At 38.2% G+C, this 142,516-nt stretch overlaps 14 protein-coding genes across 21 annotated transcripts; 5 read left to right on the top strand and 9 right to left on the bottom strand.

Moving 5' to 3' along the window:
• Window positions 1–42,712: 42,712 nt before the first annotated feature.
• LOC133523751 (mitotic checkpoint protein BUB3) lies at window positions 42,713–48,217 on the bottom strand. Its single transcript, XM_061859457.1, has 6 exons — window positions 47,694–48,217; window positions 47,104–47,328; window positions 45,941–46,099; window positions 45,543–45,654; window positions 44,955–45,087; window positions 42,713–44,001 (listed from the first exon to the last, which is right to left on the bottom strand). The coding sequence occupies exons 1-6, from the start codon at window positions 47,904–47,906 to the stop codon at window positions 43,845–43,847; spliced, it is 999 nt and encodes a 332-aa protein (XP_061715441.1). The 5' UTR covers window positions 47,907–48,217; the 3' UTR covers window positions 42,713–43,844.
• A 299-nt stretch (window positions 48,218–48,516) lies between these two features.
• Window positions 48,517–58,026, top strand: LOC133523749 (brefeldin A-inhibited guanine nucleotide-exchange protein 1). Its single transcript, XM_061859455.1, has 3 exons — window positions 48,517–48,898; window positions 49,773–54,616; window positions 57,016–58,026. Exons 1-3 carry the CDS (start codon window positions 48,775–48,777, stop codon window positions 57,157–57,159), a joined length of 5,112 nt encoding a protein of 1,703 aa, XP_061715439.1. The 5' UTR covers window positions 48,517–48,774; the 3' UTR covers window positions 57,160–58,026.
• On the bottom strand, window positions 58,022–60,626 carry LOC133523750 (actin-related protein 2/3 complex subunit 1A-B). Its single transcript, XM_061859456.1, has 3 exons — window positions 60,437–60,626; window positions 60,279–60,360; window positions 58,022–59,089 (listed from the first exon to the last, which is right to left on the bottom strand). The coding sequence occupies exons 2-3, from the start codon at window positions 60,349–60,351 to the stop codon at window positions 58,038–58,040; spliced, it is 1,125 nt and encodes a 374-aa protein (XP_061715440.1). The 5' UTR covers window positions 60,352–60,360; window positions 60,437–60,626; the 3' UTR covers window positions 58,022–58,037.
• A 175-nt stretch (window positions 60,627–60,801) lies between these two features.
• On the top strand, window positions 60,802–68,360 carry LOC133523753 (translin-associated protein X). The gene is made up of 6 exons (XM_061859459.1): window positions 60,802–60,991; window positions 61,058–61,292; window positions 62,095–62,236; window positions 63,897–64,056; window positions 66,530–66,649; window positions 67,166–68,360. The coding sequence occupies exons 1-6, from the start codon at window positions 60,979–60,981 to the stop codon at window positions 67,351–67,353; spliced, it is 858 nt and encodes a 285-aa protein (XP_061715443.1). The 5' UTR covers window positions 60,802–60,978; the 3' UTR covers window positions 67,354–68,360.
• Window positions 68,355–77,092, bottom strand: LOC133523752 (uncharacterized). Its single transcript, XM_061859458.1, has 6 exons — window positions 76,897–77,092; window positions 76,637–76,708; window positions 75,490–75,864; window positions 74,432–74,505; window positions 73,779–73,972; window positions 68,355–68,681 (listed from the first exon to the last, which is right to left on the bottom strand). Exons 1-6 carry the CDS (start codon window positions 76,987–76,989, stop codon window positions 68,497–68,499), a joined length of 993 nt encoding a protein of 330 aa, XP_061715442.1. The 5' UTR covers window positions 76,990–77,092; the 3' UTR covers window positions 68,355–68,496.
• A 653-nt stretch (window positions 77,093–77,745) lies between these two features.
• LOC133523754 (cytochrome c oxidase subunit 6B1-like) lies at window positions 77,746–78,955 on the bottom strand. The gene is made up of 2 exons (XM_061859460.1): window positions 78,726–78,955; window positions 77,746–78,030 (listed from the first exon to the last, which is right to left on the bottom strand). Exons 1-2 carry the CDS (start codon window positions 78,788–78,790, stop codon window positions 77,865–77,867), a joined length of 231 nt encoding a protein of 76 aa, XP_061715444.1. The 5' UTR covers window positions 78,791–78,955; the 3' UTR covers window positions 77,746–77,864.
• Window positions 78,956–84,088: 5,133 nt separating this feature from the next.
• Window positions 84,089–88,258, bottom strand: LOC133523747 (oxysterol-binding protein-related protein 11). Of its 2 annotated transcripts, XM_061859452.1 has the most exons (5): window positions 87,889–88,142; window positions 87,496–87,657; window positions 86,784–86,881; window positions 85,648–85,726; window positions 84,089–84,969 (listed from the first exon to the last, which is right to left on the bottom strand). In XM_061859452.1, exons 1-5 carry the CDS (start codon window positions 88,072–88,074, stop codon window positions 84,862–84,864), a joined length of 633 nt encoding a protein of 210 aa, XP_061715436.1. In that variant the 5' UTR covers window positions 88,075–88,142; the 3' UTR covers window positions 84,089–84,861. The 2 variants fall into 2 exon arrangements, with proteins under 2 accessions (XP_061715436.1, XP_061715438.1); XM_061859454.1 differs by lacking the exons at window positions 84,089–84,969; window positions 85,648–85,726 and adding an exon at window positions 86,272–86,601 and having other exon boundaries at window positions 86,858–86,881; window positions 87,889–88,258.
• A 133-nt stretch (window positions 88,259–88,391) lies between these two features.
• LOC133523746 (aprataxin and PNK-like factor) lies at window positions 88,392–94,013 on the top strand. 4 transcript variants are annotated; one of them, XM_061859448.1, is made up of 7 exons: window positions 88,392–88,580; window positions 88,815–88,886; window positions 89,006–89,384; window positions 89,700–90,061; window positions 90,677–90,762; window positions 91,744–91,904; window positions 93,751–94,013. In XM_061859448.1, exons 1-7 carry the CDS (start codon window positions 88,485–88,487, stop codon window positions 93,981–93,983), a joined length of 1,389 nt encoding a protein of 462 aa, XP_061715432.1. In that variant the 5' UTR covers window positions 88,392–88,484; the 3' UTR covers window positions 93,984–94,013. The 4 variants fall into 4 exon arrangements, with proteins under 4 accessions (XP_061715432.1, XP_061715435.1, XP_061715434.1 ...); XM_061859451.1 differs by having other exon boundaries at window positions 93,266–93,890; XM_061859450.1 differs by having other exon boundaries at window positions 93,263–93,890.
• A 995-nt stretch (window positions 94,014–95,008) lies between these two features.
• LOC133523745 (cytochrome c oxidase subunit 6B2) lies at window positions 95,009–103,325 on the bottom strand. The gene is made up of 3 exons (XM_061859447.1): window positions 103,175–103,325; window positions 97,560–97,643; window positions 95,009–95,326 (listed from the first exon to the last, which is right to left on the bottom strand). The coding sequence occupies exons 2-3, from the start codon at window positions 97,637–97,639 to the stop codon at window positions 95,158–95,160; spliced, it is 249 nt and encodes an 82-aa protein (XP_061715431.1). The 5' UTR covers window positions 97,640–97,643; window positions 103,175–103,325; the 3' UTR covers window positions 95,009–95,157.
• LOC133523739 (serine/arginine-rich splicing factor 4) lies at window positions 97,662–103,102 on the bottom strand. The gene has a single exon (XM_061859433.1). The coding sequence runs from the start codon at window positions 102,868–102,870 to the stop codon at window positions 100,939–100,941; it is 1,932 nt and encodes a 643-aa protein (XP_061715417.1). The 5' UTR covers window positions 102,871–103,102; the 3' UTR covers window positions 97,662–100,938.
• A 65-nt stretch (window positions 103,326–103,390) lies between the features above and the next one.
• LOC133523738 (histone-lysine N-methyltransferase E(z)) lies at window positions 103,391–120,697 on the top strand. Of its 3 annotated transcripts, none has more exons than XM_061859432.1 (17): window positions 103,391–103,600; window positions 103,707–103,890; window positions 104,467–104,634; window positions 105,981–106,084; window positions 107,149–107,345; window positions 107,823–107,986; window positions 109,110–109,124; window positions 110,709–110,809; window positions 111,678–111,807; window positions 113,005–113,082; window positions 113,414–113,544; window positions 113,934–114,082; window positions 115,221–115,327; window positions 116,386–116,536; window positions 118,236–118,426; window positions 118,692–118,857; window positions 119,003–120,697. In XM_061859432.1, the coding sequence occupies exons 1-17, from the start codon at window positions 103,526–103,528 to the stop codon at window positions 119,061–119,063; spliced, it is 2,172 nt and encodes a 723-aa protein (XP_061715416.1). In that variant the 5' UTR covers window positions 103,391–103,525; the 3' UTR covers window positions 119,064–120,697. The 3 variants fall into 3 exon arrangements, with proteins under 3 accessions (XP_061715416.1, XP_061715414.1, XP_061715415.1); XM_061859430.1 differs by having other exon boundaries at window positions 104,467–104,682; XM_061859431.1 differs by lacking the exon at window positions 109,110–109,124 and having other exon boundaries at window positions 104,467–104,682.
• A 980-nt stretch (window positions 120,698–121,677) lies between these two features.
• On the bottom strand, window positions 121,678–123,687 carry LOC133523744 (FAD-linked sulfhydryl oxidase ALR). The gene is made up of 3 exons (XM_061859446.1): window positions 123,344–123,687; window positions 122,723–122,925; window positions 121,678–122,450 (listed from the first exon to the last, which is right to left on the bottom strand). Exons 1-3 carry the CDS (start codon window positions 123,449–123,451, stop codon window positions 122,285–122,287), a joined length of 477 nt encoding a protein of 158 aa, XP_061715430.1. The 5' UTR covers window positions 123,452–123,687; the 3' UTR covers window positions 121,678–122,284.
• A 720-nt stretch (window positions 123,688–124,407) lies between these two features.
• Window positions 124,408–136,553, bottom strand: LOC133523742 (cytosolic Fe-S cluster assembly factor Nubp1 homolog). Its single transcript, XM_061859443.1, has 9 exons — window positions 136,361–136,553; window positions 136,206–136,286; window positions 135,573–135,733; window positions 129,888–129,989; window positions 128,976–129,066; window positions 128,244–128,315; window positions 126,684–126,877; window positions 125,618–125,804; window positions 124,408–124,595 (listed from the first exon to the last, which is right to left on the bottom strand). The coding sequence occupies exons 1-9, from the start codon at window positions 136,389–136,391 to the stop codon at window positions 124,561–124,563; spliced, it is 954 nt and encodes a 317-aa protein (XP_061715427.1). The 5' UTR covers window positions 136,392–136,553; the 3' UTR covers window positions 124,408–124,560.
• LOC133523740 (tektin-3-like) lies at window positions 132,694–141,635 on the top strand. Of its 2 annotated transcripts, none has more exons than XM_061859435.1 (11): window positions 132,694–132,836; window positions 137,038–137,177; window positions 137,613–137,864; window positions 138,108–138,198; window positions 138,307–138,448; window positions 138,709–138,806; window positions 139,061–139,180; window positions 139,728–139,860; window positions 140,205–140,335; window positions 140,637–140,791; window positions 141,217–141,635. In XM_061859435.1, exons 1-11 carry the CDS (start codon window positions 132,792–132,794, stop codon window positions 141,425–141,427), a joined length of 1,518 nt encoding a protein of 505 aa, XP_061715419.1. In that variant the 5' UTR covers window positions 132,694–132,791; the 3' UTR covers window positions 141,428–141,635. The 2 variants fall into 2 exon arrangements, with proteins under 2 accessions (XP_061715419.1, XP_061715420.1); XM_061859436.1 differs by lacking the exon at window positions 132,694–132,836 and adding an exon at window positions 136,796–136,946.
• Window positions 141,636–142,516: the final 881 nt, after the last annotated feature.

The following is a 142,516-nucleotide window of genomic DNA, read 5'->3' as shown; positions in this document are numbered from 1 at the left end:
TTCGGATTTAAAGTTAAACTTTAAATATGTGCGTTCTACAGATTTCGAAGTCAAGCGCTGTGAACCTAATATGGTTGGAAGCGGAGCAGAACTATGCCTTTCAAAGCGAAGTGATATGGACCTATTCTTTTTGGAATGAAGCCGAGCGGACTTACGCTTTAAAAGTCAAGCGAAGCGGACCTATTGCCTCGAAATTAATTTGAGTGGACGTACCTATTGCTTTCGGCATAAAGTAGACAAGATTATAAATTTAACAATAGCTAACATCACATATACTAATATTTTAATCAAATGATAAATGACCATAGTTTATGTATGCCTATGTCACGCTACCTTTGGCACCAAAACCTTTTAAAGGTGCAGGTCAGATCGCCGCGGGCACTATACTACCGCCGTTTAATATTCGCAGTCATAAAAGTCAAAATAAATAACGATAATTTTCATGGAACATTGTTAACTTGGACATAATTTACGTATCCGAAAAACACGGGCTTGTTCATTTATAAATAATAAAAAGTTAACGGGGACATTACGGCATAGACAATGTGGAGGCGCGATAAATCGTCCGTGGGGGGGACGCGTGCGCATCGGTAGCATAAATTAAAGGACGGTGATCGTCAGTGGTTGGAAAATAATCTTCCACTACTACATACAGCTACGTAGCAACTGCATAAATAAAACACTGTTCTTTTCGGAGACCGTTTTAATTTTTTTTTCATACGTATTCGCTGAATCCGTAGCGAATACGTGCATGACGGTGGCGCCGCCCTGAATGTGGGACTGCTAATTTGACAGTTGCCAGTATGAATGACAATATTATTCCTATTGAAATAAATAAAATAAATATTTTTTTATTATTGAAATAAATAATAATGGTTGGCATTCAATAAATGATATGATATGGTAAATTCCACGAAAGTTCATATTTTTACCACGTCGTGCGTTGGCGTCGTTCGCATTTCCCCCACCACAAATTCGCACATAGTAATTATTCGTCATCATCTGGGTACGCATAGTACAAGCTTTGCTTAGTTAGAGGCTAGATCGATCTGGGTAAGATTGTCCCTAAATATATATTGATTTATTTATTTCGACGATGTCTGACGATGATTTTTTTTCCTCGCAGTAGGATGAACATTTCTGAGTGCAGCCGTTCTTAAGAATAATATGGCCGTCGTTACTTGGTAGTATCTCTTTTTCTCTCTCTCTCTTTCGACTTAGGTTATTTTTAAGAAGAGTCCCGACAGTTCTTTTTTTTAACAAAAATATCAACAAAGTAGACTAAAGTATAAAACACAATCATTATTCAATACCATTGGAGTTGCAGGCGTCCATAGACTACGGAGACTGCTTACCATCAGGCGGGCCGTATGCTTATTTGCCACCGACATAGTACATAAAAAAACTACTTTCCCATCTCCAAAAACAAAACACACTCGTCCCATAACTCATAAAAAAATCCGTCTCCACAGCACCCCTGTTCCGTAAAATAAAATAATTACATTAGTTTGGTGGCAATAACAATATTTTAACCCGTTGGACGCTGGAGATCGCCTTATGTTTCACAGATCACCAGATAGCAGCCCTAACTTACATGCTGTTACAGACAACCTCATTTGAGTTGACAAACATTTAGAAATCTTTACTAAAATGAATAACTCACTATGCTGGTTGACACGCATTGAGGTACCTTTTTAGTTGATTGTAGGTGTCAACCAATATAGCCAGTTATGGTTTTTATAAGCCACCCTTGATTTAGGCCGCGGCGCCAAACAGGGTTGAATGAACTTTAATTAGGGATATAAATATTATAGAAGTTTTTTAATGAAGGTTAAAATATGTGGTGATATAGATTTTAATGACTGAAGTACTAGATCACATTATATTTCGTTGTTACTAACTTCGTGGTTTTATGAAATGTATATATTTATATAATACAGATAGATACATTATTTAATAAAGACAAATATGGAACCTGACTACATCCTTATTTACCATTACCAGCACTTAGAATTGGACGGATTCCGACATTAAAAATGACATCGGGTATTTATTTCGATTTTAAATATCTGATTTACCGATTAAACACCGAATGTATTGGCTGTACTATGTTACAATCAAACCTACTTTGTGGTAAACAATTCTAAGCAAATATTATTTTAATCTAAACCTATTCTTAACAAATATCTTTTAAAGGAGTTTAGGCCTGAGTATCTACCGCAAAAATCGAAATTCCGTTACAAGTCTGCCACTCTATCGCTCGAACATGCAAGAGTGATAAAGAGGCAAATAACGAAATATAGATTTTCGTGTTTCGCGGTAGGCCTTCTGAGCTATATATGTAGGTACTCATCATTATTTAGTATGCAAAGACACTTGACAAAGACAACAAGAAAATTATGAAATAACATATTAATTACTCGATGACGCCAGCGCCACTAATAATAAATAAAGACCTACATTATACTAAACCAAAGCTTCAAGTTATGACAACAACCTAAATCAAACATATATCTCCTAATCTAACTCCAATCAAATACAAGAACATTATCAGAGGAGCCCCCGCGAAGATAATAAATGGGCATAATGACAGGAATCCCTCGCCCAAAAAAAGTTTAAAAAATAACACGTTGTCTATGGAATTCGAAACGCGTAAGAGTTACATATTCAAATTGAAATTTTATATCCGTTATTGTGGTTTCATTTTGTTTGAAGTTATTTATTTGATCTATTTATCATAAATATAGCGTTTTACAGTGTGATTGTCCAAAAATGATTTTATTGTGTAATTTGGGTGCATATTATACTTACTTTTAGTGAAAGTATGTGAAGATTCCGGTCACTTCGTAGAACTAGAGGTCAAATCCTATCCAAATTGCGAAATGACTAAGAATAGCAACACACCCCTAAATACAATATATCTTAACACTACTGAGATATCACGACATTTGCCATAATATGTCAAGCCCAGTTTCCAGTTTCAAGATAGATTGCTGACACAGAACAGAATGTGTCACGGAAGAAATTGTCATCACTTCGTTATTTCTTCCTTACGCTTAGTTTCCTGTCCAACCGGTCAGTACATCACGAATTCCTCACTCGAGAAACATCTCATTTATCCAAAAACACACTTTAAATATTTAACTCCACCGAACTCATTAACCCGAGATCACGCGATAATCAAAAGCGCCATTAAAATTTAAAACACATTATTAAAGAAAAATCGATATGAGAACAACTAATCAACGCGCACTATTCGTCACGTTGTGATCGATTACGCACTCCAATTAATCGATACGATGTTATAAGTGTATAATTATATAATAATAAAGCGATTCGCATTATGGCTGAAGTGTAATGTCACCATTGAGAAGAAAAAGAGCGCATGAGTATGGTCAAAGTCATAGATATGTAGACAATTTTCCACCTTACTCCATTATCATAAGGTGAAAAAGTGTACACAAATTTACGCATGGTTAGTAACGTACTTATAACAGTTCAGTTCTGAAAAAATTAAATTATTGATCTAATAAAAGCGGCATCTCTTATGTTTTAAAGCTGTCGGTAACCGCTAACGTCTTCATCTCATGATTGATGCATCGACTATCGATGAATTCGGCCAAAAATCGAATCAATCATGAATTTATAACACACTTATTAATGTCTATTTGCTTAATGGGAGAATTACGAGGCGAGAGAACGGGTTTAATTTTAATCTCAAACGCTGACAATAAATTTTAATGACATGTAATATCGACAAATCTAATGCGAGCATAGGGGCAGGCCTAGCGGACGCCATTAAACTTATAATAACGGTGATTAACCTCAGATTAGCTTTGCATTAGCTCGTGCGGCGATTTAAAACTTAAAAAAAGATTTCTTAACCATTTTGAAGTTTAAATTTCGAACATAGGTGACGGGTTCACACGCTCGCTCGACTTTCATCAAATATTTTTGATTCGATAGCAATCCATTACAATTTAGCTCGGATGTTACCGTTTAATACAGTATGTTGAACGTTTGTAGAACATCACAGTACATTAGCGTAATCGAATAGTTGGAACGTGAGTTTCGATACCATTCTAATTTAAAAGGTACCGCAAATTCTCGTTATAACAATTGAGAGCAGTTATGTTATGAACAAGCGAAAATCTTGTACCCCAGTTAAAATACATTGTGCGAATATCTCGAAATTTAATCGTTTTTAATGATAGACCTGTTACGTATATATACAGTAACTATACAGTACTGTAAGTATACAGGAGATATAAGTGCCTATATACTCTAAATTAAACTCTTAATACTAATATAGAATAATATAGAAAAGGATGCTGTTGCGTCTATGCATTCTTGAATTTTTTGTAGTAGGAAGGAAAAAACAGAACTGAACATAATAAGTACCACATTTTTGTACAGTCTTTTATAGTCTTTTATATCATTATTAGATTTGCTACGCATAAAGTCATTTTCAAACGGAACAATTATTGTAAAGCTCCACTTCCTTATTGATTGGACTAAGATTCTACCGCCGACCCAGCTCCAATGGAGATCATTAACGAATCAATCGAATCAGTTGCGTTACCATTCACCATAAAACCCAATAATTAAATATTTATTCGGTATTACAATCCAAATCGATATTACACCGAATCGATTAGACGTGGAAATGTTCAAATTACTCACAATAAAACTATAAAACGCCGTGAAATACATTTGACAAACGACCAAGGAGAAAATCTCTATTTACCTATACCATTAACTCATTAATCGATAATCGTTATATATAATTGGAAGCATTTAGAGCTCGGTATTGTCCATGTTCCCGTAACCCACTCGTGAGCGATACGAATCGATTCTATCGATAGTTCGCTTTGTCACGCGATAGCGGGCGATCCGTGATCGCGAGATAACGAAGGACGCATAGACATGTGATTAAATAGATGCCGCATAAACCGCCAGATGTATGTAATCCAGTAGGCCTAGCTTAGGAGGGGCGCCACTGTATCTCACCCGCGAGATAGACTACCCGTCTTTTTCTCACTCTATTAATTAGAGAGGCATGGGCTACAGGCGTACTAATTGCATGTCATAAAATAAGAGCTGGACTGGACTAAATATCTGAAATGGGCTACGTAGAGCCAGTCGATGTGTTTTTTGTAGCATGATGGCGGCAAACCACGATATGGCTTCTATACAAATGGTTGCCACATCAATGAAATACAAATATTTTGGTAAATAAGCGATGCGTGTAACACAGGATCGGTAATTGGTGAGGCAGGTCCCTAGCCGCCTTTAATAGTTTTTGTTTTACAAGGGGGTAAAGTTGTTGTTTAACCGCTCGTGCTAATATTGATACCCAAGCAAGCGAAAGATTGCAAAATTTAACCACGAGCGTAGCGAGTGGTTCGAGAAGTGGAATCTTGAGCGTTGCGAGGGTTTCAAGGCACGAGGGTTAAACAAACTTTACCTCTGGAACACAAAAATTTTCACCGCATCAACGGGAGGAAAATAGTTACTATGAAGTACTAAAAAAATCGAACCAAATCAAATCCAAATGAATCATCATTTAAAAGTGAATTCTACCAGCTAACTTAAGTAAACAACTCAAAATTTGCATCTGATAACTTTGCCCCACTAGTGGATAAAATGCAACTTTCTAAATAGTTTTTGAACAATCAAGAGGGCCTGTACCAGTTGGTGTGGTGAAAAGTACATTCTTCGGTGTCTATTTAGATATCTAGGAAGGGATATATTATTCATTATATTCACACACTCGAAATAGTATAAATTGTGGTGCTACCGTTGCGCACCAGGGTGTTATTCCATTCGCCTCAGTGAGCGAATGAGTCGAACGCTCAGGAAGAACCAGGAAAATTGTATTCTAAGATTAATCCTACTACAGAAGTTGTAATAAAACTGTATAATCGAAACGCTTTGCGAACCTCCGACCTCCGATGGATTTAACAGAGGCCCTACCGCAAAAAACGAATATCGAAATGTCTTTATCTCTGATAGATCAAAGATACAAACAACCTATTTTATGAAGTGGTACAGATGACCACGAACAGGATTTTAGTTATTACAAATGCCCAATCACCTCCCTCAGTCATCACCAATATAAATGGCGTTATTCATAAATACGCTACAAGCCTCAAAGCTATTTATCCTTTTGACTTATGTATTTATAAGAATGGGACTTACTAATTGTGCCTTGTAAAGTTTTGTGGTAAGTCACGTAGAGTGAATTATTCTAACCGCTCTCCTTGGAAAACTTACGTAATTAATAACTAATCCCTATTCGTTACAGGACCTCAAGGTCACGGTTACCAGAAGAACTACCGCGAACCACGTTCGAAGTGTTGCCTCTCTGTCACACTTACGGACGAATTTACAAGTGCGACACAGAGGCAACACGTCGAATATGGTTCGCGGTAGGCCCTCAGTTCGGTTCTTCTGAGAGTTCGACTCCGGTGCAATGGGAACACGGCCTAGGCTTGATCGCGATATCGCCGGTATAAACTGGCCCTAATTAAAGAGGTACAGTCTACAAAGCTTACTGGTTGCTGGATTTCTTTTGATCCTCGCTAAATGCCTGCAGTTAATTTAGTCACCTGGTTACAAATACAGTCAGAGGATACATTTAAAATATTTACTGTCTAGCTATCTTTATAAATGACGATGTTTCACCTAATTTACTTCGCTATGGTCGAAATCGGCTAGGATTAAGAGAGAGAAAAAGTTTGACGTCATAAAACTACGATTTAAAGAAGGAAACAGAGGCCCTTTTTATACCATGACGGTGGCAAACAAGCATACGGCCCGCCTGATGGTAAGCAGTCACCGCAGCCTATGGATGCCTGCAACTCTAGAGATGTTGCGCGTTGCCGACCCTTTAAAAACCTGTACACTCCTTTTTTGAAGAACCCCATACTGTAGACCCTATCGCGAAATAAGAAAATCTAACTTACTTTATCTACCTCTCTATCACTCGAATATGTAAGAGCAATAGACTCGCAATTGTTATCGTCACATCGTTTACAAACATCTTGTTACGGAGCCTTATATATGGATGTAAAAGGGCATAGAAATAGAAAAAAAATCCTAAAAAGAACGAAATTTGACCTGACATAAAGCCTCATAAAACGGGGCCACAGTTCGACGATTTCATAGTCCACATTAACGAGTCAAGTTTAGGCAAAGAGCAAACAAGCAGAGGTCTAATTGCTCTAATCCGCTGGATTGGATGTATGGGTCTGTTGGTATGGTTCTAATGGTTTCATCATCGGGTACAACGTGTTACTTTACTTGTTTGCTTTTACTCGTTGTAATAAGAATGCTCATACGATCAACAAGGTTGTAATGCCTTTAAAATTTGTGGAAGCTTCGTGAAATCCTTCACGTTTGTTTTAATGTTTTGCTGAATTTTAATATGACTGTTTTCACAGTTTACTTTTAGGATTATGCAAACGCAATGTATTTAGGATTATGAAAATTTTAGAAAGAATATTATACTTTCAGTTACCTATTACTTTGGTACATACATTACAATACCGTACTGTATTTATTGTACATTTTTGATAAGGCCACACAATCAAACTAATAGTTCAGGCTGTAATGAACACACTTTCATAGGTTTAAAGAAAAGGGACGACTTATTTTTCCATATAAAACAATTCAGCAAGGAAACTTTGTTTTTAAATCAAAACGTCACATTTAATGATGCGACGTCACAACTGTCAGAATTGACACACTTTTATAGGTTTTATAAAAAAAATGGAGGACTTTTATTTTTCCTTATAAAACAATTCAGCAAGCAAACTTTGTTTTAACTCATATTTACCGTCGAATTTAATGACGCGAACGTCACTACTGTCACAATTGACCGTGATTCCGTGATGAACGAAGTACATTGCCGTTCGAAACACATTCAAAAAATAATTATGCTCTGGTAAGTTAAGACTAAATTATAAAAATCTTTCAGATTTGTTTTATAGCACTAAACCCTACGTCTAATTTAAGTTTGTGGTTATATCAAAAATACACACAGTACGTCTATCATATGTACAGGTACCTGTGAGCATACTGCCACACTCACATAAATTTATTAATTTATACGATGCGACCCATTAATGTCAGGTTTGTTTTTATAGAGAAACAGCGTTACAAAATCAATATGCCAGAGCAGGTCAAAAAGTTAACTACTCCGCGTGTCAAAACAATGTAACCTGACCACATAAACATTTTATTATCAAACCTCACATTTTTCCACCATTTCTCTAAACATTAAACGAACATTTGGTTGTTAAAGACAAAATTTAAAACACTAAGGTGAAAGAAAAAGCATTCGTTCGGCCCATCGCCGCTCATCCAAAGTCAATCTAAATTTCAATAACTATCGTGTTCACATTAAGGCCATCGCCTTGGTGATTCGAGATTCGACATATCAAGTTTATTAAGTGACAAAAGCTCAAAGAATCCCATTCTCGCGTCTCGAAGTCAAAGTTCGACGCAACAAACCATAGGAATGCCGACCGAACACAGATAGATGGATAAAATCGCTGCATTTTAATTCACCTTATAAGATAGAACCGAGAGCGTCGAGTATTTGTAATGCCAGCGGAGAAATCCGAAAATGTCACTTTAAATAATCGTGTTCATTAGTAAACATTTAAAACACGCATTAGGACCGGCGGGTGCTGGCGCCTCGCGCGATCGCGATCACACCCAAACATAACCTTGTCCCGCTCTAGCACGAAACAAAATTATATAGAAAGAGCGGGATGCGAAGCGTAGTTTTAAATAAGGAATAGGTGAGTCGGCGATGCTATCAACTCGGCACGGGATACGTACTAATTAAGGGACTTACGATAAACGTCCGAAGATCCGCCGGTAGATGTCGCACTATTAAGACATACGCTTGACAATCGAGCGGACGATTTGAAACGATTCGATTAATCGATTCTTATAAAATTATCCGACGATTAATATTCAAATTTAAAACATTGTTTGACAGCCTGCGGCGCAGTAATTGGTGATAATTTTTTTAATTGATATAGCGGGCTAGTGCCTGTAACTCGTTTGTTTATTACCAGTGTTGCCTGATTGTTTAATTTGTGGTCACGGTTGACTGTACTTAATTTTAATGTTAAAAAACACTCAATCGATAACGTTTACGTTTGGAAAGGTTTATGCGTGACTTTTCCTTTTTGACGATTTGGCGAATTACTTTGAATGTGGCATAATTGCTTTTTTAAATTTAAATTCATGAGAATAAGGTCAAATTTTGAATCAGTGTTTTAAATTTAAATTCATTGGAATAACAATGATGGGAAAAAACAGTAACTACAACATGAGTACGGTCTTGAAGTACGTCGCATCATCATTATCCATATCAGAAAAACGTTGAGTTGGACAATTATAAGTGATCATCTACATTGATAAAACGCACACATAGACGCGATCACAACTGATACAGCAAACACCAAGACTAAAGACGTCAAATCGATAGACACAATCTAATGTCTTACGAAAAAACCATCTGAAATGTAAAAGCCGTAATGTCTATGTGTCGGAAAGTAACAAGAGGATCCTTAAGCCGATATGATTCTCCAATACATGTAACACGGAAGTGCCAAACGCACTATGGTCTATTTTACAACAACACCGCATAATAGCATTTAGTACGTTTTTGGACCACACGAGTTGACTGTTATGCCGTTTGGGTTGAAAATCGAAATGCTTAGTTCAATTATGACAATTAACGAGATATCTCTAATCCAGCATCCGAGGTTACCCGTTTCGTGTCTGTTGGGCCAGTTTTGGACTTTTTAATATGATCAAGGCACTATCTGTCGGTCACTAACCTTTGTGGCTAGCTTTTCTCACTACCCCTTATAAAAGTCCTTCGCCACGCGTGACTGCCAGTAGTGCCAGTACATATGTTACGTTCGTACCTATCAAAAGAGTGATTCTTGAGGTTTAGATGTATAATTTGTTAAACGATTTGTGTAAATCCATGTGAGCCGGGGCGGTTCGCTACTTACACGTAAATAATATATATATTTGCATCAACGTAAATAGATATAATAACGGCGGAACACACAATTTCCAATATATGACTGAATTACTAAACCGACTATTTTTTTTTCTTAAACTCACTCAATATCGTGAACGAATGCAAAAGTGTATACCATGACCGACGCTACTGTAAGTTAATATATCTAATGATAGTACGTGGCACCAACACAATCATATAAATATGACACACACTAACGAAGTCCGGCTTCTGGCAGATGTTCGAAGAAAATTACCGTCAGTAAACGCGTAAGGTGTGATCATTTCTATAATCAAAATGTTCACATATTAATTTTAAAATATGTTATCAGAAAATGCAAATTAAACTCATATATTTTACGCGACAGTAAGTATAGATACGATAGTCAAAACAAAGCAAAAAACGACTGGGGCATTAAATAAAATGTCGCGACATTTATAACTGGAGCGGTCAAGGGTTAAATATAAATCTTGCACTAATAATGTATTCAGAATTAATAAAAACACTAATAAAGGTGCATTTATTAATGGATAAATAGAATATTTACGACGGAGCAACATTTCGATGCAAAGTCCTCTGTGTCACAAATAATTGCCGTGACATTATAGACTACTTTAATAGGTTAAAAGTAGTTTTCTTCAACATTTCGCACCCGGATCTGCTCTGTTAAATTAAATATCAATAACGAGTGTCAATAGATTTAGGGTTCCTCTACATTTTGTTCACCTTAAGTCACGTTGACAATGTTAAAATACAAGGGCTCGGACACATGATCATCTTTCACAGAAGTTCTTCAGGTGTAAGAGTCACCATGTATATTTATATTAGTGCTATGGACAAAGATCTTACGCAACCATACTTTTCCTTGACGACCAGCCGTCCTTCTTCCATTGTTTTTTTACATTAATCCGACTATAGATAGAAAAATAAAAACATAATTTGTTATTCAAGTTTCTCTTTTTTTTTGTTCTTTCGGCTCGCTAGGATTGTAATAGTATCAAGTTTATTTGGCATGTGCGTCATCCAACAACACTTTTATTGCATGATCCGTAGCGATATTAAAACAACTCATGGCATCATCAACTGCAGAGTTGTTGGGTTGGCCGTGACTGGCTGCTGGATACTTTACGGAACCCGCACTACCTGCCCTTCTCAGCTCCAAAATATCGACGCGACATAATAAATTAATAAATAATATTAAAGCTTATTTATGCAAATCCGTCGATACGTAGGCGATCGGCAGACCAATAACCCCGCGGGCGGTGACGGCTGCGCATTAGGGCGGTGATTTACTGGTCGCCAAAATGGCTGTCAAACTTTTTTGGCCTAACTGGACCACTTAAACTGTCCTTTTGTGGAGACAACAAGTAAACACTCGCAAATCAGTAGAAGTTCCAATCGTTGAAGTCACGTCATAGACGCCAAGCAGAATGAAGGAATCGCAAATGTATATTGATCCGTGGAGCGACGTCTGGACACTTTAGAGATTGTAAGAAAGATAAAGGACTCACTCATTCGAGACAGACATTGGTGATTTCTAGGCGACACAATTTTCTCTCCAGGGTGCCTAGTCAAGCTGCCAATCGTTTGCACTACGACAACGAGATGCTATTCTCTATCGCATTCATATGTAAGAGTGATAGAGAGCACAGAATAAATAATAGTACTAGAACGTCATACCCTATAAGATGGTTCTTTTTTAGTTGTTGTGTTTTTGTCTAAATACCTGTAATTGGCGGTTGTACTTCTTCAAGTGTATTAATAAAGGAAACTATATTGGAAAATGAAAACGAAAAATTTCTTTTAAGCAACAAAATATGCTTAGACTGAAAAGCCCTCTCTTCCAAAAAGCAACGGGGTATATACAATTATGTCCGTATAGGTAAAAAAGTAACGCCTCAGTAATTTCATCAGTTTTAGTTTTTAGCCAGCCTATCGTTACTTTTTTTCAAACAAATAGTTGTAGCGGATATATATTAATTATTTTTACAATACATATGGTGCTACTTTACCGCACTAGTGCGAAAATTAGCATATTACGTTACTGTGTCGAACATTTAAAGGGCCATATGTACTGTAAAACGTTGTACGATACATGTGCGAATAGGTAATACGCAACTCGTGTCGATTTAAAACACTCCCTTCGGTCGTATTTTAATTTATCGCCACTCGTTTCAAATTTCCTATTTTTCGCACTTGTATCGTAATGTACTATTATTTACAGTGTTGTATAAATGGGCAAATTGTGCAGCGAATTCTCTCTGAGCAAATTTAGATTTAGTAGGTAATATTACATATTATCATATTCATATCATCATTTACGTTCGTAAAGATTGACATTTCAAACGTAGTAAAACGAGGAGTTAGCACTTCAGTAATCTAAGAATATTTACTTTTAAAACATAAAATATAAACTAACAATCCCGTCTAGTGCTCCGTTCGCTAAAGCGGTCAAGGCGAGGCGCATACATCATTGTGATATGATTATCATCATTACATTCGTGCATTATAGTGCAATTGCACCGTGGGACTTACCGTAAGCGACACGTTTTTAAATGGAAATACTACATGTAGGTGTAGGGCTTGATGTTGCACAATTAGGATTGTTATTTTTTTAGACCTCCGATTTTATTTTATTTTCTAAAAATATAGGTTAATTTAATACCAAATAGAATGATTTAGTAATCAGGCCTATTTAAAGAACCGCATATTCTTTATTAAAATAAAGCAACCCTTAGCTTTGAGTCTTTGCACAATTTTCTATTTTTTTATACATTTAGGCTCTTGTTATGAACAACTGCTTCTACAAGATTACACTATTATTTTTCTTCAATAATACATCGATATTTGTAAATTAGAAAACTATAACGGGTATAATAATAGGTCTATAACGAAATCAATTTGTAGCTATTATATTAGCTAAGTTGCTCATATGTTTATTTTAAGACTGTTTGTTTCTCAATAAATAAATAAAAAAACAAATACCTACGTCATAAGAATATGTGTACACTACAAGCTTTTCCCGAGGGGCTACAGTACGTTCTTCAAAAAAGGAGTGTACAGATTTTTAAAGGGTCGGCAATGCGCATGTAATATCTCTGGTGTTGCAGGCGTCCATAAGCTACGGTGACTGCTTACCATCAGGCGGGCCGTATGCTTGTTTGCCACCGACGTGGTATACTAAAAACTGACACCAAGTGCACGTGCTTGTTTGAAACTGAAACAATGTTACGGCATAGATATTCAGTAAATAACTATAATATATAATCAGCATAATTATTCTAATATTAACACAAAAAACTAAGTTAACTATATGTACATCCGTTTTACTTCGTAGCTTTATTGAAAAAGACGAAAAATAAAATGTACAATACACTGGCAATCAATTGTATATTTTTTCGTCTTTTTCCAATTCTGAACAACTTTTTATTTTTTTCGTGTTCATACACACACTGGAGTTTATACAGCATACAATTATTCACAAATTACAGAAAATGTATAATAAAAAATTAAAACATTTTTTTACTTATTATTAATTTAATATGGAACGCATAAACTTTTGAGTGTAGTAGTTTTAAGTTCTGTTTTTACGAAACAGAATTAAGTACTTGCTTAGATAATGATTGAATTACCTAGATAAGAACTAATTCTCAAACACCTATTTTCGTTACATAATCAAAGAAAAACAAAATTAACACCGTACAAACCTGAGTAGAGTAGGCAATCAAAAAAGATAATTTGTGAAAATTTCAACTGTCTAGCTATCACGGTTCATGAGATACAGCCTGGTGACAGACAGACGGGCAGTGGAGTCTTAGTAATAGGGTCCCGTTTTACCCTTTGGGTACGAAACCCTAAAAATATCGTTTGCTCTGGTAGTTTCCATTGAGCCCGAGACTATACCGAGCTGTATTTAGAGATATTACAAGCCCTCACTTTCAGGTTCTGTTTAAAAATATGCCTCTAAATCTGGTACATTACGTCAACACCAAACGCCCCGTAATCTTATACAATCAAACATTTAAATATGACCATCAAGAATCTTCACTTGCCTAATTATACGTTATTTCCCGCGCGATCCATATATCAAAACCATTAACTTAACTAGCACGTGGACACGCGACAAAACCAATATGCATATTAATATACACATTAAATGTTTTAGAATGGTTTCAAGTGAACCGCGGGTGGTCACTTTAATTGTCGATCATATGCAAATATACCCAAATACGACTGAGAACCAATAAACACCAGTAAAACTGTAGAACATCGCATAATTTGAGATGCGAGTGAAGATATTCGGTTAGGTTTCTATGAAAAGCTATCAAATTTTGTCTTTGAAGTTGCGATATAGATCGCTAATTTGCAATAATCTAGAATGTCATACGTCGAGACGATGAAAAATTAAGTATTTAGACATAAATGATAATAAAAATTGTTAAAATCTGATCTTTTGTAGATATGCAAAGATAAACCTGCAAAGAAGAAACTTCAAAACTACCTGTTAATCGTAATATTATAATCGACAAAAATGCAAAATATTGCAGTATAAATATTTACTATACTCTGTCTTTACTTTATTCTAAGCGTAATAGCATCGTTCGCAGAACTTTTCTGTTTGTTAAAAATTAATTTTATATTCTTCTTATAAAAATTCTGCAAAGTTTATCCTTCTATTTCCCTTTCTTATACTCGTAGGTATAATAATTGTTCACAACATATCATATCAACTCGCTACACTCGTGGACCATTTTTGGGATCTTTCGCGTGCTCGGGTATCAAAATATGACGAGGAGTATCGGTAAAAATACAACTTTGCCCCCTTGTAAAACAAATAACTATTATTCCCTAGTAGCTACAAAACAGCAAGCAATAACCCAATAAACACTAGTATAATATCCCATCTAATCTTTGATCAAGTGATTTGTTGATATTAGAAATTTAAAATCATCAAAGAACCGCCATTCGTTTCAAAATCATCATTAGCTATGCTGCATAAATCACCTAAACAGCGACATAATCGATATAATCGGTGTAATGGTAAACATCTATGGCGATTGACCTCACAATCTTGACAGTTTGAACTTAGGTCAGCCGTTAAAATCTGAGGATCTGCACTCATCCGGTTTGGGTCACTACATATATATATATATATATATATATATATATATATTAATTATCTATTGACGTAATACGAGTGTATTGTTGACTTAGAAATAATATTTAAATTTCCCGTCAAACCAAACGTCAATTTGTTTTTTATTCGTCAATATACGTCAGTCTGTCATTTCACGGTGTTTTTTTAATATATAACAAATTAAATAATTACTTAGTCAATTTGTGTAATAATGTCCTATAATATTTATTTATTTATATAACGTCGCATTTTGATATATTTTTTTCATTACTATTTTAATTCATAGATTCTATATTCTAAAATAAACACAGTATAGTTCAGTAAAATGCTATAATCTTGACTGATTACTTGTGCTCTAATTTCCAATATTTATATCCTGCTTGGGCTGCATGCCACCTTATTCAAAAGATCAGAGTAATATTTCTAATATTATTATAACTTAGATTTGCTTTTTAACTACCAACAGATGTTCAAGTTGGATGAAGTTTCCAAGAAATTTAAAGTTCTCGAAAATATGTACTATTTTTCTCAAGAAATAACTTTCTATTTTAGAGGATTTTTTTCAGTATTGCCCCACTACGCATAACAACACTATACGTAGGTACCTACGGAGGACGTAGACGAACATAACACAAGAAATACAAATTTGTACTATAAATTCGGATGCCTACTTAATTTCTTTGTCTTACCAGTACCTATTTAAATTTAGAAAATGTATAGACTGCGTTAAACGCATGTTTGGAATATATGACTCAGTAGCTATCCCCGCTAATGATGTCGACTTACCGCCCGAGGCGTTTCATGACAATATAAATTATAATATAAATAGAAGCTGCATTCTTATTTTAATTCAAGGATTTGCGATTAAAATGTCTTAATAATAGATTCGAAAACGATATGTTAATTAGTCGGATTGCGAAATTAAGCACAATGAATAGAATTGAAAAGCCCAGGACTATAGCCAGGTATATTGTTCCGCCTTACCTAGGTATAATATAAATAAACACATTAACATGAAAAAACAAGGGCTACCAACGTTTTTAATAATTAACGAACAAAATCAGAAAGTTAATGGTCGAATCATAACATAAAAGATACTTGTTAAAAAGCCAGAGAAAGAAGTAAAATATGATATGACACCAAGTCATTAAGGAGCAGTAGGGTGCCAAATAGTCCATATCTGATTACAGAATCGGGTGACATTCCTTTCCATTGCTCTTCGAAATCTAGGCGTATAAACTTTTGTGAAACTACTATACATTATGTTTTTTATTACACGTTTAGCCATATTCCACAATTCATTAATCTTTTATATTGCAGTGTGCTGCCCACGTGTTTACTACTACGAAGTGCTACACCATTTCACACTTCAAGATTATATTCATGAATCTCGATTTATATTCGACCACTTGGCTTCGTGAGAGGATATTTAGCCAAGAATATTCCATGAACTATACTTACAAAACCTAGTACTTTTCCATATTAAAGAAATATATGCAGTGACATAAAACGCTTCAATACTTTTTAAAGTGACAAGGTATCAAACGTAAACATGTTAGGGTGACTACATTTCAAAACTCCGTTGTAAAGAGGTTTTATCACTAGATGATCGTAGTATTATGAGCAATATTGTTATCGTGGTAATCCCTTTAATTGATTCGTCCGCTTTCAGCCCTTTTACCCTTTATATAAAGTTGAATTTTGTTTGTTTTGACAGTAAGTAAGCGATGGTATGAAGTGGTAGCGATACTCTATAGTACCAACTTAAAGCGCGCAACACAGTTTATCTATAATTTATGGTTAGTTTAGAGTTCACGCGCCTCGAATTGGTTACAGATGGATTATAAACGTATATTATTTGGATTTGACTTTTTAAAATCAGTTTTGTGAATTAACTATGGATTTACATACAAACAACTATGTAATCTGTGAGTGGGTGGATGTCGTTATATATTTGATGGCTGCGAAATATAATAAAATAAATGGGTTTTTTATTTGCTGACCGATACGAACCCTACGGTAGCTGGGCATAAATCGTTTAGTAAATATAAAAATGTTCAATTTATGGCCCGCCCACGATAGAATTTTCCAGTTAAATGGCTCTTTAAATTTTAATTTGGCTAGTACTTGTGACGGATACAAGTACGAATTGTATTAATTGTAGCCAGCAACGACAAGACATTTCTTACTCAGTTTCAAAAATTAAAAATTAATATCCTATTTAGACTAGAGCATTTTTCTGCGCGATTCTCGTGGTTACATGCTTGCTAATTTAGACATACGTACAATTAGAATTTGAACTGATTATACATATTTGTGAGACGCCATTTGCGAGCTGGAATTAATACGAACTTATAATCCCGTTATCATCAACATAATTGCTAGTAATTGTCGGCCCGATTCGAATAATGCTTATAAGAAATCACAGCGGTACGATGCCAATCTGTCAGTGACAAAAGTGACGTTTTTTGATACATCGGTGTGTCATGTACGAGCACCGGTGCTTATGTGCTCGTCTAGTTAGAGCATTTCCTGAGGTTCTCCCGTTTGTACACAAGTACAAATCTTACAATAATAATATCTAAGTAGGCATATCATAACTTCTTCAAGCTATGTGTTGATGGGTACTAGGGAAATGCAATGCAATTTGTTAGAGGTTTTTTTTTTTTTTAAAGAAGTTTCTTTCTAAATGTTGAAATTTTTATTTCTTACTACCTAATTCTACCATTAATAAAAATTCAGTTCAAATACTATGTTCAGGTATTTATTTGGATATGTTACTAATGCAAATTTTATGGTCTTTTACCAAAAGTAAATTAAACTCGATTATTCATTAAGTACATATTTTACGACCGGTACGTATTTTTAAGGTTTCGAGCATTTGTGTGTATATTGTACATTTTCGTCGTTTTTAATTTTTTTGTTATTTTACTTTGTTATGTATTGCAATTTAATGGATGACTGTCATTGGCCTTCTTTTATGTAAGCATTTATATGTTTAGTTATATTTACGGCTGTTGTTATCCTGAATACCAATAAAATAAAAAATAAATAAATACACAAATAATATTTTAGAATAAAAATCAACTATGTGATACCGTAGTTTAATTTGATAGGGAAATATTCTACAATAACAACTTCAATTACGAGAATAGAAATATCAATTATACAAAGCGACATTTTTTTTTTTCAAATTGTTTCTGTATGAATTTGAATGATGTAAAAATGCCTATTACCAGGGAAAGCAACCCACACAGCTCTGCCAATGTACAGACAGCATCATATTACCAATGTACATAAACATGCAGGGATGCTTGCTAAAAGTTTTGCTGACTGTACCTACTGATAGACAATTTTGCTTCGATCCCATGCATGCAAAAGTGCAGTAGGAGAGGAGAATATGATTTGGACAACGTTTTTTAAAAGTCCATTTTTTCAACGGTAAAAGTGTCATGCAATTTTATATACGATATAAACCAGATTTAACATTACTATTGTGAGGTCCATTACTAAGTCATTTGATATATATATATATGTCAAGCATATTATATTTAAAGTATTAAAAAAAGTCTCGCTACTATAATCACCTATTTAACTGTCAAAGTTCTGATAAAAACAAAAGAATGCTTAGGGCGTGAATGAAATCCGCAAACATAAAATTAGGACTTTAACTTTCTCTAACCATCGACCGAACTGCCAGAAACGTGACACTGGCCGTATCGCGTCACGTGCAATATAACAAAAAAAAACCAATAACATAAAATATTTATAGGCGTGCCTTCCACATAGCTGAACTTCAAACAATCACTTCCATGTAATAAACAAAGTTTAACAGTAAATATCAACTTTAAGGTTAAGGCGATAGTGTTTGGATTGTATTGTTTATGTTGGTTTAAAGATGTCATCGAGGCTTGTACTAAATCAGCATAGTTAATGTAAAAATTGATTTCCCATGTCGAGTGGCGATTGGTGGCCGTCCGATGCGTGGGCGCAGTGGCACAGAGGCCACAGAGCAAATAGCTACAGAATGTGTGGTGTCTACAACTGTCTGTAGGATATAGCCAAACGATTACATGCCTAAATATCAAATTGTATACTTTTTAAAATGGCGAAATGTCATGACTGTTATTCATATCTTCCAAGTCTCAAAATACCTGACCGTAAAAAGTATGTTTCATCAAATGCCAAATTTCCAATGGACTTCTTTTTTAAATATATTAAGTTTGACTATCTCTTGAGTCTCGCATTAACAATACTTTTTACCGAACTGCTGGAACTAAAGATAATATTGGATAAAATAGCACTCATTAATGGTTTTTTTTAATACTACGTCGGTGGCAAACAAGCATACGGCCCGCCTGATGGTAAGCAGTCTCCGTAGCCTATGTACGCCTGCTACTCCAGAGGAGTTACAGAGGATGACATTCACAATGCCCATACCTCTCTTTTGGACGTAGTTTAAGGACGTACCCGGGTCCACGTCATACCACGGGTACGTCGATTTGGACTTTAGGCATTTTGAAAAAAGTTAGGTATCTGAGGTTCAGGCATTTTGACACCATTCCCTTTTGAGATCTAGGAATTTTAGTAAAAGAGTAAAATTAATTTACGGTGCACTGAAACCAAAGCGAATAACCATGATATCCATTATAGTGAAAAGAAAGTATATGTACTCAAAATAATGTTTCAGCTCTCGTATAAACATATGTAAAATTCGAGTTACAATACCTATACACCTGACACCTACCTATAAAATACCGTTACACCGTAAGACTGATAAAAATGTATCATGCAAAAGATTTAAAAAATACTGTTCCAATAGAACATACTTTTGGACATTATCATTACACAATGAAAAATTTCAATAGATAAAAGTTGTGACAATGTAATAAATAATAATGCGGACCCTCTGTACAACATATGCTATGTTTTTGGTACGGTGATAAATAATAATTTACTCTTCTTTTCGCCTTTTCCCACGATTGTTATCTGAGAGATAAGGAACCTCTGTCCCTGTCTTTAAAGGCTGTCGTAAGGAACCATGGGAGGTGCGTAATGGAAAACTATAAAACGATGTTAACTCATGGTTAGATACCTTTAACGGGTTGACATTTGTAACACAACATTTTAATTCTATCTGTAATCAATTTTGTATAATAATAAATTTCCAATGTAACCAATTTTCAAAAAGGTAGAAAACTCCGCATTCGACGCTGTTCTTTTTAGGGTTCCGTACCAAAAAGGTACAAAAGGAACCCTTATGGTGCGACTCTGTCTGTCCGTCCGTCTGTCACAACGCTAAATATCTCGAGAACCACTTAAGCTATCGATTTGAAATTTGGAATAGTTATGAACAACGCTAACCTTGACATATTGAAAGTATTATCTTTTATTTTAATTTTTAATAACTAGTGACTAGGTCAAGTGGGGTATCATTTGAAAGAGCTTAAATTGTAATTTTCATAGTGAAAAAAAAATATTTATGGAGGGGAATGTGAAAAATAAACTATTCCCCTTATTAAAGTTTTTACACAATATTAACATTACTATAAATTTTACAGGAAAAATATAGTCAGACCTCTATCTTTGTAACTTTTTTTTAATAAAAAAAAAAACATTTCCGAACACTGTTTGCAATTTAACCAACTTTACGTGTGTTTATTACACTTGAAATTTCTATGACATTACATTAAGTATACCTTTTTTCAAATAAAAGAACAAATTTTGAAATCGGTTCACATGATAGAGAATTATCCTCGAAAAACCAACATACATCCACATCGCGCAAATTAGTTAGACAATTTGCCGATAGATGGCGCTGTACACAATTATACTTAATATAGGCACCTACTTCCGATCAAAAGTCTTTCGCCTTTATAGTTATACGAGATAATTCAAAGTTTGTACGGAACCCTCGGTGCGCGAGTAAAAGGATCTCGCACTTGACCGGTTTTTTTTTTATTTATTGGCTCAGAACTTTTTTTTAGAATGTTTTTTATAGTTTAAGCTTCCGAATGGTCCCGTGGAAATTTAGATACCTATGATTGTTTTTCTATTACTACTTAAAATTAGAAAGAGTCTTTTTCAGTTTGTTTGGGTTTCTATTTAATTTTATATAGGTGTTTTTTTTTTACTTTTGTTGTTTTTAAGATACCTCTTCTCATCTTCTCAGCATATTCGCGTCCACTGATGAACGTAGGCCTCTTTCATGGATTTCCATGTTGTTCTGTATGCGGCGCTTCTATGCTAGGCCGGCCCTGCCGTCTTTCTAATATCGTCCGATCATCTCGTCATCATCATCTGGCTCGTGGTTTTCCGTCACCTCGGCTTCCCAGTCGACGTCTCCAGAACACTACTCTACCGGGCATCATCCACTTCAGTTACCTACCTACTACAACTGCTATACATTTAATAAGCGTGCTACTAAGTAGTATGAGTAACGCACGTTTAACCCCAAGATTATGGCAAAGACCTTATCGCATCATTTCGCATCTGCTGATATATAACCTCCCTGGTCCATAAACTGAGAAAGCTCATGTCGTTGCATTAAAAAACAAAGAACGACCTAACCTCATATAAAACTAGTGTCATTAACAAATAGATAGATTTACAGGCACCATAATGCTTTCTGAAACTCACTTGTTATTACCAACTTAAATCTGTAACCAACAACTAAACAGCCATTGAAAATTCGCTCCTAATAATAAGTACTTTTATGGTTATGCTATAATTTTATAGGAGCAAAGTTATGTTGGTATACCACCGCCACCCAGAGCGCATTGCCTATAAAGGCATGCAATTTACAACCAAGCTAACTGAGTTGAAAACTCCAGCGTGTTATTTCTAACTAATGGGGGAGATAGAAAAATGTAAGATTTATGCGTACATACTGGCTTGACAAGACTTGCTCTTAGTTCACATAAAGTAAAGTGATGGATATTATATCAAGTGTTTTAAATTCTTGATTGCATTGCATTATTATAAATCCGTCTCTCATTTCATACGCATACCTCGTATTAGGAAACGAAGTAAATTATTTTTATGAAAATATTTTAATTCGTGTTATTTGAAGTAGAAACACTACTATATTTATAAATTATAACCACACTGGAGACCTTTGTCACTTTTTCCTTTGTGTATGACATTTGTTTCGCATACATGACGACCGGTTCGGCCTAGTGGGTAGTGATCCTACCTAAGAAGCCGATGGTCCTGGGTTCGACTCCCAGAAAAGTATTTGTGTGATGAGCACAGATATTTGTTCCTGAGTATTTTCTATGTATTTGAGTATTTGTATATTATTTATGTCGTTATCTATGTACCCACAACACAAGCCTTCTTGAGCTTACCGTGGGACTTAGTCGATCTGTGTAAAGAATGTCATATAATATTTATTTATTTATACATCGTGCTTGATTCAGCTACTCTTTTTTTTATAACTGGTTCCAAAACTACAAAAAGGAAAATTTCGACAGCAAATGAAAACGAAGGCATAATAAAATTACAGTTATAATTATAACAATATGTAATAAAGGATATAGCGGAGGTATATTTTTTATAGAGTTCCTAGGAATACAAATTGAGGCATTTTTATTTGTGCATATCGATTGTCAAAAATAACATATTTACTTATTATGTATTATGTAAATGAAAGTATATTACTGATACAAAATAAGCTTAGGTACACTTTCTAACACGTAGCAATTATTATTTTAAAAAATATTGATTAGGACGGAGCTTGTGGATCTGCAGATAGCTTTATTGTTTGTGTACGCCACCATGGCCGATGACAATGTTGACACAAAATTGTTATTTGCGTGATAATCTCAAACACGTAGTTGTAGTCATTCTTTATGACGTTATAATTTATATTTATCGAAACAATTAAAAACCGTAATACGATTCCGGGATCACGTATTCACATTCGGCCTCAAAAGTTGCGGAACATTTTATTACCTTGTCATAGTAACTTGTCAACGGCAACTATAGCTTGAATAAGTCAATTCAGAAAACGAAAAGGTGCTAAAGCGCTAACCGACTTTTGAGATTGATCGAACAAAGGTGCTAATGACGGCTGAGGTGGGCGTTATTTTAAGAAATGTCGCCATTAAACTGTAAACACGCGATGGAACATCTATGAGTTATATTATAAACATGTTATGGAATAGAAGTCTATATATGCTAATTAAGTATCTGTATATACTCTCTTATACCCTTAGGATGAAGGTAACAAGGTTATTTCATAAATGATTTCAATGTCCTTAATTTATACGACAATTATGCCGTTTTAGTATCCTTTTTTTGAAAATGTTGGGGACCCTTATCTCTTATCTCGTATTAGGTTTTATCTCAAAATCAACAATGCAAGTTAGATATACATCTTTACACACAGGATGTCCAGCGGCAGATTTTCGATGTCACAATTTGATTAAAAAAACTAAAACATATAAACAAAACTGTTTCTTTTCATGAAAAGAAGATAAATGCGGATTTCTTTTTTTGTAAATGACATTATCTAAATGTCGATCTCCGCTCCTCCAACCTTTTCCTGATATTCCGAAATTAATGCATAACTTTTACGCCTGAAGGCACGAAATGAAAAGTCTTTGGTACCATACTCCTCAATATTATATGCAATCCAATGATCCTGTCACCACTCAATCCTCAACAGTCACGAAACTAAAACATCCCCCGCGTCTCTCAAATTTTCGATTTGAATTTCAAATCGAAAATCTGCCAGTTGACATCTCGTGGAAATGCCCCAACTATGATATATGTGCCTATTCAATTATTGCTACTCATGCGCTTGGCTTAGCTGACTAATTTACACGGGGTTGGGGGGTACGTATCAAACGAAGGCCAATAATAGAGGACCATAATACCTACACCGATTTCAACCCCCATTTCTATTCTTCGATAGTTAAGAATTTCGGAGTAATCATAAATTTCGTGTTAAGTTTAGAAGTATCCACTCTTTATTCTTAAAGTTATGTTCCTATACCTAGAACTTTCGTCCTAACTACTCTGGAACTACCTACTGACTGTATTAAAAATTATATATTGTTTATTCGGTTTAAAAATTACTTATAAAGTTATAAGTGTTGGCGCCTCTTTTAAAGTAACTAATACCTGTGTTAAGAGGCACCGCTCTTCCTTAATTAGTAATTGACCAACAATATTTTTTTTATTAAAATATATACTAAAAGAAATAAAATTAACACATCGGAGAATAACAAAAGTTTAGTGGATAGTTTACTGTCCACCCGTCCGTCAGTTTGGTTTGCGGATACTATGGAAGGTAGAGGCAAGGAACAGAAACTTCTTAGGCAGAACTGTTGCAAACGTGTCCAGCTGTCATCTATAAATAATAGTTCCAAATATCTCCAGAGTAGCGCTAGAGTAGCTAAGAACCTAGGCGTTATTGACGGAGTGAAGTGCGCTGTCTATGGTTAGATTTTTTTCTCAAGTATTCTAGGTATTGTAGAGTCACCTATTTATGGTTTTTTGTCGGACACTTTTTGGTATATGGAGATTTCGTTCCTTGCTCTACCTTCCATAGCGGATACTATAGTCTAAGTTTTAAAAATGTAAAGCTCAATCCAGATAATACTCGTAAATAACCTCTTATTCACAGCACAATTTTGAATTTCTATTTCGAAATGACTTACGCATAAACATAGACAATGAAGACGTTTTATTGGTGCAATATGAAGATGATGTGTGCGATGTCATCGGGTTGTAAAACTGGCCGTGTGTGTTAGCTTTATTGTGCTGCTATTACTGCGTTGGCGCGTGTGACACACGCTTTATAACGTTATTGAAATGACTTCCAAGGTTTATTTTTAATACCACAAACACAACAGAGGAAATGACGCGTACGGCGATGGTAAGGCGATGCCGTTAGCTTATGCGAACTCAAGTTTGCTACTTCAAAGGTGTCATGCCCGACATTGCACGTTACTGAACCATTAATGGGCATATGTTGACAGCAGAAGGGATTGATACAAATCCCACATCGTCCACACTAACAGGCCAATTTGAGTTTTCGTCATTAAATCTCATTCCAATATGATACTGATCTGGTACTGATCTGCCAGTGTCAAAAATGACGTTTTTGGATACTTGTTTTAGTTATTAGATCTCATTCCAATATGATACTGATCTGTCAGTGTCAAAAGTGACGTTTTTGGTTGAGGGTTGAAATAATGCAGCAGGTCCTTTAAAGGAGACTGAAACCATCTCATATTGGAATGATGTGTGATCCATGTTAGATCAGTATCACATTATATTGTTGGAATTGGCCTGTATTGTATATATTGATTGATAAGATATTTTAGGAATGAAAGCATATTTGTATGGTTTATATGAAAGCATCGGGATCCGAGAACAGAACCCCTAGTGTACATTTATTCGATTTCATGACGTGACGTACGCGTTTGCGTTAAGTCTCATTTTGTATGGGATTTAGAAACAGCGCGCCAAGCGGGACGTTTTGAAAACTCGAAATCCCATACAAAATGAGTCTTAACGCAAACGCGTACGTCACGTCTCGCTATCGAATAAATTTACACTAGGGGTACAGATGTTAAAAAGATCATTGATTTGTTGATATGGATTGTACAGCAGAAAACATTATAGTAAAGTTACTTTTGGCATAGGCACCTTAGAAAATTTCATCTAAGTATTTCAGTTCTGTACCCCTAGTGTAAATTTATTCGATAGCATGACGTGACGTACGCGTTTGCGTTAAGTCTCATTTTATATGGGATTTAGGAACAGCGCGCCAAGCGGGACGTTTCGGAAACTCAAAATCCCATACAAAATGAGACTTAACGCAAACGCGTACATCACGTTTCCCTGTCGAATAAATTTAACTAGGGGTACTGATAATGTATTTTTGAATGTCCTCGCAACCGAAAAGTTACAGAGATTAGCTATTATTTAATGAGTAAGACAAGTAAGATATTAAGCTTCACGTCTCGAATTGTGTTTGCAACAAACAGTCCATACCTATTTGTTTTACTTTCTAGGCCGTATACAGCATGTAAGCTCCACCAGCCTTAACAGTCTTAAGCTAATTTGAAGACAAAAGCCCCAACTCCGTGGGCGACCGTTAATGTAAAGCAACACGTTTACCGCCTTATTTCACTCGACAATATACCACTTTCTCACGTTAAATGACAAATCGCACAAGAATTAATACAGCGACGCGTTTGTACTGATAAATCAAAACGCAACACTCACAGCATGACTTGTATTACGACCAAAATGAAAAACACTTTGAAACCCCTTATTATTTTAGTGCTAGGTTGAAAATCGGCCGTTTCTTCTGTATAATAACTGCATTGTTTTGCAATATTGTTCTTGTGCAGTTGTAAAATACCTTATTGTTACAGTAGTAAGGGTTGTATTGCTTTGTGTGACGGTAGGCCAGGTTATATGGAGCCTCTGGAGGATGTTATTGCTCAGTGTCTTCGCTGAGGACTAGGGATGGGATGAGGCAAAAAACTTTAAGCCGATTTTTGGATTTATCATGTGAATAATTTAAACTCACATTTTGTTACAAATATGTGAATTACGGCTACAACAACTGTTTTTTCTTATTACTATGCGAATCGCTTTAAGCAATTAATCGAGACACGTCGTACGGCAGTGTCCAGTGTGGGTGACCAAGAAAATAATTAGAATAATTAGCTAATTCTTTAGAAGTTTGTTTCAGATCACATCCGTGGACAAGTATTCAATGTAGCTTTGGCAGCTCATTTTAAGAATTTTTCGGTGATCTGGTATAAATACCGGACCTGTATCAAAAAACAAGCAGGGATATCAAAATCTATGTCAATTCTTCCAAAATTCCACGTATATGAGTCAATATAAGCTTGCAAATAATACCGCTTTTTGACTATAATACCGGAACTCGCAACTTGGACATTTGTGGAAAAATAAATGTAAAAATGCTCGGAAAATTTTTGGTACCTAATGGAAAATTTCATGTCCAATACAATATTATGAGAAGTTCCAGAAATGAATTCATATGGACAGTTCGCTGTTTAGTAAACTTTCCGACGTGACATCAGTACTTGTATCCCCTCCCTAGCCCACTTTGTCCTCGCGCAGGGTGTTCCGCTAACTAATGCGCGCGCGCAGCCTGCCCGCTAATTTGACCAATTGGGTGGCCGGACTGGCCGGAGCAGCTATGCAACCAATTTGGCATTAGTGCGCAAAGGGTTTCATTGTTTCGTTTTATTGAGATAGGTACAGGAAAATACATTTTGTAATACTGACAAATAATTTTGAGAAATTTCGGTCGGCCAACATCACGGTCACCTTTTTAACACTAAATGAATAAATCGAATTCGATGAAATTCGGTAAGAGAAAACTATAAACATAAGTATTCTTGGCAAGTCCCTTAGGAAAGGGAATGGAAATAAAATAAATAGGTGACCTGACCGATGAATTATTTATTTTATTGATACAACGAAAAACATGCATATAAAACAATATAGACACTTAAATAAAAACTTATGAATAAATAAAAATGCCCTAAATCCTAGCCGCTCGGTAGGGTGCCCATGCAGAAGCCCAGAGCGCTGGCCGCATTGCCCCGCTCAGTAGTGATCATACATTGCTTGCTGAATTATTTTATATAGAAAAATTAAAGTCGTTTATTTTTTATAAAACCTATGTAAGTGTTCATTATACTTTAAACTAACTATTCTTTGATTATGTGGTCGTATCTAAAATACACACTGTACATGCTCATCACGTACCTTCGAATAATAGAGGAGTTGAAGTGGTATTCTATATTAAAGCATGAAATCTGTCATTCAATAGAAAACAATTTCAATTTTTATCCAAGGCTGTACGGCAATGCAATAAGGTTTATTGCAAAAAACTGCTTTCACCGATGTCAATTCAACACCTCTTCAACTTGAAGAACAAACCTGCCAACATGTCAGGTGAAACAATACTATCATTATATGACTATAAAGAGGTTGTTAAAGTTCATATAATGACAATAACTAGTTGAAATTGTGATAATTTAAGTGCGCCTTTTATCAATAATCGTTAACTAAGACGTGCCGGTCACTTATTATCTAACAACCTTATTGTATCGTTAGTACAAAGAGCAAATCTTTTTAAGATGAAATGAAAGTGAAATGAATAACTTTTCATACAATGCCATTGACATATATCTAAGGACCTTACGAGCACTAAGAATGGTGCTAGTTCAGCGGTCTCATTCACGAATTCGAGCCAATCGTGCAGTCTAACGCATCTAGTTGCGACCAATCGCGCGCGTGATGCGAACTCATCAAACATGTCGTTTTATCGATTTTTTAAAGATCTTAAACGTGTCTTAATCATTCTTCGAATCGGGCCGAAAATCTCACGGGAGTTCTAGTTAAACCATCTCTAATTTTCCTTGTTTCTACACCCACATAATCTATTATGCTTTCCTTACACTCACACGTACTCGTACTACATCCGCGCCGAGCTCTCATATCCACTGGAGAGGCGTGTCGAGAGGCTGATTCGGCGTATTGCACTGTTTCGAGCGGGTAACAAGTGCAGTTCCCAGGCGAGATGACTGGACACAGCGATTGTGACCAGCTATTAATAAGACAGTCTGAAGATCCGCAAACCATATTGACGACCGAAGTGGGTACCTACTGATGGGAATCACAGAAACACGGGAATTGGAAAAATTGCAAAATTTTCTACATGTAAAAATTTCGCAAACTTCTCATAAATATTCTTGTTTGAGGATCGATTTTTTTTATTTGCACAATGGGATTTTTTTTTTAATTCTTGCAGGAAATGCGTACAAAATCGTCATCAGGATCATTTGACATCGGCATTTTTGTAGTCTAGAGATTTTTTGTATTTATTATGTTGTTGTACCTGTGAATATAAGCTATCCCCAGATGGAAAGGCTGAAGAATTGCCTAATAATTCACAATCTGATTGTAATATTTAAATTGAATGATAATTATTGACAATTATAATTTTTGCACTTTTCTTGTTCAGCGTGCCAGCTACCAGCGCTTACTGCTTTGTCAAGCAGTTAGGTGTTCAAGGCACATTTTTATATTTCTATCCTATTTAGTTTTTTAATAATTATCTGGTGCTTTATTTCATGCATGGTGTGATATAATTTATCTTAAATACAGTCGAATACCCTATTGCGGGTATTTTACCAGTCAACCATAGGACAAATCTGAAATGTGTCAAGGTGGGTGCAGTGACAAAAAAAAACATGTTACCTCCTTTTCTACATAATTAGGCGTAGGACGCTGTCTTTTTAATTTCATTGTATGAAATCCAAAATCAACAATAATCGTTCTTTCACCGGTCTCCCTCATTGAGGTCGGTTTTTTTTTCTTATAAATTATATATATATATATATATCATTGTCCGTCGCTACTTTTAAACGCTGGTATACTTGCTTAAACTTTCTCATGTTACAGTTCCCTTTCCCTACGCTCAAACATCAACATTTCCCGATTTAAGACGAAACCAATTACGATAACCAAAATCTTGGTCACCCCAGCGAGACAATCGTTAGATGACGATTGTTTGATTTAACTATTGTTGTTTTTGTGCCGGTCTCAACGGTGGGATAATTCGTATGACACTAATACGCGACTAGACTTTGATAGCAATTGAAGAGTCCAGAGGAAAAACGGTATTAGTCAATTTTAGTGGACCTTTAAATTGCTTAGTTTAGGTACACATAATCTACAACTTCTTTGTTTTGCATGTTGACTGATAGATATTGCACTATTGAATTTGAGACAGCTTCTTATTACGGACTCTTGTGAAATTTTACAAAGTTAGATACATGCTTTCAAAGGAAAGATAGACAGACAGGCGAACAAAAGACCATTGTGAACTAAGATCCAACTAGCAGTTGTAGATCCCGTGTATCCTTTTGTTGCTTTGACTACTGAATCCTATTAATACGCCCTCAAATGAACTCAAATAATTTGTAACCTATTTAAGACATGCATATAAATAATAAAGACTGGTAGATTTTATATAAACCAGGAGACCAGGTCTTTGAGCCATGTATTCCTTAAGAACTACGCCTACCAGCAGAACTACAGATGTGCAAGTTGCCGAATTTCCAAAAAGTTGTAAAATTCTTTGATATTTCACAGGAATTAAAGTAAACTTTCATTTAGGAAATGAAAAATTTTGTTCCACATACAAAAATATGAGATTTCCTAAAATTTTCCATGTGGAAATTTCGCGATTTCTGAATCTTCCCGACAACACATAAGTAAGCGTAACGTCCCTTGTTTCACTCCCCCAGAGCACTTATTACCTAATAGTATATTGTGCAACGAGGGGGTTAAGTTAAAATATTGCCAACGAGAGAATATAGATTAAAAATCAAAGACTCGATTGCAATATTCTTACCCCCGGAGTTACACACAATGTTTTTTATCACACTTATGCGAAGATATAACTAAAATTTTTGCGAAATGCTTCTTAAATACGGTGACATTTCAGACATTCGTCCACCATATTGTCATTATTTGACCGGTTAGGCATTAACGGCACAGGCCCATCCGGCATTCAGCCGTGAATTGAAAATTGTGTAAAAATATTTTAAACGGCTATTAAGTTAATTTAAATAATTTTAACATAAACAAAAAATATATAAACGTCAGTATTTTAAAAATAAAAATAATCTACACCTTGACGTTAAACAAGTATTTTACTTATAACCTTACATATAGTTCGTGTTATCCACGGTGACGCGCAGATTAGTCAAATCTAACCTTTAATAACGTGACAATACGAGTCAAGGCACGCGTCGTCGTGAATGACACAATCTATAATTTTAAAAAGCTATAATCTGAGACTGCTACTACCCGGGCTATAACCGCGAAATCGAAGTTCGTCAACTGCGGACATTATTCTCTGTCACTCTTATTACTTTTAGTGAGAATAAAAGAGAAAGATCCCCGCAATTTGCGAATTTCGGTTTTCGCGGTAGACCCCCTGATCTGGACGTGATAATTTAGGTTAGCAATCTTTATTTTTATCTGTCTTCGCTACAACTAAGATATATTATCAAAACAAACATAACTTTATCAAAGCATAAACCACATTCAATTCAATACCCACACATATGACCACTAAAAGTGTCATATCCTCATATCTCCAACAAAGCCACTAGAAGCATTTATATCAAATTAGCGTGTGTCTGTTTGTGTTTCTCACCGCTAGACAATAACTTTATTATGTAACTGTTATAGCCACTGGGCTTGCCTTCACCTATGTTAAGAAAGAGCTGGTAAACGATATCCCAGAAAAAGAAAAACAGTAGATTTCGATACAAATCATTCGATTAAATCATTCGTGCATTTGAGGACCAAATGCACGAACATAAAATATTGACTAATATTTTGCTTAGTTTGAATTAGATAATGCTTATTGGTGTTGTCGTTCAGTGCCGAATTGTCAATACCTCTAGATTTGAAAGTAATAAATAATTTAATATCGTCGGTAAAATCAAATACATGCCAAACATAAGACTATTTATTTTCACACTTTTAACAGTTGTGCATGGTACATGGTGCATGGTGGTGGTAGATTTAGATATTTTCAAACAAAAGTTTCAAGGATTTTCAAGAGAGACTTATTTTTTTAATAGGTAAGTACAGCATTCATAGGTATTCGATGATAAGTAAAGATAATCCAAGTATGTATAATTCCTTGTCCTTATTAATATGTTTGTATAATTATATAACCTAAAACTTAATTGCATGTGATATTACCCATTGTCCATCGCGGTTCAACGTGGCAAGGCGGCGAGCGTGTTGGCCATCTGGAGGGATCTTAAGAATACTGAGATCATTTTAATGTAATTTGAAGTTATTGTAATGCGATTTTAATTTTATGTTTAGGTATTGATTGACCGATGTATTCTTTACATTTTTTCTGGTTTTTGACATGTTTTTTAATTTTATTGTAGGTACAATAATTTATTTGCCTTTTTAATTTTTAGATGTGGACATGTATTTAAATTTGATATTGGATATAATTTTAATTTTATATAATATGTGGATAATTCCAGAATTGTCAGTAAAAAAATCAACGTAACATGAGGTCTACGCGTGATTTTTTTATATTTGAAAGTGCCAAGGTTTTTGAAACATGGGCGGTTGACAAACGGAGACAAAAAACGTCGATAAGTTACCGTAATGTTCAGGCATCGGAGTTTTATCGCACGGGCGAGCTATGGAGTCGACATTAGCAATAACATTCAACTCATATTCATACTCATACGCATTCATTTATTTAATTAAGTAGTAATTTTAATTTTACAAGGACAAGAATACCTATTTGTAAACGATTCTTTAATTTTGTCTTTCAGGACAAAAATATTACATATAAGAATAATGACCATTTTTTGTATTGATTCATTTATATTCATATTATTTTTACCTCTTTTAATATACATATTGTTTTTATCTAAATTCGTAATATAATCAATACAAAAAATGGTAATTATTCTTATTTGTAATATTTATATATTCAAAGACAAAATTAAAGGATAGTATATAACTCGTCAAAGTTCTAGTCCTTGATTATGAAATTAAAATCACTAATTAAATAAATGAATGAGTATGAATACGAGTTCAATTTTATTGCTAATGTCGACTCAATAACTCGCTATTAGTCTTATCGTGCAAAAAAAACTCCGATGTGTGGTAAATGTGGTAATGTTCTTTTTTCATGCCTTGTACAGTCAAATGCAAAAATATGTATCGAAAGAATCGTCTCATAAATATGGTACTACGCTCTTATTACACTGGAATAAGATGCTATGGGACATATTTTTGAATAAGAGATATTTTTACACTTGACTGTACTAGGTTTTCATTTTAATCAGCTATAGCTGCAGTAGTCGACTAGAAGTCCAGTTTAGAGGAAGACAGTCATAAAAAAACATAAAAACCTTTGCGTAACGCTCGAATTGTTTCCATTGATATAGAAACGATAAAGGGAGGTTGTAAACAGATTTATTGATAGCTGAAGCTACTGTCTTGCGTGTTTTAGCGGACATATGTCAAGATAGTATTTCAAAAGTCTTTCAAGTCTTTGAAGATGTCGTTCGTTAAGAGAAAAAAAATATAGTTTCAAATGCCCCTTAAGTAAGTAATTTTAATGACAATATGTAAGTTTAGTAGGTGTATTGTAATTCGATTGTCAGGTGGAAAAATAGATGAATAGAATTATAGAAAGGTATATCTGACCAGGACAGCACTTCTTATTTACTGAAATACTTATACATACATATGCCTTTTCACGTGAAAAGTTTTGACATTGCGTAATTTGCAGCATGGTAAGATCTCGGAAACTCTTACCTTATAATTGCCTATATTTCCAAAATAGTAATTTCCTTTATTTCTTGTGAACTTTACCTGCAGTTTTAGTAAATGTTCTAACTTTTTTGAAATTTTCTACAACTTTTTATTTGTAAGTACCTCGGTGTACAAAACCGTTTGCATTATTTTTGTATTTTTCTCTACAGACAAAAATATTGGAAAAAGCAGCTGGATTAAGTACTGACTACCAAAAGCAGGCAAGGGAGATGGGTAACTTAAGAGACACGTATGTCAAGTTCAAGACGTGTTCCGGCTTAGGATCATAATGACGTTGGTTAAGTTTATGATTTTGCAGCATTGACAGTTTCATTGGTATTTTATAACAAGCTTAGCGGCCCGATTCGATGAATGATTAATAAGACACGTTTAAGATCTTTAAAGGATCGATAACTAAACGACATGTCAAAATTGACGTTTATTTCGATTCCGCTGTGATCCCAATAAAATCTATCAACGATATTTCTAACGTCAAAGTGACAATGGTTGACCGAATCGAGCTGCTTCTGTCAATTATATGACATACAAACAATATCTAAATGAAAACTTATCTAAACCAGAACTTATCGTTATCGTATGCCGATCTTCGAATCCGGCCGTAGGCTAAAGTTTACATCCTTCTTCAATCAAGCTTTGCCCTCTCACATATCTAACATATCTAATACACGTCCCTCAAAGCTCATAATACTTTGGTAAAAGGCCCGATATTGCTTGAGCTATAAGTATATTCCTGTGGTATTATTACTTAGCATAAAATTTTCGCAGCTTAGGGCGCGGTTAAGACCAGATGTATTCCACAATTAGTAGAACTTAGACAGTATATTGTGTTTTTTTTTCGTCCATCTGGACAGGCTAAAGTTCTAAGCCATACTGCCTTACAGTATATTGATACTAAAATGAACATTCTGAAAATTAATTTCCTATACATATTAAGAGTTTTTAAGTATTTTTCTTTGTCGTAGAAAATATTCTCTATGCGCATTAACAACTTTTATAGAGTTAAATTTTTAAAAGGGTAGTGCACTTTTAACTGTGTTATTTTTTTTTCTATGTACGTAGGTATTTGTAAGTAAGGAAACCAATCAGACTCTTCTTTTTCCGCACAGACTCTTTGCCCTTGACAATAACAGAAATAAAATTGGACAATTTAGCCCTCTATATTCTGAAAAGTGTCAATACGAAGTACGTATTCATACTTTTTTTTAGAAATAAATAATTTAAACTGCGCGGCGGCGGCGATTACCATACAAATGGAAGTATTTTTTTACAAATTCAGTTAGTTACAATGCTGTCTAGTTTTACTGTGATCAGTTACTTGATAGACAGGTGTCGTACAATATACCGTTATAATAGCTTAATTCAATGGATGCTAGACTGTAAAATATATATTTAATGGTAGAGTTCGAGCTTTTTATGTACAGTCAGCAAAACTAATAGCGCCCTGCATACAAATAAGTATTTTTTATAACTGTGGTCATATGTAATTATACCTACCTACCTACCCCTTGTTTCCCATCTGAGGCCTATACCGCGAACATGTAAAATCAAAACTTCGTTATCTGCCTCTCTGCCCTTTCATATTCGAAGTTTTCGAACGATATAGAGGCAGATAAGAGAAAATCTACCATTATTCTGGTCAGCTCCTTGAAGCGGATATTATAACGCAGTGCCTACAGTATTCTAGCTCTAAGAATATTCCTTTATACTCAACAGGATTGAGTTTTATACTCGGAAACCTATTTCATTGACTCAAGGCAATATTGCACAAATGTAAAGAGAAAACAACGCACACGCACTTGTTCTGGAGAGCACTCGAATAAACCGCGATTTAATTACTAATCATTCAGATTTAATGAAGAAATCCACGGCTTAGTCCCGCAAGCTCTTAGCCTACTTCAACGTTAATCAAATATGAACCTTAAATTTTAAGAAATACAGTTTGAATTACGACGCTAAGTTGATATGTTATGTGTCATTCTGAATACAAATTTGTCGAATCTGCGGACTATTACTTCCCCAAGCTCTTATCATACTATGCTAACACGTAAAATTCAACCTTGTAACATAAAAAACAAAGCTTACTTTGCCATGCGATTTTTAATTGCCATGTATCTTTTTTAATACGGGCAGTCAAAATCTGCTACATGAAACAGTAGGTCTAAAGGGTTGTAAGTGCGATGGATTTGAGAGTAGATAACGTCGTTTTGTAAGGAATGCGTGGGCGCATAGCCCGGGGCCTACCTCAACAATGAGATGCGTGGAACAGTTTTAATTGAGCAATGAGTCTGTAGGCGGGTACTTCAATATGAAGAGCATGATAAAAACTGAGTAGGGATCTGGGTTTTTCCCTGAGATGTCCTAATTCGAACGCAAGTGAGTTGATCAGGTCAGGATTTCGCAAACTTCGGCTCGCGAAGTTTTTCGACTTACTTAGTTTACAAGGGTTCTTCTAGTTTCTCAGAAATTCAAGATAGACAGACATAAGGGATTTAAATTGCCTGATTTTAAACACGGCATTTTTTTCGTACCCAGAGCTGGGCACCGTTAATCCGTTAAAGCGAAACTAAAATTGCAGTTTTTGTATTGTTGCGATACTTACGATAGTGATCTATAATATGAATTGTTAGTTTGGGTTCTGGAAGTTAATAGGTTATAAAAAAAACCGGCCAATAGCGTGTCGGGCCACGCTCAGTATAGGTTATAGTTAATTAGACCCGTCCGTCACAATACGGGGGAGATTATTGAAAGACCTAACATGGATTTCACATGATGGTGTGTTGTAACGGGTTTTTGTTCCTAACCTGTTAACTTCTAAAACCCCAAATTAACAATTCATATAAGCAGATCACCACCGCAAGTATCGCAACAATACAAAAAATGCAATTTTAAATTACCTACGCGTTAAGGGATTAACGGTGCCCAGCTTTGTTTGTACCTAATAGATGATCGACCCACGATGCAATTAAACCAGCAAAATTACCAAAAAACCAACGTTTACCTATTACGGTTAATTTAAACCTACACTGCGTGGTAAGCTGTTCCTTAGCTTACTGTGGATGCGGAATGCCACGCGGTTTATTCTAACCACGCAGATCCACGACCTCTGGACTAACCTCAAACTATTCAAATTAGGCTAAAGATTTCACTAATACCATAAACAAGGCTACGTTAACCCTCGTTAGCCCGAAGCTTTATTTAACGACTCCATCTTGTCGTCGCCATTTTGACAAGCACCGCGAAATGGCGTCGCTTGACCTCCGCCAGGGCGTGACTAAATGATCTGCTTTGAACCTTTATCTTCGATCTAAGGAGTCAGGTCCGTATTACTGGGATTTAGAATAGTGATGGTTTTGCGATGGACCTGAATACAAAAATTGAAAGAAATATTAAATCCGAGACATTTGTAGGTATTAAAATCCAAACATTTTTCTTTGTGAAATTGATATTAATTAGTATACCTATGCCTAGAACTACACAAAAAGCCTGAGCCATAAAGGACTTAATACAGCGCGACGTATGTAACAATATAAGTACGTAATAATATTAGTAAGCGTAGGTACTTACCAAATATACCTAATGCGGAACAACGATTTAGGAAACAAAAAATCGCAAATGAAAGATTATCAGAAAGATTTTAAATATTCTCAGATTAATTTTCTCTTCTAGCTTTCACAGGTTACGCACAGGGCGTTTCTCATCAGAAATTTGGAACATGACCGGACAATCTATCCCCATGTAAGACGAATGGGTACCTGCTAACAGGTATCATATAAACATCCCATAGATAAGCTCTCAACATACAAAGACAGCATGTTACTAAAGGCTGCAATAAGCTGAAAAGTGCACACGCACTACTAATAATAGCGACCCATAAACGGGACCTCTGACCTGGGAAGCGATGTGGGAACCGATAGCCACAATCGCGATTGTGGACTTGCGTGTAGGTGTGGATAGATGATTTCGTGTGGCATGGAATGTGTATGAAATTAAGGAAGGTTGATACCTTGAGGATGGAACTTTCATTCTGGATTCCGCGGTCCACCATACATTTTCTTGAAAGTTGAACAAGTACACTAAAGTTAACCCTTGGTGGTAGTAGTAGGGTCGACACGCAGCGATTTTAATTTTAAACTCGGCAGATATCGGTCGCGGGCGCGCGTGACATATTCGCGGGTTCTAACGCGCGTAATACATAATTATTAATCTAATTCACCTAATACGCAAGTTACGCAACTAAATAAAATATATAAATATATAACTAAACTAAATATCCTTTGACATTAACATACCTACATTAAAAGTTTGTTTTCTTTATGAAAAAATGTGGCTAGGTAAAGAGCCTGGTACGTTCTGTAAAAAGGTTGTTATCAAAGAAAATTTAGAAAATTTAGAATATATTGACATATTTTAAATTACTAGAATTGGGCAAGCGGGACAAGTGTCCAAAATGATCTACACATGCTCTTACTCTTAACAATAAGGTTGTGTTCAGATAATTTTGGATAACTCGCCCGTTAAAAGGAAAGAGGACGGCCGCTTCTCCATAATGTAGAACCCATTTTCTTCTCTGATACTCGTAAAAAGGTGATTTCGCACGGGTCCTCCACTTTCGTCTTAAGCTACTGCTACCGACAAACCTTACGGTCAGAGGATCTACCGCGAACACCGAAGTTCGCAAATTGCGGGCATCTTTCTCTGGCACTCTAACTACGTCTTAATTGGAGTAAAAGAGAAAGATGCCCGCATTTTGCTACCTTCGGTGTTCGCGGTAGGCCCTCAGAGCACTAATCTCTTAAGAGTGAAGAATATCTTTTCGAATCAAACGAAATAATTTCGGGAGAAAACGGTTTTCACTAACTAAATCTTAACAAATCACTTTGATTTTGATGTCGATCTCTTCAGCATAATATATTCTAGGTTTATAGGTTTCGCTTTTTTGAAAAAGTCGAAAAACGTTTTCTCTTTTTGCATGGACGATCACGGTGTGGTATACTTTCCTCCTAAGTGTGAGTAGTGTGACGTGACAGACGACACACACACACACACACACACAGACAGACCAGTCGCGCGTCGCTCTTTAGATCTGCTTGCGGACTATGCAGCGGATCGCATCGGATCTTGACTACCTACTTATCACACCTTATAAAACAAAGTCCCCGCCGCGTCTGTCTGTCTGTAAGTTTGCGATAAACTCAAAAAGTTCTGAACGGATTTTGTGAATCTTGAGGAAGACTTAGGTGTATAATTTGTTAAGGTTTTGTGTAACCCGTACGAAGCCGGTGCGCGGCGCTAGTTCATAATAAATAAATTCTTCGAAGAGCGGGCTGAGCTAAAATTCTTCTTAAGAAGCGAATGGTCCAAGGAGACACGAAAGACAAACACGATGTTCTGACATACATAATGGAGCAACATTTCTGAGTATGAAAGCGTTCCCGTCAAGACGTAAGAAGTTAAAGACCTCTACTTATCTCGTCAAATTTCCGAACCCTTAAAGCTCAGGCATCATTATCTACAGTAGGAAGTAGAGTAGGCGAGATCTACCAGAAATTCCTAAGAACTGCATCTATTTGTATATATAACAATGTAGGTATGAGTATTAACCTTTGCACTCATAAAATCGGAAAGGAATTCACAACGTGTTTTACACCCTATAGATAAAGGCGAACCAACTCCAACGCTAAATTAACACATTCGCGAGCACACAAGGGAAGCAGGGATTTTGCAATTAAAATTTAAGAGCGCTTGCCTATCTGCTCACCTACACACACAGCAAATTAATCCTTATTGTAATGAGCTTAAAGTAAAAATTGTAATAGTATGTTTCTTGATTAAATTTGCGCGTTTGGAACTGAGTAAATTGGCACTCAAACAAAAGAGTTGAGGTGTTTGCGACCACCTAAAGCTTTCTTAAGAAGTTGTATGCAAAGTCCATAGAAGTGTATTTGCGAGAATCCGTTCTGGTCGGTGGTAATTGAGGAAGTGATTCCTTGTTTGATGAAGGTGTGTTTAGCTATCATAAGTGGACGCAAGTTTCTAATTTCTAATGTGTTAACTATTTACCGTACCGTTAAAAAATAATAGGTAGATGTTGAATTTTAGAGGTTTTTGCTAACACTTGCTAATTAACCGTCTACGTCAATGTCGAAGACAAAATAGGGCGTATATTTAAAACTGAACATTCTTGTTTATCGAGTGTCTGCAACTTCTCCGTTCAATAATACAACAATTTAAAAAATCATTTTTCACGTCAGCAGCTGGAAAAGGGTAATTTGCTGCTTAAAAACAGTGAGCAAAATCGCATTTTGCTAACTGAGTGAGAAAAAATAACATACAAGTGACCTTTATATTCGAATGTAATTTCAACGTGCGGTGGCAGGACTGACGGGGCCTAATACAAGTCAAAATATTTGGATTCTATTGTCTTTGTCCCTTTCACGTCATTAGCAAAAAAAGAGACAAAAATAAGTGCATACGTAATTCAACGGTATATTTACGGTTTATATAGACTCCCGAAATAAGTCAGACCGCATCGTTCCAAAACACCCTACGAGTCCTCAATCGTAATAATTAATTAATGAAATTAAAGTTTAAAATTTAATATAAACTCCATATTTTACGTATTTTATTATACAATCAAAACAATTAACTTAAAAAAAATGCAATTGTTACGCAAAGTAAATAGGTATTCTACTTTTAACGATCTTTAGTATAGTTGACAAATAGTCGTATCTGCAATTCGGACTGTATCTTAGAAAGTTTTTTGTTACAAAAAAAGTTGTTGATTGAACTGTCAATTGATGTTCGTTGCTTCATTATTTTATTGAAATTTCTTTCGTTTTGTTTTATTGCGGTAATTAAACTTAATTGTTAGAATACCTTAAGAAAACATGAATGAAAGAGTGATGAAGACGGATTACATTTTTTCAGGTTGTATTTTTACCTTTCAAAAATGTTCACACTGCTGTCGTGAAAATTTTTGTGTACTACACGAGATTAAAGTTATTTAGGTACATCTCGTGCGCTTTTGAGTCCCTTACTGCGCTCAAGATTCTAAATAAGATCTTTTGCTTGTTCGGGAGTCAAAATAAGCACTCAAAGAAATATCAAACTTTGCTCTCTTGTTGTACAAATAACTATTATTCAAAACAGAACAGTCATTTGATTTGTGTAAAAATAATCTGACTTAAAGATTTTACTGTTTGTCTTGGAGTCGAAGTCAACCGCTGAGCCCGTTTCGAAAATTAGTTAAATATAAAAGGAAAACGTATAATTAGCATGTTTAATACATATGCAAAAATACATTGAAATCGAAAGAAACACTTTAAAAAATGCATTTACACATTTTAATTATCGAGTAAATCTCGTTCCCTTATTGAGTTTCTTGTGCCTACTTGAATATGTATCTATAATTATAATATAATAAATAAAACTAAATGAATGCACCTTTAATTTTTCCTAACGGCGCAAGGTCTGCGTCTGTGATGTTATTGCTGTTACACATTAATCAGGCGCTTAAACAAGACAATCGTGCAGTTCGATTTGTGCAGTTCTGTAGGCGCATAATTACCTATTGTTATAAGTGTGAGTAACATGTTTTAACCTACTTTAAAAGTGGGTTATTTTATAATATACATAAACATGGAGACGGTAAAGAGTATACAAAAAAAAGCTGCTGCCTTCAATAGTGATATGAAGAGGTAGTAGAAGAGAAGGGTCTTGGGGGACTTACAATATAAGATTTCTGCACCATCTTCGCACTCAAAAGCTTTAATGTGCTCAAAATCCCATACAAAATGAGACTTAACGCAAACGCGTACGTTACGTCACACTAATATCGAATAAATTTATACTCGGAGTTTTGTTATGATTGTTCAATTAAAAATGAAAGAATTAACACAGAACGAAAAAATACCGTTTTCGTTCCCATACAAAAAATACCGGTTTCCGATCTCTGCCTAAGGTACACTCTCACCGTGAAATAAACAAAAACTATATACAACCTCTGGCTGGACTTTTACCATAATTGTCCATACCATCATTAAATCACGTTACGTTACGTTGTCTACCATAGTCAATGTGTTTAATTTGTATGTCATTATGTTCTTTTCAAATTGGTGAGCAATAAAGAATATTTATATTGTATTGTAAATCACATGATCCAGTAGTGTCTATTAAATAATTGATAAATGTATTCCGGGGCCATTATTTTATATCCGCAATGCAGGCTTCGTCAGGTGAATAAAAACTGACGAACAGCTACAGGTTTCGTCGTAAAACAATACAGCGGTCAAATCTGCAACAGGCTACCTATAAAAACACCCTCCAACTCGCCGCCAGCAGGCACTTTCCCATTGAATGGCAATGCTAATTATCTAGGCGAAATACTGGCCAGCCTTTTGGTCACCCGTGGATCCACCAAACGCGACGCCAAATCCTTATATGAACGCCGCCGTGCGCCCATGGCCACTAAATAAATGAGAATCATATTAACCTCTGTCGTGTACCAAACTGTCGAAAAAAGCAACCCTCTATCTACTGAGGCCGGAATAGGGTTGTTTCCAATTTTTTTAAACGCTCGTATTACGTTCTATATTAACTAAAAGTTGCCCTAAAATTCAACTTTATACTAAAAACGGCTTTAAATATGTTAAATGAACAAAATATATTTTGACGGATGCTTTCGCGCCCAAAACGCTCTTTGAAAATTGGGATACAATTCTGCCCTAAGATTTGTAGGTGGAAACAACCCTATTACCGGCCAGTATTTTGTGCCCCGTATTTGTTAAGTAAGGAGATCAGCGGCATTTTACCTGCATTCGAAAAGCAGTTACATTTAAAATCAAATTCGAGCTGCTTTTCGACAGTGAATTTCTGAAAACGATCTCACGCAACTCTCTTATAAATATTTGTATATTACAAACGCGCACCGTGCACGTATATGGTGTGTTTTATTGTTTTACTTCTAATTAATCAAAGACCGCTATTCATTGAGATTTAACTTAAACTTCCCTATCGGTTTTGACATGGTTTGGACAAATCTGCGCGTCATCGTGGAGGACACGAACTATAGGTAGATTTTTAGGAAAATGTGGTTTTGTCACACGAAAACAATAGGCAATTATGAAACTTACGTTTATTCATCACTTAGTAAATAATAGCTAACTTAACACATCATTGTCTACCGCCCGACAGTAAGATAACAAATCTCTTGTAAAACACAAAAACGTAAGTTGCTTTCAGGATTTATTTTAAATGTTTTACAAGGAAATTTTGAACTGAACTGAACAAATACTCATAAGCTTTATTACAACTAGATCCAGATAGTCTATAGTCAGTTAAGAGGAAAGAATAGATTTTCGAATCTAACGAAATAACGGTAATTTTTGTATGAAATTCCATTTCGGGAGAAAACTGTTTTCACTGACAAATCACTTTGATTTTGATGTCGATCGCTTCAGGATATATATTATATATATTATCTACGTTTATAGGTTTCGCTTTTGTGAAAAAAAAACTTTTTTGGTTTGCAAATTTTGTACCCTTAGTTTTTTTTGTGTCAATAACATACTAAAAATCATGGTGAATGGAAAATATTTAGAAGTGGAAAAATGTTTTCTGTTTTTGTATTGACGATCACGTGGTATAAGTCACAGGAACCCGCCGCCAAAAAGCCGGTCCCATACAATCGAAATAACGTTTTCATTTTAAAGTGACATGCTTAAATTACATAAAACTTGGCATGCACATTTCGTAACAATTTATTTCTGGTAGAGTTAGACCAACCTAAGTTGGCAGCGATTTTGATAGCCCAGACTGTGCAGGTGTTCTTTTTAAACGTCAACCTTCTATGACATTAATGACGTTTAAATAACACTCGCACAATCTGGGCTATCAAAATCTTCTACTATACTTCGTTTTTTTATTATAAGAAAGAACTTCGCAGTAGTATGCTCGTGGATTCCAAATCAGACACTTTTTACGGTAATTTTTTTAAGTAAATTATGAGTATTGACCAAATGACCATGCTGCATTAGATAATTTCATTATTATTAAAAATTAAAGGGCCTAATCAAAACTACACACTTACTTCTGTGGAGATCTTTCCAATTTTAAAAAAACGAAGTACAGTTTTAATCGCTAAAACGTACAAGGAAAATAGATACTCGTATAATGTTACTTGAATGTTCATGTCAAAAATGTAAAACGTATCACTAGTCGTCGTCTGTCGGGCTTGGACTAAACTCGTGCTCATTTCGGCTTGGTTTCCTGGTCGGTGACGTATCGGATGTAGATGGTGTCCTCGGGCTTGGGGTCCTCCTGCTGCGACTCGTCCAGCTGCGAGCACGCGATGGCCAGCGCCGAGCCGTCCGCCGAGAACGACAGGGAGGATACCGCGGTGTTGTACCTGGAATTAGCATTTTGTTAATAGATACAGACCATGGGCGTAGGCAAGTACAGGGGGCAGCTACTAGCTTAGCGAAACCATTAGTAGGTGTTTCTACTCGTCGACTGTAATGGTTGAATTAAGATTTCGTATACCAAACTGTAATTGGGTACTTTTCATGTGTGGGCTCCCAACTCAACTATAATATTCATTTCGAAACGGTTTAGTCAAGTATAATGAACATAGACCAATCACAGCTCGCCGCGGTGAAGAGGACGAGACAAAAGATAGCTCAAATGAATTATTTATTTTAGGTTGTTTAGTAGAAACAATTGCTTCATAAGTCATAAACGCACATGTGACACCCTTAATATAGCAACATCCATAGACTACGAAAACCGCTAACCTTGTTAGTAGGCTACGGTGGCCAAAATCGAGAAAAAACTGTCTAAAAATTGAATTTAGCAAGGAACAAGTACCAGGACCTCATGAGTTACTAGAAGGTGTCGTTGACCACCCAGCCGGATCCCGGCAGCCGGGGCGCGTAACAGTATAAAGGTATCGCGGCTGCTCGCGTATCTTAAATTGCTATATACTTTTGGCTTGTTTACCTGTATGATTTTATTACTTTAAAGTATTATTCGTATTGACTCGTAGAAAAAGTATTGTATACAATAATTATATAATCAAGCTTTTCAATCTCGTACCTCACTTTGGCAACTCAGCAAGCTTCGGTACTCGACTGAAAAGCTCTCTATTAAATCACGTTTGTATAAAATACTATTAGGTGTCATGCAAAAAGCAGTTCTGGAAATAATAAATGTTTCAAAACCCTGTACATTTCGAATATGAGTTATAATTTTATTGTTGTATGGTTTTTTTTATAATATTTCGAAATGTCGAAAAAACCATATCACCATAGTACCTTACTGGTTTCCCAGTTGAATTGCACGAACTCATGTTTTTTAACTAACCTGTGGAATTGGCAGAGCCTCTTCTTGTTGAAGCCGTCCCAGATGTTGACGTAGCCATCAGAGCCACCGGTCGCAAATGTGTTGTACACGGAGTGGAAGCTGATGGCGTTCACCGGGTAAATCTTTTCTAAGCCTGGAACAGAAACTGTCTTTCAAAGGCTGTGTAGTAAGAGGTGTTCTAATTTTCCGAATCAGAAGAGGTGAATGGAACGTATGATGAATAAATTAATCACACACACATGTCAGAATAGCATGGTTTTTCTTCATACTACGTCGGTGGCAAGCAAGCATACGGCCCGCCTGATGGTAAGCAGTCTCCGTAGCCTATGGACGCCAGCAACTCCAGAGGAGTTACATGCGCGTTGCCGACCCTAACACTCCACACCCTCGTTGAGCTCTGACAACCGTACTCACCGGCAGGAACACAACACTATGAGTAGGGTCTAGTGTTATTTGGCTGCGGTTTAGTGTAAGGTACGTATAAATCTAAATTTAGAATGGCTTTTACAGTTTCAAATCTATGTCAAGTATGTAGGTACAAAAATGTTGTTGTGTGGTCTCTGTTCAGGGTGCAAACTCCATGCCCACCTCCATCCTTGATCCGGTGACACTTAAAGGCGTATTTCTTCTTCTGGACCTCTGGATTGCTATCCAGGTATTCCACCGCCACGCGACCCTCAATAGAGCTCAGCACGTAACCCTGGAAATATGAATAGTTAATACATAAAAAATGTTTCTTCTCACCTGAGTTTGTTTTGCACAACTGCTTTCCAATTGTTCAACCCAGAAGGGAAACTTGTCTTATTCAATTAATCTATTTTTCATGGCATACCTATAATCCATATAAATTTTATTAATCAAATAATCAATAATTTTTTTAAAGCAGGGAAAAAGGCAGAAGTTGTAAAGTTGAAATAGATGACAATGAAAGGGTTTCATCAGTCCACATTGGAAGCTACTTACCGTAAAACATTTTAAAAACATACCTGTTTGTTAGGGAAGACTCGGATGCATCTCGTTTGGTACTTGAGGGAGGATTCACGCCGCTGGTTTACGTGGCCCATGTTGCGGACATCCCAGACAAAGATCTTGCGGCCAGACGTGCCCACTACGAACTTCTCGCCAACTATGCTCATGGTGTACACCTAAAAGGACAGAAATAGATTTTCAACTATCATGAAATTATCGAACATATTCATTTCGTAAGTTTAGCTACTGATGAAGTGTGTTGGAGGTTTTGCAGCTTACTATTTTTAAACATGAAGAGCTTTAAGGTTTTGACAATATTTTAAACAAGATTGTACACCTCTTAGCTAATACTGCAACTCAGTAAGTAGGAATGGTATAGGTATGTATACATGATGTATACAAGCAGTTCGTCTTCTTGAAATAGAAATTAATTAAAATTTTAATTGATGCAGTCAGGTATAATCATAAACTACGAGAGATAGTGAAATTGGGTTTTCTTAATTAGGCGGGCCCACACAGAGCGAGCATACGCGCGGGGCAATTTCCTCACGCACAAACCAGCCAGTGTAGACGTGCCTTGGCCGCGGCGCCGCGCGCAGGCGAGGAAAACGCGCGTATATTCGCTATGTGTGGACCCGCCTATTACCACTTAAGAGATCTAAAAATACACCATATAATTAAATTTAAAAAAAGGGGGTCAAAAACTTTTTTAGTATGAGTTAACCCTTAATTTGGCAAAAGTGCTAATGATTCTGTATCAGAAAAAAAGACAGTCAAAAGTTATATGCTTTGTGTCTTATTTCCAAGTTTTAAGGGTTATGTGATTTTCCTGTGGACTTATTAAATAAATAGTTTAAAGCATTATTAGAATTTATCTATATAGTCACCCTTTTTTGACCCAAGGATTATTTTTCAACAATCGCCTTCTGTATTTACAGTCAGTGATTGGGGTTTCGATAGCTACTCAGGGTAAATGACCTCAATAACTGCTTATTTAATGTTGTACATATTATAAATATATTACTAACACTTAAATAGCATTTTTTCAAACAGTTTAATAGCTATCACATGCTTAAAGACATATGCATATTACTAATTCAATTTGATATACCGCAGCATCGAAAAATACACACAACATCAACATAATGAAGACAAGGAAAATAAACAAATCACCAATTACCCTCTCATTTCCTTGATTATATGTTCCAACACAATTTGGTACTCTGCTGTCCCACATTTTAACAGTTCCGTCCCAACTCCCTGTCAAGACAGCATTGACTTCATTTGCATACTCCACACAGCGGATAGCACCCTTGTGCTCACCAAGGCTTGTTTCCGAGCCTGCATTGAGGTCATACATCTTGAGTGTCTGGTCGAGCCCTCCACTGTATGAGTGAACAGCATCCTGAAAACATTTGTTTATTAGTTTTTCATTGTGTTTAAATATGGTAGTATAGAAAAAAATATTTTACACAAATGATACTTTTACTATTCAGTAACTTCACAATATAAATGAAACTGGCATCCTATGTTGTTTATATTTAAAAATACCTGTATCATATTAAACAAAAATGTATAAAAGTAACAATACTTTTTTAAATTCAAATTCATGTATTTAAAAAATATCACGACCTTACAACAGCATTTAGGTTATAATTTTAGCAAAGTGTTCCAGGATGGTTCCAATGTTATCTTACAAAAACATGCAGTCTACTTCAAACAATATGAAGTTTATACAGGATAGAGGAGAAAAAAACAAAGCTTTCTCACCCTAAAGCAGACATCCAACACGGGAAGCTCATGGTTGTATTTATGCCGCTCCACGTTCCCGCTCACATCATACAGCCTCACGGAGCAATCCCAAGATGACACCAAAAGAAATTGGTTGGATTTAGGAGCAAATTTAACACTCGATATTACGTCTTCGGGTAGACTTTTCAATTTAAATTCGGTGCGGGATTCCGCGACCCGCGTCACTGTCATTGTGGAAGCAATTTTGTTAGGTTTGTCTAGTAACTTTGATTAATAAAATTGTCCGTTCTGTTGAAAAAGGCAACGTTACTTATTATAAGCGATAAATGCCAATGCCGGTGTTGAAAAGCTAAAACAATAAAGAAATCAACGAAATCGCAGAGCTTGGCTCGGTTTAGCGACTTAAGTGACGTTTCGTTTCGTTTTATTATGCTATGATTGCGGTTGTATTCCGTTCCGCTTCAATTATTGTAATATTTTGTTGATATTAAATAATTATGCAGTTTATTATATAGATAGTTTATTTAAGAAGCATTATTCAAATCTACATTGATCGTGTAAGTAATCTGATGTTAGAATACAAGTATTCATTCATAGACAATTTTATGAAAAACAAAACGCTAACTAAAGACGTACTTATAACGCTGCGTTCAAATCAGTATATTATATTTAATGTTCAAATTACCTAAATCCAATTAAAACCAGTTTATCAAAAGCTTCAAAAAAGTTAACATTTGTTAACTCGATTAAAATGACATTGTCTAAATTATTTTTAACAGTAGTTCGTAAGTTGACTGCAGTAATGAAATATCGATAAACACATAACAGCTTGAACGCAACTTTATTGACTTGACATGTTTGTGATGAGGTGTGAATCGTACTGTGGAATCGTAGATTCCGTCTCGAAATGATTTTAAGTAAATCGCTTGTTGCATAAAGTTTTGTGATGTTACATTTGTGCTACTCTAACTCAAGTGAATAAATCTACGAACGCGATACAATAGTGCCTGTTTTGAGTTATGTAAATATCAACAGAATCACCGCACACCAAAGTCGATTCCAGTGGGAACGAATGGAGTGACTTCCTAATAAAATAACGATGCAAACCAACCTGAAAACTAAAGAAATGTTTATAGTACGAGCTTTAGAGAAAATATTAGCCGATAAGGACATAAAGAGGTCCTATCACAGCCAGCTAAAGAAGTCCTGTGAAGTGGCTTTAGGTAAGTGTCGAATTGTCACTTGTCGAACCTGTATCGGATTATTGTATAGAGACGGGCATTTTATTTGCACTAATTAGATTAGCACAATATATTCACTTGAGGAATTTTAATGGTCTAATTACTTAGTAAATGTATTACGACCTTGGGAGTGAAAGTGGTGGGAGGTACCTGCTTGCCTTATCAAAGTCATTGGAATACAATCTATCTACTACTTATGTTCGAACCACTTTAATATGCGGTGTCCATTAAATGTAGACCTATTCAAATTAGTTTATAATGGTTTACTAGCACTAAACAATCTGTAGCAAGATAATTAGTAAACAATGTGTATGAGGTCATGTCACTCCTAAGATGGCTCTAAATATGTAAAACTATGTATTTAAATCATTATTGCACTGTTGTATAAATTATTCAACAAACACAGAATGTGTCATACAGTAGAATCGGTAATCCGGCACTTCAATAGTCTGGTATACTCAGTAAGCTGGTACTACAATAGGAGTGCAAGCTAAGGTGCTCCTTATTTCGTTGAAGTTATATTTTTCTACGGGACACCCGCTTAATGTAGTCTCTGCCAATAAAACACCAATGTAATTTTTTTTTTCAGAGTTTTTAAATATGTTTTAGGGGTTGCTACCACACTTTCAGTTTCTATGACCAAATTTACTATGTGCATTTACATTGTCACTCATGAATATCTTTATAAATGCCTTACAACTACTACAATACAACTTTCTTTGAATTTAGGATAGTAGTATAAAACACACCAATATAATAAGCAGATTTGATCTAACATCCAGTAATCCGGCTCTCTTGTGTCAGCATTAGAGATTGTACTGTAATTGTCTCACTATACACATGCATTTTGTTACAGAGGAAATCAAAACAGAATTAAAAAATGGAGGTCAACCAGAGACTACAGAGAGTCCCACATCAGGTACTCTCCCATTGCCCAAAAATGATGCATCCAACATCATCACAGCTGAAAAATACTTCTTACCCTTTGAGCTGGCATGCCAGAGCAAAGCATCCCGGATAGTGGTCACGGCTCTTGACTGTCTCCAGAAACTAATAGCTTATGGTCATCTAACAGGGAATGTTCCTGATTCAACTACACCAAGAAAGTTGCTAATTGACCGCATTGTGGAGACAATCTGTGGATGCTTCACAGGCCCTCAAACTGATGAGGGAGTTCAACTTCAAATCATTAAAGCTCTCCTCACCGTAATCACAAGCCAGCATGTTGAGGTTCATGAAGGCACAGTCCTCCTGGCCGTCCGAACATGTTATAATATTTATTTAGCAAGTAAGAATCTTATTAATCAAACTACGGCGCGGGCGACCCTCACACAAATGCTTAACGTCATATTCACTAAAATGGAAAACCAGGCTTTAGAAATGGATACTACTGAAGTACACCATAAAATTCCCAATGGGAATATTGTCACTGATGACCAATCAAATCACATCAGTGAAGAAAATAAGAGTATCACACCAGGCCCAAGTGATAGTATGGACGATGTTTTAGAAGCCAAGATTATTGCTAAGCAAATTGTGGACTCGGTTATTGACAATGCTGTAACAATAGCATTCAAAAAATCTGCTGAAGATATCAGTCAAAATGGTCCAGAAAATAATGAAAATCCAGATTCTCAAGACAGTGGCAGCATATCCCATGAAAGCAATGGTCAAGCACCAACAGAATCTTCGATGACAAGGATACCATCTCAAGAAAGTGTTGATGTTGCTTCAGAAAATGATAATTCCGTCACAGCAAAATTTACACACATCCTACAAAAAGATGCATTCCTAGTTTTCAGAGCTCTTTGCAAATTGTCCATGAAACCCCTTCCTGAAGGCACCCCTGATCCTAAATCACATGAACTGAGATCTAAAATCCTTTCTCTACACCTACTACTATCTATCCTTCAAAATGCTGGTCCGGTATTCAGGAACAATGAAATGTTTATCACTGCTATAAAACAGTATCTTTGTGTAGCTCTGTCTAAAAATGGAGTGAGCTCTGTACCTGAAGTATTTGAACTGTCATTGGCCATCTTTTTGGCCCTACTCCAGAATTTCAAAGTGCATCTAAAGAAGCAAATTGAAGTATTTTTCAAGGAAATTTTTATGAATATTTTGGAGACATCAAGTTCGTCTTTCGAACACAAATGGATGGTTATCCAAGCCCTGACGAGGATTTGTGGCGATGCGCAAAGTGTTGTAGATATATATGTCAACTATGACTGCGATTTGTCAGCCGCTAACTTATTCCAAAGACTAGTCAATGATGTTTCAAAAATAGCACAAGGGAGACAAGCTCTAGAGTTAGGAGCTACACCTAACCAAGAGAAGTCAATGCGTATCCGAGGATTGGAATGCCTCGTTTCAATATTAAAGTGTATGGTAGAGTGGAGTAAAGAGCTCTATATTAACCCAAACCTTCAAACAACACTGGGAGAAAAACCAGTAAAGGAAGACACAGACCATCACAGCATCAAGTCACATGGAGGTTCTAGTCTTAGCTTGGTCTCAACAGGATCAAGCAATGTTGGAAATAGGGAAACCTTAGATTCCCCTGAACAGTTTGAAGTATTAAAACAACAGAAAGAAGTTTGGGAAACAGGCATAGACCTGTTTAATCGGAAACCGAAAAAGGGAGTTGCTTTCCTTCAAGAACAAAATTTGTTGGGAACCTCAACTAAAGAAATAGCAGAGTGGCTACTAACTGACGAACGACTCGATAAAACCTTCATTGGAGAATTTTTAGGTGAAAACGACGATCATTCCAAAGAAGTTATGTACGCTTACGTGGATTCCATTAATTTTTCAAACATGGACATTGTAGCAGCTCTTCGTCATTTCTTAGAAGGATTCCGGCTCCCTGGCGAAGCCCAGAAAATCGACAGGCTTATGGAAAAATTCGCATCTCGATATTGTGAATGCAACCCAAGCAACACTTTGTTCATGAGTGCGGACACAGTTTACGTCCTCGCGTTTTCCATTATAATGCTAACAACTGATTTGCACTCGCCACAAGTAAAGAATAAAATGACAAAAGAACAATACATCAAACTGAATAGCGGTATAAGCGACAATAACGACTTGCCGCGTGAATACCTATCGCAGATTTATGACGAAATAGCTGGCCATGAAATTAAAATGAAGAGCACATCTAAACCGGGCAAGCATATGATCGCTAATGAAAAGAAACGCAAGTTTATTTGGAACATGGAGATGGAGCAAATTTCCACGGCCGCTAAGAATTTGATGGAGTCTGTTTCTCACGTTCAGACACCGTTTACAACCGCAAAGCATGTCGAGCATGTACGGCCAATGTTTAAGATGGCCTGGACTCCTTTCCTGGCCGCCTTTTCTGTGGGACTCCAAGATTGTGACGATCCAGAAATAGCCTCCCTATGTTTGGATGGTATCCGCTGCGCTATTCGCATCGCCTGCATTTTCCACATGTCTTTAGAAAGAGATGCTTACGTACAAGCTTTAGCGCGATTCACATTACTGACCGCGAACTCACCGATCACAGAAATGAAAGCCAAGAACATAGACACAATAAAAACATTGATTACAGTAGCTCACACCGATGGAAACTACTTAGGATCGAGTTGGTTGGACGTCGTCAAATGCATTTCTCAGTTAGAATTAGCTCAGTTCATAGGCACAGGAGTGCGGCCTCAATTTTTGTCTAGCTCTGGTATTAAACCTCAACCAGATTCTCTAAAATTCGGTCTAATGTCTTTAGATCCGAGTGTGAAAGAACATATTGGCGAAACAAGCTCACAGAGCGTGGTGGTCGCAGTTGACAGAATATTTACTGGATCTACCAGGCTTGACGGAGATGCCATCGTTGACTTCGTTAAAGCACTCTGTCAAGTGTCATTAGACGAATTGAGCCATCCAACAAACCCTCGAATGTTCTCCCTCCAGAAAATTGTCGAGATTTCCTACTACAACATGGGCAGAATCAGATTGCAATGGTCTCGTATTTGGCAAGTGCTGGGCGACCACTTCAATAAAGTAGGCTGCAGTAGCAACGAAGATATTTCCTTCTTCGCAGTAGATTCGCTAAGGCAGCTATCGATGAAATTCATAGAAAAAGGAGAATTCGCCAATTTCAAATTCCAGAAAGACTTTTTAAGGCCATTCGAGCATATTATGAAGAAAAATAATTCACCGACAATAAGAGATATGGTGGTCCGCTGCATCGCTCAAATGGTAAATTCCCAAGCACCCAATATAAAATCAGGTTGGAAGAACATTTTCTCAGTGTTCCATTTAGCTGCAAGCGATCAAGACGAAGCGATAGTTGACTTAGCATTCCAAACTACAGGAAAAATAATAACCGAGCTCTATGAAAAGCAGTTCTCAGCTATGATAGATTCATTCCAAGACGCAGTCAAATGCCTGTCAGAATTCGCTTGCAATGCTAAATTCCCTGACACGTCCATGGAGGCTATAAGACTTGTACGATCATGCGCGACGGCAGTTGGAGCATCTCCACATCTATTCACGGAGCACGCAGGACTCGAAGGGGAACAAGGAGCGCCAGAAGAAGATAGAGTATGGCTCCGCGGTTGGTTCCCGCTATTGTTCTCCCTTTCTTGTGTAGTCAGTCGTTGCAAACTAGATGTCCGCACGCGAGGCCTCACCGTCCTCTTTGAAATCATCAAAACCCACGGGGAATCATTCCGTCCGCACTGGTGGAGAGACTTATTCAACATTTTGTTCCGAATCTTCGATAACATGAAGCTGCCTGAACACCAGTTGGAAAAGAACGAGTGGATGACAACGACGTGCAACCACGCACTATACGCTATTGTAGATGTGTTCACACAATACTTTGACGTTCTCGGCTCGTTGTTACTCGAGCAACTATACGCTCAGCTACATTGGTGTGTGCAACAAGACAACGAGCAACTGGCCCGCTCGGGAACCAACTGTTTAGAAAACTTAGTGATATCCAATGGAACAAAATTCGACGACGCCACTTGGAGCAATACCTGCCAAATTATGTTGGATATTTTCAACAGCACGCTACCCTCAGCACTGTTAACGTGGAAACCTGAAGATGAAGATGAGGCGCCCGCGCGCGGAATACTTAAAAAACCTCAAGCGGACGACGCGCGTTCCAGCAACCGCGTATTCAACAGCCTTTTAATCAAATGCGTGGTCCAACTTGAGCTGATCCAAACCATAGACAATATAGTCTTCTATCCTGCAACATCTCGGAAAGAAGACGCAGAAACGCTGGCGTTAGCAGCGGCAGAACTAACCGGTGGGGCACCGGGCAGTGGCCAAGATTGCCAGCGAGAAGAGCAAGGAATGTACAGACTTTTAAGCTCTCCGCATTTACTACGACTAGTCGAATGTCTGCTCTGCAGCCATCGTTTCGCAAAGACGTTTAACACGAACAACGCCCAGCGTAACGTTCTCTGGAAAGCGAACTTTAAAGGTTCAGTCAAACCTAATATGCTGAAGCAGGAGACGCAGTCTTTGGCCTGTGCTTTAAGGGTGTTGTTCAAGATGCACGGGGACGAGTCCAGACGAGCGCACGCGGGACCTGTGCAGGCGCTTCTGTTGTCGGTGTGCTGTGAGGCGCTGGAGTACTTCGCGGCGCTACAGCACGAGGCACATCGCGACGCATGGACTTCTATACTGCTGCTGATACTAACGAGAATACTGAAGATGCCTGATGAAAGGGTGAGTACTTTAACCTGATAAAATAAGACTTCCTAAATACATTTCGCGCGATCGTCCGATCGAGACTACAGAACAAACCTTGCTAAAGTGGCCATGAGTGAAATTAGCAGTCGATTTAAATTTTTAACCATTTCGGTATATGTTGCTCTGTGATCTGCGACTGTGCCTTTGGCGTTGGGCCTGTGGTTCGGATATATCCGTCGTTGGCTTCGAAAAGGTTAATTACTCGTTCTTTTATTTAAATTATAATCCTATTAGTCAAAATACGTCTGGGTGGGAATACTAAACGTTGTATTATGGTCGAAAAGGAACTTGGGCGTAGCTAAAGCAAGTGTTAATATTCGTAATTTGTCTAAATGTATAGCTGAACTAAAAGATTATCTATTAGGTTATCTCTGGCTTATCCGATATCTCATACCGGCTTCGTGGTCGACGATCTAAGCATAAAACCTTAATTAATGCCCAAAGTAGATAATAGTAATACTACATCTAATTTCATCACGTTTTAAAGACATTATAATTTATATTCTATAATCTGTTGCTCCGTTTAAAACTTTCGAGTCTTTCGAGACCAATCATTTTATAAGGCGTTGTAACAATTTGCTTATCTTCAGCAAATATTTAGGTACCTAGAGAATCGATAATTCTTTAAGGAAAATAGCTGTTGCAGCTAAGCACGTATCGAGGTTAACACTTACCTACGGATAGTTTTAACGCTTTTTGGCTGTTTCCTGACTAAAACCCATCGTAAACCTTTAAAGTATCTGTACGTTATTCGGTCATAATAAATTGTGATGCAGTTGGATCTACAAACAATAAGCCTGAGATTAAAACGGTGTAACTTTATTACAGCGGAGCGATCCGATGAAAACAACGAGTCAGTGAATATGTAAAGTAACATTAGTAACAAACAAATGAGGATTCATTGTTCCTTTTGTTTACAAAATAAAACGATCTTGGTCTGGTTATACGCGCCATCTGCCATTATAATGCTACAATATCGATCCCGTATCCAAATGGATTTGCCTTATTAGGTACAGTCGCCATCAGATATATCGGAGCTGCCTAGGCGCTCACAAATATCTGAGCACGCCCCTATTGTCGAGGCGTCAGAGTGCGCGTTCAGAAATTTTAAGCACCTCGGCCGCTCCTATATAGCTGATTGGCGACTGCAGCAATGTACTTAATTAAAGTCGCTCGCATACAATTGGTCTCAAAGAGCTCGTGAATAAGGTATACGGATCTCCAGTGCGCCTACCGCAAAGTTCAGAAATGTTGATTCGCCTAAACTCCATCTCTGTCACTATCAATTTTGATGTTCACGGTAGCTCCCAAGGACACATGAATACTGGTCCATCTAAGTACTCGATTCGTTTGCTATAGCAGCCATACCTTACGCGAGAAGCAGCAACGACGCATTCTTAAAATACCTACGCTGCTATATCGTTGCAAAAAATCTGCGTGTGCGATGGTAGTCGAGAGACATTATGCATGCTTACCCAACTTACTCTCGCTTCGTCCATGCCTGTCTTGTAAGTTCCGCTCCAGTGGCACGAGTAATCAACTCTAATGGACTGTGAATGCAATAAGAAGATATTGGAATCCTTGGCCTTGGTTAAGCGATGGAGAGTCGATTATTTATTTTTTTATGATAGAGGGGGCAAATGAGCAGACGGATCACCTGATGGTAAGCGATTACCGCCGCCCATGGACACCTGCAAGACCAGAGTGGTTGTAAGTGCGTTGCCGGCCTTTAAGATGGGAGTACGCTCTTTTTCTTGAAGGTCGTATCGGTCCGGATATACCGCAGGCGACAGTTCATTTCACTGGCAACCAGCATAGTGTGACCTATAGATCTGTTAAAAACTAGTAGATACTGTCGGTTTTGCAAGAGCGGGTGGTAGTAACAGTTGGTAAAGTGAGAATGTAATACCTACCGTTATTAGGTACTTTCTTAGGTATTAGGTTTTAGAATTATAAGTAATCGGTGAGCTCGCTTATACTGGTCAGCCCTTAACATTTGTCTCCTCGGTGCTCTGTAAGCAATTGGAATGAACTACCCTGAATACTGGTTAAAATATCAGTAATTGTAATCTAATATGAATCCGCACCCTATTCGATCAATAATAGCCGTTTGTGGTTAGCAATAAGAACAACTAGACTTTGGGCTTTTTACTTAGAGTTATTATTTTCCATCTTTTTGTCGGATTTTCTGCTTAGAGGACCTTTTTTTCTGTTCCTCTCAGCAGGGTCCTGAAAAAGTATAGATGTTATAATAATAACTCCAAAAAATATACCAATCTCCAAAAACTAACGGAAGATCTTAAAAAAATATAAGGAAACTAGGATTAGTCAACGTCACGACTTCCAAAACTTATAAGATTCCCCTTTTATTCCAGTTCGCAGCCCACGTGTCTCGCTACTATCCCCTGCTCTGCGAGGTGACATGCTTCGACGTCAAGCCCGAGCTGCGATCAGTGCTGCGCCGCGTGTTCCTGCGCATAGGCCCCGTGTTCAGCATAACCGAGGCGCGCGCGCAATAGCCGACACCTAGCTACGAGTAACGAAACTGCTAACACGTTCTGTTTATCGCTGGTATTTTGCGGGCAGACAAGCCATACTCATAATACAGTGCTGAAGTAAAAAAAAATATGCTGTGGAAGGCATGTTACCAGTAATTGCGTATGAAGTCTTTGCTGCTTGGGAATCTTTAACAAGTCGCCCATTTACGGAAACTTGACCATGATAAATTTATGCCAGCGATAAACATCGTGATAATGTAAGATATCATAAACAACAGATGAGATTTTCACTGACTCGTTATTTATTGTAAAACTTTAAATTACTTATTTGACCAAGATTTGGAAAAACGTTTTGAATTAAATGGGCATCAATAATCTTAAAAATTTAATAGGAGATTTGGCTTAGGTATATTTATTTATTAAATATATATTTTCTGTTGTTTATGATATTTGTGACGAAGTTTATGAATGTAAACAAAATGGCCTTATATTTTTGTAGGTTAACTTCGATGTTAAAAATGATACTGTTTCGTTGATTCTTAAATTTGAATGTGACATTGACGGTACTTCAGTAGTATTAAAAGTGATCTATTATAAATAGGGAGTAGTCTTACGTCTAATTTATATAAATTATTTCATTGTCGACAGTTGAAAATTTAAATTGTATTATAGAAGTTGTACCTATAAATTATTGTGTTATTCTGTATATTTGAAAGTTTTTATTGTCTGGGAGCTGAATCCACCGCTGCTTTTCTTGTTTCTGGCTAGACTGATCTGACTGTGATCGTTCGTTCCCACGCTTTTCATGCTATATTATATTTTCTGACGGAGTGATTCAGAGCTCGCACGCGACTATAGTTAATCCTATGAATAAAATTATACATTAATCTGGTGTTGTTTTATTGAATTTTCAGACCCTCAATGGACCTCTCGAGGGAATCTAAATCCCAGATAACAAGTTGTCCGTCCATGCCGGATGTGCTGAATTTCTTGGCATTAGCCTTTGTGCCCTTGTACAAATTGATGCTAGTTATAGCATTCTGATGGATAGAGTCCAAGAAAGTGTCATTAGTCTCAATCCGGGCCTGCCGGTCAAGACTTTGGAACTTCTTCATGGCTGAAAGCCCTCCAGACTCCTTCCTCTGAGTATTATCCAGCTTGGCAACAAACTTCAATCCATTTCCATCATGGCAGTAGAGTAATGGAATGCAGCTGTGGCCTGCCACCACAAGGGAGTTGTTGGTCACCCAGTTGCATCCCAAGAATGGCAGATATTCAGTCTTCAGTTTAATGACTTCCTTCTTCTGATTAGCGTCAGCAACGTTGATCGAGCTGTCATGGCCGACCCAGGCCACTTTGTTGCCATCAGCAGAAAAGGATACGCTATGGACCCAGCCGCCGCCCGAAGGAGAATTAGGGAACTCCGCAAGAAGCTGGCCTAAAGGCAGCTTAGTACCCCACACATTTGGTCCAGGCTGGTCTTCAATGTCCTTGATATAAGCAGAGAACACCCTCACCTTAAAATCTGCGGACCCAGCAACTAACAGTATATTATTTGGATGCCAATCCAGAGTAGTCACAGTAGAACGGATAGGCTTCTTGATATGCTTAGAGACCCACCAGTTATTTTCCTTCTCAAAGTAACAAATAGAGATCAGACGGGCGCCAGATCCGACAGCAAACTTATTTTCCATCGGAGACCATTTCACGCAAGTGGCAGCTCGGTTGATGCGGAGAAGTACTAAAGTAGTGGTCCACTTGCCGTCCTCGCCCTGGGTCCACACGTACGCGTTGCGGTCGACAGAGCAGGTGACGATGCGGTTGGTGTTGGGTGCCCAGTCAATGCCCATGACCGTCAGGTCATGTTCGGCGAGGTTGTTGGTTTGCTTCCAATCATTGCCCTCTTTCTGGTAGATATGTACCTCATTGTTATTAGGAGAGAACGCGATTTCTGCAAAAAAAAACATAGAAGCAATTAAAATACTAACAGTATATCGGTACACGGCGGAAGTTGATAACTCGAGATATAACATTGAAGAAATTTGAACTTAAAATAGAATTACTTAGCATTCAAACTTCTATTTTATCTCATGAGTTATCAACTTCTTCCCACCATGTACAGATATATTAAAATCATTTGGCTTTTGGTTCCATATATATCCTTTTTTATTGTATTAGTTATCAGATATGTGACATTCTTAGGCAGGAGTCTCTATGTCTCCAAAACAGCAATCAGGTGGCCTGGTCTTTTCCGTTTTAAGCCTTTGCCATAATTGGTTATCAACTTAGCATATTAGTAGAATATTCCATTTCTTCTACCAAACTATGCCACTATTGTCTACTGTCTGATGGGACAGATTTACAATGAAAAAAGTTAATCCACCCATTTACAACTGACACAGTGGTACCTCTTAGCTAAGAATGACACATTAACCGACTCATTGCCAAACATGAATAATTTAGAAATACAAGAAAAGTCCAAATTTCTTCAAAGCATTGTTTTTATTAAATACATTTCTACTTAATACAAAAGTAATTATTTTTTTATACTATGTTGGTGGCAAACAACCATATGGCCCACCTGATGGTAAGCAGCCTACATACACCTGCAACTCCAGAGGAGTTACATGTGCGTTGCTGACCCTAACACTCAGCACACTCGTTGAGCTCTGGCAACCTTTCATGCGGTTTATCAGAAACTTCCCAACAATAAAATATAAGTTAACACATTCACTGCCAAGAACATATATGTGTGTTCATTTTGAACTGGAAAGGAGGCGCCCGGCACCGAAAGTGTTTATAAATAAAATTACTAACAAAAACTATTGTTAACTGTTTGTTTCTATGAGGAAGGAAAATTTCTATTTCAATGTTGGGTATAGAGCAGTTGCTGGGTTGTTCCTAATGAATAGTGCTGGGTTTTCCATAAGTTTATCCTTGTTTGGACCTCATCAGTGTAGGTTTTAAAAAGTGTGGCAGATAAAAAGGGAAAGGAATACCAATAGAATGCTGCATTTACTCAAAACTTCAGTATTATTTATCAAGTACCAGCCTAACCAAGTACTCTTATTTTTGAATTATAAGTACATGCTTTCCTAATGTATTACAAGAATAACGAGAATACAATAATGAACACTTACGAGTTCTATCCTTGTTCCATGCATGGCAAGTGATTGGAGCGCATGAGTCACCGAATGTCAGCGTTTGAGACATCTTTACAGCCTGTAATGAGAAATTAAAACTTATAATTCTCGTTATTCACTTCAGGCATGCATTGCTTACTTTTCAGAATTCCTACCTCCACTTTCTACAGGAAACACTGATATATCGACACTCCCGCAAGGGTGTAATAGAGATAAGAAATTCGTGGACTCTGGGCAGTCAACACGAATTTCCACAAAACTTTATACTAACAGCAACTAATCGAAGTAAGAAATAACAATAAATAATACAAGAAATGCGATGATAATTAAGAAATTTTAAAATTCTATCACCGGAAGAAAACACCCAACTCGGCGATTATGACAGCATTGAGCTGTTAGAGACATAAATAAAAACCTCACCACTTATCACTTTACATAATTTAATACATGTTGTCTTGAACAGCTTTGATCATAGACAAAAAATCGATACGAAACGATGTTGTACATCACTAAAAATAAAGCATCCCACTGATGAGAGCAAATTGTCTGGCCAAAATCAATGTATAGCAAGCCTTATTTAAAAAAAATAGTTATTGTTGTCAAAAATCAGCGGAGCGCGCATGAAAATTTGCGAAAAGTTGTTGTCAAATATTCATAATTTTGGTCTTCCTAACACATATTACTCATTTCCAATAAAATGTCAGGACGAGGTAAATATTAACCAAGACCTGGTAAACCGCACAGCCGTGCCAAGTTCCTAATTAAATGATTTTCAGGTAGAAATCGCCGTGGGAACCGCAGTCACCACCACAACCAGAACCACACTTTATCCTCCGTGGCCAAGGAGACGGCAGAGTCCCTGCCGGCGGATAGTCCGGTTCTGGCGCTGTTTAAAGCCACAGCGCAGAAGCTCACGGAGCGCCAAGACCGCCACGAGCGGCTCGTTAAACTTTCGAGGGATATCACCATTGAGAGCAAGCGGATTATCTTTCTCCTACATTCTTCTATGACGTAAGACATTTTTTTTAATTAAAATACTACATACGTTTTCATGCAGTAACATACAAAAAAATTGTAGTAGATTTTGTTCTTGTTTTACCATTTGGCATGTCAAGTCTGCTGGTAATTTGCATACCTACTAAAAAAAACTGCTACTATAGTGTATCCATAAGAATGTAAACCAAAACATACCCGCCATGGTAACTTATACAATGAGGTGCAATGTTTTGTATTTATTTAGTCCAACAGTAGTTGTAATACATGGTGGTCACGAGGAACCTGAAAGATTTTAACCACATACTTCTGAGGCCAAAAGAAGGAAAAAATGTTATATGAGTTTCAGTAAATTTCGCCAAAAAAGGTTTTTTTTGTTTTTTTTTTAATTTTGAATGTATTTTTTCGATGGATGATGAACGGTATACTCATGTAGCACCGTGTATATTTAAAAGGCTGAGGTTTGTTTTCTCATCTTTTCCTACTGAGAACAACTCAAAAAAAATCCCACTAGTTTCACCACCACCAAAGTCTGATTGGAATTTTAACTGTTCAATATAGCAACTATCAAAATCAACATTTCTATAATAAAAAGAAAGTAGGAAACTGAGGTAATCTCAGATGTGAAGGATTCATTCCCATTTGTCCCTGCCGGCCACAGGTGGGAATAGGATCATTGGGTACAGATGGGAATGCATCCCAAACCACCACAGTTTGGTGGTTTGGGATGGGTGGCATATTGGGAATTATTTTTGTCAATTTTTATCACTGGTTCAAATAAATAATAATTTCACACAAATTTCTTATAAACTGTTTTCAGCAAAGAATCTGCTGAGAAAGTTCTCCAAGAGGCCAAGGAGCGAATTCAGAAACTAATCCAAGGGCCTCTCAAGTCTATTGGTTTAGAGCTTGAGCACAGCCCAGCGCACCTGCATGGCAGAGCTGTAACTGCAGGGTTTCAGGTAAAGATTTATAGAATTCTTTAGAAACTCAAAATCACAGTTATTGTGCTCCCACATTGCCAGTTTTTATTGTTATATACAATTGTGTGACAGGCATAACATGGACGTCATTTAGGGAAAAGTGGGAAAATCATCCACCAAAATCAATGTCAACAGAAGTTGAACTGAGGATAGATCTTTTTTGCTAAATTACATCCACATGATAGTATTAATAGTGTTATGTATGTATGTAAATGTAATGTAAATAGCCTTTATTATTGAAGTCTTCAGTTATCACAATTACATTAATTTGGTTTCACAACATTGACCTCAACTCGTCCTTTGACGTAGGCCTCCTCTATTTCTTTCCATTTATTTCTTTCCTTTACTGTTTGCATCCATTTACCTCCTCCTATTCTACTCAAATCATCCGACCATCTAAACTTTTGTGGACCACTCTTTCTTTTATTATATCTAGGGCACCACTCTACAAGGTCCTTTGTCCACTTATCTATGTTTTCTCTCATCATGTGGCCTGTCCACCGCCACTTTTGTTGTTTTATTATTTTAGTTTATGTTTTTGTTTTTGATTTTTCCTTAATTATGGACAATTTGACTCTGTCTCTATGTTTTATATTAAGTATGCTTCTTTCCATATGGTTTTGACACACATTCAGTTTTTGGTGCTGCTTTTTTGTAAGTCCCCAAGTTTGGCAACCATAAGTTATTATTGGTATTATACAACTATTGAAAACTTTAAATTTCTGTCTTGTAGGTATTTCTTTTGTCTTAAATACTTCTTTCAAAGACCAAAACTTTCTCCATGCATTTGTGGTTCTTTTCTCGAGTTCCTTATCCGTCTGGTCTTCAGGTGATATTATCTGCCCAAGGTATACATATTCATTGACATAGTCTATTTCCTTTCCATTCAGTATAATTTGCTTTTTAGTACTGTTCGTCATTAATTTTGTTTTTGACATATTCATAGAGAGGCCTACCAGTTTGCTTTGTGTGTCTAAATCTTCTAACATAGTTTTCAGCTCTGAAGGGTTATCTGTTACGAGTATAAGGTCATCTGCGAACAGTGTGTTATGTATACATATTGTTATTGATAGCATGTTGTTGTTGTTGTCCTAAGGCACCCCAGAGGTGCAAAGGGTCTTCACAAGCTCGCGCCACGCCTTTCTATCTTCAGCTCGCCTTCTGGCCTTGCTTCAGCTCAACCCGACCGCTCGTAGCTCTCTTAAGACGGACCGCTGCCAGGAGTGTACAAGGCGCCCGGAGCCACGGCTTCCGTCCGGCGGTTTCCAAGTGAAAGCTATGGTAACATTATTCGTTTCCACTCTTCGAATAGTATGTCCTATCCATCTTCATTTCCGTGTCGCGATTTCTTCGTCGATGGGTGTTTGCCCGCAAATACTCCATAGGTCTTTATTTTGAATGGTTTTTGGCCAGAAAACGCGAATTTTTAAATTGAAATATGTACATAAACAAACTATTTCAATAATAGCAAACAGTATTCAACTTTTAGACTTGTAAAAAATTATGGTAGTAATAAAACGGAATAAAGCTAAATGTGATAAACACATTGAAATACTATAATGATGTCTTTGAATGAAATTTTCCATAAAAACCTATTTTATTACTCTTGAAGTAATAAAAATATCAAAACTGCTTTTAGGAGTTCATAGAGGCATGGACATTCTTCACACTAATGGAGCAGAAGCAGATCATATCATGGAAGGATGTGCAGAGCCAACTGACATATAAAGTGGCTGCTAAGGACTCGGAGGAGGAGCGGACAGTAGTCACCATGCTCACTTACAATGATTACATGCTAGGTAAATATAAATCATATTTATACTTAATCAGTTTTCTTTCTTTTACCTTGTCTTGTCAGTGGCATACAAGCATACACCCCACTTTTTATACCATGTTGATGGCAAACGAATATAGTATGGTACAAGAAGTGTCCCACCCAACTAAGGTGCATCCCAATACTCGCTAGCCAGGCTAGTGGAAATTTTTGTTAGGGGCAAATGGCAAGATGTAATATGGACACCTGCAACTTCAGAGAGATTGTTCAGTAGAAGTGGTTGATAATTCAAGCTTATTGTAACTGCATTTTTGGTGTGATGAAGCCAAAGAGCTAGTTTCAGAAACACATGAGTATGAAGCAGATAATGATTCAAGCAACACAATAGGCTAGTTGACAAATTTTTATTAATAAATAAATAAATATTATAGGACATTATTACACAAATTGACTAAGTCCCACAGTAAGCTCAATAAGTGTTGAGGGTACTTAGACAACGATATATATAATATATAAATATTTATAAATACTTACATAGAAAACACCCTTAGCTCAGGAACAAATATCCATGCTCATCACACGAATAAATGCCCTTACCAGGATTTGAACCCGGGACCATCAGCTTCGTAGGCAGGGTCACTACCCACTAGGCCAAACCGGTCGTCAAACTCGATTTATGATATCAATGATTATAATTAATGATATCAATCGATCAGGTTTGTTTTGAAGATCAAATGTCTATATGGGGACCCATTGCCTTAAAGCAATAAAAAAGTCACAAATTATAGTCAGTCTTACTAACGAAACACTCGTAACAAAATGGCAATACACCGTGACGTCACTATTACTTTAAGTCTTCTAATAGAAGCCGTTTCGATGTATGGAAAACGAGGAATTATACAATATATTTTACAGTACATATGGTGCTACTTTACCGCACTAGTGCGCAAATTCGCATATTACGTTACTGTGTCAAACATTTCAAGGGCCATATGTACTGTAAAACGTTGTACGATACATGTGCGAATAGGTAATTCGCAACTCGTGTCGATTTAAAACACTCCCTTCGGTCGTGTTTTAATTTATCACCACTCGTTTTGAATTTCCTATTTTTCGCACTTGTATCGTAATGTACTATTTTAATGGAATCAAATGGTATCATTATTTTTTCCTTTTTGGTTGTTACAAAAAAACTTAATTTTAAACTTTGAGGTGTATTTTATTATTATTCCCATACATTTTTTAAGTTTCCAATTTATTGTGATAATTTGCTCATTTTCTATTTAATTAACTAGATTTAGTTATAAAATTCAACATGTGTCAACAACTCTTAAAAGTATTCTTAGACGTTTTGCCAAGTTGTTGTTCAGAAACATTTTTTTTTCTCCTGTAATGTACGACGAGTGTAAATTGCAGTGTTGGCCGAACGTTAATGCAATTAACCACTAAAAAGGTTAATAATTAATAACCATTAACAATTAATGAAAAATAATTATTAATTGCAATTAACTTTAATTTGCATTAACATCAATTGCTTCACAAACCATTTAAAATTAAATAAATTGTTAATGAAAATTAAAAACGTGATTAATAATTAACAATTTAATTGATCCTTGGTACAGTCAGCGTCAAATACTTCGTAGCAGTCAAAGTAGCCAAATAGTTCGGTACACCATATATTTAGTATGTATCTTGGATACTGCTCTTCCAAGTGTTCATCCAAACGAGTCGGATGACCAAAACAGCATGTGCTTATATTGAACCAAACCAGAGTTCCACTAGGTACTGCCTGGGTTCAGAATCAGCTCTATCTTGGATACTGCTCTTCCAAATGCTCATCGAGACGTGTCGGATGACTAAAACAGCGTGTGCCTATGTTGCACCAAACCTGAGTTCCACTAGGTACTGCCAGGGTTCAGCATCAGCTCTATCTAGGGTACTACTCTCCCAGGTGCTCATCAAGACGTGTCGGATAACCAAAACAGCGTGTGCCTATGTTGCACCAACCCTGAATTCCACTAGGTACATCCAGGGTTCAGCATGAGCTTTATCTTGGGTACTGCTCTCCCAAGCGCTCATCAAGATGAGTCGCATCGCATGACCAAATCGGCGTGTGTCTATGTTGCTCCAAATCTGAGCTCCACTAGGTACTGCTAGGGTTCAGGGTCATTTTGTTGAGTCCCATTTTAAAACATCATGATCTTATAATTCACTGAAGCTTGTATTAATATGCTTTCAAGTAATAGTAACTTTAATTATTTACGAAATTATTATATTCCATTAAACGTTAATGCAATTGAGAGTAATTATAATTAATTATTAATTTTAATTAACATATCAATTTAATTCTAATTTACCTTAATTCAATTAATGCTATTGACTAATTGCGGAATTAATGGTTAATGCAATTGGTTAATTAGAATTAACAATTACGACCAACGCTGGTAAATTCTATGTTGTCGTAAACGGTATAGTTTATGAGATTATATTGTTTTCAGGGATAGCAGATTTAACAGGAGAACTGATGCGAAAGGCAATCAACAGCATCTCCAGCGGGGACAGTGAGGATTGTTTCTACGCTTGTCAGGTCGTGCGCGACCTGTACACAGGCTATTGTGGTGAGTCATTTAAGCCTTACGTCTCCTAGCCCTAGTTTCTTTAGTACTAGTCCTTATCTGATCTTTAGAAGAGTTTTAGTATAGTTATTTTCTTATTTTATTGGCGATTGACCCTAATCATACCTGATGGAAAGTGAAGACGAAGACAGGGCCTAGATGGAGCTCGCCGGTTCAGTAGTTGCAATAGGTCTACTAATTCGAAAGGCGAGCATGAGTGTGTGAACACAGAAGCAACAGTGCTACAGTGTATCCTATGTGTCCAGTGTAGGTACCTATATCTCTGACCGCCGCCACATGTCATCGGAAAGTCTCGCCAATGACGCTAACGACGGCCACAGCCGTCAGCTTCGGCAATGCAATAGAGACTGACGCGATACTCCGTAAAGTTCAATATCGCTTAAATAATCGCGATCGCCTGGCGCCCGGGGCACGGCATATTCCTTCGCCGTCTAGTGTTCAAAGGGATTCGACACGGGATTATTTGGGATTTTTTATTTATTTCGTTTTTAAACGTAGGTCTATTCGGCGGCGGGCGCGAGCTCGGCCGCAAGTCGTCGACGACCCGCGCCAGCGTGGCCAAGGTGGAGGCGGCCGTGTACGCGCTCACGGTGCGCGGCGGCGAGGCGCCCGCGCCGCTGCTGCTGCCCGCGCCGCCGCCCGACCACTGGGAGCGCGACCGCGACGAGGACGAGGGCTTCTACTAGCTCCCCCGCCCCGCCCTGTGCTGCCATGCCGGCCACGTTCTGTCGCCCCGCTGCCCGCTCGGCATCATTCGCGGGGTACATTCCCTTTTTATTTCGCCGGGCACAGATGGGAATATAAGGCCGTTCATACACTCGATCGAGTTAAATGTACGACCTTGAAATGCTGCCGCTGGCGTTCTGTCCGCGGCTTTCGAGTTTGAAAGAATAATTACGAATTAAGAACGAACAATTGAACGTGTCTATACTTCAACTGTTTAAATTGAATCTTGTAATATTTTGTACAGTCAAGGTATTAAATATCGATACGGACAAAGTGCCATAAATATGTATACACTACTTTAATGTATAGGCAATAAGGTCGTGTGTACATATTTTTGGCACTTTGTACGTGTCGATATTTAATACCTTGACTACTACTTATTTCGTAGACCTGTGAATCGTTAAGAAATTTTTTAAATTCGTGATAGTTTTTTTGTAAAATCTATCTAATTTAACAGCAGTTTAACACCACCCTATTTTGCGCCGAGTGTATGACCATCTTTCAAAAGGTGATGAAGTCCATCTAAGATAACTCTGCACCGTGTTTGATAGCAAAGAATGTGGAAGTGTTATTTTAACCTTTCGACCACCACAATCGGCTGTGGTCGTCATCGAAAAATCTTGCCAAGGACGCCAACGACGGCCACAGCCGACAACTTCGCCAATGCAATAGGGACTTACGCGGCACTCCGTAAAGTTCAATTTCGCTTAAATAATCGATCACCTGGCGTCCGGGGTACGGCATATTCCTTCGCAGTCTGGCGTTCAAAAGGTTTAACATCATCATAATGTCAGAAATTTGACATTTATGATAACACTGTTACACTCTGTGCTTTCGAACACGATGCAGAGTTAGTTTGGACGGATTCTAGAAAGTGATGTCATGATGTGACTGATATGTAGTTATTTAAGATTACGTTTTATAAAATTTAGTATGTGAAATTAAAATCAATAAAACTAAATTAATATCACAACTTTTATTTTACAAAAACGTCAATAAAACCTACTTGAAGGTGAAATACAATCATAAATACATAATACATCCTATCTGGCGCGTAAAAAAGTAATAAAAAATACATTCAAGATTTAAAACGATTACTAGGTCTATGGTTCAGGCGTCCAGTCCTCACTGCCATCACTCGCGAAAGGATCTTCTTCTTCCGATTCTGAGCCCTCTAGATCACCTAGATCTAGATCTTCCTTAGGCGGAGGTTTCCTTTCCCGCTTGGCTCTTAGCAAGCGATCACTGCGGTATTCCTGGCTGCTGTCAGAATCAGAGTCAGAAGTATCTAAAAAGGAAAAAACATGGATAACTAGACAAATTTTTTTGGATAAAGAATGATTAAGAGTTGATATTATATTATATACCCTTTATCTAAAAATACAACGGAGTCTTACATTTGGAGTATAAAATAAATCGAAATATATGGCAATTTCGAAATTTTTGCAAAAAACTGGTTCCGATCCCTGCCCGAGGCATTAAGACATCTTTCTCTTTTACTCCAATTCAATTATTTTAGTGTTGTGTTTCTGTCAGTGCGTAAGCTTGCCAGAGCTCAACGAGGGTGCGGAGTGTTAGGGTCGGCAACGCGCATGTAACAACTCTGGAGTTGCAGGCGTCCATAGGCTATCAGGCGGGCCGTATGCATGTTTGCCACCGACGCAGTATTAAAAAAAAGCGTTATTAAAAAGTGACAGAAATTAACGAACTTCGATCTTTAGGGTTACCTATAGCCCTGGCCAGTTTCGCAACGTCGTTATAGATCGTGTCATCCACAATGACATACATATTTGTCAAATCTTATCTTTAATAACATGTAAATACGAGTTAAGACACGCGTCGTCGTGAATGACACTATCTATTAGTGTTGGCTAAGACTCGAGTCCTTTGAATCCTCTGCTTTGAAACTCGACTCAGTTTTTTAGACTCGCATATTAAGGTGGTTCGATTTTCATACAAAAAACAATCGCTATTAATTAATTAATTACACAATATTATTACATAAATAGTTGCGCATCTATCTACTTTCGAATATTCATTTGCGCTAAATTAATAGAAAAACTTTGTTTCATACAGAAATCATGCAATAATCAACGTTATATTTTTATAAATTTTACTCATGTGTGTGTGACAAATGTCGTGTACAAATACATTGCGGCGTTGCCACTCCATGCCTCGGCCGGCCATCGGCGCGACGTTGCGATGTTTGACGCGTTTATAGCTGACTTTGTCGACACTGACACTCAGTGTGACCAGGCGTACGATAATTGTCGTACATGTACGATAATTTGGGCCCCGGTATGACGTAATGTTCCAAAGAGCATTATCGTACACTAAAGTACTATACTTTCAGCCCTTGGATGATGCCACCTTAAAACTCTAGTAATTTGAAGCAAAATATGACACTTTCTCTCAGAAATAGGCTAAAATTAGTATCTTTTGGGTGTTCGGTTCCTTGGTGTAAGTTTAAAGTTTAAAATGTCACAATTTCCTGTATACCGTTTGAGTCTATCCCAAAAATACACAAACATAAACAGATTTTTTGCGCAATTTAGACGAAAATTGTCTTTTTTTTATTATTAATTGGAAATTTAAGCTTATTTTGCTAGACATTTTTAGGGGCTGCCTTTTTGATTGGCGTACGATATTTTTTTCAACGGTACAATAATATTGACACTCAAGTACGATAATTCTCTTCCGCTCACCTGGCAACACTGCTGAAACTTGACAGGACTTGGGGGCCTACCGCGAAAACCTAAATTCGCAAATTGCGGGGATCTTTCTTTTACTCTCACTAAGACGTAATTAGAGAGACAGAGAAAAATGCCCGAAATTGACGAATTTCGATTTTCCCGGTAGCCGCTCTGGTGCTTGAGGTACTTGATAGAAAACAACGCTGCCGCATGTTCTGAATTGTGATTTTATGTGTTTTTGGATTGAAAATGATAGCAACGTCTAAATCAAGTTACAAAAATCATCGATATTCTGGTCCGCGAAAAACCAGGAAAAGTGTAACTGTAATTGGAGTCTACAAAAATGACCAATTCATAGAAAATATGACCTAGAAACTAGTTCACTTTTATAAAACTCAATTTTGCCCGAGATTGTACTTAGGCGAATACCTAAGGGAGCTAAGTGTATTGATCTTGAATAATTAGTTGGCTAATACATATATGACTCCAACATGATATGGACATTTACATCATAACTATTATACTTAGTTGGTTACTAAGTTCTGTTACTCGATTTCTTTCTTTCTTCCTAGCGTTGTCCCAGCATATTGCCACGGCTCAATGGAGCTTGGGGTCCGCTTTGACAACTAATCCCAAGATTTGGCGTAGGCACTAGTTTTTACGAAAGCCACTGCCATCTGACCTTCCAACCCAGAGGGTAAAACTAAGCCTTTTTGGGATTAGTCCAGTTTCCTCACGATGTTTTCCTTCACCGAAAAGCGACTGGTAAATGTCAAATGATATCTGTTCTGAAGTTCTGTTACTCGATTTGCAACCTCTTTATTTCCGTTAAAACAAATGCTACCGAAAAAATAAAAAATGACATAATGTGGTGGATTTGTGAGCTATAATTATATACCACACATAACGCTTATCTCGTCGTATCTATAATGAATTGGGGCCTAAAAGAGAATCGTATTCCAATTTTTTGAAACGCTTGTATTACTTTCTATATTAACTAAAAGTTGCCTTAAAATTCAGCTTTTATACTAAAAACGGCTTTAAATATGTTAAATTAACAAAATATATTTTGACAGATGCTTTCGCGCCCAAGACGCTCTTTGAAAATTGTTGACGTCACAGTTTATGGTTTGACACATAACTACATACATACGTAGAAGATACGAACTGTCAACTGATATTTGTCATTTGTTGTTAATCGCCTAACTGTCAACAGTGTCAATCCGAGAGTTGTGACGTCATCAGAATCTTCAATGACGTTTCGAGTTTGGTCACGTGATGTGTGCCAAAAGTTATTTTAAATTCAATTTTTATAAAAATATGGTCATCAGTTCAGTTCAACATGTTCTTATAATCCAAAAGAATTTATTGGGATACAATTATGCCCTAAGATTTGTAGATGGAAACAACCCTATTGCGTTGCACAAATGTGGGCACCCGCCAAACATGATTTTGGGTGTGTCATACTCAGGGCTAACACAGATTCATTTCTGTGAAAAAAGTGTGAAAACCGGAAACTGGAAACCGTTCTCGAACCAATAGTGAAGCCCTTAAGCCACACCCTATTTCAAAACCAGCCATGGATCTTTGAACAGGACTCAGCTCCTGCACATAAGGCAAAAACAACTCAAGCCTGGTTTCGAAGGAACAAAATTGACTTTATTGCCCACGAATAACTTTATTGCCGTCCTCCAGCCCGGACCTTAAGCCCCTGGATTATGCCATATAGCAGGTTATTGAGGAGAAAGCCTGTGCTAAACCCCACACAAATCTTAACTCCTTCAAGCGGGCCATAGTTAAGACAGTGACGGAATTAGACATGACAATCGTGCGTGCCGCTATTGATGACTGGCCTCGTCGTTTGAGGGCCTGTGTCAAAGCCAGAGGAGGCGATTTTGAATGATATTGTCATATGTAATTCCTGATTTTGTGTACTTCATTTTAATATATACTTTTTTAAACTTTCGTTGGTATATTTTATGTAGATAAAGATTATTGCAGTAACAGAATTTAATAACCAACTAGGTAGAAAATAAATTGGATATGATGTGATCCGTTGAATGAAATTGACAATAAATAAAATAAATAAATAATTTTCTATCTCTAGGCATTGTGTGAAACTTCTAGTTGTGTCAAAATATCGGGAAATCAATAATATAAACAAACATGGTAAATATCTCATTTCTTTTTATAATGGTTATAAATAGAAGGCCATGCAATTATGTAACTCACTGTAATTTAATTTAATGTATCGTAAAAAAATGTTTTAATTATTCTACTGTAAAATAGTACCTACTTTTTTAAAGGCTGGGCAGTAAGGGATTGCTTTAATTTTAGAACAAAACAGCGTTTTTTTTAAAGAAAAATACCGGAAAATCTGACTTACAAATTTAGACTTTCTTAGGTTCATTCTACTTAGAATCTTCTCCACCCTAGCATTAAAAAAAGATATCCTAAAATATCCATACCATTACGTCACATTTTAGTGTGAAAGAAATTACAATGTAAAACTAAAATTTCAATACAAATTTTCGGGTTTTTTTAGCACGAGGATTGATTATGCTAGTGATTCTGAGTTGGAAGAACCCAAAAATATCATGATGTGTGAGAATCAGATTTTTAATATTTTCATGGAAAACGCTCATATTTCTCATAAAATAATTTAATAATAATAGGTACTTGATAATACTGATAACAAAAAATTTTCTAATGAGTCTCGAACCCACATCCTATTGCATGTATTTCCACGTACATACCGCAACGCCATTGAAGCTTACTCACGCTGTGCCAAATTGTCTACTACATGGATCCCAGTAAGACTGTTTCAATATGTGAGTGATACTTAGAAATAGAGTCAAGAAACATTCTGTCGACATTAAGGGGTAGTTTTTGTACAATGAAGTGTTCAATGTTTGTTGTAATAGTTCAATATTTATTTAAAGAGTGCGCTAAATATAATTTACAGTATAGAAATACCAAGACTACTCCACAAAAAAATTAAAACTCAAAATTTGCAATTGTGGCGCCATCTAGTGAGGTTTAAGCTTTGGGTAACCTAGTCGAACCACCTTAAGTCTAAACTCGAGTTCTTATTCACTTGTTAGAGACTCGAATCTTTTGTAGGGACTTGAGTCCTTTTCAGAGAACTCTCAATTTTCTCTTTGCAAAATTTCGAAATGCTTTGTTTTTAAGTAATAAGTTATAAGTTATAGCACACAAATAATGCAAACGCGAAATTTCTTACTTACTGACTTTTATTTAGGTTAAACCTATGAAAGTCTTTATTCGGAGGCTCGAGTCCTTTTGAGCTCTCTTAAAAAAGACTCAATAAATGACTCGCCTCGGGACTTAAGACTCGGAAGTTTTTTTAATCGCCGAGTTTCGTAAAAAGGGGTCGAGTTCTTCAAATTCAAACTCAAAAGACTCGAGTAATGTTGGTAGGAACTCGAGTCTTTTGAGTGACTCAGCCAAGTATATCTATACTGTGGAGTGTACAAGGAGTGTTGAGTTACCTACATGGCTGAGATGCCGTATACTCTGCGTCGATGGGGTGAACTTCCTGGCATGTTTCGGATCCCAACGCCTGCACGCAGCGCTCTGGGTCACTTCTTTAGCGTGCCATCTTCAACCTAGATTTTTAAACGCCTGGCCTATTAACTGCTAACTGTACAATATTATTGAGTGTCACTTACTTTTACCTGGCTGATATTTTCTAACCCTAATATACTCTGTCGGATGCTTATAATTCCTTAAGTGTTTCACGTCCCGATTTTCGCACCTGATCCCCTGCGGACATATTTTTTTCGTGCCCCAATCATCGTCGCGTGGATGCGAGTACTGGGCGATGTGCGCTTTATGCGCAGGGTTGGGGCGGAGTGCGCGCAGGCTGCAAAAGTATATAACAATTTTAATAATTGAATTTAAACTGAAGTGCGTCATAGTAACATTAAACTAAGTTTTACCCAGTCATCACACTCATGCGAACTCGCACGTCGCTCCGGTGTATGAGCGTGAGAGCGCTATGCGATGTCCCGCTCGCACACCAAACCATGCCTTAGTGAAGTTTTGGAGAGCCTAGGTCTTTTTTCTCACTCACAGTGCAAAGCACCGGTCACCGGTCGCGTCGGGGGCGCGATGATATAACCGGTTGGGGGTGGGGTTGTGCTGACATTGTATGAAGGCGCGCTTAGCATTGTGTGTACTTAAAAAGACCTGGGCTCTCCGAAAATTGTTGCGCGAGTGACTAAAAACACGTGAGTTTCTTTTGTTTAATGTTAGATCTAATGTGTATCATGGATAACTTTGTATCCATCAACCTCTTTGCACACTCTTGTGTGATAATTACCTATAACAGTTTCCTCCATATTCGCATCGTTCACGCTTTGACACAGGCTTATTGTTCTCTTTCATAGAACCATTCTAGAACAAAAGATTGCAGTTAGCATTAACACATTCACTGCCAAGAACATGTATGTGTGCTCATTTTGAACTGGAAACAGGGGGCCTAGCACTGAAAGTGTTAACACATTAGCACCCACACCCACTTTTGGGAAACCACCACTTTTCTCATGCTGTTAGGTGGAGTTACAGTAGAAAAACGGTCGTAACCCAGATGTACCCAACTAGGTACAATCGGCGCTTATGGGTTAAGAGTAGACACAGAAGGACTAATCTTCTACATACATATTAAATTAAAAATTAAAGAAATATGTATATGTAAAGAAATTTGTGTGGTATAACTCTATTTGTAAAATGATTAATATTATTATTAGCTGTATTTTTTATTGTTTCTGCAATAAAAAATACAGCTAATGATAATATTGATTAGTTAGTATATTTCAGCATACTTGCCAAGTTTTTAACACATTCACTGCCAGACAAAAAACGGCGCACTACCCCAGAAACCGGTGGTCTATAGCTGCGTACAAAACAACCCGCCCAGCGGGTTGTCAGGCATATGAACAAAGTTCACGAGCGCCCACCAGGTGGGTTCCCGGCAGTGAATGTGTTAATATTGTTTTCAACAGTTATTTGAGTTTTGCATGTTTTATGTATTAATGTTAATTTCTGAGCAACATAATTGTTATTATTCATTAGTGGAAACTGTTTGGCTTGTGGATGTGTAATCTGATTTACTATGTGTTGTTTTTGCCTGTTTGTTTCCCAAAGGTTTAAATAAATTAATTAATTAAAGTTGGTAGCTCATGCAGATACTACTTTCTATTAGTATACCCACTAGGGTGTACTGATTACAAATGTATGTGGGATTATAATAAAAACTCTATGTATGGGCGAAAGAGACACAATCCGCAATGTTATGTCTGGGATTTGCTGACCCTTTAGGAGTGAAGAGAAGAACAAAATAATACAAGCCATGTTTGTAAAATAAAATACAAATCTTACCAATTCATCACTCTGAAACTCCTGACTGCACTGTTCATCAGACACCTCTTCCTCTGATTCTTCTTTCCTTCTCCTCTTTGATTTCCCATTTATTGAATTGTCAGATTCTCCCTTTTTTCTCTTCCTCAGCTTTTCATTGTCTAATGGACTCTTAGGAACCACTGATTCTTTTGTGAAGTGTAGTGAATTCTCTGAAGTATTTACATTTATTTCCTTCAGTGCTCTTTGACTAGGCTCATTGCTTTGTAACTCAAACCAATAGGAGTTTTCTAAAAACCCAAATTGATCACCAAATTCTAATGTTGTCTTGAAAGTCTTATTTAATATCTCCTTTTCTTTGGAACCTTTTTTAGTTAGGTATATTTTTCGTTGCGACTGAAACAAAACTTAATAAGATACAATTGCAGTCAACTGGAAATAAATACTATGGTACAATGTTACACTAATCAACCTAACCCCAGACTAAGCTCAATAAGGCTTGTGTTGTGAGTATTAGACAATGATATATTTAATCGTATATAATAGATAAATACTTAAAAAGATAGCTAACAACATTTAGAGACTGTATACATCTCAAATAAAGTATCTAATATTTCATTGATTGCTTATTTGTAAAAATTGTTATGTTTGGTTATGGTTATTGGTTATTGTAAAATTTTGACATGTGAAAGTGCCTGTGGCCTATTTGCTGAATAAATGTTTGATGTTTACAAATAAAATCCTGCTTCATAGGAAAAAAAATTGAAAAATGGCCATAGGACATCACACCATGGTACCCCAAGAGACAGAAAAGGAAGGATGCAGATTGGAAAACGAATTCAGGCAGGTGGCCAGATTCTTGTGGAGAAGACAGACTCTGAACAGCAACGTGGAGGAATATGGTAGAGGCCTATGCTAAGGGCAACCAGATGGAACATTTGCGGAGGAGTAAGGCAGGGTGCACTGTGACAAATGGGACTTAATCACATTTATAACCACATTACAATCTTGAGTCTAAGAAAATTTCAACATCTCTCAAAGCCACTTGTTGCATGATATCATATACGCGATAAAGTCCAGGTTGGTGTAAATTTATATATGCAAATTGTGAAATTGCAGTATGCAGTAGGTACTTATAATACAAACTAGAAAGTTCTTCTTCACTTACCGATTCTATAGTGATGCTATCCTCTTTAACGATTATGAGACCCTGATTGTAAGACAATCGTTTATCGTCGAACTGAAAAAGTAAAGGAATTTTTTATCAATTAATATTTTTGATCTATGCAATAGTTGTATGCTATTTATTTTGTGGAACTCCTAAAAAACAAGCTAAGTAAGTAAACAACTAAATGTAGCAAGAATACGAGCTGAAAGTAAATAATAATAACATCATAAATAAATAATAAAAACTTGTGCTAAACTTACTCCAATTAATTTATCTCTACCGATTAAATACGTTCCTTCCGGAAGCTGAATTTCATTTGGCTCCTCTGTATTAATGCGCACTAATTTAAACATTTCCTAAATAAATAAATAACAACTAAAAGCAATAAAAAACTTAGGAAATAATACCGATAACAAAGAAGATTAATGAGTAACGAACTAAATTTAAGTCACGACCGTTTGACGTTTTTGTGGTAGGGCAGTGTTGTCACATACAATTTTGCCGAAATGGTAGAATAGGGTGCAAAAATAGGTAGAAATGGGTGGAATTTAAAATGAAAAATAGGTAGATCTACCACTCAATAGAAGTACATTTTTATGATTAAAAATTTTTGAATTATTTATAAGTTTTTAATATTGTGACGTTAGTACACATGTTCATTAAAGAAATTCAAACACAAGTTAGGATTTCCATGGTTTCTAGGTAATAAACCTGCTTGTATAATCTGTTTCTTTGGCAAGTTTTCATTAAATCAAATCTAAATTCGGTAGAAATTAGGTAATGTTCCGTCACATGTATTGAGAATTGCTTACAATTGTACCATTTTGAAAAATAGGTAGATTTCAGGCCGAGGGAGGTAGATAGGTAGAACGCAGGTAAAATAGGTAGATCTACCAAAAAGTAGGTAGATGTGACAACACTGTGGTAGGGTTACCAGTTTAATAAAATATGGATATATTGAGTAAATTATCGAAATTAATTATGTGTATTGCACTGTGCAATCTACTGGGTCCGATTTATCGGAGTATCCTTGACAAACAGGATTTTCATGAGAATAGTGATGTGATAGCAATAACCGTGCCTTCTAGCGAATAATTCAACAGCAAATGTAAGAAATAATTTTGAATTTAATTTCATTAATTAGTTACAAAAATTATAATTAATGACGATAGTTGTAGAACCAGGCACACGTAAAAGACGTATACATTTAAGGACGTGTATACGCGAACTATATGCGTCCCGGGAACGCTCCCTTCTCCCGCAACTCATCGAAGTGCTCGATCCAGAAGTTGGGGCATATGGTCTCGAAGTAGCGCTTGAAGATCTTGCAGTCGTCGACGTCGCCCAGCAGTCGCTTGCAGCGGTAGTAGTCGCAGTAGTTCATGTAGCATGCACTGAAATCGTAGTTTAAGATCGTATACAACGTGGGTACACACGTTGTTTATGTCATATTGAGTAACTTTTACTACACGTTGTATATATATATAGGGCACTTGCATTAGTTGCTTACCTATTCGAGTGATAGAGAAACAGATGACGTCGATTCGTCGTTTCCTTTAAAATTCAAACGAGAAAGTGATTGAGAATGAGCACTAACCCTGGTCGCAGACGAACGGAATTTTCCGTGCAAGCGAGATAGCCCTATACATGTGTAGAGCGACGTCCCGTTCACACATATCATTCCGTACAGAAACCGTGTAAAAATTCCGTGCGTCTGCGGCCAGCCTAAAGGTATGTGTATAGCTGTATACCGAATGTGCGTGTTGTAATGTAGGTATGGTATGATTCCAAAAATATAAGTCACCCTGCACCGCACGCTACAACGTGCAAGAGTGCTAGAGGCAGATAACGAAATTTCGATTTTCACTCTAAGCCCTCAGTTCGATTTTGGCAATCTTTACTGATAGGTACCAAGAATTGCCACAGGTTTATAGGAATGCCAGTGCCATCTGACCTTCCTCGAGAGAACAAACAAGGCCTTATAAAAGACCTATTTTCTCACAATGTTTTCCTTCATCGAAGACATAGTATGTACAAAAGATTGCTACAAAACAAAACATAAACAAGCACGAATGCTTGGGTTACTCACTTTGTCTGATTCGTGTTAGGAAACCTGGGATCAAAGCGGAGAGTCCTTAATTCTTGGTCACACATCTTAGGTTTTCAGAATGAAATGCTATTAGAATTATGATTGTAGTAAATTTTGTAATATTAACTATTTTAAAAGATGGAAAATACTATTGGAAAAATGACATTGCATGGAGCCTTGATTTCATGATTTGAAATGTTTGAAAATAGTTTGAAAGAACAAATGAAGTTTTTTCTCAAAGCATACATACTATAGTATAGAGTTGAATAATGCGTGCGCCCGTGAGGGACAGAACATACGCAATGCAGAGAAATAAAAAAACACGTTTTAACATATCTGACATCATACCAAAACAACCTACGTAATTTAGTCGTGTTCATTGTTACCCCCAGACACCACCGGTTATTCTATCGTTTTGACATGGCACTTATGACTTTTTTTTAATTGGGAAAAAATTAAAATTGAGAGGACAGAAAATAATAGCGCTTTCACTGCTCCTCCTACTTCAAGTTCCATAAGACAATCTCATTCGGTCATCTCCCCCTACCCTATTTCATCTCTATTATTGTATCTCTAAGATTTTATTAAAACTATAGACTTAAGCAATGAGGCTACAAAAAATTAAACTCTTTAGTAATTAGGACAACGGTTTATTAAAAATATTTTAATAAAATTAGATTCTAAAACATGGAATTTATAAAGTATAGGTACAGTAACTTTACATAATTATGTGAAATACATATAATATTATCTTCCAATCGAAATGTCTGAAAATACACTTTTTACGTTAATGTCGGTGTCGCGAGTCGCGGCATTTCGCGGTAGACTCTGTTTTATTGCTTACATTTCTTGTATACTATTTATACTTTTGAATGCAGTTTAAGTTTACTATGAATAAATAATTGCATCTGAATTTGAATCTGATTGAAGCAGATTTTGATTTTATTTTACTGTATGTTTAAATACCCTCTATATTTTTAGTTCTTTCGCTAATTTCATGCAAAATAAATGTATTTGTATAGCTTTAAGAGCCCTTAATCCTTGGAGCGTTCTCCGATTTCACGAAATAACGCTCGATAGATGGCGTTGGCGCTCGGTACGCGAGCGCCGGCAACGCGACGCGCGTTTCAATGCAGACTAGAATAATCTTGATAGTTTTCAATATAATTACAAGCAACATTAATTTTAGTGTCATATGATATCATATGGGCACTCTTTATTTTATTGTATATGCACAGTAGTTTTTTTTTTTTTATGTACACTACTACTAAGTGTACAGACTACAGAGTGGAAAATGAAGAAGTTACTAAATGACTGCAGGTATAAATAAAGTATATTAGTGCGATAGAGAGACAGATAGTGTTTCGTTGTCGTATCGTAAACGATTGGCATGTTGGCCACACACTTGCTTAGTGCCTAGCCAAAATACCAATCGTTTGCGTATATTAGTGCGATAGAGAGAGAGTAGTGTTCCGTTGTCGTATCGTAAACGATTGGCATGTTGGCTACGCACCCATGATACCTAGCCAAGAAGCCAATCGATTGCGCATATTAGTGCGATAGAGAGACAGTGTTTCCTTGTCGTATCGTAAACGTTTGGCATGTTGGCTACGCACCCATGCTGCCCAGCCAAGATGCCAATCGTTTGTGCATATTAGTACGAGAGAGAGACAGATAGTGTTTCGTTGTCGTATCGATTGGCATGGTGGCTACGCACCCATGCTGCGTAGTCAAGATGCCAATCGTTTGCGCACATTAGTGCTATAGAGTTTCAGTGTTATTTGAAATCACGTTAGGGTTTGTATTATTATTTTTGACCCGAATGAAGTCCATCCAGGTTCTTATGATGGAGTCAGGAGTTGGTCACCAGAACTCCTAATCTACTCATTATAATTCCATCGTGCTTGGGCTCAAAAGATTTGCCCTGACGAACACCATCGATCTAGATGAAGTCCAGGGTCTCATGATGGAGTCAGGAGTTGGTCACCATAATTCCTAATCTACTCATCATAACTCCATCGTGTTTGGGCTCAATAGATTTGCCCTCACGAGCACCATCAATCTAGATGATGTTCAGGGTCTCATGATGGAGTCAGGAGTTGGTCACTAGAACTCCTAATCTACTCATTATAATTCCATCGTGTTTGGGCTCAAAAGATTTGCCCTGACTAGTACCATCGATCTAGATGAAGTCCAGGGTCTCATGATGGAGTCAGGAGTTGGTCACCAGAACTCGTAATCTATTTATCATAACTCCATCGTGTTTGGGCTCAATAGATTTACTCCGACAAGCACCATCAAATTACCATTATGATGAATAGATTAGGAGTTCTGGTGACCAACTACTGAGTCCATCATGAGACCCTCGACTTAATCTAGATCGATGGTACTCGTCAGGGCAAATCTTTTGAGCCCAAACACGATGGAGTTATGATGAATAGACTAGGAGTTCTGGTGATCAACTCCTGAGTCCATCATGAGACCCTGGACCTGATCTAGATTGATGGTGCTCGTCAGGGCAACTCTATTGAGCCCATACACGATGGAGTTATGATGAGTAGATTAGGAGTTCTGGTGACCAACTCCTGACTCCATCATGAGACCCTGGACCTCATCTAGATCGATGGTGCTCGTCAGGGCAAATCATTTGAGCCCAAACACGTTGGAATTATAATGAGTAGATTAGGAGTTCTAGTGACCAACTCCTGACTCCATCATGAGACCCTGGACTTTATCTAGATTGATAATGCTCGTCAGGGCAAATCTATTGAGCCCGAACACGATGAGGTTATGATGAGTAGTTTAGGAGTTCTGGTGACCAACTCCTGACTCCATCATGAGACCCTGGACCTCATCTAGATCGATGGTGTTCATCAGGGCAAATCTATTGAGCCCAAACACGATGGAGTTATGATGAGTAGATTAGGAGTTTTGGTGACCAACTCCTGACTCCATCATGAGACCCTGGACCTCATCTAGATCGATGGTGCTCATCAGGGCAAATCTTTTGAGCCCAAACACGTTGGAATTATAATGAGTAGATTAGGAGTTCTAGTGACCAACTCCTGACTCCATCATGAGACCCTGGACTTTATCTAGATTGATGATGCTCGTCAGGGCAAATCTATTGAGCTCGAACACGATGAGGTTATGATGAGTAGATTAGGAGTTCTGGTGACCAACTCCTGACTCCATCATGAGACCCTGGGCTTCATCTAGATCGATGGTGTTCATCAGGGCAAATCTATTGAGCCCAAACACGATGGAGTTATGATGAGTAGATTAGGAGTTCTGGTAACCAGCTCCTGACTCCATCATGAGACCCTGGATCTCATCTAGATTGATGGTGCTCGTCAGGGCAACTCTATTGAACCCAAACACGATGGAGTTATGATGAGTAGATTAGGAGTTCTGGTGACCAGCTCCTGACTCCATCATGAGTCCCTGGACCTCATCTAGATTGAAGGTGCTCGTCAGGGCAACTCTATTGAGCCCAAACACGATGGAGTTATGATGAGTAGAGTAGGAGTTCTGGTGACCAACTCCTGACTCCATCATGAGACCCTGGACCTCATCTAGATCGATGGTGCTCATCAGGGCAAATCTTTTGAGCCCAAACACGTTGGAATTATAATGAGTAGATTAGGAGTTCTAGTGACCAACTCCTGACTCCATCATGAGACCCTGGACTTTATCTAGATTGATGATGCTCGTCAGGGCAAATCTATTGAGCCCGAACACGATGAGGTTATGATGAGTAGTTTAGGAGTTCTGGTGACCAACTCCTGACTCCATCATGAGACCCTGGGCCTCATCTAGATCGATGGTGTTCATCAGGGCAAATCTATTGAGCCCAAACATGATGGAGTTATGATGAGTAGATTAGGAGTTCTGGTGACCAGCTCCTGACTCCATCATGAGACCCTGGACCTCATCTAGATTGATGGTGCTCGTCAGGGCAACTCTATTGAACCCAAACACGATGGAGTTATGATGAGTAGATTAGGAGTTCTGGTGACCAGCTCCTGACTCCATCATGAGACCCTGGACCTCATCTAGATTGAAGGTGCTCATCAGGGCAACTCTGTTGAGCCCAAACACGATGGAATTATAATGAGTAGATTAGGAGTTCTAGTGACCAACTCCTGACTCCATCATGAGACCCTGGACCTCATCTAGATCGATGGTGTTTGTCAGGGCAAATCTTTTGAGCCCAAACACGATGGGATTATAATTAGTAGATTAGGAGTTCTGGTGACCAACTCCTGACTCCATCATGAGATCTTGGACTTCATCCGGGTCAAAAATAATAATGCAAACCCTAACGTAATTTCAAGTGAAAATGCGTTTTTCAGAAAATCGCAGCCAAATAACACTAGACCTTACTCATAGTGTTGTGTTCCTGCCGGTGAGTAAGGTTGCCAGAGCTCAACGAGGGGCGGGAGGGGTTAGGGTCGGCAACGCGCATGTAACTCCTCTGGAGTTGCAGGCGTACATATGCGGGCCGTATGCTTGTTTGCCACCGACTTAGTATAAAAAAAAAAGTAACACTGAAAATCCATCAATAAGCGAGTCTGTTAGGCATACTGTAAAAAATGAACTTTTATTAAGATTTTCTAATCGCAGTATATAGCACTTCTCGGAACTCCGTAGCTGATTACGATCGCAACGAATGCCTGACAATCGAGCACAGGTCCGTCCTCTAAGCGCGCTCCGCGCGGACTGAGAGCGGGGCGTCGCTGCTGCGTGATTTATACGTGTTTTAAAAAAATATAAATTTACGGCAATGTAGGTCCCATAGTTACGATTTTTTTTATAGGTTAACATAAAGTTACAGTTTGCTATAATATTATTTTTAAAGCAAAATATGCGTACAATTTGCGGAAATAAAATATAATAAAACCCTGTTTTCACCAAAAAAATGAAGAAAACTCGGAAGGTATTTTATCAGTTTTTTCAAATGAATCTTCGATTGTTATTCATTCCAGCCCCTCGTACGAGATATCTTGAATCAAATTGTAGTCATTCATGTACCAAATGATTCTTGTTTATAGCAAAATTGAGAACCGAAACGCCACATCTCACTGCAAAATTTGGAAAAGACTCCCAAAAAACCTCATTAAAAAAGAGGTTTAAAAGAGAAAATGAAAATTTGAACTGTTGGAGCCCCTAGTTTAGGAAACGATTATTTAAGTACGTTATCAGTTTTTGAATAAATACTAATAGTTACGTCGTAATCTTGAATGAAAAAGGAAGCATTTTACAAAATACGCTCGTCTGTAGGAATAAGGACTCTTAAGTTCTCATGTAAGTGAATTGTCAAATTCTTGGTGAGAAATAAAGAATCTTAAACCTAAAATCTGCTCTTTGCAAAGTGATGATATTGATAAGTCATAACATAGTATTTATACTGTTTTATAGTCTATTACAACATTTACAACTGATAATAAAATTAATTTAATTTTACAATTTTACCTAGCAACTAAGGGAATGTGATAGAACATCTCCACGTTCTATCCAGTACAATCAGTTACAATAAATACTAAGCCAACATCCACTTTACTCAACACTCAAAACATGTTGTTCAGAATTCGACAACTTCTATTGATATAATATAATTCTATTATGTCAATGACCGCTTCTATATAATTTTCTAAATACCATATCCAAAATTTTATTATGTTCTATAACGTCATCTACAACAATTACGAGAAAAAGAAAATTGACAGTCTTGCTAGTAACTTTTTAAAGGCCTAATAAGCGGGTCCGCACAGAGCGAGCAGCGTCGCGAGGAAATTCTCTCGCGCGGTAAACGGCTCATGTAGACGTGCCTCGGCCGAGGCACCGTCTACATTGGCCTTTGCCGCGCAAGGAAATTTCCTCGCGATGCTGCTCGCTCTGTGTGGACCCGCTTATTTACATGTACGAGTTTCTGATAAGTTTTGGGGTGAGAAATCTCATGATACATAATTATTATTGTTGACAGGCAATAATAAATATAATAACCACTTATATGGCCTCCATTCCCAATATAAGATCTGATTTTGCCAGTCAAAAAATAACCTTGAAGTTTCAATTTTAGAATTGAATTTAGATTGTGAATGCTGATGCGATGTCGCGTCCACTAGACTTGGAATTAATGGTCGTGGTCGTGCTTAAGACCCGTGGTGGTGGCGTACTGCTGCTGCCGGTGCAGCATGCCGAGGCACTGCAGCAGGCACTGCATGCTCGCCGCTGATGTGGCCTGGTGACAAAAAGAACAGTTACGCGGTTATCACACGCACTGATGCGTGGATACGATCCGACGTGTAAATGAGACAGCGTATATACTTCTGTATAGCGATGTCTCGCTTGCACAGCGGAGCGGCGTCTAATGTGAAGACCACCTTAGGGCTGCAGGTAGAACAGAGGGCCTACGCGAACCACGTTCAACGTGTTGCCTCTGTCGCACTGGTAAATTCGTACGTAAGTGTGACATCCCTGTCCCACGTCGAACGTGGTCACGGTAGGCCATCAGTTGTCACAGATCTCTGCAACTGAAAGATGGTCCATATTGCACCTTGGCGGTCAGCACATCAGATAGGCGTTCCAATAGTAATTAATTTAGTACAGTAGTTCAACTTGATTTGAGGTTAAGACTCTTAAGATAGGGGCATCAACATTGCTGGTGCAAAATAGTACATTACGATACAAGTGCGAAAAATAGGAAATTCGAAACGAGTGGCGATAAATTAAAACACGACCGAAGGGAGTGTTTTAAATCGACACGAGTTGCGAATTACCTATTCGCACATGTATCGTACAACGTTTTACAGTACATATGGCCCTTTAAATGTTCGACACAGTAACATAATATGCTACTTCTCGCACTAGTGCTATAAAGTAGCCCCATATGTACTGTAAACGTTTTTATCATACTAACCTTCAGTAATAATAGGTCTGGATCTGTGTGAGGGAAAGGAGAGTCTGAAGATTCGATACACCGCGCGAGGGATGCGTCACTGAAAATAAAATATATATCTTGATTATCTTGTTAACAAATAAAAACAGCGGAACAGATAGGAAAATATTTTTTTAATTCAATCATTAGGTATTTAGTTGAATTTATGATATAGGGTTGTAAGTTGTATTGTATCCTTAAGTTGCGCACGAGGTACGTGGATTGGTACAACGGCGGTACCTGACGCGAGCTTGTGAGTTTCAAATAGGGGTTCATTTTGATACCCAAGAACTCGAAACTGTTGGTCCTGATCTACTGACTTGACTATGTTGTTAAGTCTAAAGATACCTTAGTTCAGTTTGCAGTAGTTGTTGTCGCGCGGACGCCATAGCGCCGTGCACGGCAAGCTGCTCGCGCGGCTGCAGCGGCGGGTTCGAATTGTTTGTGTCGGTATTTTGTTAAGTCTAAAGTTACCTTAGTTCAGTTCAATTTGGAGTAGTTGTTGTGGAGCGGACCCGATAGCGCCGTACACGGCAAGTTGCTCGCGCGGCTGCACGGCGGGTTCGACTTGTTTGTGTGGGTATGTTGTTAAGTCTAAAAGGTACCTTAGTTCAGTTTGCTGTAGTTGTTGTCGCGCGGACGCCATAGCGCCGTGCACGGCAAGCTGCTCGCGCGGCTGCAGCGGCGGGTTCGAATTGTTTGTGTCGGTATGTTGTTAAGTCTAAAGTTACCTTAGTTCAGTTCAATTTGGAGTAGTTGTTGTGGCGCGGACCCGATAGCGCCGTACACGGCAAGTTGCTCGCGCGGCTGCACGGCGGGTTCGACTTGTTTGTGTGGGTATGTTGTTAAGTCTAAAAGGTACCTTAGTTCAGTTTGCTGTAGTTGTTGTCGCGCGGACGCCATAGCGCCGTGCACGGCAAGCTGCTCGCGCGGCTGCAGCGGCGGGTTCGAATTGTTTGTGTCGGTATGATGTTAAGTCTAAAGTTACCTTAGTTCAGTTCAGTTTGGAGTAGTTGTTGTGGCGCGGACCTGATAGCGCCGTACACGGCAAGTTGCTCGCGCGGCTGCACGGCGGGTTCGACTTGTTTGTGTGGGTATGTTGTTAAGTCTAAAAGTACCTTAGTTCAGTTTGCTGTAGTTGTTGTCGCGCGGACGCCATAGCACCATGCACGGCAAGCTGCTCGCGCGGCTGTAGCGGCGGGTTCGCGCCCATTGCCTAAAAACAAAGTGTATATCTATATTCTCTTCTATCAATGAAGGTCCCACAAACATTATAACTTACTTAATGCTAGTAGTAGTAGTAGTAAACACTTTATTGCACAAAACAAGTACATAATAAAGTAGTAGTGATTGGTAATAGAAGTATTCTCTTTTATAAATGAAGGTGCTACAGACATTTATAACTTTTTATTCACTAGTAATGGGTAATATGTAGAGAGATGGATAATTCAGGGACTTAATGACTTGCTGAGTATTTCTTTTTATCTTTAATTAATAATTTCAGCTAAAGTTTGTTGGACCAATTCTTTTATTAATGCATGAAACTATGTTGCTATGCAATTAGAATGAAATTAAAAATCACTACTCATTGCATAAAGCAGAGCCTTCTTCTTTTACAAGTTAAAATGTCCCAAAACAAAGGTTATATAATAATAACCAATTGAAAGGCAGTGGCAATGAAAATTCAATCAGAACTATTCAACCTTCCAGTGTTATATTATATCAGCCAAAAAAATACCTTGAAGTTTTATACCTGTTTCTAAATTTAATTTTGAGGCTACTTATGGATCCAATTGGTAAAAAAATACATCTTTATAACTGGTGATATACCTTTGTATGTATCTCTGCAATAGCTCGCAGTCCATCCACCCACTCTTGTCTCGCCCGCGCGTCAGTGGCACGCAATTTAAGCATGTCTCCTGATGCACAGTTCAGAGTAAATGTGCGCGAGTCCTCATCACTCGGACACACCACAGCGGCTGCCAAATGGGCCTGTAGATTTCAAACATATTTTTTACTTTTAATGGTTAAGCTGGGCAATAAGTGGAGGAGCCATAGATTCGGTATATATTGCTTTTTCTACCAGTCTGAACTAATGAAATTGAAATTTTATTCCACTAAAAATGCATTAGTAACTTTAGAAACCAAAATACATCATAGTCATGAAACTACCTAATTATGAATGTATCTATAAGCCTTTAGGAAGCTCTATGAAAGTCATACCTCTCCCCTAGCAGGCTGTCCAGGCTGCACGGTGTCCCCGGGCCCATCAAACAAATAGTACGACAGCACACCCGTTTCGGGGTCCACAGCGAACCAACGCTGCTGCCAGCCCTTCACCACATTCGTGTACTTGTAAAGTTGACCCGACAGCGGCCGGTGAGATCCCAGCCCACCACTCTTCATCATTTTGTTGACTATGAACTACGGTCGCAAAAATTATTTACATCGACTGTGTGTACGACCCACGATTTGACAGTTGGATTTTGCGTTTAGATTTCAGATCAAATTTCAGATGTAGGAACAAAAAGCTTCTAATTTAATAATAATATATATACATCTAATTAAACGATATGCTACTGAATAGTGTTTTATTGTTTTAATAACTGACTATCACAAGGTTACCAATTAATTTAAGATAAAACCTTCAGTATTATCTGTACCCATAATTTAAAAACTAAACGTTTTTTGACAGCTGTTATCAAGAGTAGTTCGTTACAGAAGAGAATTGTTTTCCTTTCGGTTTCCCATCCGACTTTCAAGGTTACTTCCTTGGAATTGGAATTACTTATTGTTGTGTATGGTGTTTAGAAAAGACAATGGTGTTTAAATTAGTGCGCATTGATGCGGAAGAGCCGAATAAAATTCAGCTATCGCTAGGAACACATTTAATAGGGAGAGGAAAATTTCTCGATGTAAGTTATTAATTTGTAAAAACTACAATACATCTTGTTTTAATGCGGTTATTACTTCCTTCTTTCAATTATTAAAAATAAAAGTGTTTTGGTAAATACCTTAATTATAAATAAACTTGCAGAAACAAGTTTACGTGATAACCGGATGACGCATCAGTCATCATCGATATTATACCAGTATTATACATATGTATGGTATCGTTTATGTCCTTATATTACTTTTATCTTTTTCAGTGCGAAGATAAACGAATATCGAGAAACCATGGTCATCTAATCATAACAGGGACCAGTGTAGTAATAGAGGCAGTAAGTTTATTAAACATACTTGTAGATTATTGTAGAAGACAAACACAAAAGTAAAAAAAAACAATAGTTCGTCATTAACAACATATGAAAAATAATTATATCACTTTATAAATTTTCAGTTGCACCAAAACCCCTGTTTCTTCACTAAAAAGGATTCAGAAGAAAAGCAAGTGTTAAAAAAGTCCTGTAAAGAAGTACTCAACCATGGTGATAGATTTGGGCTCTTGCCAGGCTCCTACTGGTATGAGGTGTTGCACTGTACCACGGAAACTGACAGTCAAGCAACTGATGTGTCAAACACAGAAGAACTGGACCCGGGTGAAGATAAAAATGATCAAGATAGTCAGATAGATCAGACGTTAAATGCAGAAAATGTCAATTCTAATGTTAATGAAGAAAGAAAGAATCAGGAGGAAGATAATGAAGATTCTGTTTTAAATTTTGATTTAAATGAAACAGTGGAAAATGCTGGAAGATCTGAATCTCCATCATTACTAGGTAACTGAAGTTTCTTGCAAAATAATGTAGAACAACATTAATTATTATCATCTAATAAAACAGGACTTAATCCCAATAACTTAAAACTGATCTAATAATGCGTAAAAATCGTGAAAGTTTAAATCTACATTAATAATTTACCTAATTCCCAATGTGTTTTAAACAAAGTTAGTTGTTTTTTAGAACTAAGAAACCCTTTATAAACAAACTTCCAATACATATTCTGCTCTAACATGCATTTTTTTTAAATGCTTAGATCTAAAATTCGACATTTAGAACCTATCTGCTATATTACATTTACACATTTATTTTCAGACCAACAAAATGAACAGAATTCACCTCACCAACAAATAGGGCCTTCAAGTCCAACCACCACAGAGCAAACCGACCCACCAGAACCCACTCCCACAGACCCACCAGAACCCACAACTCCTACAGACCCACCAGAACCCACAGCTTCCACATACCCACCTGAACCCATAGCTCCCGAAGCAGAGGTCAAAAGAGACCAGGAACCATCAGAATCACCACTTAAAAGAACTCACAGTCCGGAAGGAGATGATGGCGCTAAGAGGATAAAGACGGAGCCACCTGAGGTTAAAGAGGAGTTGCTTGTGAAGCAGGAGCCTGATGCCAGTAATGGGGCAGGACCTAGTAGTGGTCAAGCTGATCAAGCTGTAAGTATCTATCATATTGGGCTTTAGCTTATATTTATTTATTTAATGTTGGTTCTCCTAAAACTCTTTTTGTTACATAAAGTTAGTACAAACAGAGGTAAACAGCTAAAATAGCATAATTGTAATATGTAGCCAGTGACGGATTTGCCCTAAGGCCCAGTAGGCTCAAGCCTAGGGCGGCAAAGATGGGTGCTGAGAAGGGAGTGGCTATTACTTAGTATAGGGCCTTGGGCCTAGGGTGGCCAAGACTGCAAATCCGCCACTGTATGTAGCTGTATAATACACAAACGTAATTGCTCTTTACCCTCTTAATCCTTTCTGGGTTATCACAGAGTATAAATATATCTGAGATGGCCAAAACATATTCCTCTTAAGTGAATATTTGACTTATGTATTTTTTTATGACAAGCCTAGTCGCGCATTATAGGCACAAAATTGACTTTATTACACTGCTTTGAATTCTTTATAAAACTAAGGATATGAATGAATCAAGAAAGACTAGCAGCTGCAATTAATAAGGAACGGTATAGGTACTTACAGACAGTTGAGTGTAGATCTCTCTTTGAATACCACTTGTGTAATAATTATAATATTTTCTTATGTTACGTATTCTAGAGCGCATCTAATGCAACAGACGGAAAAGCGCCACCAAGTCCGGTGCCACCGCGGGAGCGCTGCATGTATGGGGCTGATTGCTATAGGTATTTGAGTAATTTTGTACTTTTACTATATCATACAGTGTGTCCCTAGCCATTGGACAAAGCCGAAATGTACATATGCATTAGGGTATTTAGAACCATTGTACAAAGTATCATAACAGCCGGTGTAGCAGTTTCGAAGAAATTAACAAATTACCATTTTTTACTTTGGAGCAGCCTGTATGTGTTAGTAGCTCCTAAGGTAATAATATCCTCAAAGAATAGTATGGAACCTTCTTCAACCTTTTTGATTATCTTTTTTATTTATAACACTTTTAAAACGAATACGGGACTTAATCGCGTGTTATTATATCGCCTGACGTTTCGAACGTGATATTACACAGGCAGACTGGCGAGGAATTGTATCAACATCTTGCTGCGCGGGTTTTGCGAACTACCCGCACTTGATCTTGATTATTCACTTGTACGCTAGGGTTGTCACTTTGCCTACACACAACACTCACGACATGACATTTTTTTTATTTTATACTACGTCGGTGGCAAACAAGCATACGGCCCGCCTGATGGTAAGCAGTCTTCGTAGCCTATGTACGCCTGCAACTCCAGAGGATTTACTTGCGGTTGCCGACCCTAAACCCGCCCCCCCTCGTTGAGCTCTGGCAACCTTACTCACCGGCAGGAACACAACACTATGAGTAGGGTCTAGTGTTATTTGGCTGCTGTTTTCTGTAAGGTGGTGGTACTTCCCCAGTTGGGCTCTGCTCTAGATCTGGAATGACATCCGATGGTATGTGTTGGGAAGTTTTTTCACCCTTACATTTCATTTCATTACATTTAATTTTTCGCGCAGCAAGATGTTGATACAATTCCTCGCCAGTCTGCCTGTGTAATGTCACGTTCGAAACGTCAGGCCATATAATAAACGTAAGTTGGTTTAAATCAATATATTTTTTGGCTTCCTGACAGGTGTAATTATTTATAATCTGTGGGTTTGTAACCTCGATGGAACGTGTATTGTAACAGACGCAACCCGGTGCACAAGGCGCAGTTCGCGCACCCCCGGGACGCGGACTGGGGCGCGGGCGCGCGGGCGCCGTGCCCGTACGGCGCCGCGTGCCGCAAGCGCGACCCGCGGCACTGGCGCCTGCACTCGCACCCGCCGCAAGCGCGCATGCCGCCGCCAGGTATCGCGTCTTATTCTTTCGGAGGCCCTTGCGGTTACACTTCGACCCCTCGAGAACAACTTTTTGCCTATTCGAGAGCTGTTTCGACCCTCTCCAATCTCTCCATGTCTTCCCCAGGCTCCAGGTAACTACTTCATGTTCCTACGAGAATTTCTTTAAAAAAAGCACTTCATAAATATGATTATTTGTGATTTTTCTTATTCCTATTCGTTCAATCGTAATAAAATAGATGTCTTAATTTTTTTCCTAATGTGTTAACAATGTTACCATAATTCTATATACTAGCATTGTATTGCGATAACAAAGGAAATTTCGAGGCAGTACCTTTAACCTTTTTGACGCCTATGCCGGATATATCCGCATTGTAGGTCCGACTCATAAGACGGATTAATCCGCCACAGACTACGGAGCAACATAGAACTACGTGCATATGCATAAACTTATATTTCAGTTTTGATTCTTGGGTGACGTGACGTCCGAGTGGCAGTTTTTGAGTTTGACACGGCGTCGAAAAGGTTAATGAGTTAAAATATCTGTAATTAATCAATTCATGTCGAATTTCATCTCATCATCATCAAATTTCATGTCGAATGATAGCTAAATCATATTTGTTGATATTTTTTGACATACTTAACTATTGACTCCATTTCAGATTTAGTTCGTTCGTTTATTAAGATATACCAAGCAAATTAATATTTCTAAACTTTGATCGGAGTTTTAAAACATGTGTGCGAATTACGAATCCAAAGGGTGCCTTTTCACGACCTGTGATGTATATTTTCAGCCATTTTCCATCAGTAGTGTAATCAAAAACAAGCATGTTCATAGTAAACAGAGCCACGATTTTTTTTTAGGCTTTACATGACCACGTTTATTCTTTATCATGGACGCCTACGTCGCGTTCTACCGTCACCATAAACAGGGGAATTCGACAACCAAAATAAAAATCGGCGCAGATGACGACCAAAAACGAAAAGAGACTGTTTTATTGTGAAGGTAAAACGCGTCGTTGCCGTGGACGGTAACCGTAAAGAATAAAAGCACCGAGAGTTGAACCAAGCCAGACCTAGCTAAGTTTGCAGCCATTTTGATAGTCAGACGGTGTAAGTGTTATCTTGCACTGTTTGGTTTGGGCTATCAAAATCGCTGCCAACTTAGCTTGGTCTAACTAACTCTGCCGCGAATTTGATATCACAGCTTGGAAGTATATCATAAACGGCAAATGTCTATGAAATTATACTCTTCCACAGCGTGTATGCATACACGCTGCCAAGTTAGCTTGGACATACTACTATAGTTTAATACAGTAATACCTTAACTTGCTCATCTATAGGCCTAACCCTGACCTATGTTCCCAGCAGGTGCGCAGGTCGTGGAAAGGCACGGGAACGTGTTCTACATCAACGCCCACGCGGTCAACTTTTACGACGATCACTTCCAAATTGAAGACGATGACGGGGACAGCGTCGACTTCGATTATGAGTTCTAATGCTAACGTATTACGGTTCTAGACACCATGACAGATGCAGCACTAAGAAATGTTGGGCCGAGTGTATTGCAATCTGAGTCTGTCTCACTATAAGAACTTAACCTGCTGTGATGTTGTAGGTCTTCTTCTTGCACTGATGAAGCGAATTGGCGAATGCTTGATACAATCCAAATACTATAAACATTATGTTGTTGACACAAGCGATAAAGTTAAAATTAAGTAAAACTCGAGCTTATTTCCTAGACTCTGGAAACACAATTTAAGTCCACCACGTCTAGCGTGGCTACGCAATTAGTGAGAAGAATGAAAACGGATTATTTAATTTAACTGTAATGACTACAAAGAGATTATGTTTAGGTCAAAGGCCGAAAGTGAAAAAGCGCCAGCGGCCATCCCAATCAGTATCAGGGTCAGACTCTGACCCTGGATCAGCTGGAAGCCCTGAAAACCTGATTCTCACAACAAAACGGGCCCGGAAGCCCCTGCCCAAGATGGACTCCCAGGATTCTGAAGATGAAGACCCGTTCGCGAGCGACGGCAGCGATGATTGGGTGCCGCCGTCTGATTACACTGAGACGCAGGATTATTAATGATTGTTATTAAATGTTGCGACGTTTCAATTTGTTGTATTTTTTTCCTTTAGATATCCGTTATCTATATCTATAAAATGTAGTGTGTCTGCCACCGCAGACTGCAGTGGCAACTGACAGAACGGGATAGTCTTATGTATATTTCAGTAGGAGCAGCAGAGAAAGCGCTATTATTGTTTGTCCTTCTCATAGTCTCACTTTTCCTTTCTGCCTACTTTTAAAAAGTCCTAGGTGACGTAGACGTTTTTTGTTGCCCACCGTTTTTTATTCTGGGCAACAACCCGACCAAATTACGTAGGTTGTTTTTGGCATGTTACCAGGAATTTTAAAACGTGTTTTTAATTTTGTCGCATTGCGTATGTTCTGACGGGCGCACGCGGGGTATAGCACATCTATACGGCCTATGACTTATGTGGTTGCTCTTACTCAACCCACCTACAAAGGGTGTGAAAATACATAATGTCGCACAAAGAGGATTTTTTAACGAAAGAAATACGCCAAGTTCGATTTAACTCATTTAATTTCCTAAATCACTTGACCTAAGTCGTAACATAAATTAACACAGAATGTTCCAGACTACGGATCAATTTAATCTATAAAATGTAGTGTGTCTGCCACCGCAGACTGCAGTGGCAACTGACAGAACGGGATAGTCTTATGTATATTTCAGTAGGAGCAGCAGAGAAAGCGCTATTATTGTTTGTCCTTCTCATAGTCTCACTTTTCCTTTCTGCCTACTTTTAAAAAGTCCTAGGTGACGTAGACGTTTTTTGTTGCCCACCGTTTTTTATTCTGGGCAACAACCCGACCAAATTACGTAGGTTGTTTTTGGCATGTTACCAGGAATTTTAAAACGTGTTTTTAATTTTGTCGCATTGCGTATGTTCTGACGGGCGCACGCGGGGTATAGCACATCTATACGGCCTATGACTTATGTGGTTGCTCTTACTCAACCCACCTACAAAGGGTGTGAAAATACATAATGTCGCACAAAGAGGATTTTTTAACGAAAGAAATACGCCAAGTTCGATTTAACTCATTTAATTTCCTAAATCACTTGACCTAAGTCGTAACATAAATTAACACAGAATGTTCCAGACTACGGATCAATTTATTGCACAACAACATGTCGTTTATTGTACAATTAATTGGCCCGTATACAATGGTAACTAGTTTAGATCCTGCCAGGGAACGTGCCCTCGCTGCGCTGGGAGTCCCATTTCTCAACCCAGTCGATGGGGCATAGGGAGGTGAAGACGCGCTTGAAGTACTGGCACGGCTCGTACTTCTCGCCTCGGACCTTTTGGCAGCGGTAGAAGTCCAGGTAGCTCTGGTAGCAGTATCTGGAAAGGTTGGGAGTTGTGATAAAAGTAGGCTAGGTGAAATTCAACCTTATGGTACAGTTTTAGTCTGTTTTTCTTTTGTAGGTTTGTGTATTAATATGACATCTTCAGTCAAATAAGATAGATCAAGCATGACGATTACTTAAATAAAATGAACACCATGATCATTGTAGCCTCGCTCTAGGGCAAGGTCATTCTACGTTATTGGTGGTTCAGGTTTTAAAGAGCCAATTACATCCACACTTCCCGATGTCGGGCCTGATAATCGTTTTACGTTTCACGGAATATCAGCACATCGTTAGCAATATTTGAAATGTAAAATATACTTCACGTCTACCGCATGCACCCAGAGAGGTGGGCTAGCATAGCCACCAAGTGGATGCCGGTAGAAGGACGTGGACGGGGCAGGCCCAGGCGGAGATGGCGGGATGACCTGGACAGCTTCCTGAACAACTGGCCGGAGGAAACACCAAATCGGGAATCGTGGAAATCAAGGGGAGAGGCCTTTGCCCAGCAGTGGGACACTCAAACTCAAATTACTTTGTCTCTAATTGCCAAAAAAATTCGATGTTTGATATTTTTGCATATGAACAATTTTTTTACATTTCAAATATTGTTAACGATGTGCTGATATTTGGTGAAACGGAATAATACTCTTGCTCGGGCCTGATAAAGTGTGGATGTAATTGGTACTTAAGACTTGAAAACCGTAACAGATTATTTGCCCCTTTCTCACAAATATGGTCGTCAAAAAATGAACAGCGGTTACAAGCCTTAAAACATAACCCAGAATAATTACTCTTCTCAGACTTCATAACAACACGGCAGAAATAGGTAGGTGTCATGTAAACCTCGTTTGGCTGTTTACACAACAAAGCATAGGTACCTATTGTTCATTATGCGCGAAACTCTTAACGTTAAAGTCACCGGCCTGTACCCCTAGTGTACATTTATTCGATAGCCAAACGTGACGTACGCGTTTGCGTTAAGTCTCATTTTGTATGGGATTTAGAAACAGCGCGCCAAGCGGGACGTTTTGGAAACTCAAAATCCCATACAAAATGAGACTAAACGCAAACGCGTACATCATGTTTCGCTATCGAATAATTTTACACTAGGGGCCAGTGCCTAATTCAGTAATTAGGTACCGCTAACTACTGTGAGTTAACAAACACCATGGGAAAAGTTGTTCACTATGACAACACAAAATCCATAGATAGTTTGTATTAAGATGTGTAAAGTCGAAGACAAATACGTGCTTCAAATTTGAAACTACTATAGATGGTGCTTTATGAGTTTTATGACTCCGTAAATGTAGAATTTAGTTACCACAAAATATACAGTGCACAAATAATTACTCTCCCATAGAAAATGTTAAGGTCAGACAGCTAAAATGTAAGAAACAGATTTTTCTTTCGCGATTTTGGGGTTGGTCCCATAGTAAAAGTTGCTCAGTATGACCTATATATTCACCCCGTAAATTATTGCAGGTGACTAAATACACAGCCTGTATGTACGCGATTGTACTCATTGCTATGATCAACTTTAACTGTAAGTGACTGAAATCACAAAAAAAATCCTGGTCCTTATACATTTGTTGTCGAATTTAACATTAGTACCCTTATCTTACTTTTCGATTTTAGGGTTTCTCTCATAACAAAAGTAGCTCAATGAGTACGGTCACGTCTAAAAATATCGATACGAAAAAAGTGCCAAAAATATGTATACACAACTTTATTGCCCATATATAATAAGGTAGTGTATACATATTTTTGGCACATTTTTCGTATAGATATTTTCAGACGTGACTGTACAGTCGCGTTGACTCGCGTAAGTATATCTTATATCATCTAAAACATAACACCTTTATGAAAAGTTCCCTCGATTTCTCCAGGCCCCCATTATCAGATGACAGTGGGGCCATTGTCAACATGCCAGGATGCCAAGAATACGATACCAGTGGGACGAGATTCCTTCTTTCGACTTTTTCCGGCTCCGCTCGGTTCAGCATTGCTCCGAGCAATTATTAGGGTTGGCACAACTTGACGTCCCCGTGCACGACCACAGATAAGATGACTGGAATTTTGACAACCCTAAATGGCCGAAATGGATAGTGCCATACATTAGAAAGGGACAACATGATTCGTTCCTGAATCACTGTCAAACGTCGGTGTTGTAGAAGTGTCATTTCTGTACGGTAGTATCATATTATTTATTCTGTGACGGTACTCACTTAGTCTGGTTCTGGTTAGGGAACCGCGGGTCGAAGGGAGCGGTTTTGATCTGGTCGGGCGATTTGATCATCTCAGGCATTTTGCTGCAAAGAAACCACAAATATCTTCACAATCCTTTATTATAGTCATGTTTAACAGTATAAAATAACCAGCTATAGAGATAAATATGGTACATAAAATAACGCACGTTACACTGCTGATGTTAAATAAAAAAATCTTAACACTATTCTTAGAGAAGGCTACGGTTATTCCAATCCAAATACTTAGTTAAGGTCAGCCAGGGTAATTGCAACAACTCTAAAATACAATAAGTGAGTCTAGAACTAGAGCCACTTATGCCATTGGTGAATTCTCATTACTAGCGAAAATGAGCTCTTAATAAAAGTGGCTCTAGCACTAGACTCACTTATTTTTAGAGTATAGTGCAATCGCCCTGGCTTACTTGTGATTGAATGCACCTAAAGGCACGAATAAAAACTGATGGTGTAATGGAGCACTTTGAATAAAGCGATTAAACAAGACTGTATTATTCTTCAATAGGTAAGAGCTGTTTCCCGCTGGTTTTAGTAGGTAGTCTGTTTGTATTATCCCACTGCACGCATGCTACAGAAAACTGTACTCCATGAAAAACATTTTAATGTAAAATGTTGCCAAGACGAAACCATAAGGCTCGCACTGACAAAAAGTCATCAAATCTCTTGTAGAGCCAAAGCTTCTAAAGCCCTATTAGTCAAAATATATGGCTTGGCCGTTACATTACTACAAGAAGTATTGTAAAATAATGAATACAAAATTCCACCCCTTAGGGCTAAAAATTTCAAGTTTTTGAATTTTTTGTTGTTTATGTACTTATACTATCCTACATACCAAATTTCAGCTTCCTAGGACTTCAGGAAGTTCTCTAAGGGTTTTGATGATTATCCGTGAGTCAGTGACGAAATCGTTTTTTTTTGAAATATGAATAAAATCTTAATTGTAAGAACATGCAATTGAATTTTTTTTGTATGCTTTAGAAGTCGACTATTGACATTATATCCCAAGAATTTTATTTATCTGGTATAATCCAACCAAACCAGTTATGAGGCTTCAAAAGGTAGGTAGTGCCCTTGCGCTTCGCCTTGCTCGTCTTGGCGGGGCACTCCCGTGCCCTCAGATCTTACAGACAACCGTACCCGCAAAAACTGGACGTCAATGGGAAAGAGCTCTTAAGTCTACACCGAAATGTTTACAGGAAATTCAATAGCTGTAAATATTAGTAACAACTCGCGAGTCGGCCAACCCCTAACATTATTAATGACTTTAATAAGCTAATTAGGTAACTCTTGCAGCGGTAAAGCCATATTAAACATGAATATATGCATTCATAAACAACATACTTTCACCTCGTTCCAAAGTCCGTGTAGTATATTTTGTTTATGATACACGCTGTATCACGCTAGGTGTTAGAACTATCAAATAATTAAGGACTTAACTAGCCGTTAACATGCGGCAACGGCAGTTAATTAGCGAATATTTTAATCTGATGAGTTCAAACATATTAAGTTTGATTTCGGTCTACATTTTCATTCGTGCCATCAGTAGACTTGAGCATAGCATTCGGTTGACGGAGCCGTTATGATTAACTTAAAACATGAAGTAAATAAATTTAGAATTCATAACAAAAAACGATAAGTAATAATAATAAAACAAAGACAGCATTAGAATCATTCGAGAGGAAAAATATTTCAACCCTTCTAACGCCAATCATCACCTTAAAGTGAAACGAACGCCAGCATCTTTACTAGAAGTCGTATTCTAACTTGAAAAGGTGGTTAATTATGACAGTTACTTAAGTTTTATTTGCTTGCTGCATCACGACTTAAAGCGTTCTTGGCGGTGAAAGGGTTTCCTATGTGTCACATCAGTTTTTTTTGTTCTCATCTAATTTCTTTTATAATCGTTCTCGAGCTTAGTCTAATTATGATTACATTGATTACCTAATTCACTCAGGTTTTATAAAAATGTACACTCGCATTCTTTTACATATATTTTCCTAATTACAACATACAATACTTATAGATGAAGAAATTCGTGCTTCCGTAGGTTATAGGTACAGTCAGCGTCAAATACTTTGTAGCAGTCAAAGTTGCCAAATAGTTCGGTACACCATATATTTAGTATGGTGTACCGAACTATTTGGCCACTTTGACTGCTACGAAGTATTTGACGCTGACTGTACAAGTTGAAGTAAAATTATTTCCTTTGCGGAAAATGTACTTAAACTCGTACATAAGACGAGTCTAATAGTTATTGCTATATTTTTAGAGCAAGACAATACTGTAATTATTCCAGTCTGAGCTAATTTCTTATTAAATTAAAAAAATCTTTATAGTTTGTACCATCAAAGTTAATTACAAAATGTGTTAATGTTTTTAGATGGGTCAGTTTATCCATGAAATAATATACAAGGTGGCCAAAAAATATGTGCATTCCAGGGTGGTTTTAGGATTATACTGAGCAACTTTTACTATGGGACCAACCACGAAATTGCGAAAAACATGTTCACCCTCCCATAGAAAATGAACCAACTAATATGTATGAAAAAGCCAGAATTTTTTTTCGCAATTTCGGGGTTGGTCCCATAGTAAAAGTTGCTCAGTATAATCCCAAAACCTCCCTGGCAACAGGAATGCACATATTTTTTGGCCACCTTGTATAGTCATATAAAAATTATTATTTATTATATTAGAATTGTATTACAACTTACTTTCTTATTAGAGTCCAGTACAACAACAATAATTCAAAACATTCAATCCTAATGGTACAAACTTTTGTATACTCGAGAAATGCAAGTTTCATCGTATGCGTGGTTGAAATTTTTTGACAATTTATTTAATTTTAATTGCTTACATGTATGTACATATGTCAGATCTCAGGTAACAATAAAATTGTCTCAATACATGATACTCATAGACCTTACTGTCTAGGCAAGAAGATGCAAGCTGTAATTTAAATTTACAGTACATATGGTGCTACTTTACCGCACTAGTGCGCAAATTAGCATATGACGTTACTGTGTCAAACATTTAAAGGGCCATATGTACTGTAAAACGTTGTACAATACATGTGCGAATAGGTAATTCGCAACTCGTGTCGATTTAAAACACTCTCTTCGGTCGTGTTTTAATTTATCACCACTCGTTTTGAATTTCCTATTTTTCGCACTTGTATCGTAATGTACTATTTTATGTTCATCTCAATAAATTTCAACCATACGAGATTTTGCACTAGTCACCCAAAAAGCGAGTATGATTAAAAGTACTTTAACATAAACTAACTTTATTAAAGAAAGACTAAGTATACTAGACAGACAACATTAAATTTATATTAGTAGCTACATTATTTGACCAAAGGTCGCGTTTTGCGTTCCTCCTCACACGATGTTTCTCTGTATTTTTTAACCTCCTGCATGTAAAGGGACCAAGCATCCTTAGGAGCGTTATCCGCAAGTTGTTCTTCAATAGCCTTTGCTTTTTTTACTAGACCAGTCTTAAGCACGCGCCCTCCGCGCCTCTTCCCAATGAACGGTAAAACCGGTTTTTTAATTTCCGGTTTCTTCTCCTCAATTTTCTTAGTTTCCTCTTGCATCTTTTTGAACATTTCCAAAAAGCTGCCATCGTTTTTAATTGGTATCGGGCCCGGCTTGGATTTAGAGGACGATGGTTGCTGAAGATCAGCTGGGCAAGCAGGTAAAAGTTCAGCAAAGTTTGGCCCTTCAACCTCAGGTGGATCACCATATTCTATATCGTCAACTTGAGCTGGTTCAACAGCCCCTGGAGGCGGTTTAACCTCTTTAGGCGGAGATTCTGGTTTTTCCTTTCTTTTTTCTTCTTGCCTACTGCGATGAAGCTTCCAGAACCGCTTACGGTCAGCAACAGTGAATTGCCCTCGACGTTCTTCGCTCGGTGTTCCGCTATGGCTTCGGCTAGAGCGTGAGCGTGACTTTGACGATTGACTCCTGCTGCGTCTTCCCCTGGACTTAGAACGACTTCGAGAGTGACTGCTCTTGCTTACGGAGCGCCGTTTAGACCGGCTGTTCTTGCTTACTGATCGTCGTTTCGAGCGGCTGCTTTTGCTAACTGATCGCCGTTTGGAGCGACTTTTCGTCCGGGACCTATGCTCGGACCTGCGCCGCTTCGACCTCGACCTTGACCGCGACGACCTGGAAGACGATCTCGAGCGGCGATTGCGTTTGCTTTTAGGCTTTGGTGTCGGTGACCGAGAACCCGACCCAGAGCTGGAAGAGGACTGGCTTCTAGCATAACTTTTAGGCGGTGTTAGAGAGCTGTCTCTATTTTTCCGGACTGGTGTAGTTGGGCGCTTTTTCTTAGGTGGTGTTGTTGATCGCTCCTTTTTGATAACTTGATAGCTCCTAGGTGGAGTTATTGACGACTGCTTTTGCCTTGGCGGGGGGGTCTTAGGTTCCTCTTTTATTTTTCTTGGAGGAGTTATAACATCTCTAATTTTCTTGGCTTTGTCCTTACTGGGAAGCAATTTGCCTTTTCCTTTAACATCTTTTTCCTTATCATGCCTTAGCCTAGGTGACTTACTGGAAGAATGATCTTTACTTGGTGAGCGTTTAGACATAGATCTATTTCTAGAATGTGATGAAGATTTCTTCAGAGGCGGAGTGTAAGAATGTTCTCGAGTTTTACTTTTTCTAGCTACTCGTTTTTTAAATGAGTCATTTGACCCAGATGAGTCAGAAGAGGTCCTCCTACCCTTTACCTTTTTACGAGACAATCTAGACGAGGACCTAGAGCTGGAGCGGTCACTGGAAGAATACTTTCCTCTCTTAAGTCGACTTGACCTACTGCGAGATCTTGTCTTCCGGCCCTCATCATAGCTATCTCTTTTTCTTGAATATGCTCTATCTTTCTTTTCAAAAGGACTAACACTTCTGGAGTATGATCTACGTCTTCTTAGTACAGTTATTTCTGCAGGAGACCTTGGCCGGGTAGATGGTCTGGGCGTATTGTCATAACCATCCCGGGAGGAGTATGCTTCTCTCGTCTCAGGATATTTCTGATAGTAGTTCTCAGGCGGGCGCTGGTAGTAGTTAGCGTCGTAATTGTAGTTGTAGTTGGCAGCGCCGTAGTTCTGATAGTCATAGGAGGGAGGAGGTCCATACTGACTGTAGCTGACGCCCGTCCAGGGGTCCGTGGTGGGCATGACGGGCGGAGGCGGCGGGGCGGCGCCCCCTGCGTAGGGCGGCGCATACTCCGCCTCGGCGCCAGGCGGCCCGCCGTCCCATGCGCCGCGATATGACATACTTTAATAAGCCTCTTCGCATAACCTGGAGCAGTTTGTAGGTATGCACACACCTACAAACAGAATAACTTTTCGGTGTAGACAACAACTCTAAATGACCCGAATCCGAGACGCCTTCGAATGTACGTAGACTAGCTCTTGTCATACATGATACGATAGGTGTTAAAGTTATGACGAGGAATAACATAAATTACGTAATCCGTAGCCTTTTATGCGAAAAATAACCAGACAGTGCATGCGTTATAAGTAAAGCGTATGATGTGGACTTAAAATATATACGAAATACCTTCATGTCCATGCTCACCTTGTTTTAATTTGCTTTTATGTCCAATTTATATCGTGGAAAAATGGCAGCGTACACTCGCCTCAAATGCCCATAAACATTATAGATCGAAGCATAGGCAAGAAGTCAATGCAAGACACCATAGTAAAAAGTCTTTTCCTTTTTTCACCAAGTTACGGTTTCTATCGATACATTACAACTCTAAACAATAGACAAAAAATCATCTCCTCTGTCACTGTCACATACTTTACCTCTCGCCCGCCCGCCCGTTCTTTTTTACCGGTGGGACGCTCAATTTTGCAGATATCATCTTGTTTAATTCCTGCAGAGTGTGTTAGCCTCATGAGTGAATAATTACTATTTCAACTTGCAATGAGTAAATCGAAGGTTTCAGCAGAATGGAAGAAACGCGTGAAGTCCGAATATATGCGTCTCCGACAAGTAAAGGCAAGTACATTAACCTTTGTTTTGATATAAGTAGTTGATATTCTTTATTAAACAAATTTCCTGGTGTGAAATCTAGTTTTTAACATTTTGCATATTAAAATTTTAGCGATTCAAAAGAGCGGATGAAGTTAAGGTAGCATGGGCGCGAAACTTGCGTCTGATGTCGGAGGCCCTGGAGACCCGCGATGCAGAGCTAGCGGAGCGTGGACGGCGACCTTTCTGGCCTCCGCCGGCGCCGAGTCCGAGCCATGAGGGCCTAATGAAAAAGGCTGAAGCAACCTGTACTGATGGTGAAAATTTAAATTACTTAGTATACTATGGGTTCACAAGAATGCTGTAGAATTGTTTGAAGTGTAGTTTTATCATTTAGCAAAGATTTTTTTTGTCACAACTTTTTGTCATAGCTATAGAAATAAATCTATTTTTTGTTAAAAAAAATTAATAGTGTACTTTAGAAACAATCTATTTTAACAGTCGGTCTCTTTGTAAACATTGTAAACTTCAATATTACATAAGTTTCCTAGTGGTTAAATAGCAATTGTAAAAATAATGCACAGGTTACATTTAAGTATTAATAACAAATAATAAAATATGTGCTTGGAGGATTTAACAACCAGAGTCACCTTAAAGAGCTTAGCTTAGAAAACCCTGGCCAATGTTCATATGTATTGTATGGACTGACATTTATCTGATATGGTTATTTGTATGTTACATACATATATTTGATGTGCCCTTCGCCTACAAAAATCAGCAGACTATTTTGTACAGAAAATTACATACAGGGCATCTGGAGTTGTTAAATCCTCCAAGATTATGTGTGTCAAAAAGTATTGACTATTTTTTTTTTGTTTAATTTTAAATTACAGCTTCTGGCATCGTCACAACCCAACAAGTACCAATCCACATAATCAACTCAGTCAACCCAATTCCCACAATGTACACATGGGCGCCGACACAGAAGAACTTCATGGTGGAAGATGAGACGGTTCTGCACAACATCCCGTACATGGGCGATGAGGTCCTGGACCAGGACGGTACTTTCATCGAGGAGCTCATTAAGAACTACGACGGGAAAGTGCATGGTACATTGGCTTACTCCATTGTTTTTTCTTTGTGGACAAAGTGACTATATCGAGATCAGTGCATTAACTAGCTAATATTTCTATTTCATTCAGAAAGCACTGGCTGACTGCAGATCTTTTCACCTCTCAACTTAAAAATTACCTTGTAGTTTTAAATCTACAAATCAATTTTGATTCACTTTTTACAAAGGCTACACTGAAATGCTTTTCTGAGTTTAAAAGATTGATTCATATCTTTTGATCATGTAAATATATATCACTCATTTCGCTCAATGGATCTGTAGAGTGTGTAAAAGAGATAGTTATAAGTTATAACATGCAGCTGTAAGTGCAACCACGATGGCGAATCTCCCAATATGTTTTCCTGACCCGCTCCAAAATAATCGTTTAACAAATTGACATTGCTCGGCTCTGCAGGCTCATTTGAATCATCAGTGGGAAAGAGCGAGCAAGTAACACTGAGATAGATGAGTTACTGAGCGAGTTTAGTCTCAAGTGAGTTGAAGAGTGAGTGAGTTTAATCAAAAGATATAAGTTCATTTAAATCTCAAACTTGTGAATGACACATGTCTAGTTAATAGCAATCTGTTAAAAAAAAATTACGGGTCTAAGATGTTTAGTATATCTAAAGCTTTAAATGAAAAATCCTAATTGAAACATACTGAAAATTTAAGGAATTTAAACTTTGTCCAAAAACGGCATAATAATACACAATGGTGTATGGTGCACAAATGCTTCTTGTCCACGGTTTGTAAGGTAAATTAAACCAAAATTCTATCGCTATGGCTTATAACTGTTAGGATTCACAAAGGCCTTGCTCTCACACATTCATGCTTTTCAGACTTCATACAATTCATTGATGAATCTGATGTAAGTACCCAATTGTTTTTAACATTTTGATTTTAAATGACCAGAAAAGGACAAAAGAAATAAAATCAGTTTTCATGCAAGTTAAATTTAAACCATTTGAGCTGCAATTTAGTATGTGGTGTAAGCTTGTCTGACAATTGCGTTGAGTTGGAAGGACAAAAATGTAAAAATGGCTCAGCAAAAAAAGATTTAGAAGGTATGGAATTTTGAGATTTATTTACTAATTTAATCTTTATTCTCACACATCCAATAAAATAAGAAATACTTTTCATTTGTTATTTGTTCATGATGTGTGATCTTTTGAGGATAAAAGCCTCCTATATAAACAAAATAAAAACTCGAAATTAAAGAGAAATCTGAACCTAGTGGCGACTGGCGAGACACGCATATTGTCACTTGTTTATGTCAAATATGCAATTCTGTCACAGGTGACAAGGAAGGCGGTTTCATCGACGACCAGTTGTTTGTGGAGCTGGTGCACGCGCTCATGACCTACCAGACGCGCGACGAGGTCGCCGATGAGCGGCGCGAGGTATGTACCTAGTCGCAACGAGATAACGTCAAGTAGGTACTTAATCTCTGTTTTGAGTTCCAGCCCTTTCTTTTTTAAGCCAGTTCTGCCTCTTAGTAGCATCCAATGATATTTGATAGAGAAATGGGGGGAAAGGAAAAGTTATTCAGATCAAATACGTACGTAATATATTAATGATAGGTTTCTAGTAAAATCTCACAAGACGTAGTAGTAGTAGTAAACTCTTTGTTGTATAAAAATACATATGTAAAAAAATTGTAAGAAGTACAAAGGCGAACCTATCCCTTTGAGGGATCTCGTCCAGTTAAACTTTGAGTAGATTAGAGGAATGAGTGAAAACAGGGTGACAGATGTAATATAATGTGCTACAAGGTACCAGAAAGACAAAGGATATAAATAAGTAAATACATACATAATTTATAGGATAAACATGTATTACAACAAAAAGGAATGGGGAAAATACACTATAAATTGGAAAGAAGTAGAAAAATATAAAGCAACTATACAATATAAATATAGGCAAATTAATCAGTCAGATAACCATAGGATCTTTATTATTTATTAGACGTTTGTTTGGGTTTCCAAAAATTTGGTAATAGTGTACTCATTACCTATCTTTATTCGAAAATCGTTACTCTTCATAGATGGTAGGATCGTATAGATGTGCTATACCGCGTGCGCCCGTGAGGGGCAAAACATACTCAAAGCCAAAAAATTAAAAACACGGATTAACTTTCAAAAAACAACCTACGTAATTTGGGTGGGTTCATTGTTACCCACCATCAAACACGGTGGGTAACAAAAAACGTCTACGCCACTTAGGACTTTTTAGAAGTAGCCAGAATGCTTTTTAGAAGAGACAAGTGTGACTATGACAAGGACAAACAATAATAGCGCTTTTTCTGCTACTACTGAAAGTCCCCCATTTCACCTCTATATTATTGTACATCTAAGATGTTACTCTTATTTATGTGTCATAATACCCATTTTTATAGCTATATCACGTCTTATGAAAAACCGGTACATCTGTTTCATTTATCCTTTAAATTTTGTTTATTCAACAGAAAGAATCTAACAAAGAGCAAAAAGACAAGGAAAAAGAAAAGGATAAGGACAAAGATAAAGAAAAGGACAAAGACAAAGAAAAGGAGACGGACAAAGAAGGAGCGGACTTGGAGAAGCAGTTCCCTATCTTCATCATCTTCCAGGCCATCTCCACGCAGTTCCCCGACAAGGGCACGCCGCAGGAGCTTCGGGAGAAGTCAGTATACTTCACTTATTATGGTAGTTTATTGAGACAAACAAAGGAATGGACTTGGAGAAACAGTTCCCCATCTTCACCATCTTCCAGGCCATCTCCACGCAGTTCCCCGACAAGGGCACACTGTCAGTTTCATTAGCTATGGTATCTTGTTGCATGTGTCAAAGATAGTTTTTAAAGTGGACACATTTTGCTCACATAATTATACTAGTGCAAAACATTAAGTCCGTTTAAGCTATCTTTGAACCATTTTGAATATAACAAAGTGTAAATTGTCATTATAAATGTCATATTCTCAAAGAATCAGCTTGGTCCGACTCTAGTTTAACAAGTTACCATTACCACAAGGTGTATGACGTCGTATAGCGCCATCTATATATTTTTAAGAAGCATCTCCTTTGTCTAAGCCCGTAATGTAAAGGATTGTATCCAATCCGACCTCTAGTAGTGTTATTTAATGAGTGGTATTGATTCCAGGTACATCGAGCTGACATCCCGCAGCGACCCGGACGCGCTGCCGCCCGAATGCACGCCCAACATCGACGGGCCTCTCGCCGAGAGCGTGGCCAGGGACCAGACCATGCACTCCTTCCACACTCTGTTCTGCCGGCGCTGCTTCAAATACGACTGCTTCTTGCATCGTAAGTATACCTGAACCTGCTACAAAATGGAACATCCAATTTCTTGATTAAAAATTTTGTTTGTTTATGAAGTGCCTTATTAAATTTGTGGAACGCCTTGTTCTAAGTATTTGTGGTAAGTCTCGTTCGTTTACGGAACGTCTTAATAGATTTGTGGAACGCCTTGTTCCATTTGTGGAACACCTTGTGCCATAGTAGGATGTCTTATTCCATTTCTGAAACGCCTTGTTCCATTTCTGGAACGCCTTGTTCCTTTTATGGAATGCCTAGTTGTATTTGTGGAGCACCTCGTTCCACTTTATTGTATATTCGCAAATGTTAATAACCGAACGATTTTTTGATAGAAATAGACGGGCTTAAAGTATTTACATACAGTTATTTTATTGTCCTTTGTGTATCGTTTAAGTATCTTTATTATACTTATAAGAGTGCATTTTACTGCAATTGTGTGTGAGTGTGTATGTCACAGTTTATTTATGGTATATGTAATATGGCTTAGATATTTCGAGTGTGTTTACCTAATTTTATTACTATTAATTATAATTATGATATTATTACTGACAAGACTAGGTGGAAAAATACCTTTTATAATCAATATTTTATTAGTAACGGCTTTCGGTATGACTTTTTTATTAAAGAAAATAGTCGCTAACATTTTTCCGCCTATCTTGAGTTGAAAGTATGCTCTTGAACTCAGACGTTTTGTGCTTAATGTGCGGGCTGGAATTTAGTGCCACATGATGTTAGCGAGAAAATTATTGCTCTTATAATTCCATTAATAATTATTATAAAATAAACATAATAACCCAGTCTAATAAATGTTACGTATACGCCTTTATTATGGGGTTCTAAGAGTTGTCTTGAAAAAGTCATAGTAAATCTCGTGTCCGCGTCGGAAATTATTCAAAAATCGTCTTTTCGCGAATTATATTCCTATTAATTTCTTACATATTCCTTTTCATCTATGATTTTTGAAAAGCAATGAATAGAGTGCAACTGATATGTACATTGAGCCCGTGGCCGCCGTCGTGGACTTTCACACAAAGCGTCTCAGTGAAGTGGTACATATTATATTAGTGAAGTATACATAGCGGAGCTGACGTTGTGTTTTTGTTTGCGGCAGGAGCCCAGCCGGCAGGTAAGGCCGCGCTCACACGTCATGCATTCTCATTACCAGACATAGGGCTCCACTCCTTGCAACTAATCGTTTGCGATTTTTGTTACATTGTGGCATTTGATCGATTGATAGGATTTGTAGCACCTTCTAACCCGCCAATGTTTTGGAAATCGCATCCGATTTATTGCAAGGGCTGTGGAGCTAAGGCAGTATAACTAGCGAAAGTTTAACAAATCTAATTCAATTGTGTGGCAATACTGATAGAGAAAATTTATCTACAGGATAATTTTACACGCATTGAATTAACTTCTTCATATATCTTCGTATGTTTGAATTGTGGTTACATTTTTTTTACTATATTTTAACCACTATAGGGTCTGATCTGATAGGATTGAAATTCGGTACAGTTACTAGCTGTAGCCCATTGCCGAAGCCAATCAGGCCATTGAAAAAACAGTTTGAATTTGGGATATGTTGTGCGAGAATATGATAAACAATTGCATGAGTGTCCCAAGATTGAACGGTGTCTGAACGAATTGAACAAGGTGGCCAACCTCGAAATGTGATTTGTTCAACATTCGTTAACCAGATTCCTGAAAACACGTCTAGCACAAGTTGTAAATATAAGAGCAATGAACAATATTCATTAAACATGGGGATACCTTGTAAAATGTAACAAATAAAGTTACTTTTTGTAGCCTATGTCCCTAGGTATTAGTGAAACTTTGTGCTTATGCGTGCATATTCTATATCGTTTTATATCTATTGCTTAAATAACTGTTAGTATTCATACTCATACACATAACCAATAATACGTATATCTGTTTATATATATGTTGGCATGATTTATGTAACATTATATCATTTATCATATCATTGGTAGCTATATAGATTTTGAATATTTAGTATAACGAGTTAATAGTACCTATAATAACTAATTGCACGTGTTTATCTATAAACAAAATATTATATTAGCTTAGTATACTTATTATATCAGTTATATTCTATTAGTTTAGAACTTTACATTCTAAAATATTAAATATCACCCATCATTGTATTATTATTTATATTCCATGTATAAATCAAATAAAAGAATAAATGACAAACATATTTGGATAACTAGTACAAGTATGTCTATATCCAATAACAAATTGGGGATGAGGGAATTGGTGACATATTCAATCAAAATATTATTTAAAACCAGACAACATTTTGGAGGCCATTCTCAGTGTGGCTGTGGGGTTCCATAGGCGCAATTACAAATTCAAAATAAAGAACTGTACCTACCACGTATTTGCCTATCTGATGTAGATTTCGATTCCTAACTGAATCCGAAGAGGCCATCTGTCAAATGAAGTGAAGCCAGTAATTTTCAGAAATTAGTGACGAAAATATTGGCAGTCCTTTTCAAGACGAGGCTTTCATAGTGTGTCGTTTGTACAGTTTATATATAAAATGGCGTTATACATATTTTAGTGATAGTTATACACTATATAACCGACATCATTACTCATCATTCATAAACCATACTTCTGTGATCTATTTCTTTTCAGTTCACGATTTACATTTATTGGTACAAGATGTTAACATATTCGGCTGTGGCAGGTTTGCAGGCGTGCCACCCGGGGCCCAACCTGAACAAACGAAAAGGCCCCGACCTGAAGCCCTTTTCTGAACCTTGTGGACCCAGCTGCTACATGCTATTGGTAAGCTGGATTTAATTAAACATACGTATTATGTTTTCAAGCAAAAAGTCCCACTTTGTCGCTTGCCATAAGAACGCTTTGACAGGTTATTCGTATAAAGATACAAGCAAATCTCGACCTTATGGTAAGACGTCGACACATATCATAGTTTAAGTTATTCTATCCTCACAAGATTTATCTAATAATTTTTAACAGTGTATTCCTTATCATATTTAAAAACTAAAATGCCCTTTAAAAAATAACTTTTGTGGAATTCGTTAATAGCCGGGTCCACACAGAGTGAGCATACGTGCGAGGCAATTTCCTCACGCATAATACGGCCAGTGTAGACGTGCCTTGACCGAGGCGGCGAGCTCGGGCGAGGAAGACGTCTCGCGCGTATGCTCGCTCTGTGTGGACCCGGCTATTGATGTCAAAAAGTGACAAATAACACATTGCAACAAAAAACCTAAAAATCCATTTTAAGTCACAGTTTACCAATAACATTTACTTTTTATGTACAAACACGTTCAAAAAATCTAAAAATAGACCTAAACACATTCCTTCTTTGACTTCAGAAATGTGTGGTTAAAGTCTTTCGGGTTCCGTGTGAGGACCAGAAAGCAAAGTACCTAAGTATATAGGTAGTGAGCACCGTTTATATGAAAAGTAGCCATGAAAATCAAAGGAACTAATTCGCAAATATGAATAGTTTCCGAATACCCTTTACTAGGTCAGTTTCTCTAGGTTCTTTACTCAAGGGCAATGAAATCGGGTCACTTTGCATGCTCATAACTCATAACTGTACGAATTGATATTTATGATCTGTTTTCATTGATTTTATGTATTTATTTAGTGTTACTGGTGTGAACTTATCTATTTGTACTAGGACGGCATAAGGGAGAAGTTGGCGCGCGAAAAGGCAGCCGGCGAAGAAGATAAGGGCAAGTCCAATTCGATGGACTCGCCCAACGACGCGTCGTCGGAAGACAGCAACGATAGCAACCGGTTCCCCAAGGGTAAGTCATATTGAATTGTACTGTTAGACATCTTTAGCTTTACTTCTAGGGGGGGCATTCCATTGTATGTAATATTTGACCTCTAGGCGGGGGGGGGGGGGTGTCAGCTGCCCCCCTGTACCTGCCTTCGCATGATCATATTGGAATAAGATCTAATGACTTACTGCTTACAGCTAGCCTTTCTCCGCAGACATTTTGTCTGGTTGCCCTTGGCATAGGCCTCTCCCATATTCCTCCACGTGTCTCTGTCTAGAGCCCGTATTCTCCACAAGGCTCCAGCTACCTGCCTGAACTGCATCTCATTTTTTGTCCACCATCATTCCTTTTCCCATCCCTTGGGTACCATGTTGTGATGTCTTTTGACCATTTTTCTCTTTTGTCTCTTATCATGTGGCCGGTCCACTCCCATTCTAATCTTTTCATAGTGTGGTTTACATCGATTATTTTTGTTTTCTTTCTAATGTCCTCTAGTTAAAAACTTACTTTTATTACTAAAACTCGAATCCAAGAACGTCACTTCTGTCACTGGATAGATCAGTATCATAGTGGAATGATATTTAATAACTAAAACTCGCACTGGCCTGATTGTCTTGTGCCGATGACGTTCACTGTGTAACAGCGTTTCAGAAGTTGTCAAGATGTTTGTTTTGTCATACTTTATCATTAAAGATAAGTAAGAAATAGAAATTTTCTCAAACTTGCTATGAAATGATGACATGACTTACTCAAATTAGGTCCGGAAATACTACATATCAGGTGCGATGATTGAAGATGATATGTAAAGGAATTTCATACTGCCTTACACACCTAGGACTGTAAAGCAACCTTCTTTTGTTTTTTAACGTCAAATTGTGACAACGTCTTGGCATTCAACCGTCAACAAATAATATTATTCAGTTAGCTTGGTACGGTGATCTATTGTGCATATTCGTTGTTAAGCAACGGCGGTGGCGCATCGCGCAGGCGCGCGGCCTAACGCGCGTAAAGCACCGCTGGTAGTATCGGGCCGAGTAGTTCGCAACAAAAAAAATTGACTAAAATTTTTTTGTTAATTGCAAGTTTGAGAAAAGCACTATACAAATCTCTCTTCGCTACGCTCAGCCGTCTATATCTACTTGGCCTGCAACCCTACGTTTCCCGGCCTCTATAATAATGTACTATTACGCCGACGGTTGAAATAAGTATATTTTGAGACAGGCAGCAGCAGTGCAGCCGGGTGGAGCGGCGCGCTCGCCAAGCCCGGCGCGCCCGTCGAGCCCGCGTACAACGCGCTCGGTGAGTCCACGTTATGCGTACTAGAATACTCCTTACTACTTACTTTCACTTCCGCTCAAAATTAAGCGCCCATCGCGTACTGGTCATAAATAATGTTTTTTTCTATACCGGCATTTAAAATTCGCCTCAAAAATTATAAAAAAAGCCAACTCTTTGACTTACAACACGGAAGGTCGTCAAACTTTCTTGGCGCTCAATAGTTGTAATGGTAGTAAGAAAAAAAAAGCATATCAAAGTTTATGTCCTGTAATTTGGACGTTGCCGAAGTCTTGTAGCATACTCGTTAGTTAGAAACTGTTTAACAACGGACTTACGAGTAGTTATCTTTCAGGTCTGACAGTGGGCGACATCCAGTCTGAATGGACGGGTTCAGACCAGTCTCTCTTCCGCGCCCTTCACAAAGTGTTCGCCTGCAACTACTGCGCCATCGCGCAGGTCATGCTGTCCAAAACCTGCCAACAGGTAACAAAGGATTTTTATAGGACGGAGAATTAACTGAATTATTTCAAATATCAGCAGAAGTAGCTATGCTGACGAGGTGTTGAAAATGAACTGAAGATTTGACCTTTCAACTTCGTATGCGTAGAAATCTTTAAAAACCTAACTAAATTTTCAACTTGTTAGGGGTTCAATTAAGAAAAATCCTTTCTTAGTGGTTACAATCCTTGATAAAAATTTGTTTCAAATTTGAAGCTCCCACCAGTATCACATTCATTATCATGCGTCTACCCTACATTTTCTGTCAATATTAAAGTAACGGGATTGTGGTAATAACAATAGATTATTACCTATGGTTTCAACTTGACATCGCTTATACTAGATGCATTCTTATTGTAACTCTTATTCCACAGGTATACACCTACTGGATAAATACGGGGCAAGAGGAATGCCGAGTAGAGGCCGAACTCACCCCGCCCCGCAAGAAGAAGAAGAAGCATCGTCTCTGGTCCGTGCACTGCCGCAAGATACAACTCAAGAAGGACTCCAACTCGCATCATGTGTAAGTGTGAACATGGGGCTAGAAGAACGATAGCTAACCTCACCCCGCCTCGCAAGAAAAAGCATCTTCTCTGATTCGTATACTGCCGTAAAGTGGGTACAGCTCAAGAAGACCTACAACTCGCATCACGTGTAAATATGAACACGGGGCTAGAAGAACGATAGCTAAACTCACCCCGCCTCACAAGAAAAAGCATCGTCTTTGGTATACTGCCGTAAGGTGGGTACAGCTCAAGAAGACCTACAACTCTCATCACGTGTAAGTATGAACACAGGGCTAGAAGAACGATAGCTGAACTCACCCCGCCTCGCAAGAAGAAGCATCGTCTCTGGTTCGTATACTGCCGCAATATACAGCTCAAGAAAGACCCCAATTTGCATCACGTGTAAGTATGAACACGGGGCTAGATGAACGGCTGACTGAACTCACCCCGCCTCGCAAGAAGAAGCATTGTCTCAGGTCCGTGCACTGTAAGATACAGCTCAAGAAGTACTCCAACTCTCATCATATGTAAGTATGAACATGGAGCTAGATACAGTGGTTCCTAACCTTGCGGTGATTACCCCCATGGGGGTAAAACTCGTATTTCACGGGGGTAATAAGCTTAATTAAAGATAACAAAGATTAGACCTATAAGAAAGACTATTGATGATTATTCGGAGGAGGTGTAAAATCAGGATCCCTAGTTAGTCTCAGGCGTGACAGGACTGAAAAGGTTAGGAACCACTAAGCTAGAAGAACGGATCGGATGGTTGAACGAACCTTTTTTACATCAGTAGCCCTATCATATTATTATTATTTTATTTTATTTATTTATTCATGAACAATATAATTTTTTTTTAAGTACATATATATATATAATAATTGTATTTGAATATAACTACTTACTAAAATTCCTTAAATCTAAGTTCTAAATTTAATAATTATATAATCTAACATGCAGAACAATATCAGATGTATTTATCTAAATTAATTACCAATTAACTATAATTACGTAGGCAAATAACTAAAGTAGGTCACAAACTCCTCTATAGAATAAAAGCACTCTTTTCGCAATTTAGTTTAAAGTAAGCCACTACACTTTTTTGTAGTGACACTATTTGCAGGTCAAAAAAGTTAACGAAACGGAATGTTACAGCTACAACTACACGCCGTGCGAGCACCCGAACCAGCCGTGCGACGCGATGTGCCCGTGCCTACAGTCGCAGAACTTCTGCGAGAAGTTCTGCCAATGCTCCAGCGATTGTAAGTTCGCTCTTACTCGCTTTATTTTCCCTAGTTACATAGGCGTCCATAGGCTACGGAGGCTGCTTACCATGAGTTGGGCCGAATGCTTGCTTGCCCACGTAGTATAAAAAAAAACAGAAAACTATGGTCGTTGTGTCAGAAACTGTCCAGTGTCCAGGCAGCAGGGATCGGAACCGGTTTTTTGCAAAAACATCGAAATAACCATATATTTCGGTTTATTTTATACTCTAAATGTAGGACTCAGTTGTGTTTTCATGTAACGACTTCGTATTATTAGATTGCCTAATTAGAAATGAAGTAATTAACAAAGAACGAAAAAATACCGTTTTCGTTCCCATACAAAAAATACCGGTTTCCGATCCCTGCCAGGCAGTGATTGTTGTCTAGTAGTGGTGACCATGAATCGGGTGACGCACCCGAAGAAGCCTTCAATAGGGGAGACTGATGATCCCCACAAAATAGCAGTGAAGCTTTAGATGACTGCTGAGATCCTTAGGGGAGGACTATATCCAATTAGTCCGGTTTCCTCACTATGTTTTCCTTCACCGAAAAGCGACTGGTAAATATCAAATATTTCGTACGTAAGTTCAGAAAAACTCATTGGTACGAGCCGGGGTTTGAACCCGTGACCTCCGGATTAAATGTCACACGCTCTTACCGCTAGGCCTCCAGCGCTCATATATCCAAAAGTGGATGTCTATTTCTTAGTATAACAGTAACACACTGACATCATTGATCACCTTGTCACATTACTATTATTCATTTATCGTATGAAAAGTTTACACTGTGTTTTAAGTATTTACATGCAAATCATAACTTAAATTGATCATTCCGTAAGTAGTCGGTTCGCTCGTGAGGTCTTTGAAATCCATGGGTAATGAAGTACTTAATTATGGGGCATTAGAAAACAGTGTTACTTAAGTTTTAGGAATGATCAGTGAACTGTGTATGGGATTAATTGATTGGTACTCTGTCACAACTTATTCCGCTGTATAAAATTGCTAGCATCTGGCCGCTTTTTAACCAAAAAATAATTTTATATCTCTGTTCTTCAGGTCAGAATCGGTTCCCCGGCTGCCGCTGTAAGGCATCGTGCAACACCAAGCAGTGCCCGTGCTACCTCGGCGTCCGGGAATGCGATCCCGACCTCTGCATACAGTGTGGGGCGGACAGTCCGGTCTGCTGCCGCAATGTGTCCGTACAACGGTGAGTTATATTTATATACGACACTAGGGTGTACGGAATGCGATCCCGACCTCTGCATACAGTGTGGGGCGGACAGTCCGGTCTGCTGCCGCAATGTGTCCGTACAACGGTGAGTTATATTTATATACGACACTAGGGTGTACGGAATGCGATCCCGACCTCTGCATACAGTGTGGGGCGGACAGTCCGGTCTGCTGCCGCAATGTGTCCGTACAACGGTGAGTTATATTTATATACGACACTAGGGTGTACGGAATGCGATCCCGACCTCTGCATACAGTGTGGGGCGGACAGTCCGGTCTGCTGCCGCAATGTGTCCGTACAACGGTGAGTTATATTTATATACGACACTAGGGTGTACGGAATGCGATCCCGACCTCTGCATATAGTGTGGGGCGGATAGTCCTGTCTGCTGCCGCAATGTGTCCGTACAACGGTGAGTTATATTTATATACGACACTAGGGTGTACGGAATGCGATCCCGACCTCTGCATATAGTGTGGGGCGGATAGTCCTGTCTGCTGCCGCAATGTGTCCGTACAACGGTGAGTTATATTTATATACGACACTAGGGTGTACGGAATGCGATCCCGACCTCTGCATATAGTGTGGGGCGGATAGTCCTGTCTGCTGCCGCAATGTGTCCGTACAACGGTGAGTTATATTTATATACGACACTAGGGTGTACGGAATGCGATCCCGACCTCTGCATATAGTGTGGGGCGGATAGTCCTGTCTGCTGCCGCAATGTGTCCGTACAACGGTGAGTTATATTTATATACGACACTAGGGTGTACGGAATGCGATCCGACCTCTGCATACAGTGTGGGGCGGACAGTCCGGTCTGCTGCCGCAATGTGTCCGTACAACGGTGAGTTATATACGACACTAGGGTGTACGGAATGCGATCCCGACCTTTGCATACAGTGCGGGGCGGACAGTCCGGTCACTCCGGTCTGCTGCCGCAATGTGTCCGTACAACGGTGAGTTATATACGACACTAGGGTGTACGGAATGCGATCCCGACCTCTGCATACAGTGCGGGGCGGACAGTCCGGTCACTCCGGTCTGCTGCCGCAATGTGTCCGTACAACGGTGAGTTATATTTATATACGACACTAGGGTGTACGGAATGCGATCCCGACCTCTGCATACAGTGCGGGGCGGACAGTCCGGTCACTCCGGTCTGCTGCCGCAATGTGTCCGTACAACGGTGAGTTATATTTATATACGACACTAGGGTGTACGGAATGCGATCCCGACCTCTGCATACAGTGTTGGGCAGACAGTCCGGTTTGCTGCCGCAATGTGTCCGTACAACGGTGAGTTATATTTATATACGACACTAGGGTGTACGGAATGCGATCCCGACCTCTACATACAGTGTGGGGCAGACAGTGCGATCTGCTGCCACAATATGTCCGTACGCCGTACAACGGTGAGTGATTATGACCATTATCTAAACATTCAATCAGTCCTCGTATCGGTAATATATTCCAGTAGATCTGAACCACCTGATCTGAGAATTTCTGTTTCGCTCTATGGTTGCTTCTGGTAGAGGATACGTTAAGGCATTAAGTCCGCCATTTGTACTTATTTTTACATAATCGCGATATATTAATAATTATATCGATAATTAATCGCGTAAGACATAAAAAAATTAACTTTTTAGGCTAATTCAAACTATTTTATTTTCCAGCGGCCTTCACAAGCACCTGCTCCTGGCGCCGTCCGACGTAGCGGGCTGGGGCATCTTCCTGAAGGAGGCGGCGCACAAGAACGAGTTCATCAGCGAGTACTGCGGCGAGGTCATCTCGCAGGACGAGGCCGACCGCCGCGGCAAGGTGTACGACAAGTACATGTGCTCCTTCCTGTTCAACCTGAACAACGGTGAGTTTATAAAATAAACTTAACTGATTATGAGTTATTCGAGATCCTTCTTAAGCGACTCTAAAATTATAAAAAATCCGCTAAGTGTGACGTTAGTGCAAGTGCCGTGTCGTATCAAATGCTGGCTAAACTTTCTTTCAATCCAGAGCTAAAAGACACTTCCCCCCCTCCTGTAATTTGCTCTTTGTTATTCATTCATATCACCATTATGTTATGTATAGCTGTTGGATTTTTATGTAATAAATAAATGTAATTTTTTTCACAGATTTCGTAGTGGACGCGACCCGTAAAGGCAACAAGATCCGGTTCGCGAACCACTCCATCAACCCCAACTGCTACGCCAAGGTCATGATGGTGAACGGCGACCACCGCATCGGCATCTTCGCCAAGCGCGCCATCCAGCCCGGAGAGGAGCTCTTCTTCGATTACAGGTACTGCAATGTCCTATGTTCTTAGCTTCCTACAGTCCACGCACACTCTTCCCTATCCAAACGCGGCATCGTCAAAAGCCACGATGAAAGACTAGTGACTAGACTTTGTATGTAACACAATCTTAATAATGTACAATTATTGCAGATACGGGCCGACAGAGCAACTTAAATTTGTCGGCATCGAGCGCGAGATGGAATTCTTATGAGAACAAACCAAACTGCAGCGCACCGCCGCCGCCGCCGGCAGCAGCAGCGGCAGCAACGGCCACAAGCCCGGCGCCAGGGGCAACGCCCTCGTGGGGACCGGCAGTGGGGGCAACGCCCTCGTGGGGACCAGCAGTGGGGGCAACGGGAATACTAGGAATACTGAAAGCAACGGGAATTCGAAGAGTAGCGAGGGAAATACTGGCAGCAACGGGAACTCCAAGAGCAGTGGCACAGGAGGCACGGGCAGTGGGAACACTTGCAGCGGGCTCGTCCCCGCGGGCCGCAGCAGCAGCGGCCCGCGGCCCCGCGCCCGCGCCCGCCGCACGTGGCGGTACAACCAGTAAACCGGCACGACGCGCGCGGTGCTTGCGTTCTGACGTACTTAGGGGTCATCCATTAATTACGTCGCGAATTCCTAGATTTTCCCCCTCCTCCCCTCCTTGTCACACTTGGTCAAATTTGGCAAACCACCAGGGGGAGCCCCCAGGCGTGACGTCACATTTTTAGCAATTTTTATTAAACGAAATCGGCAAATCGAATTAGTTTATATTAATATTTTATCAAAATATTTTAGATAAATGAAATATTACTAATTTTAGAACCCAAGACCAATTAGGAAATAAAATTTAACGAATAATAACGATTAACGTTCCAAAAACTTGTTATTGAACTGTACCGCGAATAAAAACAATTAAGTTTTCGGTTACTGATGAACTTAAAGTGACGTGACAAAGTTTGTGACTCCCCTTGTCACATTTTCTTGACCCCCTCCCACCCCCTAGACATATGATGTAATTAATAAATGACCCCTTACGAAGGTTATCCCTAAGGTATGAAGAAGCTCTTTACTTCATCATGTGCCAGCGCGAACCACCCGAGCAAGTTACCGGCAGCCTGCGTCTTTACATACTCGTATTGCGCCGTACTAGCGCCATTAGTACTTCGTATTAGTTACTTGCCAGTAAATGTTTTGATACATCGAAATGGTGAGTTTCAAAACTGGCTTCTAAGTGGTGAGCAAGAAAAGAAGAAGTGGGTGAGTGAAGTGAGTGGTGAGAAGTGGTGGTGTCATATAATTTCAAAAAGAATTGCCACTATAATGAGAATATAGATAAAGCAGGACTTCCCAACCGAAGTTTTTGCTTGGATCGTCCGTCATGTCATCTTATTAGTTGAAAGTATTGCCTCGGTGAGCCCAGTGGACGTCAGCCTAGTTGTATGGGACATTGAACCTGTCTTTTGTTTTTTTTTTATCCATTTTGAAAATGGTTTAAACACGAGCTGTGAAACTCAATATGCACGTTATGTTCCATTAGTTATTAAGATGTTTAAATGACAGACTATATCTCCTGTCCTAGTGTATAAGGATTTTTACGTCACAATAGGTATTATATTTAACATCACAAAACGCATTGAACTTGCATACAATAGCAGTGAAAACGGTACGAACATTATTTTGACGATAGAGACAAATAGTGTGACTCAACCTGACAGTAAGTGGAAACATGCATAAAGCAACCGTTTTTAATGTTCTTATAGTATTTATATATATGAACTGTTTTTCTGTTCCTTTTGACTTATGATTAATGACTTTGTACTTTTATACGTTAATAAAAGCAATTAAATCTCATAATGACTTTCTTTTATAGGGTTCCGTAGCCAAATGGCAAAAAACGGAACCCTTATGGATTCGTCATGTCTGTCTGTCCGTCCGTATGTCACAGCCACTTTTTCCGAAACTATAAGAATATACTGTTGAAACTTGGTAAGTTTCTGTGAACCGCATTAAGATTTTCACAAAAAAAAAACAATAAATTTTGGGGGTTCCCCATACTTAGAACTGAAACTCAATTTTTTTTTCATCAAACCCGCGAGAGACACTTCCAAAGTGGTAAAATATGTGTTCCCCCCCCCCCTGTAACTTCTAAAATAAGAGAATGATAAACCTAAAAAAAATATGTGATGTACATTACCATGCAAACTTCCACCGAAAATTGGTTTGAACGAGATCTAGTAAGTAGTTTTTACACGTCATAAAATTATTATTTTTTTTGTCAAAGCCATACGTGTGGGTTATCTATGGATAGGTCTTCAAAAATGAGGTTTCTAATATCATTTTTTTCTAAACTGAATAGTTTGCGCGAGAGACACTTCCAAAGTGGTAAAGTGTGTGTGTGTGTGTGTGTCCCCTGTAACTTCTAAAATAACGGAATGATAAAACTAAAAAAAATATATGATATACATTACCATACAAACCTCCACCGAAAATTGAACGAGATCTAGTAAGTAGTTTTTTTTTTATACGTCATAAATGGCACGGAACCATAGACATACAATATAACGGCACGGAACCCTTCATGGGCGAACCCGACTCGCACTTGGCCGCTTTTATTTATGTACGTCATAAATGGTGCGGAACCCTTCATGGGTGATTCCGACTCGCATTTGGCCGCTTTTTTTAAACCCTAATTTATATAACCTATAACGCTATCTCATTGTGCTCTCAGCTTAAATCTGTGAAGCCATTTTACTATGCTCAATGGACAAAATATCATAAGTGCAAAGTTGACCAAAATTAGGGTAAAACAAATTAAATGGTTATAAAAAATAAACTTATTTCTTACTCAAAAGAGTATAAACATTTAATATAATAACACATTAAAATATGATACAAATGTATTAACAATAGCTTTTCCTGAGTGAAGAGTTGAAGACACTAAACCTGGTGATCAAACTAAGAACAGTGCTTTAATAAACACATTCACTGGATTGTATTTACCGTTAGCTATCACAACACTATACATACAAAATATATGGGACTGACAAAGCCATCTAGTCAAACTATTATATACAGGCCTTGAATTATTATTTTACATGGGCACGCACTATCATGTTGATATTAATGATTGATGACTGTTTAACAAAACTCGTACAAATTCTTCAAAATACACAAAAGGCGGATCCACACAGAGTGTACATACGCGCGAGGCAATTTCCTCACGCACAAATCGGCCAGTGTAGACGTGCCTCGGCCGAGGCTCGGTTTGTGCGTGAGGTAACCTAACCTTAACCAAACCTAAGATTTTACGTCAGAGGATATGTGATTCGGTATTTATAATAAAATGCTTTTCACAGAACTAACAACATATTGCAGCAAACATAATACTACATCTTGAGGTATTGTTTCACTTCAAAGTACAACTATTTCTAGTTATAGGTTTTAACCATCACAGGAGCCATCAAGCCAGCCATCTTTCCACCTCTCATGCACTTTGCTGCAGTCAAAAGTTGGTTTACCAAGTTTCTCATTCACTGTGTTGTGTCGCTCACACAGCCATTGTGCTAGAGCGTTTCTTGATTCTGTCTGTGGAGGATTTTCTTTTAAACTGAAAAATTAAACATTGTGTTAAATCAGCCAACTTATCTATGTTTGTCTGCAGGAGAAAACTATTAAGTATCTCCTCATGATAAAATATCCCACAGTATATGAAATTTAATGAATTCTAGGAAAGTTCTAATCGAACATTTCTAACACCTGAACATGAATGAACTTTTGAAATTGGATGAGTAAACTTTTGTTAAATCATATCTTGCTACAGATGATCATAATTTGTAGTGGATTTTCCTATTCTGATGTGTAAGAGAAAAAAATACTCACTCTTCTCTAAAGTCTATGGCACATGGCTCACAAGGATAAAACTGGGAGAAGATATTGAAGAACTGTGTCATAGATTTGGCCTGAGCCTTTGTGGGCTTTTCCGGGTAGTAGGAGGCCATGGAATGGAGAAAGCCCCATGTTGCCTGCCCAAGCTCTTCCTTGTCTAACGGGCAGTCCTTCCGGGGTGGCTTAGAAGAAGGTTCCTGGACAAAAATATGTGGAATAAATATATTGATACACTTGTGGTGGATTAAAGTCTTCATAAGATAAGATAATTATTATAAAAGAGAAAGGTAATTCATAATAAAAAATCATACTTTATAGTGGAACAGATTAGTAAAGTGTACTTGAGAGTAGTTCTTTGGAGAATCAATAATCCCTTTTTTAAATGCAAGTCACATAAAATAATATTCTAAATTAGAACAAAGTTGCTCTTAGATATTATTATATCAGGCAGAAAACTAAACTGAACTTTCATATCTTAAAAACTATCGTATTTTAAATAAGTTACACTATTTTTTATAAAAAGAAAAAGTGTATTATGCAAGCTTGCTCTGTTTATTTGTAATAGAATTTACGAGAAACTTCGAAGATTCGAAGTTAATCATAACCTAATCTTACCTTTTTCGGAGCACCAGGTTTCGGTGGCTTCTGCGACTTGGCCCATGATTTAAAATCGGAACACGCCCGACAAGGCTTCTCTTCCTCATCAGAGCCGTGGCCCGACATATCGGGTTGCAGCCACGATCCAAGAATCTAGCTCGTGCAAAGATAACGACTGTTGTGCAACACCAAGTTCAGAGTTTTAAAATAAATATCACTTTACTATTGAACCCATTGAATTTATACCTGTAAATACGTATAATCGAATGCAATCAGAGATTTACGTATGAGTCTAAATAAAAATATATCGCCGGCATATTATCATCACCATGAGCGCTGATCTGATTGTCAAGTGTCAATGTCACACGAAACGTCAAAATAAAGTCACGTGTTTTTTCTTCAAGTACTAATTGACTTTAAAATTAGCCAAGCTTATACATATAAGATTTTGTAAGTATTGCACCCGGAGCATGTATAATCTGGTAAACACAACTTGTCAGAATTAGGAAAAATTAAACTCGCCCCTTTTTTTGGAGGTTAGTACTAGCACCCAAAAAAAATTACGATAGTGCGTAAGACAAAGACAATATGATTCTCTCTATCTATCTTTGAAATGAGACAGTCCTATAGTCCTGTCTCATTAAGGTTAGTCCAGACGGGAAAATTCATGAGCTGAGTAACTTTCTCAAAGAAGCCAGTATTCCAATTATTTCCAATCATTTATTTTTATCTGATAAGGCCCCTACGAGCGTGTACACTTGGTTACATATTGATTAGTGTTTAGTATACATTTGGTATACATCTGCTACTAAACGCGAGTGCTATCTCGGATGATCGATATTCGAACTTTTTACGAAAAATAAAAAAATATTTTAAATGTACTTTTTGTGTTTCTGAATTATTCCCTAGCCACCGGTGGTTCCGGGATAAGCAATTTGTTTATGCCCCACCATCATCAGTCGGGTGAATGTGTTTATAAACTCATATGTTATCATTGTGTACTAAAAACTTATGCATGAATTAAAGGCTATTACTATTACTGTAGGTGGAGGATAGGAAGGAATAAAAATGAAAACCATTAATAACATAATATTTATTTATTCCAAATAAAATAATTTACTTAGGTACACATATTTCCTGCATTAGCCAATAGCTAAAATACATTGTGAGCTGGACTAGCAGTAATAAAATTGCATAAATTTGTCAATTAAGTATAAACAATAAGGCATAACTTATTAACTAGAAGTACTTTCACAGGCGGCTACAATTTCTGAAACAAATGAAAAAGTCTAAGTTAAGAAAAAAATGTAGGAATTATAGAATATCCGTATTTACAATTTTGCATTTAGTTTAACATTGCTTAAGCAATTAAAAACTAATACTTTTATGTTTGTGGTAGCCCTTATTATAAAAAATTAATAAACTTAAAAAAAACAATGTCATATAAAAAAAAACCCCTTTCAATTGGTCAGGGTTAGCCTTGTTAATAACTATACCAAATTTAAAATCGATAGGGTAAGTATAGTTTGGCGGGACACTCTCATTACAAACATAGACAGAGTTCACTCTGTCATATTACTGTCTTTGTCTTACACTAGTGCTGGCACTCAAAAGTAATGCATGAGTAAAGAGTCTGTGCGGAAAGGGAAGAGTCGTAGAATGTATTGGTTCCCATATATTCCACGACTCTTCCGTTTCCGCACAGTCTAGTTTTCTTTAGAGTTAATTACATCCACAATTTACCAGGACCCGATTTCGAAGAATATTTTTCCGTTTCACTAAATATCAGCACATCGTTTACAATATTTTTAATGTAAAATAATGGTTCATATGCAAAAATATCAAACATTGTACATTATTGGCAATTAAAGACAAAGTATTTTTTATATTTTCCGTGAAACGAAAACGATTATCAGGCCCGAAATCGGGAAGTGTGGATGTAATTGGCGCTTTTGTTCTTATTTATTGTCAAATTTCCCAGACTTATAGTTCCTGAGATATTTACGCCTAAATACGCACGAGCGCTTTCACGGGCGTTAAGAAAGGGTTTGAATTACACAAATGGATACCCGTGTATTTATTCACACGATATATCGGTGGCGGTTTTATAACGTGTGTTGTTGAATTCAATTCAACTTTCAGCGTACTACTAAAACTACCTCGTGAAGCATTAGATATGGGGTCCTCCATAAATTACATCACACGAATTTCATGATTTTTTTGACCCCCCCCCCCCCCCCTCCTTATTGTCACGCCTGGTCACATTTCCCCTATGACATCTCTGTCACTCACTGTCAACAACGGCCATCAGCGCGGTGACGGCCGGCGAGCCGGGCAGCTCCGCGACGAAATCGCGTCCGTCGTCGCAGCAGCGCGCCAGCACCGGGTCGAGGGGCAACGCGCCCAGGAGGGGTACTGCTTGCTCGAGGCACATTTGTGCCGCCCCTCCGGTTGTTGCTGGGAAGATCTCGCTGCGTGTCTACAAGATAATAATGAGGTTAAACGTAGAGATCAACGCAAATGAATTAAGAAAAGATATACTCGTTGTCACTAGAAAAAGGTGTGAAATTAAAATTTTCTATAAAAATTCAACTCCTCGCGCCTTATTTTTATTAAATTTGCGGCCTTTTTCTACTGACAAAAAAGATGTACCAGAGTATATATCGTAATGGAATTATATCCGATTATACATATCCTGATTATTACCATTTATTCTCTCCTGCTTTCCTCTGTCCTGTGATACCTGTTTGTATCCCCAGTATTCCATGCTAATAACGGGACGTGTGCTCAGCTCTTTTAAGGTGTGTATGTGTATGTATACCTAGTTCGCGCACAAATACTACAGCTTACAAAATATAGACATGTATCTGGCCGCGGGGAACACCCTCCTGTTTCACCTCGTGCGCGAACTGTACATATTTTGAGTTCCAGAAATTAAGACGAAAAGTCGTCGTCCAGCCCCGAAACCGCCATACAAACGTAGTCCCCATTTTCCTCTCTGGATATTATCATTATTGAAAATATTTTTACACAATTTGATTTGTTTTAATGGTAGTTACGCGCGACCGTTTGATTTTTTTTTGTTTTTTTTTTTTTAATTGAATTGAAGAGTTATGAGCATTTAAAATTTTGTATGAAACCTGTTTTTCTCTCCTAACTTTTATAATAATGAAATAAACGAAAAAAAAAACAGACGAACTATGATTAAAATAAATAAATTTCTATAAAAATATTTTCCATAATGTCAATATCCAGGGAGGAAAATGAGGACTACTTTGTATGGAGAATCGATCCTCCTCTTTCCTCTTAAGAACCTAAAGATCTGAACCAGATGTTGAAATTAATTAATGTAGCTTACCTTGCAATTGGGACAAATAAATAGCGACATATTCTCTACCACACCCAGCACTCTCGCGTTTAGTTTCTTGCAGAACTGCAGTTCTTTACGCACGTCGAGAAGCGCGGTTTCCTGCGGCGTGGTCACGACCAGCGCGCCGGTCAGGCCCGCGCCGGCCAGGTACTGCGCGGCGGAGAGGTGCTCATCTGATGTGCCTGTGAGCATTGCTGGGTTAGGCTTTGGCCGGTTGACTCTCTCGCTGCAAAGCGACATAGACCGCGGACCAGGGGGCCTACCCCTAATCTTTCTCTTTTAATCTTACTAAGATGTCTCTGACAGCCGAAATGCCTGCAATTGATGAACTTCGATTTTCGCGGTTATAGCCCAGAAGCATTTATTGTTATTCATCGCGGCTTTCCACTTATGTCCGCAAAGTATGCTTAAAGCGTAATCTGTTTATTGAAACGATTTTGTTATAACTATCATAAAAAGGTAAAGCATGTTTATGCCACCAGCTGACGTTCTTTCCATTGCGATACAACCGGCTAAAGATTTTCTTAATTCACAATAGCATCTAAACTATCACCTGACTAAGTATCAAACGGGAGGCGATGACAATTTTTTTACGTGTTTTGGTGGCTACCATACTCAGCCCACCAACGGAGCGGCAGCTGACATCCACGGGGGTTCATCATACATAGCCATTAACCACTATACGATTTATCGCCCGAGAGGCGATTGGTCATGGGAATCTGTTCCTGGAATGCGGTCTAACACATTTTATGGGAATAAGACGTACCAGTAATATTTTTATAGATGGTGACGCTGCATGTACGCATCATACGACATCAATTAAATACCTTATACGATGCGTACGTAGTTAGGTAGGTTTTCCCAGACTTCATTATTAATTTAAAGTTAGACTAAAAACACATAAAGCCTTTAAATTGACAACTAGGTAATCGATCAAACAATATTGACGACCGGTTTGGCCTAGTGGGTAGTGACCCTGCCTACGAAGCTGATGGTCCCGGTTTCAAATCCTGGTAAGGGCATTTATTCGTGTGATGAGCATGGATATTTGTTCCTGAGTCATGGGTGTTTTCTATGTATTTAAGTATTTAAAAATATTTATATATTACATATCGTTGTCTAAGTACCCTCAATACAAGCCTTATTGAGCTTACTGTGGGACTTAGTCAATTTGTGTAATAATGTGCTATAATATTTATTTATTATTTTATGACCAGGTTATGGTCAAATAAATGTTTTAACTCGGCAGGTTTTTAAGATAAAAAAAAGTAGCCTTACCGTGATCTAACCGCAACGTATCTTACTTTCTATAAATCTCGTTCGCACTAATATGCCAGTACGAGCGAGATGCGTGCAAACACGTAAAAACTTAAAAAGGCTATTGCTTAACATTAATTCGATACCCTAGCTCACAATCGTACTAATTACGCGAAAAATATTTGTTGTAATTAATACTGTAGTACACAGACATAAAGTCTAAATTACAACCAATTTTTCCACGTAATAAGTACGATTGTGAATTAGGGTATCGAAATGACAACCACTTACCGGGAGGCGTATCAATTAATAGGTAGTCTAGTTCTCCCCAATCTACTTCGCTGAGGAACTGCTTGATCATTCCTGCAATGAACAGAATGTTATAAGATTTTTTTTACTTAATGTATTGTATAGCAAGTACTTACTTAAAAAAAAAAACAAGATTTAAAAAAAGTTTTAGGAAACTATTCAAGTGCTCCACTGTAATAATGGTGAGTTACGGTCGTTTAAGGTCTTAAGCTAATTATGTAGGTACCTAGGTACTTCATTATGAATGCTATTAAACGTGCAATGCAAAGAAAATCCTGTACGATTTAAAAATTAAAGTCAGTGGTTGTACTGCGCCCATCACGGCCACGGAAGATTTTGCTTAGAGTATGTAGGACCTTATTACGTTGCAATAAGAATTAGCATTAATAGAATTGGTTAAATTAGCAAGCGAATTAGACGCTTAGGCCGTTCATTAATTGCCGGCATCTAATGAAATGGCTGAAGAACAACCAAGCAAGTCATTGAGCGCAACGTTTCACGAGATGCTGAACGCTATTTTCAAAGGGCTGAGTTTCCATACGCCAAGTTATTAGACTTAGACTGATTCTAGTTCTATTAACTAGCGGCCTAGGCATCAAATTTATAGCCGTCGTTTACTAAAAGCCTAGGCGTTTTATTACCTGGCTAATGTAACCAAATGGCTGCGGCATAGACACTATAATAAAGAAATGAGAGATTATTGCGTTACCGTACCATTCTTCTTCGGTCCTCTCCAAATCACTGCGTCGTCGGGGCTGCCCAGTAGGAAGCCGATGGACATCAGAGACAAATTGTCCGTTACATACTGAAACAATTAAACATTTCCAATTACCATTACTTTTGGTGGCATTATTACTCTAAAATCTATTGTTATACATGATAATAGAGACAGCGCTACATGCAATGCTCTTTGTCCTGCTAACGGCGGTATAGTGGAAATGACGTAGGTATAAGAAGGTGATTTAAGGCTCCGGCACACTATCCGGAATCGCACTGAACATTCAACGCGACGTCGCATCACATCTTCATAGTATGATTCTGGTCATAGAAAATAATACAATTTGCCGGCCAGTCTTCTCATACAACTATTCCCTGTGACCCTGCCTATGAAGCCGATGGTCCCGGGTTCAAATCCTGGTAAGGGCATTTATTCGTGTGATGAGCATGGATATTTGTTCCTGAGTCATGGGTGTTTTCTATGTATTTAAGTATTTATAAATATTTATATATTATATATATCGTTGCCTAAGTACCCTCAACACAAGCCTTATTGAGCTTACTGTGGGACTTAGTCAATTTGTGTAATAATGTCCTATAATATTTATTTATTTTATTTTAATTATCAAAGTAAAATAACTAAATGTCAGATGTCGTAACGGTGTCGTAACAAGCCATGGCCTAGTGAGTAGTGTGAAGCGAATGGTCTCGGGTTCGAATCCCGGTGGGCATTTATTTATATTTATTTGATTTCAATCAACACGCGTCACATCGCGTTTTAACAATGTGTTTCGGTATTTAATGTGTCTCAGAAACAGAACCTTGTGTGATAGTTCTTCAGTAACTTTTTTCAGCCTGAACTTAGTCTCTAATTATAATTAAGTTTAAAATTCTACAAAAGTGCCTCACCACAGGCGACCAGCCGGAGCCCGAGTTGTGCACTTGCTCGCCGCTCACGCCGAGAACGCGGGGCTGCGACGGCCCGCAGATGTCCGCGTCCAGAATTCCCACCTAGATACATTGACATCGATAATTATTATGCTATCCAAGTACAGTGCTCAAACACGAAAACCGTGAGCTCGTGGCCTGAGAAAGCGGGTAGGGCTGATATCCGCTACATATATCTGGCGCAGGCAAGCGCGGTGTCATTTTTGCTTCTTCGGACCTCGTTTTAGAAATATAAAGATGACGTACGTAATAGCAGTATCAATGGGAATTGGTGGGATGTTGATGGGAACGGCTGGATCAACATCTGTATCAATTTAATGGTCTGAGTCAATGTTGGCAACTTGTAGCAATTTATAAAAATAGTAGTAAATCCTGTTATCAGCTGCTCTTAATTTGTTCAATCAATAATGCAATAAAGCCAAACGATAGGCAACATAACCAAGATAACAACTTACAAATACTTAAACCGATAACCGTAATCCGTAACCAATGTAAACTCATAAAAAAAAACAATTACTTCAGTTAAATTCAATTAAACAACATGTCAATTTCTTAAACCTAGTTTTAATCTTTAATATTTTATTAACTATGTAGTACGACACGAAGGACTTATTCCTTAATCTTAAATTCTAATATATTTTATTAGATATATACCTACATCAAAATCAGCGAGAACGATTTTTGGCAATCAAATCTCAGGAATTGGCGTAGGCAATAATAGTATTTACGAAAGCAAATGTCTGACCTTTATCCAGAAAAACAGGTTATTTTTGGAGAGCGAATAATACCTAAATATCAGACCTTATATACCCTTATACACCTTTCGTTCTTAAGTCTATAGACCAAAACCACCTCGACTAGATTAAAAGTTACAGGCCTTACCTACGGCTAAGGATAACAAATGTTTTCTCTTCTTTTCTAAGATAAATAAGTACACATAAATCATGACCTGAAATGTGTACCTATAACCGTATATAACCGTGTATATAAATACATATGATAAATATATCAGCGGCCGATCGTAAGATCAGGAATATCGTAATGTTCCTGTGTAATGTTTTAACGGTAGCCACATTAAACCAATAGATAATAGGTAGGATAGGTTTGTTAAGTTGCTTCAGATTCCCAAAGGGCAAACTGTCCAGAAATAAACGGGGCTCCGTCGACTCTGGGAACAAGACGAGACAAAGATTTACACGTTTCACTACATGCCTAGGAATTTCGTGATCTGCCTGATCTTATGATTGGCTGATGACATGTATATCTCTAATACGTAAGGCCTTCATATATACATAGATTTAACATTACCGACGAAACAATAACAAAATGGATGGTAAATAATTACATAATCGCTTCCTCCCTAATCCTAATCATACTCTGCTAAATATAATCGATAAATACACAGTATAAACACACCGCTAATCCTATCTATAATAGGCACATACCTATGTAAATGTTTGATGAGTAAAGTGATCGTTAGCTAGCAATTACTGGGCCACCTTGAGCCTCAGCCTTTTATAACATCATACATGCATACATACATATAATCACGCCTATTTCCCGGAGGGATAGGCAGAGAGCACGGATTTCCACTTGCTACGATCCTGACATACCTCTTTCGCTTCCTTCACTTTCATGACATTCCTCATACACGCTCGTCGGTGTAGGGTGCTCCTGGCCTTTCTTCAGGATTTTCCCGATTTGATCAGAGAAAGTCCGCCGAGGTCTACCCCTTCCAGCTCCCTCTACTCCATCTCCCTTATAAACTCTCTACGTTAACCTTCTTTGACTCATTCTTTCCACGTGTCCAGATCATCTCAATTTTTGTCACTACATCTTCGTTAAGTCCACACTTTTCCCTTATCACACTGTTCCTAATTCTATCTTGTAATTGTACACCACACACAGTGGAAATGAGAGCGTAGAGAAGTCTCAACGCTCTCATTTCCACTGCATTCACTTGAATCTAATACCTCTTCTGCCAACTTTCGCTACCATACATAAGTGTAGGCACCAACACCCTTCTATAACATCAATTAACATGAAAGCCATTTGGAATCTCATAATAATAGTCATAATCTTACAACTTCTGAAATAAAAGAAAAAATACCAAATCACCACCGTGAGACTAGAATTTCGTAGCCCTGGAATAACAGTCTCATCATCATCTCAGCTGAAAGATGTCCACTGCTGGACAAGGATCTCTACAATTAACCGTTATTCGCTGCCCTTAACCAACGGTTTCCCGCGACTTTAACCAGATCGTCGGTCCATCTAGTCGTGGTCGAGAACCTTACTGCCCCATTGGCCATCGGTTCTGCGAGCAATGTGGCCCGCCCACTGTCGCGACAACTTAGGTTCTACTGCAAAATAACAGTCTACCACTCTTCATGCTCTCTAATGTTCTATTTAATAGAATATTATGTTATATACCTATCGAACCAGGATGCAAAATATCGCATGTTTATTTGCTCGGCGCGGCATCCTTCTCTACAAAGAGTACAACGCCTTGCATTACCATAGGCTCGAAACAATCATATGCACGGTTACACATCCAAAACTAAACAGTCACAAGCACCAATAAACTTGATAAGTTCATACGCCTTTTTAAAGCCACGACGCCACAGCGAGGCGTACAATTTATGGGTATTGATTTTGGAACGTATGCCAGTTAGCTAAGGCTCAAATTTGTTAAACTATTTTTATATTATGGCTAAGTTTGACCTATATCCGCGGTGCCTGCTGGTGCCAGTACGAAGGTTGTAGGTTGCGAATTCTTCGTTTTCCACTTTCTGCACTTGGGATCAATAGACGTGAAAAATTTGTGCGTTAGGATATAAAAGTGAGGGGGTGACTTGTGTATAGATGGAATTTGGAAACTCGCATGAGAGAAGATCGAGGTATAACAGGGTAAGATAATTATGTTTTTTTTTATGTGCTTGTAGTAGTTAGTAACTGTACACAAATCAAGTTAAAAGTCCTACTAACCTTGCAACAAATCGCATTTGATATTTCGCAATGTATAATTGAGGCTTTACTTAGCTGGCAATGTATCTAAAATCGCATGCGATTAGTTGCATGCTCTGTAGAGGCCTTGAGACACGATTTTACAGGTATTTATTTGTAAGAATTTGAAAAATCGTGTTTGGTATCTAGAGTTACACATAGGAACCAACATACATAGACTGATAAACAGAATACCCTGCTTTACGTCGCACAGTCGAATAAAAAAAGGAAATTTCCACAAAATATATCTAAATAAATACTATTACGTACTTTGATAAACTACTTTAGATATTGACCCTACATGAGATGACCTACGTTTATACGAGGTCACAGTTTCAATTCACAAATATAATCAGAATTAGTTGCAACGAAATAATGCACCTATATAAAACCAATTAGCATTATTAAAAAAAAAATTGGCCAAGTGCGAGTCGGATTCGCACAGGAAGGGTGCCGTACCATTATCTATAAAAACGGTCACCCATCCAAGTAATGACCCCGCCCGACGTTGCTTAACTTCGGTGATTGGATGAGAACCCCGAGATTGGAAAGAATTATTTATTTTATTCGGTTTTTAGTATTTGTTGTTATAGCGGCAACAGAAATACATAATCTGTAGAAATTTCAACTGGCTAACTACATTTCATGAGATACAGCCTGGTGACAGACGGACGGACGGACGGACGGACAGCGGAGTCTCAGTAATAGGGTCCTGTTTGACCCTTTGGGTACGGAACCCTAAAAAAACAATTAGAGGAATCCTTACAAGTGGAATTGGAACCCAGCTTTTGCAAGGATTCACTTAATTGAAATAGGGTTATTGTAATGCTCATTGTGAACTATAGGTATAGTTAGCAACAGAAATTACTTAGTAGGCAAACATGGTGTATTTAGACATTTTGAACACCTGCCAGGCTTAGGCGCGTAACTACTGACTGCTACGCAGTATCCTGAGGCATTTTCAAAATTTTAAAATATTATTTCTTTAAGTATGCCCAGCATCAATAAGCACTTTTGATTTACGTTTATTTTAGCTATTGGGCGCTTTTTACAAGCTTTTATTTAACTTGCCCTGTTAGTATGTATGGGACAAATCTTGCAAGTAAAATTTGACCCACTCCCCGGTTTCTGATGAAAGTTGGGTGGCAATGCAATATTATGGTACCATCAAGCTGATCTGATGATGGAGACAGGAGGTAGCCATAGGAACTCTTGTGATAAAACAACGCAACCTAATTGTGTTTAGGGTTTTTAGAATTGTCTCGATGAGTATTAGTTGCCCGTGGAAAAAAATCGGCCAAGTGCGAGTAGGACTCGCACAGGAAGGGTTCCGTACCATTATCTATAAAAACGGTCACCCATCCAAGTACTGACCCCGCCCGACGTTGCTTAACTTCGGTGATTGGATGAGAACCTCGAGATTGGAAAGAAATATTTATTTTATTCTGTTTTTAGTATTTGTTGTTATAGCGGCAACAGAAATACATAATCTGTAGAAATTTCAACTGGCTAACTATTACAGTTCATGAGATACAGCTTGGTGACAGACAGACGGACGGACGGACAGACGGACGGACTGATAGCGGAGTCTCAGTAATAGGGTACCGTTTGACCCTTTGGGTACGGAACCCTAAAAAGTACAGTCAGCGATAAAAGCTTGTACCAAAAATGAATTTTTTGCCAAAAACTATTATTACTTTATCATGGTGGACGACTGCATACATTCTCATACATTTTGGTCCCGTCGTCGTGACGATAAAATCGTGTCGTTACTGTAGAAAACACGATAAAGTATAAAAGCGGCCATTATTACTATTATTAGGTATAATAAATAATTGTAATCAATGAAATACGATGATTATAGGTACAGTAAAAATATATATTTCTACCGTGCATCATTGCTTCTGTTGCATGAAAGGTGTTGTTGCTAATTAAATTTTGCTCAATATTTTTTTTCTTGTTATATTATATTTATCTATAGGAAACTATGCTGCCGATATTTGTAACATTTATACATGTGTACAAATGGGAAACAAATTAAAACATACGAGTCAGTAGCCGGGTCCACACAGAGCGAGCATACGCTCGAGGCAATCTCCTCGCGCACAAACCGGCCGGTGTACGCGTTCCTCGGACGAGCCGGCGCGCGCGTTTTCCTCGCCTGAGTGTGCCGCCTCGGCCAAGTCACGTGTACACTGGCCGGTTTGTGAGCGAGGAGATTGCCTCGCACGTCTGCTCACTCTGTGTAGTCTGGCCTACTCACAATATCATACAACTTATTGCAACACACTATTTCACAACGAGTTCAAAGACCACAATCCGAGAAGCAATTAAAACAGACCATTGTATATGTAAATATCCACAATTGACTCCCATCTTGATGCTATAGTTAGAGATATACTGTGTCCTAATTAAAATAATATGGACAAAAGACGAAAACAGGATATCTTTGGCAGACGGCGTAAATGTAATGTGAATGGTTTAATTTTTCAGGTCAGACGGTCCCTAACAAAAAAAAAAACTTACTCACGGACGAAGGGTTCCGTACCATTATCTATATATGCCTAGATCAAAACCTACATTTTCAAACTGCTGTCAGTAAATTCTGCCTAAGCCTGGATGTTAATATGTGAGACTTACATTAATATCCGGGTTCTTGGCAGCCAAAGCATGTCCTAGTAAGGAAGTGACTGTGCTCTTCCCAACACCTCCCTTGCCGGAGAGGATGAGGATCTTGTGTTTCACTTTAGAGAGGCGCTCCTTGATTATCTCTATTGCTGGATCAGGGGCTGACGCTGCACCTGTTTAGAGAAGAACATGTGTGAACTGATGCAGCCTAAAGGGTGGGTCCATGTGTTACAAATCATAGTATTGTTACTAAAGCTATAGGCAAAACATTGTATCTACTGATACATGCCTCATAATGTATATACAGTTTACACAAATAAAGTCTCAAGTCACCACCAACCAACATTTGAGAGGCAAAAGTATGAAAAAAGAGGGCTGTGAAAATAATGCTCTATGCTTCACGACAATAAACAAAATCATGAAATCCGACCTTATACACTTTTAGTATCTCGGAAACTAAAAATTATAGAAATACCAGTCAGTTTGTTAGAAAGATAATTTACTGTTTATTATTCTTATGTTAAAATGTAATTTTAGTTGAAGTTACGGAATTCGACTCGAGAAATATAAACACTGAGTTTATTATAACCAAGAATATTCATCAATCGAAAATATCATTGAATTGAAATTGATTTCTATACTTACCAGACGCACAAATGTTTTGGTTGGGACATCCAGCGCACGCCGAAGCTTTGCCGGCGTCCTCACTGCCGGTGCCAGGGCAATCTAATTACCAAATATTATTATTGTGTATGAAATTTAAAACTTGTGGTTACCAAGCTACATAACTTAACACTCACGCTGGGGTGCGTTATCCGGGACGCCGCTCATGATAATGTTTGTCTTATAACATCGACGCAGACGATGTTTAATCGATATATGCTACATATAACACAAATTAATATAAAGATGAAGCTGTAATCTGTAGGAAGGAACACCGTGATATCGCGATAAGGGAGTTGTCAAACAGTCAATGACAGCTGATTGACATTTCCACTGCTGTGTTGGTAGCCTGTGTTTCGTTTTGTTATTGCAGTATTTTAAAACTTGGATGGCAACAATGAATTCCAAACGCACTAAATTCCTCTAAAAAGAGATAAAATAAACTCTAAAATTGTAATTTCATTATATATTCTTCTTTTATTAATTAATTTAACCGTATTAAGAACGACCTATTTTGTTTTCCATAAACGATCGTCTTTTGATATTTATACAAAAAAATGTGTGATGTGACAGAATGACGTTTCTTTTGAAGTTGCCTACCTTGATTAAATTAAATGTCGTGTTTTTTTCAAATTTGAAAATCTTCCTAAAATTTTTTAACAATTTATTACAAATCTCAAAGCAAAATTCATTAAAATGGCGAAGGAAGTGACAATGTGCTCGGTAAAACCTATGATAATTTACTCATATTATTGATAGGAAATACTTACTACGACTGAAAATAAATAATGTTTTCACACACCTCTCTTTGCAGCAACTTCAACAATGGAACCCCACGAAGGAGACTGCGGGGGCACCGATGGCGCCGCCGCAGGTTGGGTACTGCTTCCATAGTCCAAAAAAGCACCCTTGGAGGCCCATCATGGGCTACGAGGAGATCGAAGTCACTCCAATGTAAGTTGAGTAAAGTCTATTCTACTCACAAGACGTGAATAGAATGGATGCCTACCTATAAGTACTGCGGATCGCAAGGCGGCATGGGAGAGAAAGGTGCTACACGGCGATTCTAAAAGGCCCTCACAGGATACCTCAGGAGTTGTAGGCGTCCGCCTGATGAGGCGGGCCGTATGCCTGTTTGCCACCGTCGTGGTATTAATAAAAGTATTAAAAATAAAGGCGGAAACCTACATTTGTGTTATGATGCATTTACTGCGCAAATACTCATGTTGAATCTATCTGAAATAGATTCAAAGCTGTAGCTCAAATTCAAATATGGCGAAGTGAATTACGAGATTTACACGCCACGTGGCGATCCCACGAAAATTGCACAGAACTTGTCGAGATTAATTAAAATAATTCCGTCATCGTGTTACGTTAATATTTTTTCAGGCCTTCCCAACCCATAACCAACACGATGGTCGATCCATGCTACACTCCAGCAGGCATGGCAGCCGAACCCCTCCGGTTTCCTAACCTGGTTACTGGCTTTGACCGGAGCCCCGAGCACGCGGCCCGAGCGGCTCTTTACACAAGATACACGCAGTACGAGTGGAACCAGAACAGCATCAAGAACTATAATGAGTCTGACGCAAAGAGGAACTTCTCGGAGCGCGTGAGGAGTGATATCATGAGGATGCTCAGGTGAGGTGGAGGAGCCGGTATTGAATAGTTTAGCTGTTTTAGAGTTGCACATTTTAGCAAACCACAATAATCATTACTTTGATTTTGAAATATATTGAAAGATGTGACATGACGCTTCACCGAATTGGTCAATTGGAGATTAAATAAACGATAAAAAATGAGTTGTTTTCTTTTTCCTAATTATAAAACAAAGTGATGCATCAAAACTTCAAACAGTTAAATTTGACATTTCATATTTTTTAGGGAAACTGATGAAATCGGCTCACAGGGTCAAAGAGACTCAGGTAGGAGGATTGGGGAGCGAATAACCGACACAACCTTTTGGCGGAACGAGGTGAGCTCGCGTAGATTGCTATGTACCAAGCAGCTATTGATAAAATCGGTACTATGCTGCTATAGGTAATTTGCCTTTCCTTCCTTTCAAGACCATGGGTGTTTACAGGTTTCAATAGAGATGGAGCGGTTGGTGTCAACATGCGAGAAGCTAAACGACACTCGGAGGCAATTGGAACGCGCCATCGCCGGAATCGAGGGACCACTGCATATCGTACAGGAGTGCCTGTACCACCGCGAAAAGCGCCAAGGTACGTCAGGACCTATCATAATACCTATGTACGTACATGTGAGTTAGTAACTTACAAAACTACTGTGTTGACGCAGCAGTTGGTTTGGTTAGGTTAGATCTCTTATAAGATTATCACGGATGTTACTATGTAAGCATATACCTGTATATATGTTACGGAGAGATAGAGATACAGTAGCATAAAATTAAATGATGCTACTTACCATTTTTGTTACCATGTACAATGTAAGTATACAAGTAGTTTACTTATTGTCCTCACAGGGTTGGAGCAAGTACATGACAACGTAGAACAGTCACTGCTCAAGGAGGTGGGCATCCTACGAGAATGCCAGGACAAATTCCGCAATATGCTTGAGAAGGTATTGGACACTTCACTTAAAACACCAGTAGATGATTAAGATGATACATAAATGTTTGGAGTTTAAAATTGCAGCTGCTTTGTTGAATGGTTCTTGTCACCGTCAAAAATTACGGAATACATTTTCGGCCTTGTCGATTTTACCAATTGATCTGGACTTAGTTGAAAAATAATACCTATATTGTTATATTGACATATAACATAACCCCCTCACTGTTAAAGACGGTCCTAAATCTTGTTGTTAATGTTGAGCAGGTGCGCGCACAATCCAAGAACTGCCGCGCCACGCAACACGAGCTTGAAACCGACATGAGGAACAAGGAATACGCTCTCGGTATTGACTCCATGTGCCATCAGCTCAACAACTTTTCCAAGGTAACCTAGCTCTATAGGTACCTACTACCTACTTTTACTTATGTTGCACAGGGCGTTACTTTTCTCTGGAGGTTGTTTTTTGTGTGCTTGCCAGGTCCGAATTTCAAGACCTAGGGCACTTGCACTAGGTATGGCTAAGAATTTAGAAGGGCCCCTTTTCCATCTCAAAACCATTGCTAGGTTGCCTGTGCCCCTAGTCCCCTAGGCCCGGGGCTTGAGTGCCTAGGCGGAAATTCGGCCCTGATGCTTATGTTAATTGGAAAATACTTGGAATTTCAAGTTTCAAATAAAAAACAGTACATATACAAAAAAAAAACATATCAAAAAATACTTCATAAAATTATTTGATTTGATCCCTAGTCGAGTATACGAAATACTTATTAGAGTAAAATCACCTCTGTAGAGTCTGTGGTGACCATCTGGTAGTTTGTAATTCCACTGCAAAATTAACAAGTTCAACACGGCCATCCTGTAAGACGTCCTCGTGTTTTGTCCAGCAACAAAAAAAATTTAGCCAATACATTAACTTATTGCTGTTTGACTGCAGGGCTTACAATTCTACGCGGGTATCGAGCGCTACGACCCCACGGTGTGCGACACGGCGCGCTGGGCCGCGGCGAGCGCGGCCACGCTGCAGCGCTCACAGTCCGAGCGAGCTAAAGCTACCCAGATGCTTTCAGGTAAGCGACAGCCTAACTAGTCGAATTGAAGGTCCAGTAGGATCGTGTTCTTCTCTCACTCTCATTAAGCATAAGCTTGAGCGAGATGATGTGCGTGCTCGGGACCGCGGATATCATGTTTTTGAATTTCAATTTGTTGTAAGTTTTAACAAAAAAAAGTAATCGTAATATACATTACATTGATAATATTTCACGGAGAGGAGCATCATATATATTGGGAGAATTAATCATCTACGTCCTCCTCTCTTGAAAGGCTGCTTGCAATGAACGCTTGGGGCGCACCCAGAGTTTAAAATAAATGAAGAGTCACTTAATCAAAATATTTCTATTTGTATTATCTACAGACACGGATAACCTAATCAACGTGTCGGCGACGGAGATCTGGGATCAATGGAGCAACACCAACAGCGCGTTCACGCGCCGCATTGCCGAGACTATTGAGATCAAGAACAAGCTGCAACTCCATCTCCACAAGGTTTAATGTCAAATCAATCTATCTCTTTCTTATTTGCTTCATACTTTTATCCTCCACTAGGGTGCGCGGAGAGCTCGAAAGCTCCTGGATACCTTATTGGGATCATCTCATCCCACCCTATTCATCCTTAAGGCAACGGGGTATGGCTACGAGTATCTTGATTTAAAGAATGAAGGAGTGGAACGTTCTTAAGACGATATGGGTCCGGTATCTATTACGTTTTCCCCTCGATCTCCAATCCGTCATTTATTCTTCACTTTAGCACCCAAGCACCCATTGCATAATCTGTCTCTATTCTCAGGTGCAACAAGAAATCTTCGACATCGAGAAGACTCTAGAGCTTCTGAACAAGGCTATAGAGGACAAGTTGCAACCGATGCGCGTCGCACATACGCGTTTGCAGGCGCGTACCAACCGTCCGCATCTCGAGAAATGCCGCGACGAGGCACAGGACAGGTATGGTGGTCCCTGGAAGCACCTAAAGTGCTCCCCGCATTACAGCAAAACAGTCTTTCGTTGACTTTTATCGTCATAGGTACTTATTTACTTCCGAACAGTCAGTGGTCCGAAAACATGTTTTCCTTTGAGAGTGGTCACTTATTAGTACACTGAAAGGTTAAGAAGCACGAAGTACTGGTATAAACTATCTTCTTGGTCCTGTGAGCCTCCTCAGCTTTGAGATAGAGTTGTACGATGCCTCTGATTAAGGCTATAGAAGACAAGCTGCAACAGGGACACGTCGCGCACCCTCTCACAGCCTGTTTGACACAGGTGCTCGTTGTAAAATACTCTTAGTTGTTGCTTTGGTTGGTACGATATTCGTGGTCTTAAATTTTAACGCCACCAACAACAGTTCTCAAGTAACACTTTCTTCATTACAGACTCGTAAAAGAAGTGTGTGACCTCCAAGAAACCATGGAGACTCTTCGCTCCAAGATCGCCACGGCGGAGGGCACCCACCAGACCCTGCTCGGCGTCCGCGCCGGGCTGGAGGCCGACCTGCGCAACAAGAGCGCCACTCTCTTCATCGACCGCGATCAGTGTATGGGACTGCGACGAGGATATCCCGTCACTGCCGCCATCAAGTCCTAAGGCGACCTTTACATTGGTCCAGTGTGCGAGCGGGACATTGCTATATACGTGCATAGTGCTGTCTCGCTCACACAACGGAGCGCCATGTGGGTAGCGTCTTAGTTCTAGCACCATCGCATTGTCTTGTACTTACGGATCTCTTTTACTTAGTAAAGGATCTACCGTTGGTTTGGGTTGTTATAAATTATGAGTAAATGTGTAATAAAAATGCGGTACTTTCATTTTCTCAGAGCCCAAGGGACTAAGGGAAGAAAAACTTGGTTATTCCCACTAGTTACCAAAAAGTTGTTACCAGTGAAAAAATCCCTCCTTTAATTATTTATTTTAAGATTATTATAATGTTTACCCAGGTATTGGCTGTTGTATTTATAATGTTTTTATGTATTTTTAACACGCTTTTATTAGGTCGACCTGTATGTAACTATGTATTGGAATCTAAGGTAACTAATTTAACCTTCTTCCAAGGATCGTAGCGTCATGAAAATTGGCAGCTGTATGTAGTTCTGATGACATAATACAATAATATGGTACTGTCGAACTGATCTGATGATGGAGCCGGAAGATATGAACTGGAACTTCATGGTGGAACATCGTATCATAGCTGTGTTTGAATTTGTTAGAAAAGTCTTGTAATGAACTTTGACCACGATTAGGTTTCAAGGTCTGATGATAAAGCCGGAAGATAGGCACTGGCATTCCATTATGGAATATCGTATGATAGTCGTGTTTGCACTTGTGAGAAACGTCACGTAATGGACTTTGAACACGATCAGGTTCTTTTTACGTGCATTTATAAAAGCGTGTTTTTCTAGTGTTTCTTAAACTATTAATTTATTCATGTCACTATATGACTGACAAGTAAAACTCACTAATTACCACCACAAATTAATAGCCATAATGAAACATATTAATACTGACATAAGGTTGATTTTTGTTTAATATTTTTTTAGTAATAAGTTAGTTTTGCTCGTCATCTGACGAATTATGATGTTACTATAAATGTTGTATTGACTTGTAAGAGCCCTTGTGCCCTACTTGCAGAATAAATTTTTGAATTTTGAATACCACCAAACCAAGTTGGCCAAAACC

This window comes from Cydia pomonella, chromosome 12 (assembly GCF_033807575.1).
Source record: "Cydia pomonella isolate Wapato2018A chromosome 12, ilCydPomo1, whole genome shotgun sequence".
NCBI lineage: Eukaryota > Metazoa > Arthropoda > Insecta > Lepidoptera > Tortricidae > Cydia > Cydia pomonella.
The sequence above is the reverse complement of the archived record's forward strand: the minus strand, read 5'-3'. Positions and strand labels throughout refer to the sequence as shown.

Excerpts from the sequence above, each read along its gene's own strand:
- LOC133523751 (XM_061859457.1), bottom strand. The coding sequence starts at position 47,906 with ATGACAGTGACGCGGGTCGCGGAATCCCGCACCGAATTTAAATTGAAA. Across the intron at positions 45,655-45,940 it reads GAGTCTTCCCTAACAAACAG|GGTTACGTGCTGAGCTCTAT; the intron begins GTATGTTTTTAA and ends TCATATTTCCAG. Across the intron at positions 45,088-45,542 it reads TCACCGGATCAAGGATGGAG|GCTTAGAAAAGATTTACCCG; the intron begins GTGGGCATGGAG and ends TTTCTGTTCCAG.
- LOC133523749 (XM_061859455.1), top strand. The coding sequence starts at position 48,775 with ATGCAAACCAACCTGAAAACTAAAGAAATGTTTATAGTACGAGCTTTA. Across the intron at positions 48,899-49,772 it reads GTCCTGTGAAGTGGCTTTAG|AGGAAATCAAAACAGAATTA; the intron begins GTAAGTGTCGAA and ends ATTTTGTTACAG. Across the intron at positions 54,617-57,015 it reads TGAAGATGCCTGATGAAAGG|TTCGCAGCCCACGTGTCTCG; the intron begins GTGAGTACTTTA and ends CTTTTATTCCAG.
- LOC133523750 (XM_061859456.1), bottom strand. The coding sequence starts at position 60,351 with ATGTCTCAAACGCTGACATTCGGTGACTCATGCGCTCCAATCACTTGC. Across the intron at positions 59,090-60,278 it reads ATGGAACAAGGATAGAACTC|AAATCGCGTTCTCTCCTAAT; the intron begins GTAAGTGTTCAT and ends TTTTTTTTGCAG.
- LOC133523753 (XM_061859459.1), top strand. Across the intron at positions 61,293-62,094 it reads CTCCTACATTCTTCTATGAC|CAAAGAATCTGCTGAGAAAG; the intron begins GTAAGACATTTT and ends AACTGTTTTCAG. Across the intron at positions 62,237-63,896 it reads CTGTAACTGCAGGGTTTCAG|GAGTTCATAGAGGCATGGAC; the intron begins GTAAAGATTTAT and ends AACTGCTTTTAG.
- LOC133523752 (XM_061859458.1), bottom strand. The coding sequence starts at position 76,989 with ATGTTTAAATTAGTGCGCATTAATACAGAGGAGCCAAATGAAATTCAG. Across the intron at positions 75,865-76,636 it reads ATAGCATCACTATAGAATCG|TCGCAACGAAAAATATACCT; the intron begins GTAAGTGAAGAA and ends GTTTTGTTTCAG. Across the intron at positions 74,506-75,489 it reads AGTTTCAGAGTGATGAATTG|AATGGTTCTATGAAAGAGAA; the intron begins GTAAGATTTGTA and ends CTTTTGTTCTAG.
- LOC133523754 (XM_061859460.1), bottom strand. The coding sequence starts at position 78,790 with ATGTGTGACCAAGAATTAAGGACTCTCCGCTTTGATCCCAGGTTTCCT. Across the intron at positions 78,031-78,725 it reads CCTAACACGAATCAGACAAA|TGCATGCTACATGAACTACT; the intron begins GTGAGTAACCCA and ends CTACGATTTCAG.
- LOC133523747 (XM_061859452.1), bottom strand. The coding sequence starts at position 88,074 with ATGATGAAGAGTGGTGGGCTGGGATCTCACCGGCCGCTGTCGGGTCAA. Across the intron at positions 87,658-87,888 it reads GACAGCCTGCTAGGGGAGAG|GCCCATTTGGCAGCCGCTGT; the intron begins GTATGACTTTCA and ends TGAAATCTACAG. Across the intron at positions 86,882-87,495 it reads TTGCAGAGATACATACAAAG|GCAATGGGCGCGAACCCGCC; the intron begins GTATATCACCAG and ends CTTTGTTTTTAG.
- LOC133523746 (XM_061859448.1), top strand. The coding sequence starts at position 88,485 with ATGGTGTTTAAATTAGTGCGCATTGATGCGGAAGAGCCGAATAAAATT. Across the intron at positions 88,581-88,814 it reads GGAGAGGAAAATTTCTCGAT|TGCGAAGATAAACGAATATC; the intron begins GTAAGTTATTAA and ends TATCTTTTTCAG. Across the intron at positions 91,905-93,750 it reads AGCGCGCATGCCGCCGCCAG|GTCAAAGGCCGAAAGTGAAA; the intron begins GTATCGCGTCTT and ends GATTATGTTTAG.
- LOC133523745 (XM_061859447.1), bottom strand. The coding sequence starts at position 97,639 with ATGCCTGAGATGATCAAATCGCCCGACCAGATCAAAACCGCTCCCTTC. Across the intron at positions 95,327-97,559 it reads CCTAACCAGAACCAGACTAA|ATACTGCTACCAGAGCTACC; the intron begins GTGAGTACCGTC and ends CAACCTTTCCAG.
- LOC133523739 (XM_061859433.1), bottom strand. The coding sequence starts at position 102,870 with ATGTCATATCGCGGCGCATGGGACGGCGGGCCGCCTGGCGCCGAGGCG.
- LOC133523738 (XM_061859430.1), top strand. The coding sequence starts at position 103,526 with ATGAGTAAATCGAAGGTTTCAGCAGAATGGAAGAAACGCGTGAAGTCC. Across the intron at positions 104,683-105,980 it reads CTACGACGGGAAAGTGCATG|GTGACAAGGAAGGCGGTTTC; the intron begins GTACATTGGCTT and ends ATTCTGTCACAG. Across the intron at positions 115,328-116,385 it reads CTGCCAATGCTCCAGCGATT|GTCAGAATCGGTTCCCCGGC; the intron begins GTAAGTTCGCTC and ends TCTGTTCTTCAG.
- LOC133523744 (XM_061859446.1), bottom strand. The coding sequence starts at position 123,451 with ATGTCGGGCCACGGCTCTGATGAGGAAGAGAAGCCTTGTCGGGCGTGT. Across the intron at positions 122,926-123,343 it reads AACCTGGTGCTCCGAAAAAG|GAACCTTCTTCTAAGCCACC; the intron begins GTAAGATTAGGT and ends ATTTTTGTCCAG. Across the intron at positions 122,451-122,722 it reads GCCATAGACTTTAGAGAAGA|TTTAAAAGAAAATCCTCCAC; the intron begins GTGAGTATTTTT and ends TTAATTTTTCAG.
- LOC133523740 (XM_061859435.1), top strand. The coding sequence starts at position 132,792 with ATGGAATTTGGAAACTCGCATGAGAGAAGATCGAGGTATAACAGG. Across the intron at positions 138,199-138,306 it reads CAACCTTTTGGCGGAACGAG|GTTTCAATAGAGATGGAGCG; the intron begins GTGAGCTCGCGT and ends GGGTGTTTACAG. Across the intron at positions 139,861-140,204 it reads AGCTACCCAGATGCTTTCAG|ACACGGATAACCTAATCAAC; the intron begins GTAAGCGACAGC and ends TATTATCTACAG.
- LOC133523742 (XM_061859443.1), bottom strand. The coding sequence starts at position 136,391 with ATGAGCGGCGTCCCGGATAACGCACCCCAGC. Across the intron at positions 128,316-128,975 it reads GAGAGGACCGAAGAAGAATG|GAATGATCAAGCAGTTCCTC; the intron begins GTACGGTAACGC and ends TGTTCATTGCAG. Across the intron at positions 125,805-126,683 it reads TTATTTGTCCCAATTGCAAG|ACACGCAGCGAGATCTTCCC; the intron begins GTAAGCTACATT and ends ATTATCTTGTAG.